This window comes from Chelon labrosus (genome assembly GCF_963514085.1).
Source record: "Chelon labrosus genome assembly, chromosome: 5".
Classification (NCBI taxonomy): domain Eukaryota; kingdom Metazoa; phylum Chordata; class Actinopteri; order Mugiliformes; family Mugilidae; genus Chelon; species Chelon labrosus.
The window spans coordinates 29,454,597-29,592,051 of NC_140341.1; the positions used below are offsets into that span (position 1 = coordinate 29,454,597).

Here is a 137,455-nt window from a genome sequence, read left to right on the forward strand (position 1 = left end):
TATTGAGCCAGGTAATTTGGTACGTCTTCGCTGGCTGAACGGGCTGCGAAGAGCTGGGTAGGAACAGATTTAGCCAGGTGTTGTGATAGGAGAGGCAGAGGTGTCACCCTGCAGTAATGTCACTAACCACTTCACTGCTGATCACATAGGTCAACATTATCCTTAAACAGTTTGTTAAAATTGTCATTGTTCAGTGTGTACTGTCTCTATTGTGTAGAAATTCTCACTCTTCAGTGAAGTATTACATTTACACTGAGGGACTTTTTGTATTTGTGTGGCTACACTGCTCTATTAAATCTACTATTCTAGATGTTTTTCTGGATGCTGGCCTGAATCTCTTGCTTTGTACTTGCATTTAAGATAAAGTTCAGAGTGTTTGAATGACTTTGGCTGTGCAACATAAATGCAACACGAGTTAAATAAAGTAAAAATGGCCAGGATAACCAATGACCAGAGAACTAGAGATTAATGCCTTCAGCACACCGGCCTGTGTATGGTTTTTATGTTTTTTCATAAATCCATACACAGCCCACGTTACTGTTTCTAGCGAAGTCAGCATTTTAAACTTGGAGAGGCCGATATCGATCAGTCCTTCTGCCTAAATGCCATATTTGACTCATTGAGGCTTGTCATGGAGGGATACCTCCCGGGGAGTGACTCATCCCAGGCATGTACTCCCAGGGCGATGTGTTTAGAGAAACACCCCGAGCAGGACAGAGCTGCACTTTTTCTGGACAGTATCAACACTCTGGCTCCCACACCGTAGCCTGTGTTCTCTCAGAATGACTCACTAAGCCGCATCCTCCAGTGAGGCCTCGCTGCAGTGAGTTGTAGGCAGGAGGATCACTCAGTCTTCGCCGTCCTTTGCGTTGATGGAGGGGCTCAGTGAGGATGTATTTTGGCAGTCACTTATTTTCACCCTCTCAGCCAGAAACAGGCGCTTGCGTACGTGAGGATAAGAATGGTGAAGTCAGTTTGTTTGTTTTAGTGTGTGTAAAACTTCTTTGTGCTATTTGGGTCTTTTTGTCCTTAACTTTATGTGTCAATGAGTCACAAGAAGGCCTAGTGCTAATGTGCGTGTGTGTGTGCCAGCTCCCCAAGGTGCCCATTCTGTCAGGCTCTAGAGTGCTGCAGTCACCTCCACAGGGGCACAGAGGGGTCCCTCTGCTGACACACACACACCCACACACACACACACACACACACACTAGAGCAGAGAGGCAGAGAAAAAGAGTGAGAGGAGGAATCCCTTTACTGACATCACAGCACCTACAGCTCACAACACAAATTCAGATGGCAAAACACCGGGGTGATGATGAAGGCCAAAAGGAATGGGAAAGGAATTATTGGTATTAGTAGTTAATCTCAGGATTTGATTAACTCAGTGTCTAATTCAATAATGGTTCTATCTATTAATCTATTAATCTATTACCTATTAAGGGAAATTGTGAAATTGTGAAATATGTCCATCATCTATCTTTTAGATGCATTCTTATCTGGATGGCAATGACGTATACAAGTAAAACCAACAAAGACAACACATTCTTTCATTGTCTGAGGCTAAGAAAATGACATATTTGCTTTTTTGTTTGACAAGATCTCTTTAATCAGCTTTTTTCCCAAACGTTTCTGAGTTAGATGTCTTCCTGGAGCCGTGACCAACGGTTACACAACGTTAAACCAAAGTTTTTGTTCTGTTTTTTGTTTTAGAGCCATAAAAAGATACATTATTTATTGTGCATGTTGACATCCACAGAGTGCATGAAAAGAGCGTCTAGTGTGTTTTTCTGCCACATGTGCAGTGGATGTGTGCTGACCCTGTATGGCTTCACGTTTTGGGCTGCATGCCGACGTGGACACGCTTAAAAATTCACTCTGGATAGGCTGGAAGCTACAAATACTTTATCAAATATCACTCAGATAGGAGCACATTGTTCATTTGTCGGGGCCTGTTTGCAGCCGAGGATCAGTACACATTTGTTCAGTATTTACAGGTGCATCATGGTGGAACTGTCTGGGACGGATTAATAATAAGCGTGTGTATTTTCATAGGATATACTGAGAATAAGAAAAATAAAGACACACTCATTAGTATTAATCAACTGTTTCAGCAGGAAAAAAACACAATTACACAAGTATTATGAATACAGAATTCCCTACTGCACTGTATTCTGGAGATATTTATGATGTACACACGCGCATACACTCTACAGTATTTATGTGTGTGTGTGTGGGTGTGTGTGGGGGTGTGTGTGTTGGTGCAAGAAGTAGAGCAGTAAATGCACCTGAGATTGTGAGGATTTGGCGTGCTGTCTTCTTCTTGGCATGAGCTGTGTATGGGAAGTGTACAGCCATAATGCTGCCACGGTACCTGCCAGTCACACTTGGCACAGGGGACGCTAGACAAGACAGACTCTCTCAGCCTCTGCATTTATGTTAATACAGACCTGTCAAAAAAAAAAGAATAACATAGTAGTAAAATCCAAATAACTACAAATACTCAATAGTTCTAGAAGGTCTTTTTGGTGAGATATAAGAAAACAACAATCCAGCGCAGGTCCTTTGCTGCAGATGTGTTTCCATTTAGTATTCTCTGCACAGTGGTGCAGAGCGCAGCGTATTCCATGCCTGATAACAGAACAGTACTCAAATGACAGTCTTTGGGAGACAGGTGTCACATTTAACATCATCCCAGAAAATTAAAGTTAGAGTTAGAAAAGCAGTTTCAGTTTTGGGGGTCTCATATAACACTCTATCAGTTTTCACCTCCCGAGAATCAATCACCCATCCAGGTCAGACTAAGCAGAGCAGCGAAACTGGGATTCTAATGGGAGGAGGGAGTGTTTTAGAAGAAAAAGCACTGGAACGAGTCCAGATTGCTTAATGCCCTCTCCAGAGGTCATGTTTTGGTTTGTGCTGTTTGTAGCTGGTGCAGCGACTCCTCATCTCTTCTGCTGTGAGTGGAACAGGTGCAGCGTCTCCCAGTCCACAGCAGGGTAAGACAATGTCTGGCAACCATGGGAGGAGAGGGTTGATTGGACCACAGGAGCGCTTACATAACGACTCAGCAGTACAGATACACTTATTTTTGTTTCATCTTCAACTGAGTAAGCGTCTGCTTGTTTATGGAACCGGCCCCTCCCTGCTGGTACCACAGTATATGACTGTGTATGAGGCCATGTGCACACGTGAGCTGGATTTACGTATTCCTGCATCTGTGATGAAGGTTTTATTCTGCCATAAATCCCTGTATGACACTCTGTGTGTGTGTGTGTGTGTGTGTGTGTGAGATGGGGCCGCGCTCTGGTAATCTTGTTGAGTCAGGGACGTCCAGGCTTTCCTCACGTCAAAAGCAACAGATCTTATTTCAATATCAGGCCTGAGTTATCCAGAAACACAGCCAGTCCACATACATCAGCGCAGAGGCCGGTCCATCATTTCTGCTTGGTCTGTTTAAAATGCAAAGTGAATTGATTCTGAAGCTCAAGGTCCATTTATACACTTAATTAGACAATGCTTCATACAAGTTACAGCATACAAATCACCTTCAAACCTACCTGTTCGGTAGATTTCTGCCTGGAAATCAATCCAAACAATAAATCAGAATACTGAAAGAAAGCTCGGCTTAAGATTGACCACAGATGAAATTACTGATGGCAGGAAGGATCTAGCTTTTTTACCCACCGTGAAACGCTGATCTCAACCTCAGTTTGGGTGTTATTTCACTTTGATAGCTAACACAGGAAAAGAAGGCAGAGAGTATATTGATAGAAATAATAACCAAAGTTGACAGGTAAATCTCAACATTTTGGAAATAATATTATTGATTATAACGAGACTCCACAAACTCACTGCAGCTTTATACACTTATTTATTTCCGTATGTCTGTGAAGATTCTCAGTCATCCAGCTCATGGTGTGTCTAACACCAAGCTAAAACAAAGCAAACTGGACTTGTTGAGTTCTTTTGGAGACCGCCATTCATCATGGCTTCTTCAGTCCTAAATGACTGGTGGGGAGTTTGGGTTTTAATGCCAGAACACCTGTGGGTGCTGCCCGCTGACGCTCACATGACCAAGGCCTCAGTCACTTTCACCTTCCCTCTCGCAAGAAAATGAACCGTCCGAGAGTTCCATCAAAATAAGACAAGCACCACTTTCAAAGCATTACTAACAGCTCAGCTTTAAAGACCTACACGCATTTCAAATACCAGAGCTATCAGGGCTTAGCTCAGACTACAGCCCACGTCGTTTTCCAGTGACTGCACCGGGCATATATTTGCTGAATGTTACCAAACCTTTTCTCCCTTAAAAAAAAACAAAAAAAAAAACACTCTGCTTCTCATCCTGTCTGAAAAGCAGCTCCCTCCGGCTACACTCTGAAGTCACATGTCACCCTTCCTTTAAAAACAAAATGGCTCGAGTTGAGACTCTGACAGTGTTCCCCAGACAGTTCCCAAACTGGCATGTGCTGATTGAAGAGCTTCTTGGGAGGCAGACACAGCTGCCTGTCTCCTTTCTCTGTTTTCACTGAAGCAGCCTATGCCGACAGAAACCACAGAAACCCACTTGCAGAGGTGTGTGTGTGTGTTAGGGATGATTTCAAAATGTCTTTTTCCAATGGATTTGCCTGATCTTCTCCACAAAGGTTATGACTGTTTGTATCACCACAAAGATGGCATATATATATGGCATATACACACCCATCAGGCATAACATTATGACCACCTTCCTAACATTGCGTAGGTCTCCCTTGTGCCTCCAAAACAGTTGTGACTCATCAGAGAATGGACATGGGCCTTCTGAGGGTGTCCTGTGGTGTCTGGCAAAAGAATGCTGTTAGTGGGGGCCTTTGGGTCCTATGGGTTGATGTGAAGCCATCATCCCACACATACTTGATCAGTTGGGGGTGGGGTGGGGGTGTCTGGTCTGGCCTAGTTGGGTGCTACATGTCTAAATAACATCCACATGAATACCAGGTCCAAAAGTTTCCCAGCAGAACATGTCATAAGATGGTCAATGTTATTTACTTCTCCTGTCAGTGGTTTTAATGTTGTGGCTGATTGGTGTATATATACAGTATTTAGTGTGCATACACTTTTTATTAATCACTCAAAAAAGTAAATAGTGCTGTATAATTTTTTTCTTACAATTGCGATACTAGTAAGCGTTAAACTAATGAAAATAATAAAATAAAAATAGCTCCAGACTGTGCACAGATGAAGCCCTGTTTAACATACATTGCTTTTTTTCATCAGAAGGGTTTTGAGAAAAGGAAAATTGGAGCCTAATGGTTGTGCAGGGTTATTTTGAGTCAGTTCTTGTACATTAAACAGCCCCCCTGGCGACAAATGTTTGTTCAGCCATTTGTTTATTGCAACTCACAGCATGCAATTTTTTCTTGTGCGGGAGCAATTTTGTAGCGCACTGATGTCTGTCTGTTTCTTTCCTCATCTTCAGGTTCCTGTCACTGTTGGATAACATGGACTAAGCCTGTGACTGCAGTGGGAAATAGGACTAAAGGGCAGATAGTAGGAGCCTCCGTGGAGGAAGACTCGACACATCATTTCTAAGGCGGACATATGTTTCCGCCCGTCACCTCCTCAAACCAACTCTTACTGTTCAAACATGATGATTCAAGTTGAGTCAACACAGATAAATCAGCAAAATGTATCTTCGCTTTGACGGCCTGCCCAGGCCATAAGAAGCTCCTAATCATTTCGGCCTCTTCTCGGCTCTTGTCATTAACTGCTTTCACTTCGCGTAGTTGTCTCTTCAACAGTCGCACAACATGCGTCCTTCCCTTGCCACAGCAGTCCTACCACCTAGGACCCGTTCTCACAATCCACCCAACCTTGCGGTCGGGGGCCGCGAACACCTGTCGGCCCCACGAAGGCGCAGCCCCCACCTTCGACACACCCTCAGCCCGGAGAACCTGCGGACCCTGGCGGAGAGAGGCGGTGCTTCTGTGGACACCGTCTCTGTCATGAGCGGCCCCATCGGGCTTCCGCGGGCCAACAGCGACACAGACCTCGTGACGTCCCAGAGCCGGTCCTCACTGACAGCGTCCACCCTGGAGTACACGCTGAACCGTGGCCAGAACCTCGTCATATCCTGGGACATCAAGGAGGAAGTGGATGCTACTGACTGGATTGGACTGTACCACATTGGTGAGATGAGGGCTTTTACATATGCAGTTGCCCGTAGAGCTACGTTTTCACTTTTTTGAGACAAATGTTAATCACAATTCTAATAGGCAAATTGCTAATCAAGGTACTGACCATTGAAATGACACAACATTTGAAGCGCTTTCTCCCAAAGCCACATTGGTAGTGCTTACTGCATAAGTGAACTCCACGCACCATCCTAATAAGAAATGTGCAAGGTATGCAGCTATGGGAGGCCTGCCTGTTGCTGTTTTATGAATTTTTTAATGCTCTGGTTATAAATAGGTCAGACCGTGAGATTTGAAGGTTTTTGCTTTCAAGCACAAAGTCAAGGCTCCAGGAACTCAAATCTCAAGTAAGAAGTCTCACATTGATTGCATGCCACACTATAAGACAGGCCTAGTAGAATCATTACCACAGTATGTGGCCACTTGTAAATGAAAGCTGTTATCTCTTTCCACCAGGTGACATGGCATTTATCAGCAAATACTCAGGGGTTTGTTGCTAAGGTGGTTCTGTTGACATGCCAGCTAAATTTTGATTTACAGTAATCCATAGCAGTCTAGGGATTATCTGCCTTGGCTTAGACTGAAGCATAAACAATCGTTCTAGACCTTGAACATCCAATTCTCACATTAGAATGTAGTACATTTTAAATGCATCTTTATATTATAATGTCAAAAATGTTGCAGTAGTACCAAATCTAGTGTGTCTCCATGACAACTGAGCAAGCACCATCTGGTTATATTGTTTGAGATGCTGGAAAACGCTAGTGAGTAGAGTTGGTATCATTTTGTGAAACTATTATTTACAAACTAAAAATGGATATGAAAATGTGGCACTTACAGTCTCTCGTTGACCAGTGTAGTCAGAGTCCTAGACTCTTAGCAGCAATGTTCGTGTGTCATTGTAGGAAAAGCATAGGAGCTACCAACAGTCTCAGTAATTAACTGTGTATATATATATATATATATACACACAGTATCTTCATTCTGATTGGTTGGTTTTCAACTTTCAAAGCAGCCAAGGTTGAGTTAAGTCACTTTTGTGACCCAACTTGTATTACAATAAGGATGGTTGTTTTCTGTTTTGCAGATGTTTATTCTCAGAACTAGCCAGACTAAATGAAACCAGAAACTCAGTTGGAAGGATTTCCTCTGCCTGTACGCAGTTATTTGTACTTTTCCCCCCACAGTCTTTTTGCTGAACTATTTTGGAAGCTGGCAGGCAGAGCTGCCTGAGCTGACTTGACCCTACCTGTCCTCAAAGCTTTTCAGCTGATCCTTGTATTTTATCATTGGGAGCTGAGAATAGCCAAGTGGAGTCTTGCGCAGGAGCTTCCAACTCCGAGTCAATACTGAAACACTAGCTGTTGAGACTTTACACGGCACTGCAGGCTGAGTCAACATGTAACGGCTCTGCCTCAGGATACGATAACACACCATCACAAACCACGCATGGCTCTGAGGCGAGCAGGGTGGTCCCAATAATGTGTGCTAATCTTGCTTAGAGACAGGAATTTGACAGGGGGGAAATGCATTGACCTGTGTGCTGAAGAAGGCTATCAAGCTCTGTGACAGTTTGCAGTTTGTGCATGATGGCGAAAGGTAATACAGGAGTAATAGTGTACAACTAGCACTTTGTTTTGTTACGAATCTATGAATTCCATTCTTCTTTATTATCATTTTTTCCATTATTAATAATACATACTTATTCACATATACACAGATTTTACATTTACCTGAAAATATATGTGTAGGAACCACCTTTCAGAATATAGTGAATATTCTGGGTCTGTCTGTACATTAAGCATTTTGATCAATGTGTTCTTCTGTGGCGTACTGTGCATAAGTCAAATTAGTATCTCCTACAAACTGTTACAACCTTAGGTTAGTTAAACAACTGATACAAAGGGCATGGAGTTTTCTATCAGTGCATAACATTGGGTACTTTAACTATTATAATATTATATATAACTATTTTGTTAGCAATCTTTACTCAAAAAAACTGGTCTAGAGTGGGAGGGGTCTAGGAAGTACTGTAAATCTAAGATACAAATTAATATTAAAAGGGCATTATGGTCTGTTTAGTGATCACGAGTTTGTATTTAGAAAACAGTTAAAGCTCTCTGTGAAACATCAGACTTTTTCAAACTGTAATAGCCAATGGTTTTGGAGAGTAAACAAACCCATTGTTACACTCAATTCTTTCTTTTTTTCTCATTCCATTCTGATAAAAGTTTGCTGCAGCGTTCATAAATCTGCCTTTGCTTTGGTCTGTGAAGAAACACATTAACCAGGTAATTACTGGTACTGTCCCTGATACGGTGACTTTCAGGGAGCACTCAGGGATGTGAGCTGCTCGCCATAATGTATTGTGTTAGTATTGTGTTCTGAAAACAATGGGTGACTTCCCAAAGGTCAGACAGACCCACAGACAGCAGAATAAAAGAGTGAACTTCACAATCATTTTAACTAGTTTACCAAATGTTCCTTTCAAAGTTTATTTTCTGATGACCTTCAGGACTTAACCCATCTGGATTAGCTGATTACATTTTTAAACTCTTTTAAACTCTAAACCTCCTTGTAGGTTGGAGTACTGTATGGGGGAAGGAGACGGTGTAAAGTGCTGGTGTCAGATGGGGTGTCAGGTCACTTCATATCGATCATAAGGCCGCCAGGACTTCATTACCTGCTCCAGGGTCTTATACCCCAGAGGAGCTACCGCTTTCCTCGACTAAGCAGACATTCAATGATAAGCAATCTGCCCTCCCCTCCTCGACTCCCAACCAGCAATACACACACAAATACACAGTGCACACTCCTCCCTGGACTCTGTCCACGAGTCAGCTGAGCTCGGTGCTTCATTAATCTGTGTGCAAAAGTGCTACGTACAGCGGAATTCCCCCTCCCTGTTTTTAACTCAGAGGAAGTTTGTCCTTCTGGTTAGAGGTTGTACCGAGGCTATTTTGGGAATGGATTTCACTGATTAAAGGCAAACTTGTGTTTGGGAAGACAGAGTCTGCAGACTAAACGTACTGAAAGGCAGAACAGATGCAGCTTGGTTGCAGTTTTTCACTGCAAGAGCACAATCCATCTGCTGTGTGATTTAGCATTATTTGGTGTGGAGTCAACACAGCAAGATAATGATATGTCTAAACCTCGGAATTAACAAACATCCGCACCCTGTGTAGCTAACAGTTTTCCTCTTTTCCAGATGAAACCAGTCCATCTAACGTGTGGGACTGTAAGAACAGAGGGGTGAATGGCACCCAGAAGGGTCAGATTGTCTGGAGGCTAGAGCCTGGGCCCTACTTTATGGAGCGTGAGTTTCCATGTGTCCACCATGTCTATTATCTTATGGTTTCATCTTATTAGAACCTGCCCCAAATCAATGCAATTCATACAATATATTTAAAATGAATCTAACTGTAGCCATATTAACATGCTTATTACTTCATATTCTATAGTACAGGAACAACGGGCAGTGTTTCCAAATCCTAGAACTCATTTCTATTTCCTCTGCAGCTGAGACCAAGATCTGCTTTAAGTACTACCATGGAGTGAGCGGAGCCCTCAGAGCCACCACCCCCTGCATCACTGTGAAGAATCCAGCAGTCCTGGTGTGTGTGGTCTTATTTTTATTAGGTTGTAATGAATTTTTCCATCGGTCATCGACCATTTTTGTCGTTCTGCTGAGCCCCACAACTTTTTGATGGTTAAAACCTGTTAAGACTTGGTTTAAGGGTAAAGGTTACAATTAGGGTATGGTTAGGTATGGGGTAGACATTAAGATGAGATGGTTAGGGTGAGGTGGCCAAGGAATGCATTATGTTAAAGGAAAATGCTTTAAAAGATAGAAACTCAAGCTTGTGTGAGTGTGTGTGAGAGAAATGAGTTGTTTTTGTTGTATTTGTTGACATACTAGTCATGGCTGTCATCCACTGAAAGCAGTGAGTGATAGAAATCGTGATTGTTGTTCAGCACCCACCTGATATTTTCAGTTTCTTTAAGCTGAGCCATGAAAGCAATATCTGTCTGGTAGGCTAGACAGCTGTCTGAGAGTCTTTTGACGTTCACATGATTTGTACATAAAGGATCCTCATGGTGGTTCAGACAGGGATGTAATTGATTGTTTATATGACATGTTTCATGCTGTCCATTTCGGTGATGACCAAATATTCTTGTATGTAGAGTCTCGTATGACTACAATCAATCCCTACACAACTGCTTGAATTCAGTAAATTGAATTCCTTCAACCTTGAACGTTATCTCTCTATTCCTATTTAGATGTATGAGTATTTGAGAGTTTTGTGAGCCAAACACATGTGTGTGAGTATGGTCCATGGACTACAAACTGGTGTGTGGAGCGTGACATTGTCTCTTCTTTCTCAGGTGGAGGGGCTGGCAGAGCAGGTGGGCATTGAACATCCTCGGAAACTAATCAGCTTTACTTTGACGGGTGAGTCAGGTTCATATCTGGAAGGGGGAGTCAGTAATTTTAATAAAGCCCTGAAAACACAGACCAGGTGTGTGTGTTTTAGCTGAGTGATCCCATCTTCGTCATTACCTTCCAGTCCTCGGGGGTAAGACTAAAGCTGTGTGCAGGAAAAACAGTGGCCTTGGAATTGAAAAAAGGTGTTTTCCTGCAGGAGAACAACCAAGAATGTTACCAGTTATCCTCTGAAGTCAAACCAAATCAGGATTATTTTAATTAGCTAGCAAGAACAAATCAGCTTGCACACCCAAAGTATTCCCCTCTGTTAGTCCAAGTTATGTACCAGAGTGCAAATTGGAAATGAAGAAGAGGGAACTTCACTACCCTTGCTTAAATCTCTAGTCATAAGACTGCTGGTCTGGATTGTTTTGTTGCAGATCTACGTGCCACTGGTTTAAAGAAGGGCATGTTTTTTAATCCTGACCCGTACCTGAAGATGTCCATCCACCCAGGGAAGAGGAGCGTCTTCCCCATCTTCAGCCATCACGGACAGGAACGCCGATCCGCCATCATCGCAAACACCACCAACCCCATCTGGCATGGAGAGGTGAAGTTTACGCTTTTACTCTTTCAGAATCGTTCTCTTTATCTAGTATACAAGATATTAAAATTACAACTGTATGTATGCATATATGTTTTTTCCACTCTGCAGAAATACACATTTGTAGCACTTATGACAGATATCCTCTACATTGAAGTAAAGGACAAGTTTGCAAAAAGCCGACCAATCATCAAACGCTTCCTTGGTCAGCTGACTATCCCCGTACAGAGGCTTATTGAAAAAATACCTGGGTAGGTGACTAATGTACAGGTAACTTGAATTTGATGTATATACTGTTAAATAAGCAATGGGCCATCTATATATTTTGATATATGACATGTATTTGTCTTTGTGTGACTGTGTAGTGTCCAGCCTGTGACTTTCCCCCTGTGTCGACGCTTGCCCACTGAACATGTAAGCGGACAGTTGCAGTTCAGAGTTGAGCTCACCTCGACTGGTCCGGATGGTAAATCTGCCTTTCAGCTGTATTTGAATTGTCATTACTACAAAGTGTATTTTGCATGAATTTGTTTTCATTAATGGGAACCTATTTTGCCTGCTGTAGGTGCCTCTCCTGATTCTATCATTGGTATTTCATCCTTGAATGGAGCCCCAGGGACTCCATCCGATGACGAGGACCTGCCTCACCACCTTCCAGGCATGGTATCTGCAGGTCCCTCTCCTACTGGCTCCCAGGAATCCCAAGGCATGTGGGAAGGCGGAGCCACAGCCTTCCCGGAAAAGGACTTGTCTCTTGTTGGAGCAGAGGGTAGATTTGTTGAAGCTGAAAGCCTTTCAGGCCATGAAATGCTCCAGAGATCTCTCAGTGAGGGCCTGGATGCTATTGAGGCCCCTAAAGGCCCTGGTGAAAGACCCTTGGGTGCCGCTTCGCCAAAATTGCGCTCTAGTTTCCCTACACACACAAGGCTCAGTGCCATGCTGCACATCGATTCGGACGAGGACGAGGAGAGGTCTGGAGCCAACGACATCCCTCCTGTGCCGTTGTCACCACTGCTAATGAACGGAGAACCTCCCGATGATGGCGGTCCTGATGAAGACGACCCGTTTCCTGAACTGCATCAGGAGCCTGAGCAACTGGAGCCTGAGGGTGCAGGTGCTGTGGCAGAAGACATACCTCCTGAGGCAGTTCTGGCACCACAGCTAGACGCAGGTCTGGACTTGGACGATGTTTTGGATCAAGATGTTTTCCTCGAAGTGGAAGAGGTTCCATTCACCGATGCCCATAATGTTTTACCAGAAGATGGAGAAGTACTTGAACAAGGAAGGGGGGCTGGCGAAGACCCCTCATCCGAGATTGACTCCTGCTCCATGGCAACAGCTCCTCAGACAGTCTTCTCGTCATCAGAGAGCTGTCCGATCACACTGACCACTGCTGTAGTGAGTTTGTGATAGATTGATGATGTAGGGTACTTAATGATGATGATATTTTGTAGCAGTGAGTGTGGTTTTCTTGCATATTTAAATCTTTCACCCAGAAATTTCATCTGGGATTTTGTCATCATCTACAGTACTGAGTCTGAACCACTGCCTGTGTGAATCCCACTCAGTATGTGTGCGTAGAATTAACTTTCTTATTTATTTTTTTTGTAGGAAGTGCAGGAGGGAGCAGAAACGGCCATAGATCCAGGGGGAGATGTAGAGTCCAGGACCCCACCAACCAATCAAGCTGTGGATGACGAAGGAGGTGGGCAAGCTGCTGTCACTGAGGCTGAAGGAGAAGCTCCACCAGCCAGCGAGCAAGAGGTGGTTGAGGAGATCAGTGTGAGGAGGCTGAGCTTGCAGGCTGCAGGGGGCGTGGCAGAAGAGGAGGAAGGGGAGGAGACAAAGCCACAGGAGGAGGGGGCTACCACGGAAACGGACGGAGAGGAAGGTATCAAGAATTAATCAAATATGAAATGCTTCTCCTAAAGCTAGTTTGTCTTTGGCTAGATACTACTGCCTGTTGGCCTGATGGCTGACTTTAATTAATTTTGAGCATTAATTCTGGACTGAACAATAGTGTTGTTCACACAACAGGTTGATATTATAAAACAATGTTTTTTTTCTTTTATTGTATATTTTCTATGCTCAGGTTCCCACGTCAATGGCCATCCTGTACGTTCGCTTCCTTCAGTGCGTCATGACATTCATCGGTACCAGCGCGTGGACGAGCCTCTACCTCCCAGTGAGTGTGTGTGTCTGCATGCTCTGTATCGTCTGTCTGTTGTTTTGTTTGTTTGTATGTATATGTGTCCTCCTGTTCACATGTCCGTCATACATTCTATTATAATGAGCATACTCCCCCTGGCTTACCTCTCAGACTGGGAGGCTCGCATTGACAGCCATGGGAGGATCTTTTTTGTGGACCACGTGAACAGGACCACCACGTGGCAGCGTCCAACTGGACCTCCTGCCCCACAGGGCCTGACCCGCTCCAACTCCATTCAGCAGATGGAGCAGCTCAACCGCAGGTAGGCTTTGAGAAGAGAAGTTAGCATGTTTACTTAGCAGTGAGCACCAGTGAGTGCATGTTCATGTACAATGGCTCACTAAAGCAATAGAGGCAAAACTAAACTTGGTACTTAGAAATATGTGCTCTCAGGGAGCTTTATCTGTTTTGTGTTCTCTTTTAATGGGTAATTGCCTGTGGGCGTCTCTTGTTTCTCTTGTTTCTTTTCATCATGTGGTTTTTGAACTAATGTGCTTTGGAATAAACAAAAGTATCCAAAGACTTTCAAGAGAAAAGTACTTCTGTGTCATTCTCTCTTCACTGAAAATGCCTTCATTTTGGTCTTTCATTAGATTTTCTTTATAGAAAACAGTTCAAGACTACATTATTAGGTGAACTAGTGAAAAATTATACTTTGAATATACTCTTGATCACAGATACCAGAGCATCAGGAGGACCATAACCAATAGTGATCGGTCAGAGGAAAGCTCAGTTGACCTGCTTCCTGAACCAGAAAGTGATCTGATGCCCCACTCCATTTCTGGTAAGTCTCAGTAGACATATCACACGCAGATTCAGAAATAGCAAGAAAGTAAAAATACATTTCAAAAAAGGCGATTCATTCACAAGAGCTCTTGATCTGAGAATGGCAATATTCTCTGAAGACATTTTCTTTAATGTCACTGCACAATTGTGGACATAGGATTTTTGAAACTCTTCACATCTGCGCTTGTGCAACATGGCATTTGCACATCATTCCAGACGAGATAATAATAGTGAAAAAGCTGCTCTGTTTAGCAGTCCCTTGTCTCAAGGTTTGACAGGATTTTGTTCATTCTGTTTCAGACTACAGACGAGAGAGCGCAGTCGCTCATTCCAGCGGTCGCTCGCGTCTCTCGCTGCTGCTCCAGTCACCCAGCGCCAAGTTCTTGTGCAGCCCCGACTTCTTCACCGTGCTGCATTCTAACCCTGTCAGTGTAAAGTGATTATAGACAAAACTTATTTAAAGCTCAAGAACCAGTTCTGTTAAAGTTACAGTATTAGTTATAAATGTTGTTAGGCTGTTGGTCAGAAAGACACTCATGGGTCAGTTCACTAGAAAAACACTTACTTGATACTGAAAAACTGTACCAAAATACTGCAAGTAGCAGAATAGGGTATATATGGCTTGGTTGAATTGACTTTTTAAGACATTTAACAATTATTAATTTAACAGAAATGACGTGACTATGTAACGGAATTAATGATTACCTACTATAGTCACAGACAGAACTCAAAATGGCAACACTTTAAAATCAGGGACTTTCCGTATAGTCTGCACTCTTGAGCTCCAACCCATGTTTTGAATGTATTTCCTTCCTTGTGTGCATGCCTGTCATCACAAACAAGATAAACACAACAGGGACCCACTCAAATAACTTCTCTGTAATGCTATTAGAGCATGCTGCTCTGAGACAACAGAATATCTAACCTTTAATTCAAATAGCTTAAAGTCACTCTATTTAGGATCTTTAATGAATCAAAAGAGCACTAGCATGAGAATATCCCCATGTCTGCCACCAACGGCAAATTGTCTGAAAATGACCCAAAGGCTCTCTCCTCTGTCTCTCGTCTCTTGTCTCTCTCTGATGACCTCACCTCTCTGCCCTCTTTGTCCAGAGTGCCTACCGCATGTTTACGAGCAACACCTGCCTGAAGCACATGATCAGTAAGGTGCGACGAGACGCTCATTACTTTGAGCGCTACCAGCACAACCGTGACCTCGTCACCTTCCTCAACATGTTCTCCAACAAGCAGCTGGAGCTTCCTCGGGGCTGGGAGATGAAGCATGATCACACTGGGAAGGTGTGTTTGTGTGTAATTGTAAAACCTGACATGGAATAGCCATAAAGCTGAAGGTTGTGTGTGTTCACTGTTAGGAATTCAGTTGTCCAGTAGGTTTTTAGTGCTGCTTCTTAATCATCCATACTTTTATCATACTGCTTGTGTAGATTTCTGAGAAGAGCTTATGGGTATGTGCTTTTCAATCCTCAGCCTTTCTTCGTGGATCACAACTGTCGCTCCACGACCTTCATTGACCCACGGCTGCCCCTCCAGAGTTCTCGCTCCACCGGGCTGCTGGCCCACCGCCAGCATCTGAGCCGTCAGCGCAGCCACAGTGCTGGGGAGGTGAGAGACCAGCCGCTCCTGCAGCACTCGTCACCTGGAGTCAACTTAAGGCTAGCCCAGACACTGTAATGTTTATAGTGGCCCATTTGAAGGAGAAAAGTGCTTAGTGAGTTTCTGAATTGTGAACGCAGCAAGGACTTCTGTGGTAGAGGCATCAAGGATGACATCAGCTGCTGAAAATACAAAAAAGGCTGCAGAATCAATTACATTGTATGTTCTTTTACCCACAAATGCATTATTACTGCTTCACGGTATCAACACGAGCAATGTCGAATTTTTGAAGTGAGACTGAAAATCTAAATTCAACTTTATTCAACTTTATATGTTACTGTCTTACATAATATATTCAAGTGTTGTATAGATGGACAAAATATGGCAGAGGAAAATGGGAATCGATACAATTTGCCTCGGCACCTGATGCAGTATGTCACTGCAAACTGACCTCTGCAGCAGAGGACACAGCATCCAAAAGTTAATCTGTGAGAAAATCTAATTTGAAACACGCGGAGGTGGCCAAAAGGTCAAAGACAGAGAGAGAAATAGAGAGAGACAGACAATGTCAGACAAAAAAGACAAGTAAAATGTATCTATGCAGATTTAACCAAAAACTCCCCCCATCTTGTAATGAACCACTCACCTATTCCAGTTCTATATCTGCTGTTAATATCTGTACATCCCGGAAGTTAATTTGCATTGGGCCTAAATATCAACCCATATTTTGCTTGGGGAAATTGTTTGCACAAGTGTACAGAACAAAAGAGATTTGTAGTTTATGGATGAGAACAGCCAAAACTATCATGCACAGAATTCATCCAGTGTTCATGGGCATAGTTGAGGTTAGTGTTGAGTGATGACTGGCAGGTGGATAAGTCTCAGAACTAGGATGCAACCTGAACTGTAGTGCTTCCTTTTGTCACAGGTGGTGGATGACTCACGCCAAACCAACCCACCCGTCATGCCCCGTCCGTCCAGCACCTTCAGCGGCTCCAGTCGAAGTCAGTACCATGACGTGGTGCCTGTGGGTGAGTCAGGCAGAGTGAAATTTGCTTAGATAGATAAAATATTAAAATGCAAGCACACCCGATACAAAGTCCTGATTTTCTCATCCTTTTCTTCCAGCCTACAATGACAAGATAGTTGCGTTTCTACGGCAACCCAACATCTTTGAGATCCTGCAGGAAAGACAACCTGAGCTTGCCAGGAACCATTCACTCAAGTATGTCTCCCTCCTTCCCCCCTCCTCTTTTCTCTTTCATTGCTTCCCTTTTAACCCCTCTCTCTTCCTCATTAGCCTTGCTCACTGCCACGTTATCATCATCATCAGTCAACCTGAACACATGGTTAACCTTTAATCCTCCAGGATTCTCTGTGTAACCACTGATGTGTGTGTGTGTTTGCAGGGAGAAGGTGCAGTTTATTCGCAGTGAGGGAGTCACGGGGCTGGCTCGTCTCTCTAGCGACGCTGACCTCGTCATGCTGCTGAGGTGAGTCCCGCAGGCGTGTGGTAGTGTGTGGGATGAGAGGCGGCTGGTTAAAATGATAACCAATTACAGTATGTAATGCATTGTTTTTTAAATTACCTTTTGAATTACTGCCCTTGATTCCACATATTTTATGCTCACTGTACACCTGGTAATTTAAGCTGTAGGTCGTGTTTACAGTCACAATTACCTTCAGAGTCATACCAATTCATTGTAATAGCTACTTATTCTCATATTATTAGCTAGCCTTGTTTTTATATAAACAACCAGTAGTGATGTTTTTTGCTCTGTGAGGTGAAGTCTAATTCCATTATATCACCCTATGCTAATGCTAATGCTAATACTTTACGGCTCTGAGACAAGTGACTCCCTTTTTGTTACATGTCTCTTTCTCTCTGTCTGACTATGTGAACCTCTCTCTCTTGTCTTCAGCTTATTTGAGGAGGAGGTGATGTCATATGTACCACCATTACTCCACCCAGGTTACTCCATCTCCTCTCCTCAGAGCTCCCCTGGTAGGTCTCTGTCTCGCTCTCTGTCTGCTTTATTGGCATGAGTCACATTTTCTTACCTTTATTAAATCCTCACTTTTTATTACAAAAAAAGTAATTTAAGGTTTGTTTTTTGCCGTCGTGCTAAAGAAACAGTTGTCATATTATGGCGTAGGTTGATGACAAGCTAACATATATGAATACACACACATAAGACATATATACACTGATCAGCCACAACATTAAAACCACTGACATGTTAAGTACATAACATTGACCATCTTGTGACAATTCAATGTTCTGCTGGGAAGCTTTTGGACCTGACATTCATGTGGATGTTACTTAGACATGTGCGACCCACCTAGACCAGACCAGGCACCCCCACCCCATAGCAATGACACTCCTTGATGGCAGCAGCAGTTCATGAAGAACAGTACAAGGTGTTGACCTAGCCTCCAAATTTGCTAGAGCCCAAACAGATCACCTATCAGTGGGATGATCCACAGAGGCCCCTCCCCTCAACCCAGCCAACCCAAATCCCAGTGGCTCTAATTTCCTTCTAATTCATAATTAATTCAAATATATACATATTCAAATATATACATATTTGAATGAGCCATATATTAATTAGATAATAATAAAAAATTGTGTGGAAGTCCATAATATCTCCCCCACCTACTAAATGTTTGTGGTGCAAAGCTGTTCTGGAGTCACTCCATTGGGAACCGATTATGCTCTAGCAAAGATCTGGAGGGCCAATCAAATAGTTTGGGCGCACATTATTTGTTGATGGACAGAAGAGTACGTAGTCATACACATCATCTGAGCGCCATGGAGTTGAATTTAGTTACAGCCAGATGGTTCTGATTGGCTGCAGGACTCTCTGATTGTGAAGAGGTTGTTTTTACTCTAGAGTTGAAACACACCTCATGATGAAATCCCAATGGCTTGTAAACACAAGAACTGAATCAGGCTATACAAGACTAAGTGCAAAGTAATAATTATGAATAGTTATTTGGAGAGGGTCTTCTCTTCGGCTCACCTGCCAGTTTTCTTGTGCATACTCCCCCCACTGTCGGGTGAGGAGATATGTGTACTTTTGTCTCAAAATAATGAAAGCTCTAACAGTCTGATACAGAATAACAATCCAGGATTAACCTGCATACAAAATTCTCAATTCTCTGATTCCACCCCCATTCAAGCTTTACCAAACTTCCTCTAGGGGATCACTGCAATTTTATTTCAATGTCCCTCTATCTGCTTGTCTGTCTTAACTCATCTTTACCCAACATGCTGTGTTGTGCTGCTGCTTGACATTCATGATTCATTTTCCTCTTCCTTCTTTGTGTTTTTTCCTATGTCTTTCTCTCATTCTATCTGAATCTCTCTCTCTGATCTATCTCAGGCACCCAGCGAGCTAATGCCCGGGCCCCTGCTCCCTATAAACGGGATTTTGAGGCCAAACTGCGGAACTTCTATCGAAAGCTGGAGACAAAGGGTTATGGACAGGGTCCGGGGAAAGTCAAGTAGGTTCAAATACCACATGCTTGTATGAATAAATAGCACTGGCTAATGTGGAGCTTGTGGTCAGCAAGCTGCTTACAGAATGAGGTTATGAACCCTAAACAGGAAGTGGTAGGTTTATTTTCTTTCAAGAGCCAACATTGTTCTTTGAAAGGAAAAAAACAGCATTTAGTCATGGCTGCTACGGCTAAAAGAAAAAGAAATGAAATCCTTTTTGAAATCAAAGTTCATTGAAATATGAACTTTGTATAAGTAGTATAAAGAAGGAATAAACATACTGATGCTACACGGTTTTAGCTATGCTGCCTCCACAGCAGTCACACCTGTGCATTCTAGTGTTAAAGGATGTGGCTATAAATATTTCATTTACAGATGAAAAACACACACTCTTGCTCTGGCTGACATGTTGGTTTATTACAATGAACACACACAATGGAGATTATTGTCACTCAGTCACAAACACACTTCCTTGTTGTACTGTACTAACTGCTGAATATATTCCGCAACAAACACACAATTTCCTCCTGTTCATTAACATCTGGTATAAACTACAGTGTCCAGCTGCTTCAGGAAATTTCTGAGCATTTTATTTTGGAACATTTACATCTTCAGTATGATCAAACAGATTAAGACTTTACTTAGTGTTAACCTATCCAGTGTTAGCACTCCAACTTGTGGTTTGATATGGTAACAGTAATCCTTCTTAAATTAGAATGTATTACTAGTTGAACAGTGTGCATGTTTCTGTTTGTGTGTGCTCCCAGGCTCATCATACGCAGAGACCACCTACTGGAAGACGCCTTTAACCAAATCATGTGCTACTCCCGGAAAGACCTACAGAGGAGTAAACTCTACGTCAGCTTTGTGGGCGAGGATGGGTGAGAAAGACACATTTTATTCCCATTTCACTTCCTTACCGTGCCTCTGTGTGTTTGCTAACTGCAACTGATCTTGAATTTCATATTGCACAAATTCACACAAACTTGAAGCCTTACCAGTAAATCCACAGTCTTTGCGTGAACGAATATTTGTGACGTCATTATTCAATATCAATTTACTTACATATATGATGTTTTTTAAAGTGAAAATTAAAAAAGTGTAATATAATGGTAACCTGTAGGATACTTGAAGAGCTGTGTGTGTGGTGACTCCAGCTGTTGCCATCTTGGCAGTTCCTGACTCCATCTAACTCCTGGTTATTTAAAAAAACAGTAGAATGTGAGTGGAGCTAAGGTTTGCCCAAGCAGACAAGTTACAACCTGTGACTAAACCCTCCTGTTACTCAAAGAAGCCACTCCCTTAATTAAGGGGTTAATTATATTTGGGAACATTATTATAGAGAAGAAAAAACACATCTGTACCAAGCTATACCCATGTTTATTATGCCTATTAACATGGGAGTTTGACTGACATTGGGGGTTGACTTGATTTTTGAGCCAGCTTCAAGTGACTATTTGAGGAATTCCTTTTTTTGGCACCTCTACACTGGCATTTGCCTGTAACCCATGAATCATTGTGTTTTTGTTAGCTTAGCAGGAGCCAGCCATATCTACCTAGGGAGCAGGACATTTTCCATTAAGCAATGAGCAATGGAGTCGTGTTTCTACAGAACCCCACACTGTACAAACCAGTAGCTGGGTCTATACAAAGCCTTTCACTTTTTTACTATACAGTCTATATACATGTAATATGTTTATTATGGTATTTGTGTTACAGACTGGACTACAGTGGGCCCTCCAGAGAGTTTTTCTTCTTGGTTTCTAGAGAACTGTTCAACCCATACTACGGCTTGTTTGAGTATTCGGCCAATGACACTTACACTGTCCAGATCAGTCCCATGTCTGCCTTTGTAGACAACCACCACGAATGGTGAGGTTTCCGTCGATGTGTGTTTGTCTGTCTGTCTCTCGGCCTGTTTGTAAGTATGTTTATTGATGCCGCCTGCTCCTGCTGAATGTAAAGTGTTAATATTGTCTGCTCTGACTGCTGTGTGCCTATCCTAAAATGGAAGCCATTTCGGAGCACTATGTGGAAATTTAGATCAGGGATGTGTGTCTCACCGGTCAATTTTGTCTCAGTGGCATTGATTGGATGGATGGATGGATGGATGGATGGATGGATGGATGGATGGATGGATGGGCTGAGTTAAGAAAACAGATTTTAGCACAAACTAAAATGTATCTTTTACCCAAAGCTAGAAGCAGTTATCAAGTTGAAGAATGTCTGTGTTCTCATAGAGAAGTTTTCCAGACAAATACTGTATGACAGAGAATCATGTTTATAGTGGGAGGTGGATCAGTTATGAAGCTGCACAGCTGCTCATCTTCCCTGCTGTTTTGCCTTTGTACTGTCGCCTTCAGCACTGTTTTAACTCTGTCCCTTGATCTCACGGCAAATCGTGAAGATTCTTATACTTGTCATTGTTCTGTCACCATCTGGTGCATCCTCAAGCAGGAAAGTAAACTACAAATTGGACTTAAGTCACGTTGATGCTATATGAAATACACCATGCAAAAGATATTTTTCATAAAAAGTAAAGCCACAAAGTAGGGTATGCCCAACACTTAATCTGAAGACAATATTTGAAAAGCACTATTCAATCTAGTTCTGATGCCTGTGCACATATTCACAAATTTTTTTCCTTGTTGCGTCCAGGTTTCGCTTCAGTGGGCGCATCCTGGGGCTGGCCCTTGTTCATCAGTACCTACTGGATGCCTTTTTTACCCGTCCTTTCTACAAGGGCCTTCTGCGCATGTAAGTCCCTCAGCCTGCTTCCCTCTGACTAAGGTACTGGCACTTCCACTCATATCCCCCTCACTAACCTAATAAGACCTTGCTGAGAGCGTTAATGTTTCAGCCTGATCCTCTCAGTCAGCAGCTGGCTGCATTTCCAATCTGTAGGAGCAGCGCCCTTATTAATAGCTTTGTCCAAACAACCTAAAACCGTGCCAAATGTCTGCGCCAAGAGCAGATGTTGTAATGATAAGGATTCTTTACCTCTCCAGCATGAAAATTTAGTAAACGGTAAATGGTGTATTTATATAGTGCTTTTCTACTTATTGGTACTGAAAGCACTTTACAGTCACAGTGGTACATTTACCATTTGCACACACAATCACACACCAGTACTAAGCACTGGGAGCAACTGGGGGTTCAGTGTCCACAATTCGGCATGTATTACATGCACCAGGGATCTGTGGGCATCCTGCTCTACTGATAATAATGACAGTCACACTTTTCAGAGGTTTTCTCGTTTGCATAAAGTAATCAGGGAATTGTTGCCTTGACAGCCATGCTTCTTTATAGTGCCGATGCCTAGCTAAAAAAAGCCATGCTAGTCTACTTTTTCTATGGTGCATGATGGGAACAGTCTTGGAATAATACACTATTACCAGCCACTTATGTGATTGCACCTTGCTAGTAAGAGGTTGGACCCACATTTTGCCCTCAGAATCACCTGGGTTCTTGTGGCATAGGTACGAGAAATATTTTTTAGTGCACTAGCGGATTGAGATCTGGAGGCCATTTGAGTACAGTGAAGTCATTCTCGTGTTCGAGAGACCAACTTGAGTTAATGTGGATACCTCTGGACATAAAAGGATGGTTTGGGGCCCAAATTGTGCCAAAAATAATATCTCCCTCGTCATTACCCTACCACCAGCCTTGATATGATGCGGGATGTATCCATTCCCTTGTGTTGTCCCTATCATCTGAAAGTTTCAGCATTGAAATCATTGTTTTGCCCATTTTGCATTCTGGTCGACCTAGCATAGCTTCAGTTTCCTGTCATTAGCTGACAGGAATAACATCTGGTGTGGTCTTCTGCTGTAGCCCCTCTGCCTCAAGGTTCAATGGGCTCTTGATGACTTCCGCATACCTTGATTGTTGCTCAAACCAGTCTGGCCATTCTGGGCTCAGCTATGAACAACTCATTTTGTCCTAGAGAACTGTGCCCTGTTGATGTTTTTTTTTCTTTCTGAAACCATAGAGAGGGTTGTGTGTGAAACTCTCAGTAGACCAGCCTTTTCAGAAACTACTCAAACCAGTCCATCTGACACCAGCATCCATGCCAGTCATTTATAACCCACATTTCTTCTCCATTCTGATGCTTGCTTTGAACTTCAGGTTATATTGCTAATAACAGGATTACATGCCAAAAAGTATTATGTTCCTGCCATGTGATTTGTTAATTGATCAGGTATACCTAATGAAATGAGAGATTAGTTGTTTAAATATGTATTGTTTTTTTCTCACAATTATTATCCTACAACATGTGTACTATGATATGTATAATATATTTGTTCTTGTGTGACTCTATTTATTCTGAAAATCAAAAATATGGCAGTTACAAAGTCAAATGATGACTACAATATACCTACACATAGAGGGAATGAAAACATCCAAAAGATCAGTGTTTCAAGGGTGTAATGCAGAATGCGGAATATTATGGTCAAGAACCTGATGTTCAGTATGTGCAGTTACCTTCATATAAACTGTTAGCTTTAAGTACGTTGTATGTCTATATAACTTTATTTATTGCCACTGTGTCTTGGTAAACATCTCAACCCTGTCAAAGCTGACACAGTAAATCTATTGGGTTTTATCCTAATACATAATGAATCTGAATAAACACTATTTTCTTGCCTGCCATCTTATACTTTGGGTAATTAACCTTCAACCTCACTACTTACAATGGGATATGATTTATGGGGAGGGCAAGCCATCAATACCTTGTGACCCCTGTCAAATCTTCCATTCATGCAGCCCCTGTGACCTGAGTGACCTAGAGTTTCTGGATGAGGAGTTCCACCAGAGCCTGCAGTGGATGAAGGACAATGACATCGAAGACATGTTGGACCTTACCTTCACTGTCAATGAGGAGGTCTTTGGGCAGGTTTGTCAGTGAACACAACTCTTCTTGCATTTGTTCAGCGTGAAGCAGTGTCATGCTAAATAAATGGCATATACCCTGTCTGCCTCCAGATTACAGAGAGAGAGCTGAAGCCGGGCGGGGCTGGTATCCCTGTGTCAGAGAAGAATAAGAAGGAGTACATTGAACGAATGGTCAAGTGGCGTATAGAGAGAGGAGTGGCCCAGCAGACGGAGAGCCTTGTTCGAGGCTTCTATGAGGTACAGCACACTTACATCGCCTCAAGAAACAGTTGTTCAAGTTTATCTTGAAACTATAGTGTGATGTCCTCTCATCATTCTTTATATTCATACTGGATATTTAAAGATCAGTTCTCATGTTCTCATTTTTATGACCAGTGTAACAAGGAAAAATGATTAAAGATAACAACCTGCTTCATCTGATTCATACCATATGAGTATTGTAAGAAAACTGTGAGCCTATCTTTAAAAGGCCATGAGTCCCTCCAGAAAGAGCAAGTAACATTTTGTTCTTTGTAGCACATAATGACTATATGACAGTTTAGGACTGGATGGTTGATCAACACCAATGACACAGCGTGGCATCAGGGAGTCATTGCATTAGCTTGCTGAACAATGTTTTGTTTTGGTTATCTTTTTTGATTTTATTCTTTTACATCTACGTACATACCCGCCTCACATCTGGTATTTGCAGCAGTGTATGATGATGCTTTGATCAAGCAACTGGTGTCACAGCAAATTTCACTTAAATCATTTTGATCAAGCCAAGAGACCAAATGACATCTGTGATGTTTGCTCTTAAACCTGACTATCACCATGTAATTAAAATAAATGCCACAGATTACTTCTTCAAAGTCTAGTGACAGCTTCACTCTGTCATTTAGCGTGGTAGGAAAGAATGGATGTTGGCCTGATAGCCCACATGACACAGTGAACCAAGAGTGGATTGGGATCTGCTGAGCTTTTTGATTGTGTGTTTGAATAAACAGCACAAATCCAACCCCTGCTAAAATCCCTCGCCTGGTAACATGACAGCATGCCAGGACTTTGAGGGATAAGTGTATGTACTCTGATTTTCTAAACAAGTCAAATCCCAAATTTACTCTAAACAAACTGATGGAACGTTTCCCACAGTATGTGTCTCTGTGTGGCTCCACAAGAAGAATCTAGACTGACTAACTGTGTTGTCTTACTTGCTCTTTCTGTTGTCTCTGTGCTCTGCAATTCCTCCAACCATGTGATGTACGGTATGTGGGAGGCCTGTGATAAATAAATAGGCTGTACCACATGTTTATCCATTTCATCCAGTTGCATTTGTGTGTGTGGGTTTGTTTATTAGGTGGTGGATGTGCGGCTGGTATCTGTGTTCGATGCCAGGGAGTTGGAGCTGGTTATTGCAGGCACTGCAGAGATCGACCTGGCAGACTGGAGGAACAACACAGAGTACAGAGGAGGTATGTAAAGCTGGAGGGAAGCAGTGAAACAAGAGAGCAGAGATGGAGATTAAAGTCTTTGTGGCACACTGACAGCTACGTGAGAAAACCATATAAGAGACATTCATAATGGCTGTTTTTCCTGAATATTGATTCACAAGTTGAAGCTGCAAGTATGCTGCTACTTAACCTCCGTATCAAGTTCTGGATGATTAGATGCCTTGCTCTAGAGTGCCTCCATGGTAAGTAATAGCTGAGAAGTCAGACGTGTGTGAGAAGTATTTCTCATTTCTCAGCTAGTCCTGTGATCACTGATGGGAATGAGCCATACTAGAGAACAAATGTCAGCACATCTTAGTCTGTGCCTTCTCAATTTTGATCATTCTGGGGTATTTATTGATTTCTTTTATTTTTTTAAATGTATCTCTTATAACCTATTGGCCAACAATATATACTACACACAATGATGAAAATACCTGCAGTGTGAAGCAGGAGCACTGTGCTCTTTTCTACATTTCTTGTCTGTGTCGTCTGTAACTTTCCAGTAAGATTAAGATTAAGACTAAGAAAACCTTTATTTGTCCCGCAATGGGGGAAATTGCAGTTTACAACAGCATACAAAAGAACAGCAAAAATATCAAGGTTAAAAGGGTAGGGTATAAAAGATAAATAATAAGTAAAATAAAATAAGATAATACAAGTACTGGCATATATACAAAAAGTACAATGGACGATACATGGTTTTGAATTGCACAGATGACGGTCAGATATGGCATGGATGGGCCAGGTGTAACTGGGTTAAGAAGGTTGTACACAGTACATAGAAAATAGTAAAAGTGTTAAACCTTGAGGTGTAATGATATTGCACATATTAGGAGTGTTCGTTGTGGAGCAGCAGCAAGGAAAGACCTCCTGAATCTTTCCTTCCCACAGCGAGGGTGAAGCAGTCTGTCACTGAAGCTGCTCCTCAGTGCTCATCAGGTGGGATGTTCAGGTTGAAGACACGCTCTGTAACTCCACACAGTTCATCTGCACAGGACTTAAGGAGCCTGGAGCTGATGCCATCCGGTCCAGCTGCTTTCCTCGCCTTTATCTTCCTGAGCTCTTTTCTCACCTGGTCTGCTGTCAAGGACAGGAATGGGGGATGAGTGGCTCCATCCTGGTGTGAATTGGTTGTGAGGTGTGAGGGGCTGAGTGAGGGGGGCATAAAGTAAAGGTGGATTGCACATCCACAAATTATGAGTTACCACACTATTTAAAAAAATAAATAAAGCGTATACACGCACACACAAAAAAAACATAAACCATCAGCAGTCTGCTTCAGCTGTTGAAGAGCAGATGGACTCCTTCTGAAATGTTTCCAGTGGACATTTAAAATACGGCTCAACCACAACATGACATAGATAAAACGTATTTAGTGGACTTGGTTTATGTCATGTCAGGGTAATTCCCTCCCTCACTGGTCTAAATGCTGCATAGGCAGAGTTTTAATGTTTCTGATGTTCCTATTAGGGAGCAACACTATCAAACTATTCTGATTTAATGTCACATTTAAAAAGGTCGCATCCTCCTTCAAAGTGTTGACATTATTTATTTAATTACTTTCTATATAATAACTAATGACTCTTGAGTTTGACAAAGCAATTATCTATTTAACAACTATGTTAGATTACACTGTAATGTCCTACGTAATGAGCATGAAACTTGTATTCAGAGTTTAACGTTTAATTATTGTAGTACACGTTGTGTGCAGTACCTGTGAGAGATGCCAGATGCCAGTACCCAAAGCATTTATAAGAGATCACATTAAAAGGCTTTTTAGGAGTCTAGCCAATATTGCTGAAAAGCCGCCAGCAGTTAGGAGACAAGAGAACTCAATCTGACAACCGGCCATGACTCAGTGTGAGGCTCTTTTAATAAAGGAATCGACTGAGACGGACCAAACTGCTTCGTCCATTAAACATTAAACAGCGGACCCCGTTCAAAAATCACAGAAAGAGCGCGGCCGGAGGTGGAGGGGAGAGGACAGAAACAGGGGATGAAGACCTGATTTGTTATTCATCTGACTCATGCACCATCATCATCTATGCGCCCCCCAGGTTACCATGACAACCACATCGTGATTCGCTGGTTCTGGGCAGCTGTGGAGAGATTCAACAACGAGCAAAGGCTGAGGCTGCTGCAGGTGAGGCAGGTTGCCCCCATGTGGAGGGTCCTGTTTACTTCATCATACTGTCAAGCTTTAAGCTTCCTAGTGTCTTTAATGCCTTTAAGAAAAAAAGAAAATGCACATTTCTGATTTCTCAATTGAATTTGGAAAAAAACATTACTTTAATTGAGATTACTTTTTGAATTGCAATTAAGTTTCAGAGGGAGGGATCAGTTTCAGAGGCTTTCATACAGTACTTTCTGAGAACTTTGTGATCTTCCTCTCAAGTTTGTGACAGGCACCTCCAGTATTCCCTACGAGGGTTTTGCCTCTCTGCGGGGCAGTAATGGACCCCGGAGATTCTGTGTGGAAAAGTGGGGAAAAATCACCTCCTTACCCAGGTAAGATCACTGTCTGATGGTATGACTGTGTAGATGATTAACAGAGATTATAGTCATTTTTTAAATGTATATCATTTTATATTGTGTTCTATTATATTTACATCTGTTTCTTTGCTAAATAAAATGTTATCAAACAGGATTAAACACTGAATGCTCTGCACTGAAGTCAGTCCAAAGTTCCTCCTCACATACAATTTTAGTGTAATTCAGGAATCATTGCACTCCAGCAGTTATACCAGGCCAGTTAAATCATTTGCATGGTCTTTATGCTGTAATGGACAGAAGAGTAGTCATAGACACCATCTGAGTGCAGCCATGGAAGCTAGATGTTTAAATTGTTCTAGATTCTAGCACAATTTAAACATCTAGCATCAAACTTCTAGCAGCTAGAAGATATTGACAGCAGAATAACTTTAAATAGTGAACAGTGGTGAACATTAAGGGTGACCCTTTGCTTATGTGTTGTCCCTTATAGTCTCTATATACTATATCCCAGCTCATTACAGTCATATAATTTAGATTTTTTGGCGTAGATGTTGCAATTTTGTCTAGGTCAAATAAAATATGAAATTTCCTTGAAAGCATCTTGTTTTTGAGTGAAGTGCAAGATGTATCTGTACCAAAGCTAATAAATATGCAGTATATCAGCAGAGCTCTAATGTATGCAAGATTCAGGTGACCCATTTGAGGCATTATTCTTTTGAATGAGCTTTTTATTTGACAGGAACAAATGCAAATGCAAAAAAAAAAAAAACAACAAAAAACAGATGAGTCATCTCAGCATCCATCTAATCTCTCTGTGTTTGTCTCCAAAGGGCTCACACTTGCTTTAATCGTCTGGACCTCCCACCCTATCCCTCCTTCTCCATGCTCTATGAGAAGCTGGTAACTGCAGTAGAGGAAACAAGCACGTTCGGTTTGGAGTAACCTCATATCGGCTGACACCCAGGTTTTGCTCGGGAGAGAGAACCATCTGGAAATCCATGTTTCTCACAGGAGCATAAAACTAATATCCTCAAAAGGCAACTAACCCCCCGTGGACAACTCTGCTGTTTTTTCCGACTGGCTTTACGTCACTCAGCACGCAGTCTTTGTTCCGATTCTCTGCCTTTCTCTCTCATTTCGACGCTGATCAAGTGAACACTCTCAGTAAGAAAGACAGACAATCGGAAAATGGTTTGAAAACAGTACAATATCTTGTTTTCATGGTAACATTTGTTCCCTGAGTCACATGTGTACTTTATTTCTTTAGTCAATGGCCTTGGTTACTGGATTTCTGGCGACTCCCCCTCTCCTCCTCGTCCTCCTCTCCTCCAACCTGCACCTCAAAGACAGCTGCTCAAAAACCACCAAGCTCCCTTTCCCTCTCTGGACCTCGAAACTGTGTCTGTCCCACAATGGGGCTGCAGTGTTATAAACTATGATACACACACCAATCACCTTGCACAAACACACGCGCATCTTTGTATTTCAATTGCAAACCAGTGTTTTCCCCCAAGATTTTTTTATTAGCATGGTGAGATGTGATGTTTTAGCTGGATGTTGGCTGGTCCTCCCTTCCTGTTAAGTGAAAGGGGATACACTGGTGTGCACAAATACACACCGATGAACAAACACAAATCCATTATTCAAAGACTGAAAAAACACTTGTTTTCACAGTTTTGATTCCTGAACAATTCGCAAAGTGAGTCACAAACCACCACCGTGATATTGATGGTCAGCGTCAGTGACCCACTGCGATAATGGCAGCAGGACCTGGTCAGGACTGTTACTTCCAATACTGCAACAGACATGAGCTCAAAAGGTAAAGACACATCTAAGAAATGTAGTCCCGCATACACACAACAAGGTCAACCAGTATGACATGCAAACACATGACTACCATACTATAGTATTAGCCTTGCACCTTTGGGTGTACTTTCTTACAGTGCAGCAACTCCCTCGGGTCTAGCATACAGAGACTGACACACTTCTGTCAGGTAGAAAGGCAGGGTTCCTGTCTTTCAAACTGTTCCATACATTTCTTATGAGCAATAGATGCACTTTCTCTCATAGACAGATGACGTCTGCTCTTAAGTATGAAACACAAGGTCCTTCTCACTGATGAAATCGCCTCCTACCCAGTGAAAGTGATGAATGTACCGAATCAGTGACTGAATGTATGAACCTCAAGCAACTCTGTTCAGCCCCTGAGAAAAATCTCACGCAAGCTGAAGAGGAAACTAAATGTGGTACGTTTGAAGCAGAGGGACAAGAAATAGAATGTGACTGGGTTGCTTGAGGAATGAAGTGGCGCTTCACTTATTGGTGGAACTGGATTAGGCTGTAAGACACAAGTCTTGTGTCACCAAGGAACTTGGTGAGGGTGCAGTGGTAGGATATTTTTAGTGCCTCTTAGGTTTCCTGACCATAAAGTGATATTTTATAAGTGAAGCTTTAGTTCTTAGTAAAAATGTCACCTGACTAATGTATCTGACAAATCAAAGATGGTGAAACTACATGAGCCACAGTTTAAAAATGAGACATCAACACAAGGGGGCAGTAAGAAGTTTTATCAGCATTGCGTCACTTGAATCAAAGAACCAGAGATTTTATCCTTACTGAATAGCCTGACCAGGGGTAATGATGACATTGTCAGGAACAAGCACCGGCCTCTAGGGCTATATGGATACTGTACTTTAGAACTAGCGGCATACAAGACCATATCAGAAAATAGTTTTGTCTCACAAGCATGTGATAAAATATTTCTTTTACTTTTAAGTGAACAACCCAAACCCCGAGGACCATTTTACTCTGTCTCTCACTATCCCACATGCACATAAAAACACACACAAACATGCTTATTTTCTACGAGGTGCATGCACGATTGCACCTATTGTACAGAGTCCTGTTGGAGCTAGACCACAGGGGCTGGAATAGTGGTAGAGAGCCCCACATGTGATGTGAGATGTGGAGGCAGACCTTCACTTCCCAGCCTATTAATGCATGCAGGATCTTCCTGGTCAGCTCTGTGAGCTGTGCCTGGCAGAAACTCCTAGGTGGCGTCGTGTTATAGCTTGATATTGCATGCTGAAATAGTGCAACACACTGTCCTTACTAGCTTTTTTGCATGAGGATATTGCTATCCATTCAGACAAAGGGGTGAGGGAGCTGGTTGAGTTGTGTCACTTTGTTTGTGGCGCTCACTTGAGGCATGCGGCCTTATGCTTACCTGACACTGTCACTGTCTTGAGTGTTAAGCTCATGAGAACAAGGTGTAGGAAATAGGTGCTTTAGGAATGGACAATGTGTGAATGCAATAGTTTGTTTTCTCTATGGCAGTGTAACGGCGAGTATCTTGGCAGCATGTTTCTAAAATGTTACTTTCACATGTGCGTGTCTGCCTATCTTAGTAATAGGTTGATGGTTATGGTTCATTGCTTATGAAGAAGTAATGAATCAATAGGGCTGTTTTGATTTTGTGAAACGTGAGAACACATGTATGTGTACCATGTGTGCAGTCCTGTTTGTCTCTTTGTATATAAATGTATATGTATGTCCGTCCTGTTGTGTGTATAAATATATATTTTGCACCGAATGTACCAAAGGTTTGGGGCTTGCAAAGTCAACCATTAGGCCTGCTCTCTATTTCAGTCTTTCAAACACATCCCACTTCTGGCTTCTGCCAAATCTTTACAGAGCATCATCTCATGTTTCCTTGAGGGTCAGATTTGTGACATGGGCAGCAACGCCTCACGTTAGGATCCACAACACTTGGACAAATTGACATTCACCATAATGAGGCTTTTCTGGTGCAGAGGACTGGTAAGACTGCTTTACATCCAAATAAGGAAAGCTGCACCTCTCGTCTCTCCTAGTGCATTTCTGACAGGACCCGGATCCAGTTTTCAGAATTCCACTCTATGCAAAGCTCCTGTATGTGTGTCTCCATTTCACTCCAATGATTGTAATAAAAGATAACAAATGATGATTTTTTTTATTACATATACATGATCTTTATTAATCTTTTACGAAAGTTTGAATTTGTAGATAACAAAATGTATTATCTAAAAAACCCTTTCCACTGTCCTCTAAACCTACACTTTTCCAGCTAGGTCAACAAACAGAAAATAGGTTAAGAGAAACAAAATAAAAAACAGGTAGAAATATATTTTTAAAATACAACATGATAACTATCCCTATACAAGTGTGACTGCATGATGCTAAGAAGTTGGGAGTTTTCTTAGTTTAAATACAGAGTCTGTGCGAGGCATAGTGCACTCCAGATGCTTCACCAGATGTTAATAAATTTACATGTGATCTTTACTGACATTTATATGAAATATTACAAATGGAAAATTTTTTTAATTATACTAAATCTTGATTATGGCCCAGAAAGACAAAATGTTGTATAAATATTTTGACTTTCTACTTAGAAAATATGAAAAATAAAATTTTTTCTTAAATGATGACATGTTAAATGGGGGAACGTGGACAGTTTAAATCTTACAGTTTATTTGCATCTTCCGATTTGGATTTACCATTTCGAAAACTGTGGCTTACAATGATTTGCTTAGACATAGAATCAATAAAAATCGACATAGGAGTCCTGTAAGAACAACAAGGCCGCCATAGGTTGAGCCGTCTGCCCGGTCTGTCTCCACATTTCAAAACTGGAAACAGCAACAATAGTGCGCATGCGCCAGGCAGTGACGTGTCGCGAAAGTGTCAAACAGGGATGTAAAAATGATCGAAAACTCTCCAGACCAACTTACTAAACTAACTGATGGTCGCCTGCAGCGGGAGCTTGGATAATCTTGTCATTGGAGTCGCCCGTATGTAAAGCTTAGGTCGTCGTTGGTGGAGCGGAGAGAAATAGCTTTAACTCACTTTTGAACCCTCGACATTGGCGTCGAGCTAACTTAGCGACAGTTGAGCTAGCCGGAGTCGGTAAACTAGCCGAGCCAGACTAAACAGTAGCATGATAGCCGGCTTAGCTAACAATAACATAGAACTAATGTGAAACGGTCAGTGCTAACGAGAACTAGTCGCGTGTGTTAGTTTTGTGGTCAGTCTCTCAGTTACTTTCGCAAGGCATCGAAGCGGGCGGCAGGGAACGGGACTAACAACGAAGATGTCTCGGAGGCGGCTTGACAGTCGCAGCGGACTCTCCGCCGGACTGCTCGGCGAAATTCAGACTCCGATCAGCACGGAGCCGATGGAAAATGTGTATGAAATCACGGGAGAGCTGGGAAGGTGAGTCAAACACATTTGGCTGTAGTTCTGTATGTGCGAGAGAAGTTTAGGAGTTCTTCTCCGGGCTGAACGCTGTGTGCAGGAAGTTACTCAGTCAAGCTAGAGGACTTTAGGATTTATTGCCACATATTTACAAATGTGTGAGTCTATTAGAAATATTTACATTATTGCTTTACTGCATGTTAAATGTGGATATAACATCTAAATGAGGGCTATTTATCTTCATATCACTGAAATCTGTATCAGCAATAAGTGTATTTGCTCAGATCAAGTCATTTACTGCACTGATGTTAGCGGTATTCGGACTCTGGACTGTAGGCTTCAACCACTGTAAAAACACGAGCATTGCCGTGCCAGGGGACACGACTTACTCGTGGTACAGTAGATCTTTGTCATGTGTTTGGGTCTGTGTGTGCACCATGGTAACCACTGATGGTTGATGATCACATCCTAAGAGCTCTGAGGTGTGTTTGAAGTAATACTTCATGTACTGTAATAGTCCACAGAGGGAAGGAAGCAAGCACATGTGCAAACCAGACTTTAGAAAGAAGAAATGGTACAAGCCACTTCTGTTCACTTATTTGTTTGTGACTTATCAAAACAGGAACTTCTGAGGTGAATATTTTTAAAAGCACGATAAGGGCAGTCGAGTTAGGCTGGTTATCATTTTGGTTCTACTTTGGAGCTCGAGTTTGAAGTTATTTATAGCAAAGGTATAGAGTGTGAACTTACTAGAACAATGATCTTTCTGTCTTGCATTGTTTGTTCATTTTTTTTTTTTTTTCAGACTGAAACTACCAGTTATGTTTTAGTACATCTTTCAGTGAAATTAGTTAAATATCCATAAGTATTTTCTGTCTTACGATTAACAGGAATAAGGAGGCCCGTCTCCGTATTGAAAATAAATAACACCCCACTTTTGTTTCAAGCCGCTGTTTTCGTTTTTTACAACACATATATACACCGATCAGCCACAACATTAAAACCACTGACAGCTGAAGTATATAGCATTGACTGTTGTGTGACAGTATAATGTTCTTCTGGGAAACATTTGGACCTGACATTCATGTGGATGTAGACATGTACCACCCACCTAGACCAGACCAGACACCCCCAGCAGGATGCAGCCTGACACAGACACACACACGAAAACGCTTTAGGAACAACTCAAAAAACATGTAAACCATGTCCATTCTCTGATGAGTCACAACTGCTTTGGAGGCGCAAGGACAATATTAGGAAGGTGGTCATAATGTTATGCCTGATCATTGTATCTATATTAGTTTTGCTCGTACAGCACTTCGGTCACCTGAGGTTGCTATTAAATGTGCTATAGAAATAAACATTGGCTTGACTTAATAATTACAGTAATACATTTATTTATGGCCGCCTTCCAGAGCAATTCATAAAACATCATAAACAATAAAGCCAACAATAATAAATGTATAAAATGTAATAGATAGATAGCTAATCCTTTTAATTATCCCATAGTGGGCAATGAGTATATAGATTAAATGGAGTTAGCAGTTTTAAAAAGAGGCACTGAGTCGACAACAGGATGCTCTGAAACCCATGGCGGACAGCAGGGGAAGGTAGTGTAATAATTTGACTGTCAAAGGAGGATCTGAGAATACAGGAGGGTGTATATGAGTTTGACTCAGATTAGAGACAGAAAGTTAGAAAGACTAAGTACTTGAATTTTTATATACTATAACTATATAATACCCTTTTTGTGTTCCCATACCATAAAGCGGTGTCTTGGAATCTTCTTCCAAATTGCCATTGTCTGCTCTCAGCTTTGAAAATGTGCATTACAAATATAGTTTGTGACGTCAGTTGAATAACACAATGTTTCCCTCATAAGGGTTTTTTTTTTTTACAGGGGAACTCTAGCGATGACTTGTTTTATAACTGAGTGATAAAGGTTTGATTTCTAACTAGCTGGCCTTCTTGTCTAGTTGAAACTAAGGAGATGAGCTTCAAACACAGACCCAAATGCATATTGTATGTCACAAACACCAAATTATCACTGGATTTTTGCTTTGGTTGGCCTTTCATGATAAATGATCACACTTAAAGCTAGCAGCAGGTAGCTACTTCCGTCTTCTGCCCAAATACAGACAAAATACTGTATATCCAGTGTCATATTTTAATAACAAACTAATATCAGAGCACAAGACATAATAGCAGTGGTAACACCGTAGTTTTGTGCTGATATTAATGAAGATACAGAACCTGTTATCTGACTGTATCTCAACACTACAATCATTTATGAAAAGCTAAGCTTCTTCTGACCAAGTTCTGGGCTCTATATTATTCAGCGTTATATGTTATCCGTTACAAGACAGCATTTTCTGAGACCGCTTTGCCTTCTCCTCATTATCCTGAACTCATTTAGCAAATGAATGTTTTATTCCTCATAGGGGGAAGTTTGCCGTGGTTAAACGATGTGTCGAGAAGGCCACGGGGAAAGTGTTTGCTGCCAAGTTCCTACGGAAGAGGAGGAGAGGTCGTAACTGCCGGGCAGAAGTTATTCACGAGATGGCCGTCCTGGAGATGGCTCGTAACAACCCCAGAGTGGTCAACCTGCACGCTGCTTATGAGACGGATCACGACATCGTCTTAGTGCTGGAATAGTGAGTTCAAACAAACCTAGTAATATGCTCTCTCACCTTTTTACTTTACTGTGTTTTTTTTTATTTAATATGTCATTCTTTGTATTTAATTAGTCTCTCAACATGTCAGACACCATTAATGGTGAAGTAATCTAGTCCCAAGAAAGAAAAATGACTAAAGGACTATAATAAGCTTGGTAGTGGGATCTCAAACTGTTGCTACAGTTGCAGCTGCAATCTAACATGCAGAGATGATGAGATGGATTCCCAGAGCTGGCACACCAGCTTCAGACAGTGATACTCACAACTCTCCTGCATATCACAGCTTATCTTGGTTCTGTGGACCACAGCAAAACTAATGATACCCACCTGTTGGGCTGAAACAGAGCAACTTCTACATCTGTCTTCCAACCTTTGGAGTCTTCTCTAACATTAAAAAGCCTTGTAAAAGCCTGATCCTAGCACAATTCCTAACTTATTTTTTTCCCTCTGTATTTCCTCGTTCCTCTGGGGCTTTTTACTTGGCCAGTTCTCTCTTCGTATTCAGCACGTTACCATTAGCCAGATTTACAGTTGCTCTTCTTGTGTAGAAGTTCCATCTTGCTTACAATGCCGTCTATCCGCCTCCACTTTCCGTCCCCCTGTCGTCTGCATGAACGTCAACGCCTCAGGTCCCTGTAGACTGGACTGTTGCTCCGAGCCACTCTTTCTTTTTTTTCCCTCATATAAAGAACCGGCAGTGTGTACAAATACCAGATCTTTTTTGATTGACCATGAGTAGATATTTGCTGAATTTGACAAAAAAAATGGCTTACTCCACCTTTTCTGTGCCTCTAGCTTGCGGCAATGTGATCCAGTAAATACTGGCATAAGGGCAAAGTCCTGTTTGTCCTGTCTTATGGAGCTGCACATTAGGAGTTTTTTCTTTTAAATGACTCCAAACAGCTCATTCTTCACAACAGGTTTATCAGGATTTGTTTGAACACTAAAGCTGCTTGAGCTGAAACTCCTGCTCAAGAGTAGAGGCAGATGGACAAACCTCATCTTAGTCTTGACATTTTGCCCTATCATGTTAAATGATCTTTTCCAAAAAAAACCTCATGCTTGCCTGGTGTGTTTCCTTCATTTTGTGTCTTTGTACACTCAAACAGAAACTGCACGTGTGGCCAAGATTAGAAATAAGAATGCGCGTGTTTGTATTCACGTGAATTACTCAGCTTCTAACCACACCTTTAATACTGGTTGGAATCACTCTAATCTCTTGCTGAGAGCACACATATTGTGAACTCAGTCTGTTGATTGCTGGCTTCCAGGAGAAATACCAAATCAGAAGCCTGAATAATCTGAAATGTAGTGAAGCCAGGACTTGTACCATCTAACCAGAGATGATCTGGCTACGGCTTTGGCCACTAAAACCACCAGCAGACACTGTATATTCTCCTGTGCAAAGTGCACCACATACAGACTGCATCTAATGTTTAATGTATTTCACCAGCCGTGGCCAGTACACAAACTGTGTTCTATGTGTGTATTTGTGTGTTTACAGTGTCTTGTGTTTCTTCCTTAACCAGTGCGGCAGGTGGAGAGATATTTGACCACTGCATGTCTGAGGAGCTGCTGCCAGAGTCCCAGATCACCCGTCTGATCAGGCAAACACTGGAGGGAGTCCACAACCTCCACCAGAGCAACCTGGTCCACTTAGACCTAAAGGTCTGTATATACATACACACACACACATGCACACACACACAGGAAATGAATCATATGCATGAATGTAGCTGGAGCCAAAGGAATCTATTTTTAAAAGTTCACTCACTTTACCACAAACTTTAACCATAACTGCTTGGCATTTCCTTTTTTCCTTAAAACCCTCATTTCCAATTTCCGCAACACTGTGAAGCCCAGGACTAGGATTATAACTAGGATTATAGGTGGTAACAGAGCACAAAGTCTGGGGGCTGCGAATTTGACATTAGCAGGTGTTTCAACATAGACACTTGTCTTTTGACCTGAAAATGGTGTCACTGGTGCAAACCAAACAAACGTGTACTGTATGTTCCCTGCCTTACTTTTAGAGAACGGTGCACTAACATAATAGTAGTGTTTATACAGTGTCATGCGGTCAATATATTATCTGTGCCTAAATAAATAATAGTGTTAGATGTGGTAAACACCTCTCCTACAGCAGGCGCAACCGTTTATCAACAAGTGTTTAAAGAGACCTTGATAAAACACTTGTCGTCAAAAGTGTGCCTTGTCTGTACTTCTGCTTTCACATGATGTTCACACTGCGTTTCCTCTTCACGTTTCTCTCAGCCACAGAATATTCTCCTGACCAGCCTGTCCCCTCCAGGAGACATAAAGATCGTAGACTTTGGCCTGGCACGCAGACTGGGTGCGGTCGGAGAGCTTAGAGAGATTCTTGGCACACCTGAATATGTTGGTAAGGTGATCAAAGACATCAGACAGGATATCTGTCGGTGAACTGTGTTCTCTTTTAGACATTAATACTTATTTAAGGTTAATGAAAGTCCCCTATTACTCTGTTAGCATTACTGTGTATTTTACACCTATACAGTAGACTTTTATATACATACCTGATATCAAAAAGAAATGCTCCAACAGTTATCAGTAGTTACAGTGTAGCTATTAGTCATAGAGATGATTGGCTTTAAATAATCCCTTCTGGAAAACGGTTCTCAAGAAGCACTAGCCCGTCTTTTTGTCAAGCCGGACCGTCTGTACGTTTTGCTGTCACAGCTCCTTTATTTGTCTGATCTGTTTTGTGCTTTGATGAAAGCAGTAAGCAGATGACGGTAACACAAGACACACCTGAAATATATCCGCAGTAGTGGAGAAGGAAAGCATTATGAGTCATGAAATGCAGGAAATTGCACAAACACGACATTCTTGCAATAATGAATGACTCCTGATTTTTATTTCTCTTTCTCTCACATCCAGCCCCGGAGGTCCTCAATTATGAGCCAATCACAACAGCGACTGACCTATGGTGAGTCAATCCTTGCAAAACCAACCTAACCCAGTTCAGGCCTGTAGGTCCCTGTTAACACAACCGGCTGCCATTTTGTTAAGGTCGCAGATCATGTAGCATTCAGTGAAGGGGCCACCTGTCATTTACTCTGATTAAAATTATTATTATTCACTCAAAGTAAAGTTATATTTTGAGGCGTTTTTATGTTTTAATTTGATAGATAGTAAGAGAGAAAGACAGGAAAGTGGGAGAGGAGGGACGACACTCAGCAAAGGATGCGTCACTTTCAAAATTACAGTTTTGTTTAGGTGATTTTTAAAAATGTCAAAACGTCCCCCATCTCCAAGACAGAATGAGATAGATGATCTCATTCTGTCTTGAGATGGGGGACGTTTTAAGGACACGACAATATGCTTTGAACTAGAGCTATTAGAATGAGCATTAAACTGTGATGGCCAAAAGCCTGGAAGTAGATCTGTGTGTTTGTTAGTAAAAGTATTCACTTGCATTTCCACCGCAGTCTCAAACATGTTTTGACTGTGCCCTGCGTGTGTGTGTGTGTGTGTTCCCCAGGAGCGTTGGCGTTATATCCTACATGCTGGTAACGGGTGAGTCTCCGTTTGCCGGTGATGACAAGCAGGAGACGTATCTGAACGTGTCCCAGGTCAACGTGGACTACAGCAGTGAGGGCTTCTCCAGTGTGTCTGAGCTGGCTGTGGACTTCATCCGCAAGCTGCTGGTCAAAGCCCCCGAGTGAGTAAAAGCAGGGTGGGAACTTGGCTTTAGACCAATCAAATGATTTATGTTTTTAATTAAAATGAAATAGTGTGGACATGTAAACGCAACACAGCTTAACTGACACGTAATGTCTAACAAAGATGAGTCAACCACACTGAGCACATTCATAATCGACTAAAGAACCCTTTATTCAAATGTTGAGGAAGTATATGCTGCTAATGTTAGATTTACTCGTTTAATCACCCCTGGTCAGGGTGGATTTCACTTTCTTTAATCCTGTTTTTTTATAATCCAAATAAAAAAATCTGCCTGCTTTTGAAGAAGCCGTAAATTACATGTAAATGAAATGAGTGTATATCACATCATATATTACATAGCGTGAATCTCTGTGAACCGTGCGTTGGCTCAGAGTGCTGGATGTTGTGCTTTGACCACAGGGATCGGCCCAGTGCTGCCGAGTGCATGACCCACCCCTGGCTGTGGCAGCAGCAGCTCTGTCTGAGCCCGGATCCCGCTACCATCCGCGAAAGGAGCTGCGGCATCAAGTGGACCGCGCCACCCGAAGACTTCGAAGACAAGGAGAACTTCCTTGACTCTCCACACTCTCATGGAAAAAGGCCTCGCTTTGACGACGAGACGCACGCCGCTGGAGAGGGTGACATTTAAAAAAATGAAATGAAATTGAAGTAAGGCGGGGGTTCGCACGTCTTCCTCTGAGTTTATACATTCTTTTAGCCTCCTGAAAACCAACTGTCTTCTGCCCACCGCTCAAGAGTACACGCAGGCTGTGTTTATGTTCCACTAATGGATCAATTGTAAGATCGACCTCTCAAACCAAAGATAACCAGCTAAACTTACGGATCTGTTGTTGTTAAAACATGAAAATTGTACAGTGTGTCTCAATTAATGCAGTGTGCTTAACCTAAAGTATTTAATTCCTTTCATTGTTGAGATGTGTTTTCTAAGGGCTACATTAACCCACTCTGTGCTGAGTGTTTAGTCGTCCCTGTACTGATGAAGGCTAGTATGGAGTATTTCCGGGGAGATCTATGCAATACTTGTGCGTTTTTAATCTTTGCCTCTGCCTTATGCTGGGAAGTGCTGTATGTTTGCAACCCTAGTCACAGTTCTGTTCCACTCGTGCTTCAGCTAAAATGTGTGATCTCAAGATAAGCACTCAGCAAAAAAGGAAGTATCCTTATTTGCATGTTAAAGAGGGACAGCAGGGCAGCGGCTTTATCAGAAACCAGATTTTGGTCTCTGTACGCAAAACAAGGTTGCTCCCTGTGCTATGGTTTTGTTTCACATCTGATCCGCTCTTCGACTTTACAGTCAACCAGCAGAGAGGCAGGATTACACACGAGCTCGTTACATTCCTTATATGTCTGCCTTATCCCTTGATGTTTAACTTCCATTTCCTGCATTTGTGCTAAAGGTTGAGGGTTTAAATTTAGCTCAGGGTTTTAGATGAATTTAATTTTAATAGTGCAACCCCCTTCAAATAAACAGAAAGTCTTCCACTTGTGTTAATCTAATATTAACTTATAGGTTATAATGAAATCTTGTAGAAGAAACTGCTTTGGCAAAAAGGCTTAAAGCGAGCAGTATTTGTGGCATTATTGTTAGTCCTAACATAAGAGGTAGATAAACTTCAAACTGTTGCAGCGCACAAAAAAAAAAAAAAAAGCAATGACTCACATGCCACACCCTCGAATGGTTTCCTCGCAGAGCTGCAAGTTCCTCTTTGTTTTTTTTTTCAGAGGAGAAACACGACTTTAGCACTTACTTCATAAGCACACGTACTGAAGTGATAAACAAAAGGGGAGCTATTTATGAAAGCGTGTGTGCTTGTGTGTCCTTGAGGGGTTCGTTGTGTCTTTCAGTGCCTCACCAAAGCCATTCAGTCTGCTTTCATTAAAAGCTACTCCAGTCCTCCTGGGTCAGGGTGCCTCAAATGAACTGTTCCTGTTGTTTTGTCTCAGGGCATGCTGCTCACTCTGTTTTGTATTCTATATGTTATTCTTATAAGCCTGTTATTATTATTATTTATGTGCTGGACTTATACTTTATATTTTGTTGTAAATAATGTGCTTATGTGTCTTATAAAGAAGTGTTGAGATTGTGGTGGGATACAGGTAGTATGATTAAGGTGTTATTTAAAACAAGATGCTGTTGTGGTTACAGTGGAAAGAATAGAGGGAAAAATTGGCGTATGAAAGTAAGGATTAGTTGGTAGGTGGTTTTGGGAAGTAAAGTCAAGGTGGAAACGGAGATGAGTCAGATGGTTTTAGACAGGAAGAATGTTGACAGTTGGAAGGAACTAGAAATGTGTCTCGTCTTGAAAGAAGCATTGAAAGGAATAGTTTCAGGGAATAATCGTATGCCCTGATTATTCCTTTAAGTTTTGATGTTAAGATATGCAGGTCATAAGAAAGTTGGAATAATGATTTGAGTGTGAAGTTTTAGAGAAAAAAAAAAAGAAGATGGATGTTTGTCCCAGGAAGCGTGACAAGAACCACTGTATAATGTGAAATATGAGGTGCTATTGACTCCCAGGATTTGCCATCTTTTGTTCAAGTCAACCTTGAACGAAACAAAATCTCACCTCACTGAAAGTAAAGCACAGGCAACTCTCTGATCACTCTTGACCTCCAGCAAAAACATTCCTCTTTTGGTGTCGAGGTGCCAAACCGAATAGGACCACATTGTATTTGTTTGTTGTTGTCACCGACTGGCACAATGGCCTTTGTGTGGGAGATGGGTGTCTCCTACCGCAGCCATGCTCTCATCTGTATGCTGTCATCCTAGAAAACTGGAACGCCACACTGTAAAAGATTTTCATCTCAGCGAGTGATTTAACCTCTGAGTTTGCAGATTGATGCTTTTTGATTAAGTCTATCTCAGTGTGACACAGTCACATGAGTGTAATAGCCAGTGAAGCTGAGCAAAACGCCCTTTGCTACTGTATAAGAAAATAAGCTTGAATCTTAATCACATATCTGTCGACTCGGCTTTTTGTAATACCTCTTCAAACAGGTGCGTGTCTTTAAAGTAATCTTGATCCAGGCTGAAATGGTGTCTGTTCTTTTCCTCTGTCAGCAGAGTGTGTATAAAAGATCTGAAGATGTAAGTAGTTCAATCCGGAGAGTAGATGGACCTGTTTTGTGTGGCAGTGATGTCAGGGATCTCGCTGTGCCAGATGACGAAGTGCTCTGATGGACGCAGTGGCTCGTGTTTTTGCTGCCTTTGTTTATCAGTCACTTGAACATGACTTATGCTGTAGTGTTGGGTTTGTGGTTTTGTACAGCGATTGTACTGTGTTATTTCCAGCAGCTTGTCACTCAGTGGCCTCGGTGTGTGAGCGCTCATTGTCTGAACGGGAGGTGCTCAGCTGGCATCGTCCTGGAGAAAGTGGAGCACCGCTGATGTCAACATTCCAGTATGTTCTCTCTCAGTGAGACTGAAAGATGCTGTATGTTAAGAGTCAAACCAGCAAGCAAATAAATGTTTCAGATGTACCTTTATTTTGCATGTATATTTTTTTTTTTAATATATGAACATTCTGATTGCAATTTGAAATGACTAAAACAAAAAACATAATCCATTTGTATTCTGATCAACTGCAGGCTAATATATAGGCATCACAAAGCAACCTGAAAAAAAGCTCATTAAAGATGGTAGAATAACGGAGTATTTGTCATGTCGTCTTTGTTGACCTGAGTCAGTCCACTGGGCGTCAGTTTTTCACTTCCTTATATTTCAATAATTCCACACTGCTGCCACCTGCTGATTCTAGAGATTGGAGGTAAAACTGCACTCCAGTAATCATGCTCCGTCTTTGGTTAACTGTTAAATAGGACAAGGTGGAGTGGTGTCAGTGTGTGTCACTTAGCAAGTAGATGAGTTAAAATGACGTCTGTCGTGCTGGCTCTATCTGGCCAGGAAACATAATGGAATGCTTGAGAAGTTACATTCAGCAAAACCATTTGCAGCCATCAGCTAGGTGCAAAGTTGCTATTGAAGCTCAAGCAGATTAATACACATGCTGCCAACACTGACAAGCCATCAGCAGAATAATCTGAACAAGACACTTGATTTACAGAGACAAGATTGTGTTTTTACCCACTGCAATGCACACTGCTGTCACAAAAATGTTCTGCTGGGAAACTTCTGGACCTGGCATTCATGTGGATGTTACTTAGACATGTAGCACCCACCTAGACCAGACCAGGCACCCCCACCCCATAGCAATGACACTCCTTGATGGCAGCAGCCTGACACAGGCACACACACAAAAATGCTTTAGGAACAACTAAAAAAAATCATGAAGAACAGCACAAGGTGTTGAACTGGCCTCCCAATTCACTAGATCCCAAACTGATCAAGTACAGGACACCCTCAGAAGGCCCATGTCCATTCTCTGATGAGTCACAACTGTTTTGGAGCCACAAGGGAGACCTACACTATATTAGGAAGGTGGTCACAATGTTATGCCTGATCTGTGCATAAAACTTCTTCCAACATGAGACAATTAAGATAGAAGTAGTATTAACAAGATGGTATTTCATCTTACAAAAAAACAACATAGTTATAATATTTTCTTTCATCTGGGTATTTAAAAGAAAACCATTTTGAGAAAAAGCAAATTAACATCAATTAATTAAGAAAAATAATAGAGTAGCTACAGATTTTTTTTTTAGTTATAACAATATTGTGTTTAAGGTTATTCTTAATTTTGGGAACAACAGCTGACATATGAGCCAAATGATCTCCATCAGCAGATTAACATCATCTACTACATAGATGAATAATAGTTCATGCCGTAATAAACCAACGAGCAGTTTTATGTTTTGGTCATTGTGGCAGCAAAAACTAAATAAAAATAAAAAAGTGCTACCACAATAAAACTTCAATGTTTTGGTTTGTCCTTTATCCTGGTGCACTGAAAATGTCTGCCAAATTATTTGTGGAAGAGGAGGAATGAAATGACCATATCACAAATAGTCATAATTAAGTGCTACAGTTGAAATACAATCAACTGAAAGATCGACTGATGAAGTCTGACCTCAGCTGAGACATTCAGGTGTCTAACAGTAGTTCAACGCAAGTACAGCCATGATGAGAACGTAATCATCATCAGCCCAACATTCAATTTAAAACCATGTTACACAAAATCATGAATATCTTAAATGATAGAAATGTCATCATAGACAAAATCAATTTAACATGAATCACATGTAAAATGTTACATTTTAAAGAAGATCATGGATGGTATCATTGTCCATCGTCCACTTTTCATAGCTGCATATTCCTGCTCAGTTTTACGAGGCAGCAGGATGATAATCATCCCACCTCAACTTTAGTGTCTTCAGCTGTAGGTGAATGAACACACCATCTTCTGTCGCATGCTCTAAATCTGGAGCCCTTAAGCACTGAAACATTGAGGTAAGACCAGCGAATACGACACACCAATCTGTATTCTAACAAGTTACATAAAGCGCTCAGTGAAGATCAGATCATCAGTTCAGGTGATAGATGTGCTGCTGCTGCCATTTTGAACCAAACTCAGAACTCCTGGATGACCCTGAAGTGGTTCTCGATGGAGGGGGGCTCATCCTCGAAGTGCAGCTTCTTACTTGGACAAGCCCCGAACTCCTCCAGAGTCTTGATGAAATGTCCGTGCTCGCGGCCCACCCAGGCCCGCATCGGGTCACACACCTCGTAGGGGGTCACGTGGGCGTGAATAGACACGCCGCTGGCAGCCAGCTCCTTCAGCACCAGCTTGTCTGTCACCCAGGTCTCGCTGCCCCCTGGGTGCCCCCCGTCGAGCCAGAACATGTCTGTGATGCGTTTAACAAAGGGCGACATCCGCGGGTCTGCACGGGCCCCACCCAGCTCATACACAATCTGGTTCAGAACCACGCAGCCTTTGCTGAAGCCCACCAGAGTCAGAGAGAACCCTGGGGGGATGCTGCCAGTGCCTCCTTTCAGCTGGAGGGGGTTTGGCAGGTCAGCTTGCTGCATCCCATGACTCAGCAGGGCCCTGTGATCAGAAAGGGCAGCACACTATCAGCATGCAGTAAAGTTAATGGCTCACCTGCACACATTCTCTAAGGTGCAGGGTAATCTATTAACATTCCAAATATTCATGCAAATCCTCCACTGCACCACACGACAGATAGTTAAGAAGAAAACAATTGCAAATGACCACACCTGAGATGGCAAAATGCTCCATAGTTAGCCGAGTACAGAGAGTGCTCCGGTGCCCCGAACATGTTGCTTTCCACAAAGTTGTGGTAGCAGCTGAACTTGTGCAGATACATGCGGGAGGCCCTCACCACCCAGATGTATCTGTCAGGGAAACGTCGCCCCAGGGTGAGAGCAACCTGCTCCAGACTCCAGGAGAGCCACTGGGCTCCTTCAGACTGCAGAGCCATCTCCTCCTGGAAGTTCTGCACAAAGAGCAGAGAGAAAGCTGCCGTTTAAATCTCCATTACACAGCTTATAAACATTGGAATAACATGACAAGTAGATATACATCCATAATACACCAAGAGCTCTGTTTGCTGTTGTTGGGATATTAAATGTTAAATATTAAGAATGAATGATTAAATAAAACATAATCGTGTGCTAAACATCAAAGATATTTGCTAAAGTTATTCATCTGTGAGCAGAGCAAAACAAAGTTCCTATATTGTGTCCTGATTCCAACCACGCTGATTGGGACTAAAAGCAGCACACATGGGTGGATCTTTGACTCACTTAATTGGTTTCATCAGCAGCGTCTTCTCTGTGTGCTGTCAGACTGAACACAATGACCTCATTCAATTTATTTACATGGAAACTGTCACAGCATCCTGCACAGACAACGGTCTCCTGGGAAATACCACAACACTGTGGGAATATTAACACTGGCTTGCAGAGTTGCCTAATGAACTGCTGACAAGGACAATGAATAAACAGATCAGGCAATATGAAAAGATGTAATAAATGAGGGCAGTCCTGGGTAGCAGTTAGACAAGGAAAATAAATGTGCAATGTTTAATCTTCTTCTCTGCATTGGAACAAACTCAAGAGACTCCACCAAGTCTATTCTTTAAGGCCCTTTACTCAGAACTCAGAAACTAACTGCGCACAAGTGAAGCACCTCCAAAAGCAGCTGGAGACCAAAGAGAAAACATCAAATTCATCCACACTGCAATATATTTTTTTATGGTCTGACACATTTTATAGCCACAGTTTAAGGGTTGCTATGTGATGTAAATTGAAGGTGCTTATGATTTCATTTGAGAGGCTATTTTGACTGCTTGTACTGTGTATGCATTTATTTTCTTTTTAAAGCACCACTGTGATGGGAACTCACAATCTCTTACGTGTACAATGGTAGTAAATGCTTTTTATCTTAATGGTACATTAACCAGTTTCCTTAATGTACCATTAAAACAATCGTCAGCTGCTCAAGGTTTCCTTGAAGCTACTTTCCACTGAAATCCTGTTAGGATGGGAACTCTTTCTGGTCAATAGGAAGAGGAGGTATGATTACAGCAAACAAACACACACTTTAACAACATGTTCATTTCAACACTTTGTATTTAACTGCCCTAATCCATGAGAGTAAAACTGTGCCATTCATTAAAGTTCTCTTTTTAAACCATGTGAGGGAGGATTGTGATGCCGACTTCAGTTTAAAAGCTATGGACTTTCAGCATAGGGCTGCATATCTCAGTTTCCTTCTCTTTAGCGACACCTATGGCGATACCTGGTAACTGTAGGTGGGTCTTTGAACCACACTTCCCAGATATCCTAAAAGTGTCACCTGTATGTCATAGTCAGTCAGCTGAGCTCAATTTATTGTCTCAGGCAGAAAGGTAACTGCTGTGTGGTGGAGCACGTATCAGGAACTGTGCAGGGATTGTGATTTTGAACTGTTGCACACAGACACACACCTTATAGAATGACTCAGATCATTTCTGTCGGTGGAGCATTAGACTTTGAGACTGGCAGACTGAAAGGTCTAAAGGCTCAGGATGTTTTACAAGTCTAACAGTGATATAACATGGCCAGAACTCAGCAAGACTCTGTCCCCTCAACACACAGAAAAGTTCACAAGTAATGTTCAACCTCTCATACTATATTGGCATGCATTCCAACAAAACAGAGTTAAGATAAATACTGTGGTTAAGCTGCAGCACTATATCTTTAGGCAATATGTTATCACTACAAATCCATAAACTCCTACTTAGATACTTGGGTTAAATTTTCAGTTAGGCACACTAAGCTGATGCAGCTCGCAGCAAAACAAACAGAAGATGGACCATACCTTTGAGGACCAAACTTGTTTTGCTCTCTCTCACATTTTGTTACCATTTGCTGAGCTCACACTGGCTTGTTCACTGATGAGGTGCCATAAAAATAAACTTAACCTGATATTAAAGGAGCTGAGAGCAGCCAAGTGTGGTGGTGGGGTCAGATATCTGCCTAATAACCTCTCTCAGGCTCACTGGTTTAATGTCCTGAGTGTGATTTTGAGCTTGCAGACTGGTGTTTTGCTGGGACACTCATTTGTGCACATTAAATTGCACATTCAAACAAATTGCTTTTTACTTTTGAGAGTTATTTTCTACCACAATACTGGAGGTGTGGCTACACATTAAAGAAACCAAACAGATACCAGTTATAATGCTGTTCCGATTACTTTCAAACCACCAGCCATGATTAACTGAATCAATAAGCTTCTACCAAACAAGTGGTGCTTTAATGCAGTGATCTGCGCAGATGGTCCTTGGTTTTTGTCATCTGACAACTCAAATAGAGAGAAAATAGAGAAAGAAACGTGGATTCATTATAACATGGAGCACACAGTACTGTATATAAAAGGCAACAGAAAACAAGCCCTAGCGGCATGGAAAGCAACTGTCACGGTGATAACTATACGGGATTACAATGATTCATTTACACATGCCATCTCTCTATAGATAACCTGAGACCCCTCCCAGATCAGACCCCCCAAGTCACACTCACCTGGATATCCCCGTGGAAGAAAACGACATGCTTGTTACGGCTCTCCTCCTTTCCTTTCGAGTCGCTGTGACCGTCCGTGTCGGGCCGCAGCAGCAGCAGGTCGTTCACTCTGCTCGGGACGTATCCAGGGACCGCGAGCAGCTTCTGCAGCCTCTGCCGCGGGCTCCCCGAGCATGCATCCCCTCTGGCTGAGGTATGCAGCCCTCGGAGCTCGGAGGATGCCGTCGCTGCTACAGAGGTCATCGCGTTGGCCACAGTTATTAAAGTGAAACCCACCGCAGCCGCTCTGGTAGTTAGCATGGACTCTAAAATAAGAAATGATTTGGCGTTTTCGTTCTCTACGCAGTCAGTCCATGGTGCTGCTGCCAGCTAGCTAGCACACTAACGATAGCTACCTCGGCTAACAACAGCCTCACATTATCGACAGCTAACGTCAGAACAAGGCCCGCGGGGCTTATTACGATAAACTAACAAAATTACTTCGTATTCTTCCGTTGTCCATCTTAAATTGTGACAGTTTTAGAATAAACGTTTACTATTTTTCTCCACAAAGAGGCGCTGTTTATCAAAAACACACCCATCAACCCCAGTTTGGTTTGCATAGTTTCAACACATTAGCGCTTCTGCGCATGTCTAAACATTGTCTCCAAAGATAAGAGCATAGGAGGGCATGGATATTGGCGAGATAGTTTACTCCCACGAACTTCCGGTTTCGACAATCGTGACAAAATAAACTCCCAAACGACTATATCTGATATTAATTATAAGTAAAATGCCAACTGTCGCTAACATTTATAGCAGAGTGATTTTAGTATTACTGTATTATAGTCACAAGGGTCCTTCAGGACAGAGATGTACCTGGAGGGGGGGGGGGGGGCAACGGGAGCGAACTCTCTTGCAAGGATCCTTATAAACTTTAGCTAAACACTCTGAAATCTAGACTATGCACCATACTTCGGTACATGTCCGATAATCTGAACGAAAAGGCATTGGTAGGAGTGCTGAGTGCCTCGTGATCTCGTACTGCACATGTCAGTGGTGAAAGGGCATTCACTTTTACGTCGAGTATGCCACTGACACGCTGGCTGCTACCACATGTTTTGATAGTCTATGATTTTGACTCGGACGCAGTGCATTGAGTTAGTTTGCAGCAGGCTGGACTTTGAACCCGTTCTATAACGGGCACAGATATGGAGCAACTCTACTCTCGATGATTCCAGTAGGCTGCGTTGTAGAAACTGTTTCACACTTGAATGATTAGTCGGTCATATTAAGTCTGGACATAAGAAAACTCCCTTCATCATCCGTAAGGTAACCCAGACTCCAACAAATATCTAACGGGCTGCACCAGTTTAAATGCACTGGATATTTTGTATGTTATCTTGTCATTATTGTCACTGGGTTACATGGCAAAGGGTATTATTCTATAGCTGCACTGATGTTGTGGTAAAGGGCAGCTCCACAAACTAACTGTAGATGGCATCCTCATTTCAATTAACCAATATTCCACTTAATAGCAAGTAGCAAAATTAATACAGTTATGCTTTTGATGACAGGTTTAAGGTGCAGGTGCAACTTTGACAAAACAGAAAAAGTAGTAAATTGAACTTTAAAGTGACATTGGCTGACATGAGACATGTTTTATTTTATTGTTTACAAATTCAAGTCCTCATTTCAGAAGTTACATTTCCTTCGCTGTGGCTCTAATACTGTAATTTGTTTCATTTTAAGTCCAATCTGTGCATTTCACATTTCAGTCTCGCTGCTATTGCAGAAACATGGCCTCAACTTCCTTGGGCCGACGCCTGGTGGCATGTCTCCTCAACGTCTCTGAGGCTCGCAGGAAAGACCTGGTGGAGACTGTGGCCAAGGCAGCCTTGTACAACACTGAAGGCAAGTTGAATTTACTGACTTATATATACTTCTGAAATGATTTGCATTTGTTTAAGGGGCTCTGAGGTGAACAAGCTCATTTGACCCGTGTTTTTGAAGTGTAGAATATCCATTTTTTTTTCAGTCTGCAGACCCTGCCAAAGAAGCTGCTGCACAAGCTTATTGATCAAATGCTACCTCAGCTGGCACATCACATTGAGTCTCTCCTGAATGCCCTCTATTGGCGTCCTCCTGTATTATTTTTTTGTTTGTCCTGGTTTTCTTCCGTGGCACTCTTACATACAATAACTGTCATACAAAATTCAATACATATTTATTATTATTATGCCAAATGGATCTGAAGTTGCAAGGTCAATTTATGAAACACAATCTAGACACACGATCATCACACTGCACTCAGTTTCAACCCATCTGTTACCCCAACCTGGCAACCCATGCCCCTATTCAAAGGACTGATCTCTGCTCAGGCATGCAGGCCAGTTGAACGCTGAATAAATTCTGACTGAATAGTCTCCAGTTAAATCTGTTAAAGTCTGGGGGAAAAGAAATTAAAACATACAAGTATGGCCTGGAGGCAAGTCTGTTAATATCCCCTGTGAAATCACTGCATCTGGTAACATGAGGGTACCACATGCCTTAGCAATGAACTCATACTATAAGTCTAAAACATCATTTCCAAAGAGACACTTATTTGAATATCATGTTATAATTGTTCATCAGGTGTTGGACGAGAGGGAACCACAGTGCTGAACATCTTTAATGATCATGACTACAACCGTTCTGTCATTACCATCGTAGCCAGTATCGACTCAATCAGTAAGTATCTAATATTATTTTTTTTCACTTGTTCATTGGGATGTTACATTATTGAATTCGTTCTCCTGCTCCTGAGAATGGAAAGAGTCAGCTGCTTGGTGTAGTAGTGCTGCTCCAGCAGGGATTCAGCCCTGGCTCTCCAATCCTCTGAGAAGAAGAAATCCTTTAATAAGCTTTGTCAGAGATTTAAACACGCACAAAAAAAAAAAAATCAGAACATTGCTCTGGCAAATATCATAAAGAAAAGTTCATCTCCTGAAACGCAGCCCTCAGTGAGGTTTACAGCTCTGGATCTCTCTTTTATATAATGACTCTCGCCAGTGCATCGGGGCTTGGCTGTGACAGTGTGTTTGATGTTATTTATGATGTATTCTAGGGGAGGCAGTTCTGTCTGCATGCGAGAAAGCGTGTGGGCTGATTGACATGCGCGCTCACACAGGGGTCCACCCGTGCATGGGCTCCGTTGACCTCGTACCCATCTACCCCCTGGGGGAAGAGGTGGGAGTGGAGGACTGTGCCAAAGAGGCTCAAGGTGAGGTGTCATTTGTGACCGAGTGCATTTATAAATATGTCCCCGTCCGCTAAATTGATCACGTCGCTGTATTTGCTCATTAGCTTTGTGGGCTCAGGCACTTCTTGTGATTATTATTCTGTCCAACAGCTGCTTCAGACAGAGAAGAGTTTTTACTTCACTCAGTGGATCATATAATATAAAGCATCTAATGTGCAAACAGAAATCATGGATGATGCATGCATAGGATGTGATTTGAAAGTGTATTTGTCCTTTGGAGTGGGCAACTGTCATCTTCTTTTAACCATGGTCATTTTGGCATGCCTTATGACTGCTTGTGTTTACCTGATAAACTGCATATAGAGTAGAGATACAGTGCAGTGTAATGAGTGCATCCATAGTATTTTTAGGAACGTGTCTAGTGGCTGATGATGTGAGATCCTCTTTTGTTTCCTGTGCTGTTGATTAATTTCACAGTTTCTCAGCTAACATAGCGACCATGTGTCTTGCTGATAATGAGCAGTAACTCGGCATGTGGCCTGCATGCCTGACGTGTGCTCTCAGTATGCTAATTTGTGTGGTGTGATTGCAGAACGGTAATTGGCAAACTCACTAACAAGCTCTGTATTATTATATTATGCGTGCACATAATAAGTGAGCCATGTGTCCATATTCTTCCGTCTGCCTGAATTACACCCCCTCTGGTGTGTTTAGTCTGTCACGCTCCCATGGCTCTCGTGTTTCTGAAATGATGTGCATGTGATGAGTTGCTGGTCAACATAATGTGTCTGTGTTCTTGCCTGGGCTCAGCTGTGGCTCAGGGACTTACAGAGAGGGTCCGGGGCACCAGTGCCTTCCTGTTCGGCTGGGCGGACTACCCCCTACAGCGGGGGCTGGCGCACAGGAGGAAGGAGATGGGATGGTTTAAGAAGACTACAGACCTGCTGGCAATCAAGCCCGACGTGGGGTCACAGCCACAGAAACGATTCGGCCTCACAGGTGAGTGAGAGCTGGCCCAGCGACTGAGCTGCACGTCAAGTTACAGTGTCTTATTTCCCTTTATTAGACAATGCAGGACTTTGTCTCTGTATTTGTTTGTTATCTAGACCACAAGGCATCTCCCTTCTCTGTTTTAAACCTTTTAAAGACTAATCTAAAGTGCAGCGGCAAATTTGCGATAGCAGTCTGACAGTTGGTAAAGCAGACACAGTAACATTACTATTCATTAAAAGTTATGTGTCACCTGATATATTTCAATATTCACTCCTTTTAGCTCAGTCTTGATGTTCCCCAACTCCTCCAAAACATGTGGCTCTTGACTGCAGTCAGACGAGCAGCAAAACATATAGTTGATCAGAGCTTTTATGTCTTAAAAAAAATAAAATAAAAAATGCAGCCACCTACATTTGGAAAGGATGTAGATGAAAGCAAAACAGTGGAGGTGCAGTAAAGTCTGTCGAATCAAAACTGTGAGATGAAATATGCATTATAAGAATAAGTTATTCAACCCCCACTGTAAATTAGGCTTATTTCCAAAATGTACAAACTAGCAGCTGTTTTCAATAAACAAATCAAATAAGAACAATTTAAATAGCTCAACACAACTAATATTACAAGTGCATCTTTAGTATTTAGTAGAGCACCCTTTATGACCTGCTGCAAACGTGACGCATAGCCAGACACCAGCTTCTGGCAGCGTTTCTGGGGAATCTTAGCCCATTCCTCATAGTCAAAGGCCTCCAGTTAAATAATATTCTTTGGTTTGCGTGCTGAAGGTCCAATGATGCTTACATCAAGCTTCAAGCTTCCTTACAGAATGAAATTTTCTCCCAGGATTTTCTGATACTTGATTGTATCCTACTTGCCCTCCACATGCTGCAGGTTTCCAGTGCCAGAGGAAGCAAAAGAACCCCAGAGCATCACTGAGCCCCTGCCATGCTTCACCATAGGCAGGGTGTTCTTTTCAGTGCATGCTTCATTCTTCGTCCTCCAGATATACCGCTGAGCCATAGGCCCATAAAGTTCCAGCGTTGTTTCATCTTTCTACAGAACAGAATCCCAAAACCTCTTTGGCTTATTTATATAGTTTTGAGCAAATTCGAGACAGCTTTTCTTGTGCTTTTGGGTCAACAGTGGTGTACTTTTTGGAGTTCGGGCATGAAGCCCTTCAGCGTTTAGTGTGCGCCTTACTCTGGAAACTGAAACCTCAGTGCCTGCTGCCTCCAAGTCTTGCTGCAGGTCCTTTGCTGTCAGTTGAGGGTTTTTGACTATCTGCCTCTTCAGGAATCTGGTGGCAGACCTTGATAACTGACTTTTTCTGCCATGTCCAGGTAGTGTAGCCACTGTTCCTTTAACTTTAAACTCGGAACCTATGCTTCCAACTGTATCTCTAGGAATGTTCAATGTCTTTGCTAGCTTTGTGTATCCATTTCCTTGTTTGTGCAAGGCAATGATCTCTTCTCTGACCATTTTGGGCAATTCTCTTGACTTAGCCATGTTTCTAACATGCAATCAAATGTCACCGTCAACAGTCCAGGTATTTGAGGTGTTCTATCTCAAGCACACGTGATGCAACTAATGAAGCCCTTGATTTGTACATTTTGCCAATAAACTTAATTTGCTGTGGCGGTTAAGTTTATTGGCAAAATGTACAAACTAGCAACTGTTTGCAATAAACAAATCAAATAAGAACAATTTAAATAGCTCAACACAGTTTGTACATTTTGCCAACAAACTTAATTTGCTGTGGGGGTTAAATAATTTTGATTGCAACTGCATATGGAACATTGTTTATTGCTAAATGTATTGATTATAGCTGCATCGAAGGATGAGTTCCTTAAGTAGAATATTCACATCACGTGTGCTATATGCTGGAAAAGAAGCTCAGGTCTTTTCTCTTGTTCCTGCTGATTGTGAAGTTGCCCTTTTGATGTCCGACTCCAGTGAAAAAAATGGACACAATTTACACTTCTTATTTTTTTTATTCCATATTCCACAGACTCTCATAAATAAAATGAAAGAGACGGTGTCTGAAAGTGTTTTTACTTGGTTGGTTTCCTGCAGGTGTCGGGGCCAGTCCGTACGTTATGAACTGCAATGTCACTATTGACACCCAGGACATCGCCGTGGGCCGCAGCATTGCCACAGCCATCAGGGAGTCCACTCCAGGGGGTCTGCCTGGTGTGCAGGTGCTGGCCTTGCCGCATGAAGGTGCTGTGGAAATCGCTTGTAATGTGGAGAGTGTGAAGGGGATTGCACCCGGTCACCTGACTAAAGGTGAACCGTGGCCTTCTTTCAGCATCGATGGTCAGCCATACTGCCACGCACCAGCCTCCTTCATCACAGCGAGGGTTGCCGAGCTGGCCGGGAGGCAGGGAATTGGCATGAAGGGCACCGCTTTGGTGGGCTTCACTCCCCGTGAGTGCAGGGGCTTTGCTGAGTTTGCACTCTCTCAAGGGATTGCTGAGTTCTGGAAAGAGCAGAGGAGGATCCGTATGTGAAAATGACCTGACCAAGACCCATGAAATGTCAAACAAAAGTACTTCATCTTGTCTTGACGTCTTTATTTACCCATAGAACTAATGATGGTTTTTGAATCCCTGCTGCAAACCATGTCATTGCTAACCAAGCTTTATCTTCTAGAGCAGGGGTGCCCAAATACTTCTCAGTGGAGGGCCAAAAATGAATCAGGGTACAGGGTCACGGGCCAAAACTAAACATTCATGTTGCAGTGCATTTAATTAAATATGACTATGATATAACTTTGCAAAATAAACAGTGATACAAAGTAATTTTGAAAATGAATGGCACTTCTGTTTATTTAAAGCAGAAAAATAATAAGGCTACCAGGCCTATGTCTTCAACAACATGGGACAACATGCCCCTACAAGACTGAAATATTACACTCTCTGCTGCCTTGAACAATCATTTTAAAATAGTAATATAATTGGACAACAGCTTCAGCTTTTTAGCTTTTTTTTTGACGATTTCCTACTGCAATCAGCCTCGAAAGCAGCTGACTGAATAATGACATGCAATATGAAATCATCATTAGCCTAATAATCACCCTGCAAGGCACTACTCTCTGCAATTAGCCTTGAAGGCTGGTGCCTTTTGTGTTAACAAACAAACAAACAAGCTAAGCTAACGTTAGCAGTAACTTGCAATTAAAAATTTCTAACACATATAAACTAACCAGTTTATTTACAAAAATACTCTGTGTAGTCTTGGTTACCTATAATTTGTAAAAATTATATTTGTAATTTCGTAAAATCTAGCTCTTGTTTGCATTAGTCGAAGCAATCAATTAGCTTAAATATCTAACTTACTTCAAAAAGCAGTTTGCATCTAACTTAAAGCAGTTCGCTCGGTGGCTCACTCCGCTTATCGCTTCGTGTTCAAACCATTGACTGTAGGTTCAAACGAGTCGCGCTCACTCGCTTCGAATGGATGCCGCATGAGCTCTGATTGGTTGTGCTGATTGTTGTTGAGGGTGGCGCTTGTGCAGCCTCCCAGGCTGAGCAGCCTGGAAGTCGACGGCTGAAGGCAGATTCACCCTGGAGCCATTGACTGTATATACTAGAGGGCCTGGAGCATCCCAGCATCTTCTCACTCTCTGGTCACGGGCTTCCGGCCGGATTTGAGCTGACGGGAGCTAAACAGCGCCACCCTACCCCCAATGTAACACAATGCTAAGTTGTGGTCAGGAGAGGAAGTGCAACAATAAATAAACATTAAAAGAGATATTCCGACTGCTGGCAGTGGGAAAATAATAATAATTTAATTATTAAAAATATGAGCATGGGCCGCGGGCCAAAAATAATCAGTCGCGGGCCAACTTTGGCCCGCGGGCCCCAAATTGGGCAGCCCTGTTCTAGAGCTTAACAGTTTACAATTCACAGTGGGAGTTTATTTACAGTTTATCATTTGAAATTCTTCAAACATTTTTATCAGTAGGTCTTTCATTTTGCACGGACGAAAAGAAAAGAACAAGAACAGGATAGCGTCTTGCTAGCTGTGTAAGCTGGTTGAAAAGTCCAGTTCCAAAAGTAAATTATTGCCCTCCCCAAGTAAAAAAAAAAAAAGTTTGAAATGTGCACATGCTGTTGACACTATATTAAGCTAAGCTAGTCCTTCTGAAGCAAAAACTGTAGGCATACATCGCAGACAAAATTCACCATGCTAACCATGGTTAACAATCCATGTAAAGAACATGGCAAGAAGGCAGCAGCAGTGTGTTACAGAGAGCATAGTTAACCATAGTTTTATTTAGTAATTATTATATTAAACATATTCTATTTAATATAACTATGGAATAATCCCACAAAATTATTCAGTTTAATAATGAATATACTTTAGCTCTGGAGATAACGCTACTGTGGCTAGTTAGCCGTACATGCTAATAACTAAAAACATTAGCTAATAGACACAATACTGAATCAATTTCTTTTAATTTAGCTGTGTTGTTTTTGGTTTCAGGGAGGCAAATGTAAAGATAGACAATTCCCTTCAGGTAAAATCAGCTCCATATTTGCTGCTTCTTTATGTGGAGAAATTAGCTTGTTAGAAAACAGTTAATGTTCATTCATTCATTCATCTTCTATAACCGCTTATTCCTGTTAAGGGTTGCGGGGTCTGCTGGAGCCTATCCCAGCTGTCATCAGACGAGAGGCGGGGTTCACCCTGGACAGGTCGCCAGTCTATCGCAGGGCTAACCAAACAGTTAATGTGAATGTTTAAGTGTAACGTTTACAGCATTGGAAACCCATTCGGTAACTGGAACCATTAATGATGTATTTATTTGAATCTTAAAAAAAATCGTATTAAATCAATTAATTTTCAGTTAAATATTTTCCTTTGCATTGTATTCATGGCAACAGAACAAGTTAAACTGCAGCACACACTCTGCTCAGTGCCTTTATAGTCTGACATGTGCTAAATGAGATCAAAATTACATTTTTGTTTTTTAATTCTGAATTAATTCTTTACACTGAATCCCAGCATCGTTCTTAATTTGAGACGGTACGTGTGTGTGTGTGTGTGTGTGCGTGCGTGTGTGCTTGTGTCATTTCCTGTTTAGAGAAAATGGGACACTTGTGTTTACTGATGAGTCTGTGCTGATGAGTCTCTTCCCATCGTTTTTCGACATCAGCCTTACCATGCATGACTCTGTGGGAGAGTCACCATCTGTGTGAGAACCATGCTATTTTTATCGCAACTCATGGGCTGGATCTCAAGAGAAACATCCAGTGCCTTGGCGGTGTTTTGATGAAAACTATTTTTTTATGGAGGTTTACAATCTAGTTTTGTGCTTTTTCTGGACATTCCATACACAGTGTAAGCATCTGAGGCACAGGATTAACTATTTAATAACATGGAGGATCATTTGGCCAGAGGACAGGTCAAGAATTAACTGGGGCGAGATAATTCCACTCATTTCTTACATAAGAGCAGTATAATGCAAATGCGTTGAATAGCATTACATTCATGGAGTAGAAATGTATAGATTGAGTCATTAAGTAACTTGGCCAGAGCCCATAAAACCTAATCTAAATACAGAAGGTGCTAGTCCATTAAGCATTGCACACTAACCAATTCAATCTTTCGGTGAGATGAAAATGTTTTTGCTTTGGGTTCTTAATTAGCCATCCATTCATTATGTTGTATCATTTTAAAAATTTCTGCATTGCCGTTATGCAAGGCTGCCCTTTGAGGCAGGATCTGTGCAATTGTCATCGATGTGTATGCACTTCTTTGGATAAGCTCTCTTACTGCATGAACATTTACCTCTTTGTACTCCATCCAGCTGAGGCTCTTAGTCACACAAGCAACACAGCCATGCAGCTTCATTTCATATGTACGTACACAACTCTCCCTTCGACGCACACTCAGTCTTTCTCCCTCCTCCCTGCTGTGGTCTCCCTTCCGCATCTACACACACACGCGCGTACGCATGTACTCTATGGATAGCTCACACACTCACTTCCACACACTCAGCCTGCCAGGCTTGGGAGCATCAAGGCCTAATCTAGGTCACAGCATAAGCCCAGAGGTATCCTGGGCTCCACACACACACACACACACATATGCATGCACGTTTTTAAATTTGCAAGCAAAATCACATGTCTAGTGTATAAAATCCATTTTGACTCAACTAATTTTCCCTCAGCTAACAGTGAAAAGATTTTCATTTTGACAGCAGATACACCTCACATCGGAAGAAAACTAAGTCTATTAAAAATACATCTCCCTCCCGATTTTCTTCATCATTTAACCTCGGTTATGTGACTAAGTCAAATGGCACTTATGATTGTCACAAGGCCATCATTTCCTTGATTAAGTGCATTTCCTTCTGAAGATTGCTAAATCCACATCCAGTGAAGCCTAAACCAAATCAGTTTTTTTCAGCGTGACTGTGTGTGTAATCTCCTTGAAATAAAGACGTATATTCCTGCAAGCGACTGCCGTTTATGTGCATCCTTGCTGCAGAAGCACTGTAGGATGTCTGTGACTGAGCTGACAGCGAATCATCTCTGGGATGCGACTCTGTGGCATAGCACAGAAATAGAGGAGCTTATTCTTTACATCAGTCTCTGGCTATTCTATAAATATTCCAAAGCTCTCTGTTCTCTCTCCCTCTCTTTCCTTTTCTTTCTTGCTGCTTTTTCTATTCTCCCCCTCCCTTCCTCCTTCTCTCCCTCGTTTCACTGTTTCTCCATTTTTATTCCTACACACACTCTGCCTCCCACATCTTCCTTTTACCCTCTGCTCGTGTCATATAATGTAGAGAAATGTGCCTCTTGTCTGTCTAGAAAGAGGCAGTAGGGTTAAGCAGGAACAAAAAGCACTATTGTGCTGCACACAATTTCCGAGCTCACAGGGTTTTCTTTTTTTTCCTCTGTCATTTCTGCAGGGCTATTCAGTGTGATGACATTGATTTTATCACACCACCTCCTTCCATCCATACTTCTTTACCGCACAGATTACCAGCAGTCAAGTACAGTGTGAGGGTTAATCGCAACCATTAATCTCATCTTCAACTGCTCGTGTTGTTGACTCAGAAATGGAAACATTTACAGGAAAAAGAGACCCAGCAGATTTCATCTTCAAACAACTGCCAGTTAGACGCGGCTGCATCCAAAATACAAGCGCACAGTGCTATTCCCCCAACCTATCGGTTTGAGAAGTAAGCGTGCCACCTATGAAGTCAGCAGTCCCCAACCCCCACCCTGAACACATGCTCAACATCCTCTGGGCACAGGCTGAGCAGAGCGCTGAGACACAGCTGAGAATTAGAGAGAGAGAGAGAGCGAGCGGTGAAGTGAAAATATGGGTGAGCATCAGAGAACGACAGAAATAGAGCGATAAAGCAGTGAATTAGGCAGAGGCAGGGGGAGGAGGAGGAGGAGGAGAATCTGAGACTGTGTTTCAGTGAGCCAGTGATGCTTCGTGCAGACAAGGTTATATTCTAGTAGCAGAAAGCTCCCGGTGTGTGTGGATGTGAGAACCTTGCGGATTTGCTCCCCTCAGTGGAATTCATCGCATCTGGATCCAAAACAACTGCAGACAGAGGATGCGACTGTGGCTGGATGCGAGGATCCATGTGGGCCTGTGACGTCTGCACTCCCCTCAGTGGCTTCATTTTTCACCATAAGAATGGCTCCGGCAGCATTGACCCAGATTGTGGAGCCGTGGATCTTTGCTGTGCGCTGCTCCTCGGGTGGTCTGCCAATGTGATGTGGACAAGGAATGCTTTACACCTCGGCGGAAACCACTGGCTCTCCTGACATCTGTCTCAGTGGATACGCACAGCAGCTAGCAGGGTAAGGATGCACCGCTCTGACCTGCATGCTCAAATGTCACGCTGATGGGTTTTATGTGTATGTATAAAAACAATCACTGCAAGCATCTAGGTTCAGTTTCTGTTGCTCACATGTACCTTCCCCTTCAAAATATATTTGGGGTTTCCTTTTCAGAAGCTCTTAACACCATGATATGGCCATGACAATGAACTGAATGCCTTATTGTATGCATGCACTATGCAGAATAGCTACATGTATAATGTATGACCTGGGAAATATCATAGTGAGCAACAAGTAAATGTGCTTCCTCAAGAACCAAGGGAAGTAGGCTAGGATGGCACAGGCAGAGAAGACCTGGATAAATAATTTATTGAAGTCCTTTTTGGCTTCTGAAAGCATTTGGCTTCGTTCTGCTTGGGAGGGAAAGCTATTTGTTCCTCTTACAAGGAAAGATAAAGTGATTTTATTCATCTGGACGGCAACTGAACCAAATTAAACCCAGTCAGCTTAGCTTCTCCTCCTTCTGGTCAGTTTAGTCAAAATGTATACATACAATTTATCTTTATTGTTGAGTCTGAGGAAATGTCACAGATCAGCACATCTTCTACCTCATCACAAAGTGTCAGTGGACTAAGGTCAGACACTTTGATCAGAGGTCAAACAGAGGTCAGTGGATTAGCAAAAAACAGTTACACACGTGCCATATGTTGGTGAGCACAGACACTGACTTTAGTCATTGTGATACCATAGTTCACTAGATTTTTGTTCAGTCTTTTTTTCTTACAGTAAATTACGGGTCAATTAGCCTGTGAGTCATTTTTAATTCCCCACGCTTTATTCAATATGCACATTATCATGGTAGTGGCCTGTAAAGCTGCTGACAGTAAGCTCAATTTATATCCATTACTCATAACCTACTCAGTATCTCTCTGCCTAAAAGGCTCACACTGATACATTTACAGACAAGTTGGTGGGCAGGGATGTCAGGAAATGGTTGTCTGTACCAATACAATTAAAACTCCACAACTTCCAATACCAAATCTGATACCAAGAAAAAGAGTAAATGAATGTGCAGTAATGATGATGCTAGCCTGTTGACTATGTTAGCCTAAACAAGCTAATTTTAGCCTTTGAATGTATGGTGCATTGCTGCCACCGATACAGCTGGCACTATTTATTATAAACAACACTGACTATTTGGGATGTGAACAATGTGTGAATCTAAAAATGTATGGAACTTCACAGTGTGATTTCATATTCCAGCCCACAACTTCATGATTTATCTTCTCTGTCTAATTTTAGGCCACAGCAGTAGCTCTTTGCAGTGAAAAAGTTCTAACACACTACACTTCAGCAAACCACCACAATTAGCAACTATAATGAGCACAGTTAATAGTTCAGCAGCTAAAGAGAGATTTTTCTTTCAGGATACTGCAACCAAAACAGAGAAAGAGACTGAATGCTGGTAGACTAAATGAACACACCCTTATCATTTCTAATATTTCATCGTAATAGATAAATGGTCTAAATAAGCAACTGTTTGCTAAGCTTGCCATACCAGCTGAAGGGATGTGGCTACAGCTTCTAAGCTTAAGTGTAAACTAGCAAACATTTCAATGGAGATGTTTTAAAAAGAGATGAATGTGCAATGACTATAAAAACAACCAGGCCTTGTCCCGCATGTCAGACATTTACCACACAGACTGAACTGACTCCCTGATTTACTCCACTGACATGATGGTTTGAAAAATAAGGTCTTGATCTTGCCACTGTTATAGGCTATTATGAAAGCCATACAACTCCATTCAGTGCCACTTCCCTCCACAGCCTGTCACACAGTACATTGGATTCAATCGCCTCATTCAAAAGTAAAAGGCATTTGAAAAGTATTAATGTAGCAGCATGGCTGACCTGACCTCGATGTAGAAGAATCCTTAAACGGGTGTGCTTATACAGTAGCTTGAGGTCAGGAGATAACTATTCTCTGTTGCTGCATCTATTCCATATTTGGCGCATTGAAGCAGATGCATTAGATTGGGAAACTGAATGAGGGCATTGTGCAGCCACATAAAAGAGGTTAGCTGTAGCCTAAAGGTTAAAGAAAGGTTTTGACAGGAAATGCCCAGTAGAGGAAAATGAGGTGAAAAGTATTGCTCTCTTTTAGAATTTATTGCAGAGTCCCTAAACCTGCAGTGATCAATGAAACGGTTTGAAATGATGATAGATAAAATCACTTTACATAATATCAAATGGGTCACCTACATATTTGGCCACTGCATTGTATGCAGATTTATGGTGAAAACCTACTGATAAACCTACAGTGTGCCAGCAGCCCAACACCAAGTAAAAGAGTAGCAACTAGCTGGTGAAGAAAGTTGAGCCTCTGTCAAAATAAACACCAAGATCATTTTCTTAAAAAAGATCATTGTTCTTCATCAAGCGGCCAGAAATTCTGAGCTGAAAACTGTTTGCTGGCACGTTTTCTAAAATAGTCCTATTAGTAGGTGATGGCTGCCTGAGAACTTATTTTGACAGTATGCTGTGGAACATATTGATGATTACAGCTAATATGAATGAGAAGGTTAGGTCATTCTGTACAATCATTTGTGTGGTTGGATGTGAGACACTAAAAGTTTGTGATGTAGTCAGATTCCATTCCTGAAAGTGTTTGCATGGTAACATCCATGCAGTTACCAGAAAGTTTTACACGGGTTGGCAAGAGATTTTGGCAGGGTGGTGTAGAACGGCAGTGTGCGGTGGGCCCCTTCATTAAAATACAATTCTACCTCTATAATAAATGGATGATGTCTTCTTCACATTTTCTTTTTCTTTCCATTTATCGCAGCATCTTCAGTTTTCTCCAGTCACTGCAGTCTGAAGAAACTGCTTCTCATTACTTTTAGTTTGCATTACATAGTCCATATGCAGTCCATATTATATATAACCATTGATTACTCCATTTCTTTATTCTACAGAGTTTAAAAAATCTACTATTGATCTTCATGTAAGGGAAAGTTCAAAGATATGCAAAAGTTGCATATTTATTCACATCTATTTTTACTTCACTTCACATGATCAGCATGTAGCTAATGTTTTTACTCTTTAAAATCATTATATTACTCTTTTTGTATCATCTGTCAGATGTAGATCTTGTAGATCTTCCACTGCTGCCACTGGAGGCAGATGTACTGCCTTGACTAGAATTTGAACATGCTAAAATAGATTAGTTGTACACTGCTGTGTTTACTTCCATTCCTAGTCAACCTCAGTATCAAGTAATACTTTCTTCACAGAAGGCATTTTTTCGTTTTGCATTAAGAAAAGCTCAGATGTAAATAATAAAATGTATGATTCAGTGCTTCAGTTTCAGGGTCCTGGTATTGTTCATGTTGGCTTACTGTCCAGTTCTCATGAAATATGAGGACATTTGGATAGAGCAAAGATATTGTGAATGTTATTAGTAACAGCTGTCCTTTTTGTGCTACGACACGTGACAAGTGGTTACATGGGATGAGATAAATGATAACACAAAAAATGTCCTTCAAAGATTTTTGGAAAACTATAGAATTTTCCTACACCTCCAGAAGCGTTTTCTCATCACATGGCCCTACTGTCAGGACAACATCTTTGCCCCTGAAATCTTTACGAACTGCAACTTTGTGGTTACCATTTAGTTAGTGACGGCATAAAAACAACATGTGTTAACCTTAGAAAAATTGTGGTTTAGAGTAAAAGAATTATGCTAAGGCTAGGAGAGCACTGTTGTCATACTGTAGTAATACTGGTTCAGGTTCCAGGTCCAGGGCCAATGTTTTGCTAACCCAACCATACCCTCCAGACTCCTCACCACACGAACACTGTCGCATTGTCACGGTCACATCTCAGTTTTGAATACAGCAGCTTTAAATTTAATTTACATATTTAATTCCTTCTTAGGTACAAATTCAGATGGTCAGAATAATTGTCAAAATGCCATTGCAAGGTATTGACCAAAATAGAAAATACGTAGAAGATACACTGATCCGGCACAACATTAAAACCACTGACAGGAGAAGTAAAATAAAGTAAGTAAAGTAGCGCCCACCTAGACCAGACCAGACACTCCCACCCCATAGCAATGACACTCCTTGATGGCAGCAGCCATCCCCAGCAGGATGCAGCCTAACACAGGCAGACACGTAAAAACAGTTTAGGAACAACTCAAAAAAAACATGAAGAACAGCACAAGGTGTTGACCTAGCCTCCAAATTCACTAGATCCAGGACTGATCAAGTATCTGTAGGATGATCCACAGAGGCCCCTCCCCTCAACCCATAGGACCCAAAGGCCCCCACTAAGGACACCACAGGACACCATCAGAAGGCCCATATCCATTCTCTGATGAGTCACAACTGTTTTGGAGGCACAAGGGAGACCTACACAATATTAGGACATATTGGTCATGATGTTATGCCTGATCGGTGTATATTAAATGTATTTTTTATTGGTATTGGCCTCCTGTCTGATGTATGGCCTCAGATAAAATTTAACTATTCAGTGTGTGGATCTGAGAAGGAACATTTTTGCTAAGCTGAATCATCCCCTGAATAAATAAAACTTAAGAATCTGTAATAAATAGCACTGATAGACGTCTCAAAGACGACTGTTTGGTGCAGAATCAGATTAGAGACTGAGAACGACAGAATGGTAACGGCATTACAGCGAGTTGGAACCTCTGCAGCATCAAGGCTGCATAAAAAATAGCTTTGTGCTAAAAATATGCCAACTGAGGACTATTTATGGAATGAAAGGAGAAAGGGATGCATAAAATTTACATTTTTATCAGAGAAATTAAAACTTTCTCAAATATGACCTTGAAGTGGATGGGTTCATGCCTGGCAGAGTGAGTTTTTGCTTTGTTTTTGCTAACCTTTCAGTACTTCTCCATATCTTAGAAGCATACATGTATCACTTTACTGGTCACTCATTTGTTATTCCAGCCATTGTATTTCTTGTAATATAGTACCGTTGATTTATTGTTATTTTAGCTTACTGCATACTTTATTTTATTTAATTGTTTATTTAGATAGGGACAGTGCATATTGATGGACATCAGTACAAGTACACAATGTAAATATGCTAGAATTAGCACCATAGCTAGTTTTCATCTATTGTCCCTAGGCAGATACATAAAAAAAAAAAACACTACTCAGAGATAGCAAATATATATTCTATAAATTCTATATCTATTACACCATATTCTTTAGTCTTTAGTGTATGTGTTGTACATATTCTTAGTTATTGAACCATATTGAACCAGTGCTAACTAAATGGCTCTACTGAAAGCACTGAAGGTCTGATGCTCGGTCAGTCCTCCATTATGGTCAAGACAATTATCGGATGGACTGCCAGAAAGTGTTATACAGACACTGATGCTCCCCAGGCGATGGAATCTTCTGACCTTGCTGAGCCCCTGACATTTTCCCTCTTGTTTGGCACTTGTAAAATTATATCAAATTAAACATTTTGACAACAGTTGAATAGATTGTTAGGAGACCGAATTCTACACAGCTCTAGAGAATAAATTCTAATAATTCAGACAACCATCTGACACAGTGAGGTGATCAGTGCTTGATTTGTGAGTTACATCACAGTTAGAACAGCTTCTAGGCGTAAATACAGGTATGAGTCACTGGTAACTTAATGTATTTCAATTATGTGTGTTTTATACAGGTCATTTTTAAGTTGTAATTAGTGGAAGTGTAGTTCTCTCTTTCAGTTCACAAAAACCTGAAAAAGTTTTTGGAAAAGATCATCTTGATCAGATGACAAATTCTGCATAGGTATTCATTCTTACTGACTCAATTGTCAAGTTCCCATGTGGATCCCCAGGCTTGTCGTCTCTGACGCTCTGTTCATAATCACTTTCGGTTGTTACCGAAATGTTTCCACAACGATCTGGATGGATTCCTGTGAAATCAGCCATGTTCTGTAACAAATCTGACCTTTGTATTCAGCGGTAAATTAGCCAATGTTAGCATGTCAAACTAAATGGTGAACACTGTAAACATTGTGCCTGGTCACTCATTATAAGTCCTGTGAAAAGTCCACTCTGATAGTACGGTAGTATTACTTGAGAGTACAATAGTGATAGATAGACCCGAAAACTTCTTGTCTAAGTACAGCCTCAGAGAGTAGCAAGCTTGGATGTAGAATGCTGAAAACAATATTTAGTTTAGTAACAGTTCACGTATGATCAGATGTTTTAAGGATATATGTTTTCATTAATAGATTAATAATAGATTTACTGTACAGGTGTGTTCAAATTATAGCCACCCACTTAATATGAGTGGTAACAGTATCCAAAAGAAGAAGACTTAGTGCAGGAATACACAAAAGAAAGAAATTTGAAAGAAGTTTTTTCACTGTAATGACGTGCAACTACAGAAGTGGAGGATGAACATGTAACACAAACTGTTTAATGCCCAAATTCATGATGTTTATCTGTGTAAAATTCATTACCAGCTTACGCTTGATGTCTGAAAGTATAAAAGTCCTTACATGTCCCTTCAAAATCTACATTTCCTGCACTCATTTCCCAGTGTGAGTGGCACGGTCCAGTCACAAGACTGGCACGCCACTGTATCAGCAGGATGTGATCTGGGGGAGAAGTATGTACTCATAAAGCACCCAGGGGGAAAAATCTGAGTAAGGTCCTGTCCTAATTCTTTCCAACATCAATGCCAGGGGCTGAACTGCTGCCTTGATTATACCAATTTAGCCTCCCACCCACCCAAGAGGAAGACATGTAATTACACTATTTACACTGGAGAGCTTTTGTCGCTGAAAAGCCCCCAAGTAAACACACGCTAGCTTTGTTTTTCTTCTGCATCAATCACTGTGACTGAACAATACAATAAATGCCAAACTATTTGTCCCTGTGACATGGATGTAGAGAAACATTAACAGCTTTGGTAATGCATTAGGAGCATGAACGAGCTGTAAAAAATGCTCTAGTGTGGACTCCAAAATACAATCTAATGGAAGTGCTTGATTGTTATGTCTCTGTCACATCACAGTTAGAACAGTTTATACATGGGTGTTTCAGATCAAATAGTTTTGGCTTTAGGCGTAAATACAGGCATGATTGACAGGTAACTTAATGTATTTGAATTATGTGTGTTTTATGCAGGTCATTTTTAAGTTGTAATTAATTGAAAGTGTAGTTCTCTCTTTCAGTTCAGGAAAACCTGAAACAGTTTTATACTGTACAGAGCCTGAGAGAGCTCAGTGCGGAGCTGCTCACAGTAGTCAATAAAGATTAATGACCTGGCAAAAAAATAAAATTATTTAAAACATAAAGCCATTTAACGATATTGAAAAGTCTAGTCATTTGCTGTCTTTCTGTGAATGTCTTGAGTTGCCCACAGACCTTAAGTCATATGTGGCTAACCTAGTTTAGCATAAAGACCAGAGACAGCTTATCTATGCTGATTATTGTTAACCAACCACAGTTACTTCATTGACCCAGTGCTGGTGTAGTGTCTCTGGCTATGCCCGGGGTTGTTGATACAGTCAGGGAGTTTTTCTCCCCTGCATGTCTCCGTGCAGATAAAATCACAGCGAACCATGCAACCTCACTCACTTGTTTGTGAAACTGTGAAAATGAAATGTAACATGTTTTAGACATGCTTGGCATTAGAGCTGAGGTTTAATCAACCAAGCAGGGACGCTCACAGCATGATTAACTTAAGTTAGCTACTTGCCAGTGATGCTGGAAAATGAGCACTAATTATTTTGAAGTTGAATTATGATGAAGCATCGTATTTATCCTGCTCCCACGCAACCAAAGAAATCAGTTATTGGTGGTTTAGCATTCTGAATACATAGGAAAGGTACATGACTATGGAACTGTCACTGTCCTGTATTTTCACAGTTGACAGTAGTTTTGTCATTTGTCAAATAAAGCGGTGGAGAGCAGGCTAGTAACATATTTAGTCTATGGTTTTGTTATCTGAATACTTGACAGTGTATACAACTGTTGATATCCATTATACAGTATCTCTTTTGTGAGCTTTATTAGCGGCCACTGAGATGCCTGAATGGGTGAAGCTTCCCACTGTTTGTCCTTAAAGAAAGTAAACTGATCTCTGTTGGTAACTGTTCCATTCGCACAATGGCGAGATCTTGTCTAAAGAACCGCATGTCACTGTGTGTATATATATAACAGATGGCTCAGAAACCATCCAGTGTAAACGGATGATTATGATGGGATTTTAATGTAGCCAGTTGTACTGTTAGTGTTGTATAGTAATATTTTATATTTAGGCAAAATGTGTACTTGACATTTTCATACATCTGCTGAGGACACATAACAATCATTAATCTATGAAAACATTACTAGAAGTACATCTCCTGTGAGACCTTCCAGTATAAACTGTTAATAGTTTTGGGTTGTTGTTTTTGTTTGTTTTACCTCAGTGATCTGCTACCAAGGAAGAGTTGGACCAAATGTGCAAAACTGCAAACGGGCTCAGTCTTCTTAAAAAATGATATAAATCTCTTATCTGAGATAAATCAGCAGACACGACGTTTTGCTTGTTTGCCGTTTGTACCTTATAGATTATGCATACAGGCTATAATGTCATTTCCAGATGGAACTGATAAGTGAATATGCACATTTTTAAGACTACTTTAAGTTGATGCATTGATATCCTCATGTATTTGATCTTAAATCCATGGGTGAAATGGGCAGGATATTGGCCCTTTAATCTTAAATCCTTTTTTTTTTTTTTAATATGCGATGCATGCTGAATGACATAAAGTTAATGGTTTATAACACTGAGTCACATGACACTTTTAAAGAGACCAGGAATGGAGGGCATATCTCAGATCATTCGAGGCTACTGAAGAAAATGAATGAAGAACTCCATCTACTGGCCAGATACTGAGAATCACGCTTGTACTTTTTCAAATGTAATATTTTAAAGGGTGTTCAGCAGTTTAAAAAGTGTTTGGCAGACAGCAATTATAGTGACACATAAAGTCATCAGATATTTAAAAAATATTAAAAAAAAAACTGTTTAGGAGCTAATATACTGTAGCTGTTGCACTATCTACAGTGTAGATCTACAGTGTAGATAGTGCAACAGCTACATCTTTTTAAAAAAAAATAAATATCAGGATATATTGATCATAAACCTATTAAATTAGTATGTTTTTTTCTAAGGGCTATCCTTAGAAAACATACTAAGTGTCACCGTAAAGACGGGACAAAAACAAACAACAAACCATCATAACAGACTTGTTTTTTTAGTATATACATGTTGACTTGTCATAATAGGAAAACAGCTGTTACCAATAAAATTGCACAATTACAGATGAAAAAGTGCAAGTGAATATCTGATTGTGCGCCAGCCATCAATGTCTTTTATAGTTGTGGATGTACGGCAGCAAATCACATACCCTGCAACCACACTTATCTATATTACAAGAGGATTTGCCTATGAATATACTAGGAATTGAGGATAGTGTACACATGTATGGAAACTTGTTTTCTTTATTATATATATGTTGTATTTATTTATTTTGCTTTACTATGATAGCACAGAAATATAGAAATATATGTAATTTTATTTGCGTTATACATCTCCGGGTGTCACGTGGCCTTTTTTGTTGACATCGCCATATTGGCAGGAAAACTCAGGAAAAAGGAATGGCGCCAGCGCTGATTTCAGGCTGTCAGAGTTTACTGCGCACTTTAAACAGAAAGAAATTGACCAGTACAAGGCAAAACTCGACAGATATTATATCACGGACCCTTATCATGCCCCAGGTGTGCTTTTTTTGAGCACTGAAACAATGTTCCTGACCTGCATCTTCTGGATATATATAACTACCTCATTTACTTTACTTTGTCCTACTTCTGAGAGTCACTGAAAGCAAACATTGAATAATTTTTCTGAGGAGGTTCATGGCAGTAACACAACTACAATAACGGTTTAATCCTGAATTTCTTCGTAGTTTTAGTGCTGAATGAGCAACACCCCTTTGTAATCCACGTTATAAACACAGGACTTCATGAACATAAATCTGTTGCACATCATGTTAAAAACATGCTAAATAAACAAAACATTACACTTGGAAATTGCTGGATTCTGTACCTGATATAAAGTGATTGCTACACAAGCGAAATCCATTTTTTGAGGGATCCCACCGCTCCATTTTCTCGTACCTGCTTCTTGCACATTTTATTGCAGTAACCCACATCTGCAGTCTTTGGGAATCCTAGAAAACGATTTCCTATTCTGGCATCTTGGGGCACAACCGCTGTCGACCATTTTTGGATGTAACTGGTACAAGGGCAAGTTAGTTAGTGGCTCGCAGTAGTAATTAGCAAAGTGCGCTTTCCTGCCAATATGGCGGTGTTGTGATTGCAGGTGCAGGGTGACGTAAGCTACCGGAGCTCTATAGTGAGTGCAAACAGCCCCAGCATCTATATAACACATAATTTCTGTCATGTGCTTTCTTTTGTGTTTTGTTCTTATGGTTCTTTCTCTAGGATGCCTTTTTTAACATCATAAACACATGGGCACTGAAGAGATAATCTTCATAATGAGGTCCATTTAGTAGTTACTTTGGAGCTTCTTGTATCACATGAGCGGATTTCGGACGTTTCTTGACAACACTACAGACCATTTAGTTAGGATGTTTAACCAATTTCTGTTTCCATTATCAAAAAATAAATAAAATAAAATAAAAATGTTCATTTTCAGATTTCTGTTTAAATCGTACAGAATCCTTCATCCAAGTACCACACTCAGGTAATGATCTGCAAATGTCCCTAGATGGCAGTGTTGATTCGAAGTTCACGTCCTCGCCAGGTTCCATCAATGCAGACGGTTTCACCCATTCAGTAAATGGTTTTCACCCTGAAGCCCTGAAAAACCTTTGTTAACATATTTAGAGAGAAATCTGGAAATATTAGTTCTGGATGTTGTCCCTGGCTTTTGGCTTTCACGGTGCTAATGTGCTTGACTGAAGGGCAGACAAACAAGAAATAACCTTCAGTCACTCTCAGTTATATTTTATTTGTTTAGCTGTTCATTTATTCTAACTTATGCAACTAGGATTTGTTGTTGCTGTGTTGAAGAATTAATGGATAATGTCTGTTTGTTATTTGAAGATATTTAAGGGGAAAAAAAACACCTTCTGTGTTACTTCAGAAACTGTTCTCATACCTGCCCATGCTGTGGGAAAGTATTCTGGTCATTGCAGTCCCTTGCAGTGTGGCATTAACGATGGCAGCACTGCGCTTCTTCTTCTTCTTCTTCTTCCTCTTTTTTTTTTTTTTTTTTGCCAGTTTCAAGACTCTGGTTTAGTCTGGTCTTTTCTAAAGATGACATTTTGATGTGTCACAGTGTGAAAGACACAACTCTGAGTGGTGGTAATGGCAGTACCGACAATGGCATCCAACCACTTTCTGCTTCCTATCCAGGGCCTAATCTATGGTGCAGATGGCACCCTGTTCAGTAGTCATTTCCAGCTGCACTGAGGAGATGCAGCCAGATGAGTTACAATATATGACCCCATACATGAGTTTTGTTCTTGCTCTGCAGCTCTGCAGCTCTGCATGGTACGGTGGTACTGATGCAGTCTGATGGGTAAAGTGAGTCACAGCGAGCCAGACCTGAGGCTAGAGGCTACTACCCAAGCAGGAAAAGTGATGCTTTCTGAAATAGGATGAAAACTATCCTCATTATTATATATTTATGAAGATTCTCGCTAAGCCGATGCAGAACAATCCTTTAACGAGAACAGAAGTCATAAAAAGTAATTTACAATATTAATGTCAAGTTTCTCATTGAGTGCAGCTGAACATTACTACCATATACTACTGCTCCAAATTCAGTTCAATTTTATAGTCAGCAAGTGAAGGAACACATTCAGTTGATTAGTATTCAGGTAGACAGGTAAACACCCAAAGGACCAGCCATAAGGTAATATGGTCATTACAATATTAAAAACCCAAAACTTTTGCAACCATGACAGTATCAGAGCATGTTTTTTTTTTGTTTTTTTTAGATACACAGGTATTTGGTTCCAAAATGACAGTTTACCCCAAGGCCCTGTTTAAATGTCATGAGTAGGGAGTTTGACTAGCTCACAACCTGTCAGCTGAGGGGAAAACAAGGATGTCGACACTAATTCAAAACTACAGTGTGTGAGGCGGACAGAGGAGAGGTAAGGGGGAGGCTCTTTTCCAAAACAAGTGAACTTGCTGACTGTGTGGTACAGAGAGAGCGGAGCAGATAGAGAACAGATGTACTTTATCTTTGAAATCTTCTGTGGGATTATGATATGCAAGATTAACAACAAACTAACTGTGTTTACTCCTGTGCCCCGCAGCTACGCCGCCAAGACCGATCCATAATAATAATCCCCAGCTGGAGAACAAACAACATCTGGGCCCGGAGAGAAGGGAGAGGGCGAAGTCTCAGCAGTGTGGGCGGCAGATGGTGACACTGCAGCAGCACTTCTCCAGGTAGCATCCTTGCCACAACGAAAGCCAGGCTGCAAACCCTTAAGTACAGAACACTGAAGAACAGTACACTTTAGTACTTTCCCTGAAATACAACAAGCAGTGGGTTAAAGAGAAAAGCTGCATAGAGTGTTTGCCTCGTGGGTATGTAGGCCACGGGTTTTGACGAAGAAAAAGAATCCAAGTGATAGGCTATAAAAGATGTGAGGTGTGCCCCCATGCCCACACTAATAGGTAAAGGGACACCCATTACCATCACACAATGCACTTTACCCGCACATGATGCACTGTTGTGTTTGTGACCATTGTCAGTTATCCAGGTCACGTTATATCTAAAACAGGTAAGGGCTATTGTGCTACCAAGCAGTATTCAGAGCTAAGTCTTTCCCACAATTCCTCATAATCTGCTCTTCCTAACTAGTCTGCTTGTGGGTGTTAATGCACTCATAAGCTGATTTTAGGGCCGACATTTAGAACATGCGTGAAAAGGTTTAAGGTATGTGAGATTCTGCATGAATACCATGTTAAAATTTGTGTCCAAGCACACAGACCACCAGAGATGGACATATATATGGACAGTATTTGTGGATAAATGCTGGGACATACTGGATGGCTCTGTATTTTAATCCTCTAAATTTATCTGAAAGTGTAACATGCTGAGGTTTTGAAGCAACATTATCATTAATTTGGAGTTGGATGTTTCTGGCGACCTGATGAAATAATTCCAGTATTAATTTGTTTGACTCTTTGGTCACCACCTTCTCCTGAGAAGAATATTCTTAGCTTTCACTGCTAAATCCTATGTTTTGCTAGTTCCTAGCTGTGTGTTTGGTATAGTATAGTTCGCATGTCATGAAGTGGATTTATTAGAGCTTTGCTGAAAAAGCAAGGCCTAAATATTGTGGTTTCCTGATTTGTCTCTTAGAGTTACTTTAATTTCTCCTGGAAGTCAGACTCTGCTCTGTTGGGAACGCTCCGGCAAAGATCTGCCAGGTCACTCTGATATTTTGGGTGGGCTTTATTTGGTGATGGACAGAAGCGTAACAGCGACATAGTCGTACACATCATCTGAGAACTGTTTATTTGAATTTATTTACAACCAAATGGCTTTGATTGGTTGTTGGACTATCTGATTGCATGCAGAGCAACTTTTTTCTCTGTATAGCCCGTAATACAATCCAAATGGAGTGTTACCAGACTCATATTCTGATCATGCCAAACTAATTTTGGCAAAAGAAAAAAACAAAACCATCTAAACAAAACTGCGGTTTGTGCAGGTAAACAAGCTAGGCTTCTGTAATTGTGCCATAGCATCTAATTAAGAGATTTAGTTGTTAATCTGTTTGGCCATTTTTGTGCAGTCATTTCACCATTAGATAAACACGTATTGAGTTCATGGGCACTGGTGACAACTCTCTGTCGCTTGGCTGTTTTTTAAAAAGTTTCCCCTCTATCACAAATCGTGGTAGATTAAAAGCCAGTGGCCACACGTAGTGACAATCCATCCAACTGAGCAACAAACAATGGCTCGAACACATCCATCAAAGCACACCACAGAGCCAGTGTGATGAACTGCTGGACTTGTGTGGTGACATCTAACAGTTTCATTAACTTTAGAAGCTGCTACATGTTAAGATTCTCCTATAATATACTTTTATTTGGTTACCCAACGCTAAAACTTCATATTCAAACCTTCCTCAGTGAGAGGTTAATACAGTGTCAACGCTTATTGATCTCCCCTCCCAGCATGCGATGGAGGGAAATAATAACCATTATGTCCAGCCAACTGTTAGGCTACTGACAGCTCCTCATAATCCAAGGTTGATCACATCTGCATAAGTTCAGTGAGGTATGACATTACTTCCCAATGATTTGTGAGTTAATTCACCCTCTGCCATGCAGAAGATATTTGATCCGCTGCTCCATATTTAGGGAAATGGCGTTAGATTAGATTTTTCTGTCCTTCAAAGATAGCACTAGATGATGTGCCAGGCAACACAGGGAGAGATCTTAAAAGTAAGCTTTCATAAAATCTGAAAATAACAGATCAACTAAACTGCAGGCAATATTTAAATGACCCCATTGAATTATTCTACATTTCTGGGTCCATTTAATCTTGTTATGTGCTGTGTCCTCTACCGCAGCCTCCCATTTAAGCAAATTCTGAGTGTTATGCTGAAGAACTAATTAGTTGGAATCCAAGGATGCTTAAGTGGTGCTGGTGGTTCTCTGGAGGATACTTTTACTTTTTATAATTAATTTTTTTATAAACATATTTATCACCAAAAACTTCTGATTTGACTTCAAACTTTTTAGATATCTTCCACAAAGAAAGATCTGGGTAGTTTTTATTTATTTATTTGATACTACATACACAATAACATACACCAATGATTTGCTGCTCCACCAGTCACATCACATTAGATTTTATAAGTGCAAACGCAAATTTATTTTATGTGCTGTATTATTTTTTCTTACACACAATGCTTGTTGAATTACAATAAAGAAAAAAATACCTTCTTTAATTTTAAAGTGGCTTAATTAGAAATTAGAAAGGCCATGTCTGTATAGATCAAATCAAATGCTTCAGCTCGCTGCAGATAAAGACTGAGATCAAAATAGGAATTATACAGTTTCCCATTGAGTGTGTGCTGGCCTTCTTTTACTTAAGAGAGGAAAATGGTCACATTTCCACTGAAGGGGGAAACTAGGCCATTCATTCAGACATTGTTGTCCAAGATGACTGAGGTCACGCTTTGGAAAAGTGTAGCCTGAAGCAAAATGTCACAAAGCAGCATCAACCCCTCCAGTAAGAAGGAAGGGTCATGTGCATGTAAGACAAGTATGTATGCACATAGAGGCAGTACTGTAAAACATGCATGGGTATGTCTGTGTATGATATGGAAAGTCTGTATATACTATACAATGTAAAAGTATCACTCAATCAAATGAAAATCTTAATAGAAGCCAATAGCACCAGTATATTAACAACACAGATTTTGTGCTACCAGAATTGTGCTGTAACTCATAGGTCTGCCATATTTGAGCCATTGCCCTGCATCAGTTTAAAATACAAAAACAATTTACAATTTACACTCACAGTTTTCATTTATTTAATTTTTTTTCCAGATTTTTGTCACCACCCATCAGAATTAAATTCAAATAATGATCAGTACTACTGGTTAAATCATCTTTTAAATGTATAATGAAAATGTTGGTGCTCATTTTTAATTTTTTTTTTTATTATTATTATTGTGTAATTGTTGCTGAATTAATTTTTCTTTTACTTGTAACTGTAATTCTGCCAAGCTTGTGACAGCATTTTAATCTTTATGTATCTTGCAATGTCAGGACATTGATGGAGTACCCTATTTAACACATTTTCTTTGCCTGTGTGACCTAATTTTACCTACAAAAGAGATAATCGTCTCAGCACAGTATATTAGCCTTTACCTCACTGAAATAAAAACTTAGGCAGCAGACTTTACTAACAGCTTCCAATAAAGGTGTTAAATGATACCTGTTATCTTAGTCCTCACTTACTGACAGATGATTTTTTTGTCAAATAAAAGTCTTGACTGAGTATAGTAATCAAACACTGTAGTTTTAAGTTTTCCGCAATGAAAAATCTGTAGTCCAAATCCTTTGTCTTAGTATCTGAGTGAAAGCAAAGCAAAAATGTTGTGTTCATTGAGTAACAACTCTGAAATTAGGTCTGCGGGATAGTCAGACAACAGACATTTGTCCTGCCAGACTGCAGTCATGAGACTGGGATGGCATGGAGAATATGAGGCCTTGTTCGAGTAGAAGCAGACAGGGCGCACGCTTGTTTTTCTCCTTTCTGAGGGAACTCAGCTGAGTATTATTTCCCATGCGGTCCATGTAGGGACCAGCAGACCCGCTTCCTCTTCAGTGCCCAATCACAAGCATGGAACGGTGACTAACTGAAGTGAAAACGCAGAGGACTCGTGTGGTTAGCCTCATTTCAAATGACCGGCAGTCAGTGGTGAAGCAGCACGGGGTGAGTGAGAATCGGGTGGGAAACAAGTGGGGGCAATGAATGAAATATTGATGAGAGTGACATGAATTTTGGAAGGAATCAGGAAGACTTCATGTAGAGCAGGTGTAATGAGAAAAAATAAGGACTAGCTCTGGTGTGACATTTGCACTTGGTGCTGCTGAGACTGCTGCGGGGAAAACATGATTGAAAAATGCACATTACACTTATTAGTGCAGAAAGGGCACATAGGAAGATTTGTTAACTCTGATAGTGTATATTCCTTATTAACTACTTCTCTGGTTGCATGTGGACATACTTGACTTACTTAGAAATGAAACAAATCCATCTGTATTTAGTTGCTTTACGGAGATTATGTGTGTAAGGTGTAAATGTTACTCATTTCTAAACATTTCTTGTGATGCAGGTGTACGTTGCAAAGGTACATTTTCCATTCAGTGCTTTGTCAACCCGTATAACACTGACACAAAATCAGTCACACATATTCTGGGTTAAGTATGAACATTTTAAAATCTCCGTCCCATTGCTGCTGTTAAGATCGTGTTCATTCATCTCACGACTCAGGGGAAGCATCACAGATCAAGTCATGTGTATGGTGTCGGATCACAGATTCTTAAATCAGAGCCTAATCAATGGCTGATTATGTATTTACAATTTCAACTGAATAAAATCATAACTCAAACCAATGAAGGTAGGTAAAAAAAGGTCATTTAAATTAATTAACTGGACCAGCATCCTTGATACAGGAGGAACATATCTAGTGTTCCCATATCAACATGTACAAACTACAGTGTTTGACTCAGTAGAGCAAAATTCTGCAGTAAGTCTTCCACGTGTGGTCTGTCATGAATTTAAAGTTTCATAGCATTTCCCATTTGGTGGAGTTGTCCCTTTTGGGGATTTGAACCCCCAACATCCAACAGTGTTAATGGCCTCCTCAAACCTCTGAAGTCTGTATTTTACATCTGCCCTCTCTGACTGCATATCTTCACATCAAAATGAGTTTTTCTGGAATTTGAACTCAAACATCCTCACGTTCAGCACAACCCCCTCCAACCACCAGACCGGCTGTTTCCGTTTTGGTCGGGTTTTTTTCAGGTCAGTGGCAGTGACTGGGGGCAGGAATGCCAGTGGTGTGCTCACAGTCTGCAGCTAGTGCTAATGGCTGTGTCACACTCATCAGACAGGGGAAAAGGGTGCTGTAGAAGTGACAGGGCAAAATATCACTGCGCACGACATTATGGGAAACATGGTCAGTGTCTGTCAAGCATGCACAGCTCAGAGGGAAAACTGTCCCAGGCAAGACTACACTGAAGCAGTGAAAGCAAGAAATGTCAGCAGGAGTATTATGGCCGTTTTGGAGTATTTTTATGTGGACTCCTGACCTGGGAGTTGCAGTTTCCATACCAGATAGAAATTCCCAGAGGGTACAGAATCATGGCGGTGTAGAAGGCCATGCGCAGCTCTGTAGGAATTTAGAATTTCCTCAGCTGTCTGACGTGTCATAGGCGCTGCCTTGCCTTCTTTACCACTGTGGATGTGTGGTTGGTTCATGTTAAGTCCTGTTAAGAACTGTACACGCTCTTGGTCAATGTCCCATACCTCTTGAGTGGTGCGTGCTGGGGGTGCTCCTCCTCTCTTTAGTTTTGGTGACATTCAGGTCAAGTTATTGTCTCTATACCATGAAGACCCGGCTGGCCTTAGGCAGATGGGTCCCTCCATATGAGCTGGGTTCTGCTCAAGGTTTCTTCCTGTTAAAAGGGAGTTTTTCCTCGCCACCGTCGCCTTCAGGCTTGCTCTGGGGGGTTCAGGCCGGGTTTTGTAAAGCGTCTTGAGACAATTTGTATTGTTATTGACGCTCTATAAATAAAATTGAATTGAACTGAATTATCTACATTTCAAATAAAGTATGTTGAGTATGAAATATAATTAAAATATTCCCCATAACAACATTACAGTTGTTTTTTTTATTTGCACTGACTGACTTTGTTCTTTTTACAAAGAGTGTACAAGAGGCTTTTGTATTTTTATGATGAAGTATTCGTTAACAGAATTTCTTATTCAAAACATCAGCAACCTTAAATGACTTTGGTGGCCAATCTATATTCTGTCATCGTGTGCATATGTGAACATCATCTCAGGGGCAGCTTATCCGATGATAATGTTCACTGTTCACGTAGTCAGCATAAAATCCTGTATGAATTGTGGGGATGTTCTATTAAAGATCGACCGGTTTATCAGCTTCACATTCCATCAGTTCAACACCTTTGGTTCCAATTAGCAAACTTCATTACTGTGTCCAGCAGGCTGGAAAAATTACATCGTACTGCAGACATTGTTAACGTCTCCATTCAGCGTCTGCCTTGTCAAATACTATTACATTAAGGGACATTTGGTCAGTGATCCAAATGTAAACAGGTGTAGCCCCATCATTGAAATTCAAATAGAGGACTGGAATGTGATATCAGTTCTAACTAACTGTGATGTCCTTTTGACACCAGGACTAACAAAAACCACAATTTGTTTTTCTAACAAAATTCAATTTTAGAAAAACATTTGACTTTTTATAAGCCTTAGTTGCATGGCTGCAGGACATCAATAAGGTGGGCCACCCCTTTGGTCCAGATTAAAATATTTTAGTAAATTTGGATGGGTTTGAACAAAATATTCTCAGATGATAAATCCTAATGGCACAGCTGAACGTCAAAAAAAAAAATGATTTCCTCAAAATCACATTTCAATTTTATTCAATTTTATTTATATTTCCATAACAATTCAAATTGTCTCAAGATGCTTTATAGACCCCAGAGTGTGAAACCCCTAGAGCATGAACAATAGATTTTGTGTTTTAGTAAACTCATGCCAGCATCATCATTATGAACATATTATCTAATATTGGTACTTAACTCTTTAGCACAGCTTCATAGAGCTGCTAGCACAGCTGTAAATATTGTCTAGTTCATCTAACTCCAAATTTTCAATGACAGCTTTATAAACATGCAATATACAGTAACTGGGCTTTTAAATGATTTTGAAGTGTTGATTATCCCTGCCACCTGTCCTTGATGATTAGCCTTTTCCATATTCTGTGGGCTCATCTCACAGTTTCTTTGCTTTCTTCTTGACCACAGCATGGAGGAGACGGTGCGAACGCTAATACAAGAACCAGGACTCACTGGAAGGGCCCAAGGTGGACCCACTGGACCTTATGAAAGCATACAAGGTACCTCTAAGACTCCTAGTGATCACTAGATTATATTTAAACCATTTGTTAACAGCATAATTCTGTATCAGTGACTGTTGTCTCTTCCTATACCCATGAATAATCTGAATTCTTCAAACTTTCAGATAAAAGTTATAGCACAATGTGAAATAGTGAAATAGCTGATTACTTTTAATCAGCTGTTATAAGAAAATACACAAACAATAATTTTTTCACTTTTCATTCCCCAAGTTGCAATACAGAAATCCATGAGGATGACTTATACTGTATATACTACTGATTTCACATTGGAGTGTATTTTACGTCTTTTTTTTTTTTTTTTTGAATGATGGCTTCATGTCTGGAATCAAGTTTATAAGGTTTTCATAAATGGTAACTTTTCTTGAGCTGTTTGTACTGGCTTTCTGAGAAAACTTATGATACTTACTGGGGTGTTGCAATGCTTCCAAACCAGTAGGTGTAATGAACCTAAATTAACACTTAGCCATGAACGTGTATGAGGTAATGAATGAAATAAACACTTTACCACACCATGGTGTTCATCCAATTACAGGCTAGTATCTGGTTGTTATAAACCCTGATCAGAGGGCACCACCCACAGATGTTCCTAATAAATCCTTAACTCCCCACCAGACATTTAAAAGTGAAGAAGCAAGTGAGCTGAACCTGAAATTGGAAACTGAAAAAAATTTAATTTATTGAGATGAATCATCTTCCATTGATGGAAGAAACAATAAACCCAGCCTCAGTATATAATTTAGTATTGTATACATGCATTCAATTATTAGCAAGCAGATATACTTCTCTCATTAAAGTGCTCTAATGGGAGAAGTATGGTTGGTTAGGAACTGAGCAGAAAGGCAGAGGACAAAGGTGTAAAATTGCCAAAAATGTTTTCATAAAGTTTCAAAAATAATATAAAAATCTAACAAATGTGGAAAAATAGGGCCCAAAAACTCAAAATGAGGTGAACTAAGTAATAAGGAAACTAAGGCTTCAACTTAACCTAACCAAACTGGCTTAACTTGGCCCAGACACACAGGGCTTATATACACTTAGGACTAGTCCAAAACAGACACAGGGGGAAACTGGACTAACAATTAACAGAAAACATCTAACATACTTAACATAACATAAGATTACATAAGATAAGTGAACAAAAAGAGAAACTATATACAAAGAAAATAATTCTTTCAACACAATAACAAATCCTCTTTAAAGGAAACTTTTAAGATTGTTTCAGTCCAGTCCCCCTTCTTCCGTCTTCTGAATGGTTTTCTCCACTTCCTCTGGACTGCCCTTAAAAGGCCTTCTCAGCCAGAGAGAAGCTCAAACAAAGAAAATGTAAGTACTAATACAACTTAAAGACCAAATGGTGTGCACCCAAATCAACAAACTATAAACGGAATAAAATGTAATTTGAACGCAAAAGACTATGTGTAGTGTTATTATTTGTAGGTGTGCGACTGTAACATTGTGAACAAAAGATTGTGACCAACACAAGTCCACTTACTTGCACCTAAAATATCCATATTTATAATCATATCATAGTAATCACAAGGACATACCAAAATCATATTTGCTACCTGTGATTATTATTTTATGACTTTTATGACTTTCCTCAACTTAACTTTTGACAATCATTTGCATTGACTTTGACTTTGTAGTTATTGCTGGTGATAAGGACAGCAGTAAAGAATTATGTTGTAGTTAATCAGAACGTTAATCATACGTTGCAGAAAAGAAACTATTATTTCTTCAGGCTTCATCTTGGGCACCCATGTGTTTCAGTCAATGATGCTTCAGTTTGTAAAATTATCAGTGTTATTGGTGCCCTTGCTCCCACTAGGACAATCAGTCAAAAATGGAGAAATGCCACTTTGCTTCTTTTACTGATTTTATAATACTTTTTTTAATACTTAAAATAAAAATTTGCATGCCAAAATTGTATCTTATCAACCATATATTCTCTCCAGACTCTATTTCCCTCACTCTAAATGTTGCAGCTATTGCGCAACTCTTAAAAAAAGAGACACTTGGACACCTCACTCATTGGGGATATGTTTATTTCACCAGGGATTGGTGAAAAAAAACAAAACATTTCCCCAATGAGGGAATCCTGGGCTCCAACATTTGTTTTCCAGCCAGGATTTTCAGTTTACTACTTTGTTTTTATTTGAAAATACATATCTGAATGTACTAAATGACAAGGCACAATTTTTGAGCCTAGTCTTTTCATATCTATATAATTCTAATAGCTCAGATCGTAAACACATCGACAACACAGAGAGAAAACAGAAATGATTGCTGTGATTACATCATAAGGTGTCATTTGAAGAGTTGTACAGTGTCCTTGTGGGTCTTGAAAGGCGCTTATAAATAAAATGTCTTATTATTATTATTATAGTTGTTCGTAATAAAATTATATGTTTAAAGTGAAGCAACCTGGAAGATTTCTTTATGCAATATCTTTCGAGATTTATTGCTATTATAACAGGAGTCCACTAGAATATGAAGAATTACATTTTCATTTCTCTGTGACTTTAAGGCATACATCTTTGGTCTCCTCTGTGCATTTCAGGACAAACTCTTGGAGGAAATGTGGAAGCAACAGGACAGTCTGGAGGGTCCCACAGCCACAGCAGCGGCGAAGCCTGCCTTGCTTGAGGATGGTGGTGGAGTGGACAATTCAGAGGACAACTCCAAAGACAGCAATCCCCTGCTAGAGCGACTCAGGGTGCTCGAGGTAAAGTGGATTGCACGGCCCACTTCTTACCCCTCCCCCAGCTGTTACCCATTCCTCTTCCATGTTTCTTGTTCCCCATGTTCTTTCCCCATTGCTGAAACGTGAGACCGAATAAGATGTTGAGGGTACTACAATTAAATTTATTTAATTTGATATCTGTAGAGTCTCAAAATAAGTAGGCAGCTCAAGGACAGCACATCAGGTTCCCAACAACTGACACTGATGTAGGTTACTTGATGATCAGCCTGATCACTACAAGGTTTTGTTGCTTCCTAATTTGGGAAATAGCATAGTAGACGGGCTTTTTGAAGAGGTCAAATGGTTATAAGTCACTGTGACCAGTTACACAGATCAACAAGGTCAGAGCTGATACACAGAGTTCAGCACACTGTGTCTGTTTCTAGGTTTCTGTCTTGAGTGTGTGGTTTTACCTGATGTCTTTTTTACCTGATGAAAGAAATTCCAGTCTCCCAATAATTAAACCATAAAACTTGTCAAATGCAGTTACTGTGTACTGTACAGGCACATGAAACCAAAATAGTTTTCTTGCTCAAATTATAACTCTCAAAGGACAAATTCACCAAGTAGAATGTCATTCAGAGCCTCTGAATCTGTATAGTGCCTTCATTTGAAAATACCAGTGAGACCTGCAGATGACAAATACAATTATTGTGTTCCGTCATGCATCTCTTCATCTTTGAATAGCACAGAAAATGAGACTGCATTATTTTGAAGAGTTGTCCTAGGGGCATGGAAACAGCCAAAGACAAAAGAGTTATTCATATCCAGGAGGTGTTAATTAAAAGGCTGACAGGGTAGTTAACATTTGGAGTCAGCGTTCCAGTGAGTGTACAATACGCCCCTCTGTTACACCTTCCCTGCAGAAAAGGCAATAGGACTTGCCATCTGTTGAGAGGTCTCAGGCAGCCATTATTGATAGCTCTTCTTTATCCACTGCAAAGTATAGCCACAAACATCCACCTAAAACAGTGTTCACATCGAATTCTGCGTTACCTCTTGATTTGCTTGATAGAATTTTACCATTACCTTATTTGTTAAGGGAGACCACTTTTGTATTGAAGTAGTTATAGCAATTGTGCATTACTTTAAAGACTTAGGACTTAAAAATCATACTTTTCATGTAACCATATTTGAATTATTTTTGTGACTTTTTTTTGTTGTAAAAGGTGAACACAGTGTGAGCAGATGTGATCAGGGATGGTTATTGAATATCACACCTCAGTGCTGATGAGAATTTAATCAAACATCTGTTCTGTCTCCTGCAGAAGCAGTAGGTGTAATATACAGTTAAATGTACCAGATTTTAGTTGTCTGATGTAGGGGCTGTACCGACTAGTCGACTAGTCTTTACTGCTGAATGAGAGTCGCATATTAGAAGTGTCAGACTGATGGTGTTTTTGTTGTTGACGTGGGCTACAGCCCATAGTAGCATTACTTTCTACTGTGTTTTTATGTGTGACGTCACCGACTAGTCGACGTCGATTCGACTTTAAAAAAAAGCCTGCACAAACGGATCATTATTTGTTAGCCTAAAGCACTGTACCCAACTGCTGCAATATGCTTAAAAAAGTCTCAGATAAGCTGTGGAAAACATAGAAAGCGATATTCCTCAAAGCACCCATCATATGCTTACATTTTTCCTCAGTATCAAAGTAACCTAGAGGTATGTGTACCTGTGGTTACACTGTAAACAGGAACTAGGACTAATTCAACAACTTTCGTACCGAAATGTAAATGTAAGCGAAAATATCAATTGTTGCCCACAACAAACTCATTGAATTCATGACCTCCTGTAACACCATGACATTATAGATCCCCAAATTAGAATATGAATATCCTCCAGTTTTTGATGTGTAGTAATAGATAACATGCTACATCCAGTATTTGCATAGACTGTGTTTTGACCATTGACTCTATACTGTATATAAGGTTACAACCCAGCACATCATGGTTTGTACAAATAAAATTATGATGTGGAGCAAATAGGTAAGACACAAACACCGGACATGCACACAAAAACTAAAAAATAATTTTTTGTTTAATGAAGACTTGTAATAATGCATTTTATTTATAGGCGCCTTTCTTGGCACTCAAGGACACCGTACATACATTCATAAAAGAAACAGCAATTCATAAAAAGAAACAGTAATTCATAAAAGAAACAGCAATTCATAAAAAGAAACAGCAATTCATAAAAGAAACAGCAGAGAATAAAATATAAGGAAAAAATAAATAAAAAATGAAGACTGATTGAGGTAACAAAAAGGGCTTCCATTTTAGGCAGGTTAATACAAACAAAAGCAAGACAAAACTCAGGAAACCACAAGGAGCAGAAGAAGTAATCCAGGATAGGAGAACAGATAAAAGGGAATAAAGGGATAAAAGGGAGTTTTTCCTTGCCACCTTTGCCTTTGCAAAGCGTCTTGAGACGATTTGTATTGTTATTGACGCTATATAAATAAAATTGAATTGAATTGAATTGAAAAGACCAGAACAAGCAGATAACTCAACAGATGACTGGATAAAAAGAAAGTCAGGACTATATATACACACAAAAGCTAATGAGGCACAGGTGAGAGTACTGAGGGAGGAGCACACAAGGAGAGACCAATCATAATCAGAGGAAAAACACAGACAGGAAGTAAAGCAGGATATGAAACACCAAGGAAGAAGTTTACATAATAAAACAGGAAACACAAGGAAAACAGGATTACAGAAAATATTCCAAACTCAAACAGAAAGGTGTTCGAAAGTTAATAACTTGACAAACATGTTGTTGTTGTTTTTGTGCTTGTTCCAAATGTGTAAACACCATAGTGATTCCAATTCATCCCAGTAACGAAGAGCAAAGGAAACAATAAGGGCTTGAAATATGATTCATTTTGAACATGTGCATGTTAGTCATAGCTTTCTGAGTTGTTGTCAACTTTTTTTCCCCACTAGTGAACTAATTTTTCCAACATCACATGAACGCACAATTCATGTAATTACCTGCATGGATGCTTGCTAGAGCATATTTCAGTGATAGTTCTGTAATATTTAATTTTCTGTGGTGGTACTGTGGTCTTGTACTTAAGAAAGCTTGTGTAAGTCTGTCATAACGTTTTTGAATAAAGTGGTGTCTTAAATTGCATCAGTTTATTTGGTAGTTTTCATGCTGTTGCACCTCTTCATGGTAGCTGCCTTTATTATATCCACACTGTAGTTAAACATTCATTTCAAACTGGAGAACATTAGCGGATTTTTCCATTTAGTTTGGAACTACTTTACAGTCATTAAGTCACACTTGGGTACCTTTCCCTGTAAACTACAATAAAACATTTGCTCTGAGAACCACAAATACGAGAGAGAAGAATTTTTCACTGAGGAGAAATTGTGAACTTTCTCTCTCTGCTTCTGCACCCATTAGTAATTTTCAGTGGAATCTGACAGTTAAGCCTAAAACACTGAATGATGCAGTGGTCTCTATAGATCAGCCATGTTAACTGTGCATAAACAAGGATGAAGGAGTGTAGCTGTAAGCACGTAGCCAAACATTTACAACTCTGCAAGTGATTTCTTTTTGCAGGAGGAGGATCCCTTTGGGGGATGTAAGATATTGTGCAGATGCAAAAACAGTTTAAGCCTGATTTTAAGGCTGAATACATTTTTACTTGACATCTACTGTATAACATAATTAAGCAATGTCATTTATAAAGGGGATGGATTGCCACTGCAATAGCAAATGTGAAATTCATTCTGGCAACGTACTTCCATGAGTCTGCAAGCCTCCTGGCCTATGAAACAGTCCTTTCCTAAGAAAAGACATAGCAGTATATACCCTGGTTATTGTCATGAGCTATCAGTCTTTATCATTTCAGCTGCCACGTATTGAAGCAGGTTAAAATATTGTGATTATCACTGGGTTGGGTTAGAGTTTAGACATTGTTTACTCCTCCTGTAATCAGCTAGTTCTGTGATTTTCTGTGAACCTGTAGCCGCCCACAGCGCTTAAGTGAAATAAGCCTGCTCAGGTGGCCTAGGCTCTAAGATTTACTGGATTAATCATTTTAGTGGAGCGTCACCTCCTGAGTTCCAAGAATGGTTTCTGTTCCCTGTTGGGCAAAACCTCTGTCAGTAATCGAATTATACCTGGGGTACCTCAAGTCTGCCTTATAGACACAGCGAGGCTTGGCTGGATGGAGTTTGGATGCCTGGAATTTAGAATTCATTTAGAAACCTCTTTCTCCAGTGTACCCATAAATCCCACAGTTCTGCAGGGAGAAAGCCTCTATCCACTTATGTGTCTAGCTGTCTCTGTTTTGTCTGTCTCCCCCTCTATCTTAGATAAAACAGAGAGAATGGAACCAAAAGCTTACATTGTTTTTGCCGAAAATGAACTGCATGTAGGTTTCTCAGTCTCACATGCTTGTTTTTTTTATATGTACACTACATGGTAGTGGCCCCAAACATTCTTAATGCCATTCAAGCAGCTAAAATGTGTGTGTTTTGTCCCTACAGGCTGAGAACTCTGCTCTGTCAATGGAAAATGACAACCAGAGGAAGCAGTATGAACGCTGTTTGGATGAGGTGAGTGTTCTCAAAGGACTTTTTGGAACATACTGTGCTACAGACAGTGCACAGTCCCACATTTAATCTCCATTCAAGATGAAGGTTTCTTTATTTTATGTACTGATATGGACTCACACACATTGTTTATGAGTTAAATGTTCTGCTATACGGCTGTTAGGATTTGAAGCAGAATGGGTTTCAGCTTGATCTATTTCTTTTCTTATTTTAATCTAACAATTCTATGTAATGGAAATGCAAATAAGCAAGATTTACACATCAGCATTGTCTAAGTCTGAACATGGCTTATTTTCTCACTCTCTGAAAGTGAGATGGAAAGACTGGTGTTAATCGTGTGTCTGAGGGGTTAATATGGATCTAGGACTAGGATGTGGGTAGTTATAGTAGCACTATCACTAGGGTGGGAGTAAACAGCTAGACTGGGTCCATCCAGAGGTGGCACAATCTGCCTTAAGTAAGTGTTAAAAACAAATGTTGACCTGTCTGAAAAATGAAGCCAACTGCAGTGCCTTGAATGGTAACTTGATGCTGACTCAGATGCTACAAATCAGTCCCTATAGACTTTAATATTAAAATGGCCAACTTTATAAAAGTTTACACAACTAAATTCTTGAACAATGACAACTGCACAGGGTGTGACCTTTTCTCGTTTGTGACCAGGTTGCTAGCTGGTAGCCTAGGCCCTCACAAAATTTCAAGTCCCACCTCTCTGAACATTATTGAATTAGCTGGGAGTAATCCACATGCCAAAATGGTGACGGATGGCACAGTCACTTCAAAACTGCTCTAACAATTTTGTTGTAGTATTCTTTAAGTCGACAGCAGTTGTTTTGTTGTGTTCTTATAACTTACGGCTAATGTTACCATATAGAACATTCAACCGTGCACTTAAGCTCATCAACATATTTGATCTCAAATTTAAAAACAATCTTTGGTTTAGTGTATGTATAAATTATGGATCTTAGGAGGTGTTGGTAGTGTTGGTACTTTTTTTTTCATGCTAGACAGAGTCAGGCAAACTCTCTAGGTTTAGCTAGGCTACCCTCCATCTTCATACTTAATGCACATTTATGAGTTATATCTTGGAAAGAACATCAAGAGGATCATTTTTACCGCCAAAATATTGATATCTATTCTTTTAACTTTAAACTTAAGGCTGAACAAAGTTAGCTGGTATCTGAAGTGTTTGTGAAGTCCACTGAGGAATGTCCAGAGAAGGGAACATCTCTAGTTGAAGCAGACAGACAACAGAGCTCCTAGCAATATAAGAATAAGAGCAGAAGGAGTGAGACACACAGACTGCCAGCCCTTACATGCAGGTTGTCTCACTGCACTCCTTCCCTCTTATTTCCTCCCTAAAAACACTTTTCTCCACCGTATCTCTCTGAGTCTCTCCATCTTCCCTCCATCTCTCTCCAGCTGGCAAGACTGTTCCACTTTATTTTATTTTCTAGCAGATTTCACTAATGGGCTTGTTACCATGGAGATTGCTGCCCATGAGAATTTAACATATTCCGGTTGAGGACAGAAATTTTCTGGAGAGTTTCTGCTGTGGGATTAATTTCTCCTCCACTGCTGTTCAGTCTTATTATGCACGCGGATGTTGTTTTGGAGGGACAGCATTCAGAAGGTTTCCTGTCATGGTCTGAATGAGCTGAGGCAAGTCGTTTTGATAGAAAGATAAAAGAGGTGGAGTGAAATCATTCTGAGGCACAAAAAAAGTGGGAACACACTTATTATTCCTGTGTCAAGACATAATATATACTTCCAGTTCAGAAATCAAAATAAGCAGGAAAGAAAGCATCTTTCTATTCATGTGAAACTAATATACATTACAACATAAACGGAACCTTTTCTTCTTCTTTCTGTAGAATTCATACAGAGCCCAGAATATAAAACTCATCTTGTGTAAACCACATCAAAGCAAGCAAATACATTTTGTAGAGAGTGGAAATGTTTTACCTAAAAAGACAAACAGACAGAGATACCGCACGTGCTTTAGTTAAAGTGAAATATAGTAACTGCAGGCGATGATTTCACACAGTCGGACTCTGTAATGCAACCTACTGTCTATTTGTCCTCACATTTCACCTTTCTTTTATGTGTCTCCTCTAGGTGGCTAACCAGGTGGTCCAGGCCCTCTTAACACAAAAGGTTTGTTTTTGTCTGTGCAGCACTGAAGAAATGAAAAATACAAAAATCAGAAAAGAAGGTTAACTGCAAATGTTTTGCCTTGTAATGTTTGGAGGTCAATCCAATCCAAAATCCATTAGTGGTTTTGCAGTTGGTGTAAAGAAAAAAAAGTGAATCTTTTTGTAACAATGACTTGTTGCCCTCACATAAATGTCAGACGTAAGAAAATTATAAAAAACATTATTTACTGGCCTTTTATAGACAAATAAATTAATCAACAAAACAACCGGCAGAGTAATTGTTAATGGAAATATAGTATGTTAATGTTAGTTATATACGTACTTAATCAGTCAAGTGTAAGTGTAACAAATAGTTTCTTCTTCTCAATAAAGTGATAAATATATTAAAGTAAGGTAAAGATATGAACTCAAAAATGATGCCAATTCAACAACAAACCCTGACATTTTTTAACCCTGATATTCTTTATCATGAGACATGATGATTTGTTTTTTGATTTTTGATTTTTTTATGATATTTTAATTTGGAATAAATTAATAAATTAAAGATAAGTGATCTTCGTAAGATTTTCAATTTGACACGAAGTGTGGAAGTTGGAAGCACTCTGTCTAAAGTAAATCAAAGTAGCACAAGAAATGTCACATGTGACCGTGAGCTATTGCCCTGGTCCGTGGCGCAGTGTTAAAAATGCAAATTATTGTTTCAGTTCGAAAATAGTTGAAGAATTTTCAAATGCACATGTGAAAAGTGGTCCAAGAAATAACAGCAGCATGTAAAACCTTTCTACTTAAAAAATCCATCGTAACTGCTCAGTAGAACAAAGTAAACGTGTTATTTCTGTAAAGTTGTTACACTTCTTTTAATTTGTAAATTTTGTGGCATTAAATATGTGTACTGTAGATCCTGAACTTAAGGACTTCTATAGTCCCACCTGTACCATAACTAATAGTAACAGGGCTTACGTTTCAGCCTTTATGTGCATGAATAACAATGGTTTGGATTGCTTTATAGCACAGGACAGAATTAGAGCATGCAGACATAATCTAAAATGTACAAGAAATGTACTGTACATGGACAAACACCCAGGATGTTATACACAAATACCCTGAACTATTGCCCCAGTTCATGCTGCAGTATTAAGAGTATACTGTAGATTATCATTTAAACCTTATAATAGCTGAAGAATTTTAATTTACAAATGCAAATGTTCAAAATCCTTAGGAAAATTAAAGCAGCATGAAAATCCCATTGTAACTGCTGAGTACAACAAAATAAACATGTTATTTCTAACATGAGCATATTTTAATCTGCAAAATTTGAAAGCATCATTAAATATGTCTCCTGTAGCACAGGATAGCATTAGACCATGCAAAGATGATCAAAAATGCATACATTTATGTTCTAAAAGCTTCATAAAGCATATTTAAAGGTTACATAAAGGTTTTAGAGCAACACCACATGTGTCTTACACTGTGTCCTGTGGCTGTTAAATAAGCATCTGATACACAAGACACAGCTAAACGTCCATTTTTTCATTTGTTTGTTTTTTTTTGTTTGTTTGTTTTTAGGACTTGAAAGAGGAATGTGTGAAACTGAGGACCCGTGTTTTTGACTTGGAGCAACAAAACCGCATACTGAGCGTGCTGTTTCAACAACGTGTCAAAATGTCCACGGTTCCTGTCTCCCAGGTAGGAGCACATAGCGCAGTGGATACAAACAGACACTGACAGACCTAGGGTGCCTCAAGGCAGTTTGAATTTTGCACGAGCTGTGCTCCACTTCTGAAGGTTACTAAGGACCACAAAGAAATAGAAATCAACACATAAAGTATTTAATTAAAATTATCGTGTGGTACAGTTTTGCAGATAGATTTAAATTCTTCCTTCCTTCTTAAGCAGTGTAATTATTGTGACAGTTGCTTGCTTGAGTGGACTGTAAGTGATCAAACAGGCATTACCATCTCTCTACCCTGCTCTTCTTTTGTGCTAATTATGTCAGAATTTAGTCTAAAAGTGAGTCAGACCTCTCGTCCTGCTGTCGGTGGGAAATGGAGGAGTAGAAATTGTAGACAAAGCTGAAAAGATTTCTCTAATTGGAATGCTCTGAACCGTAGAGGGAGTAATTGGATTAAACCCGAGCCTTCCTGTAGTATTGTTACCATCATGACAACTGATTGTTTAGTTGCTGCGCACCATTGCTAACGGCACTGTAGAGCTTTAAAGCTGCACTTATTATTGTTTTTGTGCAAAGAAAAGATTAAATTACCGTGTGTGCTTTCACAGGTATAGCTCGTAGTTTCACACCCACTTAAAAATGACCGCACAGTGGAGCACAGACTCTTGTAGCTCATTCTTTTTGGGTTCTTGGCTCTAATTTCCTATCTATTTTCAGATTTTTAAAAAACACTACGCCTACACTATACCAGCACCAAACGGCAGAGAATATTTTGTCCCCAGACAAAATTAACAACCAGCAGATAATGCTGGTTGTTAATTTGTTATGGTGGCACCCGCTGTTAGAAATTTCTATCTCATAAACCAAAGCAAAGCTAAAAGGAGGACTTTAGGCAAACTTGACTCTGAAACTTGACTGAATAAATGCTAATGTCTGCTGAAAGCATACATAGACAACATTTTGTTAACGTGTTGTGACAGTAAGGTGATAATGTCAGCGTCAGTGTTATGTATTACTTTGATTTGTTTGTTTTTTTTCTTTAATTTGTACTGCTGACAAATCAATTAATGCGACTTTAAAGTAAGGATTAGCATTAGCATTGTTACCTCAGGCACATAGCCAGTGGCTCCAGCTGGTAAACAGTGATTATAACATATGCTTCCATTACTAGGGGACTCACACAGCATTGCCAACATCTGTTTTCATACTGAAAGCTTGCGCAAAGGTTTGAGGTCAGTCATTTAATACAAACCAAAAGCCTTGGTAAAGCAGGCAGCTATGCAAATGAGACAAGGCAAGTCAAATATTTCCAGCATAATTCAGTATTCAAAGAAGTTATGTGACACTAGCACACTGATTCTCACCCTGATAGCATAGCATAGTAAACTTACAATCTTATGTAGATTCATAGGTTTCTCAACGCACACAGCAGGGGAGGAAAAAACAACTCTGGTGGGAATCTAATGAGATCAGTAAAGCTTATTGAGAGTTCGGAGCTAGCGGGCTGGTTAACCTTCTTGAGATTGGCACACCTTGTTGTTTCTAACCCCACCTGCATATGTATTGCAATGATGCTATTGCTTGGAAACTTACAACTTACCTTTCCCCTGGAGACCTTTGTTCTGGTGGTATGCTAAAGAATTTTGGATTATTGTAACCTTGCTGGCAGGTTCTACTTGGTTACTATCACTGTCAAACTGGGTAGCGCTAGTCTCATTCGGCGCAGTGCTGGCTGGACTGACACATTTTTAACACATCAGATCAATTAATAATTGAAGTATGCTCAAAGTGAGAATGGTGTCACAAATTTCGAGAAATCTAAAGATCTCTTAAACGTCTTAATATCAGAATTTTGTTTGAATTTAAGTATTCGGTAGTAATATTTAGAAACCGTATAGCAACATTTTCATTGTGATTATAATATGCTTATTCTGCAATCCATACTGCAAATGAGAGAAATGTTGCGGCTGATGAAATAAAATAAAAAACAATACACTGGTAAAAATGACTTTATGTCAGCAGAAAATTCTACCATTAATAATTGATGAAGGATGACGGACAGATGGTTCTTTTAGAATTCTGAGCTGAGCACTGAGAGCAAAAAAAAAAATGGATGGCTGAGCTCAGCTTGTTAGCAGTTTATTTTAGTTCCACATTCAAAAAGCTGGAAGCTGTATTGACAGAGAAATTGCCTTTTTTTTTTTTTTTTTGTAACTGTAATGACGATCCCTTGCTGTGACCAGCAGGAATACACACGCTTACTGAAGCCAATTACAAACACATGAAATAAATTGTGTGCTGTTCTATTGAACAGCTGCTCTGAAAACAGTGGTGCAGCGTCCTTATCCTCATGCTTTGATTATTTGTGGTAGATTGATGGGATGTAGTCTTCAGCCTTGAATCCAGTCTATATATTGTTTTAATAGAGTAGGTTGTTGATGTAATTATTTTGTAGTTACTGCATTATTTGGTTGAAAGTTGCTCAGAATCTGGATGGAAACTATTGGTCAAGTCAAGGAGATTTGTTCTGTTGATCTTGATGTTGCTTTTCATTTCAGATTTCCAAGTACAAATGCTCAGCTCTCTTTTCTCTCTCTCTGTCTGTATGAACATCAGGCTCTCTTTGTCATAACACCATCAAGTTTGCTCCATAAACATTAGACGGAGCCATAATTTCCATCATTTTCAGAAACACGGAAAGGAGTGCCTCTTTCTCTTTTTTCTAAACTTTTGCGTGCATGTCTATTAAAATACTACTAGATGAAGACAGTCTGTAGGGAATTATTAATGTCTCACAAATATTGCCAGTGGAAATGTCCTCTGAGATGTCTGTCTGACAAAACTTTGATTTGTAGCTCGTTTCATGAGAATCCCTGGGTAAAAGTTACTGTTCATGGTGGAAATCTACTACATACTTTAGTAATGGCTTAGATTCCAGATGTAGTGCATCTGTCAGGTAAAATGGTAAATTTTTACATGACAATTGACTCTCTTGTTAGGTCTTTATCGTACTTCTGGGAGAATTTGAGCTGAAACCTTTCTGAACTCCGCAGATCAAAACTGAAAGGATCATTAAGCAGAAGGCAGGCGAGAAGTTTCAAGTTGCCTTGTTTTAAAGGTCTCTTTGGATTGTCAGAGACCTCAGCATGACTCCTCTGCTCTGACAAACTCACGCTATCTGTATTCATGGAGCAGGTTTGCTATGAAAGGCTAAATTGATAATTAGCTCTAAAAAAAATTTGAAGTATATGAATGGTAAAGAAACTAATTTTTTTCTCTCTTTATGGAAATTGTACTGGAAAGTCAAACAATTCTCACACCAGTCCATTACGTATGCTACAAGCTTAGCAGAGCTGGATATGCTATCCTTCGTCTTTAACCTTTTCTGTAAAGGTCACACTTGCAGACTGCTTAAAGAGGGATTCTGACTTTTTTCGAATTGTGTACGTCACTGTAGAGATGCTCTGCTGATTCTTTTGGAAAGAATTATTTTACCTGCAGACCTTTTGTCCTGTGTCTGATTAAACAAGGTCTTATACACTGCCTGGCCAAAAAAAAGGTCACACACTCTAATATTTCTTTGGACTGCCTTTAGCTTTGAATACAGCACACGTTCGCTGTGGCATTGTTTTGATAAGCTTCTGCAATGTCACCAGATTTATTTCCATCCAGTGTTGCATTCATTTTCCACCAAGATCTTGTATTGATGATGGGAGAGTCTGACCACTGCAAAGCCTTCTGAAGCACATCCCAGAGATTCTCAATGGGGTTAAGGTCTGGACTCTGTGGTGGCCAATCCATGTGTGAATATGATGTCTCATGCTCCCTGAACCACTCTTTCATTATTTGAGCCCCATGAATCATGTCATTGTCATCTTGGAATATGCCCGTGCCATCAGGGAAGAAAAAATCCATTGATGGAATAACCTGGTCATTCAGTATATTCAGGTAGTCAGCTGACCTCATTCTTTGGGCACATAATGTTGCTGAACCTGGACCTGAGCAACTGCAGCAACCCCAGATCATAGCACTGCCCCCTCAGGCTTGTACAGTAGGCACTAGGCATGATGGGAGCATCACTTCATCTGCCTCTCTTCTTACCCTGATGCCCCAATCACTCTGGAACAGGGTAAATCTGGACTCATCAGACCACATGACCTTCTTCCATTGCTACAGTGTCCAATCTTTATGCTCCCTAGCAAATTGAAGTCTATTTTTCCGGCTAGCCTCACTGATTAGTGGTTTTCTTAAGGCTACACAGCTGTTCAGTCCCAATCCCTTGAGTTCCCTTCACATTGTACTTGTGGAAATGCTCTTACTTTCACTATTAAACATAGCCCTGAGTTCTACTGTTGTTGTTCTTCGATTTGTTTTCACCAAAAAGTAATCGCTGATCACGATCAAGCCGGATTTTTCCAACCACAGTTCTTCCTTGAAGACGATGGTTCTCCACTATCCTTCCAGTTTTTAATAATGCGTTGGACAGTTCTTAACCCAATTTTAGTAGTTTCTACAATCTCCTTCGATGTTTTCTCTGCTTGATGCATGCCAATGATTTGACCCTTCTCAAACAGACTAACATCTTTTCCACGACCACGGGATGTGTCTTTCGACGTGGTTGTTTGAGAAATGAGAAGCTATTGCATCAGTTGGGGTTAAATAACTTGTTGCCAGCTGAAACATAATCACCCATGCAGTAATTATCCAATAGGAGGCCCGTATCTATTTGCTCAGTTAAATCCAGGTGCAACTTTGCTTTTTTTGACCAGGCAGTGTAGTTAATATTTTGCTGATATAGCTTTTGCCTTCTCATTTCACTGACTGTTTGATCTGCTGTCTTTCTCCACTACTTGCTAGATGTTTTAATTCAATTCAATTTAATTTTATTTATATAGTGTCAATAACAATACAAATCGTCTCAAGTCGCTTTACAAAACCCGGCCTGAAACCCCCAGAGCAAGCCTGAAGGCGACGGTGGCAAGGAAAAACTCCCTTTTAACAGGAAGAAACCTTGAGCAGAACCCAGCTCATATGGAGGGACCCATCTGCCTAAGGCCAGCCGGGTACAGACAGAGAAGAAAGAAGAGAACAGCAGAAACAAGATAAACATACATCTGTCATAGATGCACATATCTGACTAAAGTGTACATGTGGACTCTTATGATACAAACTGATGATGTTACATGACAGTTTGAAAATGTAAGAGGAATCATGGGCAGGTTGGAGAATTGTTCATTCAGGTAGGAGTAAACATTTTACCTCAGATTAAACCCTCAGCTAAGTAGTTAGTGTTAGGCTATTCTCACGCTGGAAAACTTAATTGATATCTGTTTGTTGGCGTGGATGGTAAATTCCTTTATGCCACAACTCACTGATTTCAGTGTTTCAGATAGATATTTACAGCAGAAAAAGTTCAGAATGTTAATAACGCAACATTGCTGGCAGCATGAGAGAAAAAAAAAAAGATATGGAAAATGCAGAGCCTTTGATTCACTAATGCAGCATTGCCAGTCTCAGAGGTTACATTAGTAGTGTGAGATAATTATCTTGAGCCCAGAGCTTAAATATTTACTAAAGTTGTTATATTTGTCATCAGTAAAATCGTTAACAAAAGTTTTGAGATACGTGTAAAGTAGAAAAGTTCAGTCTGGGTGAATAACGTACTAAACTAAATAGCAATCTAATATTTCTGGACGTTTCTGAATAGCTAATGTGGCTGAAAACCATTAGCTGTGTCTAGCAAAACTGCGCTCAGAGGACGTACAGTGTATGACTACGTTGCTGTTACTCTCCACATAAAGCCTAATGGATTGGGCTGGCCTCCAGGCTACAGTAGCACATTAATTACAGACACAGTTAGTCCAAAATCACTTGAATTATCTTTCAAATATTGAACTGACTTGAACGTCCTGATAATATCAGAATATATATGCTGAACACATTTGTTGGTGAACTACATGATTCCATTGTTCCTCAGGAGTTCCCCTTTGTCCAAAGGCCACAGGCCGGTCACTAGCTCAAGCTGGCTTCAGAGACCAGATGAGCAATGTGATTGCTGTAACAAGAGCACATGGTCTTTGTACTTCCACAAAGTGGGAGCAAAGAGAACAAAATCCATTAGACTCTACAGTCTGTTCCAGCTGCAGAGAGTACTTGAAAAAAATGAAATGCAGGTCATTTCATTGTCCCCATCAGTGAAGGGGGAATCAGTGATGGGAGAAGGTAATATGTGGGGAGTGGTGGAGGGATTTGATAGTGAAGACATAACACACTGGTTGTGTATCAATTTGCCAGATAAGACAGAGGTAATTATGTGTGAATTATTGAAATGGAAAATTTGTTTTTCTCTGCAAGTTATGCTTGTTAGGTTCCTTAATCACTATGACAGCCCACCTGTTTCTAGTCAGGCTGACTGACTCTGAGCAAGGTCACAGCAAAGCTGCTCATGGCACTGAAGAGATAACAAGAGTGAGAACAGCTTCTGTTTTTTTCTAGTTGCTTGCAGCCAGTGCAAGAAAGGGAAAATTAACACATATGGAAGGTGCATGAATAGAGGAAACAATTGTTTGTTCACAGATGTGTTCAAGGCCAAAGACAAAATCAGAAACATCGGTTCCACACTTTTGCGACATCATGTGATGTAGAGTCCTTCTCAGTTGAGCTGGTACAATGCATGCATAACCGATGCTTCCGTCAGCTGAGCCTTTTGGCTCAGTGCACACATGAATTGGATAAAATAATCACACAACCAAACTTTCCAAATGTTATTAGGCCTAATGGATAACATCCATTCTCTAATGTCTCTGTACATTTGTAAGACAAATTCATGACATACCAGGATGTGGTCCAAAATATCTCTTGAGTCCTTTTGTATGTGTGCAGACATGCACTTCCATTGACAGTGTTTACCCACTTCTTTAAATTTACTTTTTATGTACTCACAGCACGCCTTGAATGTGCTGTGCATTCTGTATGAACATAAACGACTTTCACCCAGGAGTCTGGGGTTTTGATTGCCGTGTGGGACCATCATCTTTTCGTTTAATTTTTACTCTAAAGTTTTGTTTTCACTTTATATTTTATTTTTGTTTTGTGCTGCTATTTTCTGACACTTTTAGTAACTGCATGATTCCAAATAGGTGGGAAAAGCACTTGGTTAGGTTAAGGAAACAATTGTAGTTTGGGTTAACCCTCCCCTGCACACACACTGTTATATGCTTTGGTGTCATTCTGTGTTGAGTCCCTACATGTATTTACCTCCGTATGAAATTCAGGACACTTTGGTTCTGAAAAAATATCAAAAATGATTAGACCGTGACTCTTCTGAATGTTTTATTATGTAGTCTTGTGGCTCTGTGGCAAAGTTGTCTGTCACAATGTTATTGCAATTCAGCAGTCGAGCGACACTTGAGAGACCTGGCAGTGGCAGGTGTTTTTTACTCAGATAAACATCCTGGGAGGGTTGCAGTGAAAGATAAAAACTAATATATATAAAAGTCACATTTATTTGCCCCTTTCAAGTGCTTTGAACAGCATGTGATTTTGTTGCTGTGAAGTCATGAAAAACATTATTTACTCTTTTTGTGTTGGAAGTGTTGGAAAATACATTTGCTTTTGTCGCGGGAGATTTACAACACAGGCCCATTCTACAACTGCTTGCAACAAAGCTCTGATTTGGAAATCAGTAAGTACATTTACTGTCCTAAATTAAATTTACCACCTTTGCTGAAACACAATATCCCTTTTTTTTTTTAAAGATGAATATTGATAATGTGGAGCAGCACACCTCGCCATGCACAGCTACAGCTTGTTTCCCACCATTTCACTCCCGGCTCTCTCCTCTTGTCCGTCTGCTGACACCAAAATGAACAGCAGCGCATCTAAAGCCTAGTACAGCAAAACACTCCGCAGCAGGCAAGTGGTGAAGGTGACATTAAAAAAAGAAGTATTAATGACCATGAGCCTGAAGAGAGAAAGGTGGATGAGGCCATTTCAGGTATGAATGTATGAGGTGAGAGCAGTGAAGATAGAAACTGTTTCAAAGAGTGCAGAAAACTGCGGTCTGAGGAGCGGTTGAGGAAGTGTAACCTTGCTCTGGGCGGCTCAGAAGAATGCAATGACAAATTTTGATGAGATTTCAAGGAAACCTAAAAGTCCATGGAAGCTTAAGTACATTGTCCTTGTGTCTGAATGATCTGTCAGTCAGCAGCCTGGTTCAAAGGCAGTAAAAATGGCTTAACAGTAAATTCCCACTTCAGCACCTACACTGAAGGACATCCCATTATTGTACACAGAATTTAAATAGAATAGATTATATTAGATTAGATTAGATTCAAGTATTTTACAACAGTACAGTAGTAAATATAAAAAAACAAGTGCAAATGTTAATATTAATATATAGATTGATATATGCAGTCTGGACAGTTAGTAAAGCCACACATGTATACGTATACATATGCACATAAATACAGTCATACATACATATATACATATAAACTTAAATACAAACACATTCATCGATCAGCCACAACATTAAAACCACTGAGAGGTGAAGTAAATAACACTGACCATCTTGTGACAATTCAATGTTCTGCTGGAAAACCTTTGGACCTGGCATTCATGTGGATGTTACTAGACGGAAGGACAGGTAAGGACTACTTGCACAGTGTTTCAGCCTGACGCACCTCTGGTGATGCCAGTAGGGTAGCTGCAGGATCTTCAGCTGGGAGCCACCCTTCAGTGATGTTTTGCTCCATTAATCGCAGTACATCTCACGGTGTTCGAGCAACAGTAGGGACGTCTCCGTACTGCCCCCTGCAGCTACCCCTAGGATCCTTGCTTTCCCCACGGCATGGCCTTCCTTCTCAACCACAACCAGAAGCTTGCTTTCTCTGCCTCTTCTGCCAAGTCCTTGGATGCTTTCTTCAGCTTTGGCCCGGTCATTCCCACATTCCTCACTAGGCGCTGGATGGATGTTCCGATGAACCCCCTGCAGCCAACCTCCTCAGGACAGATGACAGTCGACCATCCCGGCTCTCGACGCTCAGCTGCCAGCTCCGGGTATTCTCACGGTCGCCTGTTTGGCTTTTCATGTGCTCCTTGAGCTCCTTGAGCTCCTGTACATTGACTTCCAACTTACCATTTTTCTTCTCTTCAAGTAGGCTCTTGGTAAACATGAAAGGGTCCTGGAAGAATCTTACCCTCTCCTTCTCTTTCTTGCTTCTCCGTCTCTGGATCTGCTCAGCCCTCCACAAGGTTGTAAGCTGTATCTGGAACCAGAGTGCCTTCAGATCTTCCTTCTCACTCTTGTCTGCTTTCTTCCAGGACTTCCTGATTGACCGCCTCTTCTTCACCAGCTTAAGTATTTCCCTCTCTCGTCTCCCTGGTTCCCTGGTGATGTTCTTCCTTTGCTCCATTCCTCTAAATCCCTCTACCACTCCCCTCCAATGTTGGAATCAGCAGCACTGTGGTGCTCAACCGGGTTTCTGACCTGCTAAGTGCAAGATTGCATCTGGACCATTCTTCCGCACTTTGCCTTCCCTTGGTGGATATGCAGGCCCCTATAAGTCCACCCGCAGCTACATTTCCTCAGGATCTGTTGCTCATTGGTGATTGTCATTCCAGTCAATACCATGTTGTCAGTCCCGTTTGGTCCATCTTCCATCCCGCCTCTCAGGGGACCATCGGGCTGGGAGGACTGGATGGCTACAGAGATACTATGATTTATTTACACCTACAAGTCACACAGGAGCCTGCCATACAGCTAAATGTGTTCATGGTTAGTGGGTCCAGTCACTCCCATGTTGCTATTTTTCATCTTTAAAATTAAAGTTTTCTCCTTTAAAAGTTGAATTACTCTGCTACTCACCGTAATAATTCTAAGAAGAAGAAAGTAGAAGAAACTTGTTTCACACAGATTAATGTTAAGAGCTCTAAACATTCTGAGATACCTGCACATGAAACTGACAAAACCAGCTTTACCCAGTCATTTATCATACATTATTTTCCTTTGGGCCTTTTCATAAATGTTATTTTAAAGAGAATATGCCCTGTATTGAGCTTGCAAATCATTGAATAAGGTTTGTTTTTACATTTTGATCTCATTATTTGCAGTAATGACTAAAGAGTAACAGAAGACCTCCAAAAACATGCCAAAACTGGTATTGCATTTAAAAATATATCACCACATGCCTGGTATTCATGACTTATTTCTTACTGTGAGAACAGTAACATGCTGGATGCAAATAACTATGTAGATCCAGAAAATTCTTAACTCTCCTTCATTTATTTATCTATTTTTTTTATTTTTAACAAACTAGCATGTTCTATCTTTGAATAGGGTCAAAATGTCATAATTTTCTTTAACGTTACAGCATAAAATAGTCTCGCCTGAATCAAGAGAAAATCATATTTACAAAGTATGGAAAACTATGAAATATCTGACACAGACACACATTGCTCCAAATATGCCCTTGACTCTAATCTCAGTGCCACTCTGAGCATTTTGTTAAATCATATCACTTGTGTCAAATCTCAGATAGCCCTCGACATGCTGACTGTAATTAGTTTCAAGATTAATCCGCACAAGCATGGTCAAATGTGGCCTTGTCCCACAGTGCTCTCAAAATAAAGACCAGCACAGATAATCAAATAATAGGTGAATATCAATGAAAGGACCAAATCACTTTAGTCCCCAGCTCCCCAATGCAATTATTTCCTATTCACATTAATTATTGCTAACAGATGACACTAATGACTTTGAGTGGAAGCTGGCCATGGCAGCCTTGCAAAAGATCAATTCTGTTTTAAATGAGGTCACAACACTTGACACTTTTGGTTAACTCGGATTGGAAATGGCACTGCTGTGGCATGCCAAGGATTATAATACCAATGAGCCCTTATAACAGACTTGATTTTCGACACAAGATCCTTCACAAAATGGACCTGTAAGCCTTGACATTAGTGGTCTTCTGTAGTGAAGAATTGGCCATTGAGCACACCTTTCAGTGTATTTAATGTCCTTCAATTAATTAAAATTGGAGTCCATCCTTTGAATCATGATAAAGGATGACATTTAGGCTTTGTGGCAAGCTAAGGCAAGGATTGCTCACTGCTATATGGACAAAGAAACATATTAGAATGACATTTAAAAGCAATCAAAAGAAAAGCCTAGAATAAAAACTAATAAGGGAAAAAACTAATACAATTATTTAAAATACAAATAGACAAAATTGTAATAGATTAGAAATCACAATATACAGTTGAAACCAGATGTTTACATAAACTGTGTCAAAAGACACATAAACATTTTTTTCTCACTGTCTGATGTTAAATCAGACTAAACCTCTCCTGTTTTCGGTCAGTTAGGACTACTAAAATGATTTCTATTTGCTAAATGCCACAATAATGAGAGAGAGAATTTCTTAGAGAATTTTTTATTACTTTCTTCAAAGTCAGAAGTTTACATATATTTCCTTAGTATTTGGTAGCGTTGCCTTTAAACTGTATGACTTGGGTCAAACGCTTTGGGTATCCTTCCACAAGCTTCTCGCAATAGTCTGCTGGAATTCTGGTCCATTCCTCCTGACAGACTTGTGGAGCTCTACAATTCTCTTCCTGATATCTTGTCTGATTTCTTTTGATTTTTCCATGATGTCAAACAAGGAAGCAGAGTGTTTGAGGTGTAGCCTTAAAATACATCCACAGGTGTGCCTCCAATTAACTCAAATGTTGTCTGTTAACCTATCAGAAGCTTCCAAAGTCATGACATCATCATCAGAATCAGAATCAGAATCAGAATCAGAATCAGCTTTAATGGCCAAGTACGGTATATAGTAATAAAAAATTCTCTAAGAAATCCTCTCTCTCATTATTGGGGCATTTAGCAAATAGAAATAATCCTAACTGACCTAAAACAGGAGAGGTTTAGTCTGATTTAACTTCAGACAGTGAGGAAAAAAATGTTTATGTGTCTTTTAACACAGTGTATGTAAACATCTGGTTTCAACTGTATTTCAAAGGCACAGTACAGCAACAGGCTGGATATCACTTCACAATTAAAGGTGCAGTAGGCAACTTTTAGAAAACTAACTTTCTGTCATATTTGCTGAAACTGACCCTATGTTCAAGTATAATTGCATGAAGCAGGTCATTTTAAAAAACAATTCGGCTCCTCTGGCCCCACCTAGAGCCTGTAGCGCCATTTGCAAGACATCCACCGCTCCACATTCAGATGCACCAATCACGTCCAGGGGTGTATCTAACAGAGTGTCAATCACTGCTCATGGAGACGCATTTCATAGCGCCCTCCCCTCCCTCCACCACCTCGACCTCGACGGGTCGCCCCACTTGTCCGTGGGCGTGTAGAAGGAGCCGGGACGTAATCCTCGTCTGAGGCCTGTGCCTCAGCTTCACTCTCAAACGTCTAACCACATCAACAGGTAGCGGTCATATATCTACCACATAGCAAATTGATAAATCTAAACTGTGGAATAAAACGACACAATGAATGCTTCTAACTGTTATTGATAGCAAACATCACCGATGTAGGCTACTTTCAGAAACATCCTAACCTTGGTTTTGTCCTAAAGTTGACTATTGCTAAATATTTTGACCTAAAATTATTTAGCAATAACGAAAGGTATTATAAAAACTATTTTGTTGTTGTTACGTCGGTGTGTTCCATGCTAGTTTGTTTACTCGCTCTCTCTCGGTTCTCTGCTCGTGCACAGTATTCCAGGGCCAATATGCACGCGCTCTATCGTGCACAGCTCTCCCTTGTGGGGGGAGGGGCTTGCGAGACCTTTTTGGGCTTTAGCGGAAAGTGGGGAGGGACTGAGAAGTTGTCGATGTTCAAATTTTTTGGCTAAGTCCTGGATCTTCGCAATCCTGCCTACTGCACCTTTAAGTGCCATTTATAGCAAATACACACAAACCACTACGAAATACATCCAGAAATCAGTGGCATTATCTTGAAGGACGGCAAACAACAGTGTGTCTTTACCTTTAGTAGACAAAACTATTAAATCAAGACACGAACAAAGCATTTTTCTTTTTTCTGTCTTGTGGCCAGGTAGTTTCTCTGCCATGGGCAGAAAATATGCCTTCGGTAATAAAAATAATGAATTCCAGCCAGTTAAGGGTGTCACACACGCCAAGATCCAAGCTCAGCTCAATTAATAGTTTGAATTCAGATGCATTGTTTCAAAATGTCTCATTCACTTGTTCGCAGAGTGAGCATGGTGTACCTGCAAGACACAGAGTAAACTGAAAACACCACAGCAATCGTTTTAAAACAGGAGTCATCTAACTAGTGAAGTGGAAAATGTCATTCCATTCCTCACTTAGCTATTGAATGGAAAGAGACGACTGTGTATCCAGCATATTGATCCTTTGGGATCTGTCACAGAGACAAATGGAGAGCTATGGGGTGTTCTCATAGGCCGTGAATGTCATTCAGACTGCAAAGAGAATCCATCAAATATTATTTCAGGGATTAGGTGGATGAACAAATTCTGAGTTCACAAGTGTGGATATTATAATTAAAATGAGCTGTTTCATTGCTATCCTGCAATCATGTTACTGAACTTAACCGTATAAATGATGAGTTTTGTAATTGAGAGCACTGATTCCTTAATGATAATTTTTTTCCTCCTGCATCTCTTTACATTGCTTGCTTAATTACATCAGTTTGATTGTTAATTCTTTTATATTCCAGGAGGTCCAAAGAAATGGGAAAGCAGGTATTCCTGCAGGACGTTGGCCCAGCCTACTGAGCTTAACATGCCCACGCAGTAGTGGTAGCGGCAGTGGCAGTGAACTGTCATTATCCAGTGCTTGTAGTGAATACTCCAGTGGCTCCCACACTTGGGCAGAGGGACGTGGCTTCTCCAAGCAGGTAGGTTTCACGCAACTTCCACAATGTTCTTTTTGTTTGAGGTTTAAGGAAACATTCAAAGTGAAGAATTTATGCTATTCCAGTAATTGTAAATATCTCTTGTGATGCAGTGTGCCACAAGCCGGGACAAAAGATTGAGTACGGGATCAGTATCCAGCAATCATTCAGTGCCCATTGAGCAAACAGACCTTGGATGGAAGGAGGGCCATATTTTGAAAGGTCTGAAGCGTCTCCAAATGCACAGCTCCAAAGAGGCATCCTCACTTGCATCTGTACCACACTGCAAAGATTGTATGACCTCAAATGAGGGCATATATTCTCTTGGTGTCAAAAGTGGCCAACAAGGATCTCCAGCCAAGCAGGTAGCCTCTCCAAGTAAATCTTGCAAAACTGAAGGTGGGACTGTTATCCTAGACTCTGATGATGCAGACGATGAATCACCTGAATTACTAAACAGTGAATCCAGCGAGCAACCAACTAAAGACCTTCTTTGCTTGAACAAACTGGATGTCACCAGGGATGTTGACAAAAAATATAAAGAAGACCCTATGAAACTTTCAGGGAGTTCTGGTCTGTTTCCATCACCTATTACAGACAACGTTTTATTTTTGGAGGCCCCTTCAGTCAAACCTGGTGTAAGCCCAACTGGTAGCCTTACACAACTAGAGGAAATGAACAAGGAATCTCTAGAAAAACACAAAGCATCGGGCATAAAGTTTAGTGACAAAAACAATAACCAAGAAAGATCTACCGACCGAAAATCCAGACTTGATCATGTCAAAAGACCCCAGGGAAGACTTGCCATCAGGCAAATGGAAGCAAGTGATGTTGGTTTATCGATTCAGCATACCGCCACAAGAGCTCTGAGCTGCATGAATGAAGCCAGACAGCGCAGCTCGTCAATGGAGGTTCCTCACTGCAGAGATCAGGCAAGTCAAGCTTGCGGTGAAAGCCAGGACTTCGTCATCTCAGAATCTCCACAGCGGAAACCAAAACCTCAACTTTGCGACTCTGCAAGGAAGGCTTTCATACTCCGGAGCAAAAGTGCAGATGGAGCACAAGAACAACCTAAGCAGACACATTCTCCTTTACATCAAAAGCTTATTAAGGGTCACAGGTCCAAAGGACAGTCAAACACAAACCCTACAGGGCACAGCATTCCTAGTAAAAGGACAAATCTAAATAAAGCACATGGTTCAAGTAAGGGAACATTATCTAAAGCTGAGAAAAATGGTGATTTTGCCATGTCATCTAACTCCAAGTCACTTGAAAGTGTGCAACAGCGCTCTCCCCTCGCCTCCCCTGTGAAAAATTCAAAAACATTTAAGTCTGCAGGGGTCAATGAATGCTCAAAGAGCCCCACAAAATCCCCCTTGCAAATCAATAGGCTTCAATCATGCAATGACTCAGTGGAAGAGGGCATCTATGACAACTTACCCTGCTCTCCAAGGAAACAACAACCCCAAGACCAACATTGTGAAGTTTCCCATTTAGAACGTAGGTCCCCATCCCCACCACTAGCCCCAGGCCGAACCACTTCTCTTCTCCTTAGACCCGGTGCTGACAGCTTACAGAAAGATCAAAAATCTGCAGGTCAGGCTCAGAGCTCTACAACAGAAACAAGTACCTCCAAGACACAATCAAATCAGCTTTCTTTGGATTTACAGCCTCAACAATCCAACACAATAAATGACAATCAACACACAGCCCTACAAATGGGTGCGGAAGGTAAACCACCAAAAGATATCCCTGCCAAAATCTACCATACCCACTCAGCTAAGATAACACCTGTCTCAATTCAAGAATCACAAACTTCAGAGCCAGCCCAGTTATCCATAGACAGAACTGCCACATGCCATGATGAGAAAGGTGTTCACCCTGTAATACCAAGTCAGAGCATCTTGCAAAGATCCCAGCAGAGCATTAGTGAGCCAAAACTTTCAGAAGTATTACCTCCAGCATATTCTAATGTTTACTACCATGGGATTGCAAATCCCCAGACCTCCACTTCAAGGGCTGTAAAAAGGACTCTTCCCGTAAATGCTAAATCTCACGAGGCAATCTCTGGACAAGAAACAAGCACCTTTTTAATTTTTGGCAGGCAAAACAAAATCGATACAAATTTCACTACAAAAAGTGTCCAAGCCTTTCAGACTTTTACATGTGATCCCCAGATGATACATGATAGTGGTGCACATGACAAAGCCCGTAGAAAGATTGATACCCGTTGTAACTCACTTGACTCTGAACCTTCTGTTCAACCTGTTGGATCAGACAATGGAGTGATGTTAGACTGGGGATTTGATGAGGAAGGCTGGTTGTTTAAACGCTCTGTGTCTGTGTCTACAAGGCCACCTCTTAAGCCAGTAATGGGCATGAACGGGGCCAAAGCTCGCAGTCAGAGCTTTGGTGCACGCTACATGGACAGACCAAGCTTCAACAGATCTGGAAAGGTCCGCACCCAGATCAAAACGCACTCAGGGAGCTCCTTAAACTCCCTTGGTGATATCCTTCCAGGAAGTATGAGTTGCTCCAGTAGTTACCATTGTCCAATGAACCGATCCCTTTTAAACAACTTCTTGATTGAAGAGGGACTGGCAGTTCCCTCACAGCTGGGGTCCTCCAGTGAAAGACTTCAGAGTCTCAAGCTACAACGAGAGCAGGCTAGACGCCTTCAGATTGAGCAACAGTTTTCAAGCGCCTTTGGGGAGCCAGTTTCTGAAGAACCAGAGAGACAAAGTACTATAACCACAATTGAAGAGAAGGTGATGCTTGGCATCGAGGAGAACTTGCACAAGTCTCAAGAACAGGAAAAAACTACTGAAGTGAAGCAAAAATCGGGCTCAAGCTTAGCAAATTGGTTTGGGTTTCGTAAGAGTAAGCTTCCTGCTCCAAGCAGCAAAAAGACTGATCCACCAAAAGTCAAAGAAGACAAAAGGGAGCAGAAGATAACATCACTTCTTGGAGGAAAGCAGACAAAGTCTGACAAAAAGAAAGACAGAAGAAAAAGCGACGGAAAAGACTGGTAAATAACTATATTTTCATTGGCATCCAGCTCCAGCTTGATAAAGTGCATGTGTTCATAGTGGTCCTGTCTCAGAAGGCATGGGTCATTCTGTATCAAATGGTCTTAGACACATTTGTCAGTCTCCTTAGCCTAGAGACCTGTTCAGACACCTTTCATATAGTAGATCACAGTAAGGTTGCAGTGGGTGGGAGGATAATTTATTAGCTGAGCATCTTGGGCATTTTGAGTCAATTTCACAGGAAATCAGTCTGTTTGTTGACAAACTGTTTTCTTTCAGCTCTGTGGGCAGAAGAGAGTCCCATGATGCAGTGCGGGCCTGCATTTCAATGCCATGCCCAGGAATGTCCCTGAATGAGATCCAAGGACACAGTGACATTATCAGTGACCCAAAGGTAAATAAAGAATTAACATATCCATATTATATACATACCGTATTTTCCGGACTATAAGTCGCTCCGGAGTATAAGTCGTACCAGCTAAAAAATGCACAATGAAGAAGAAAAAAACATATATAAGTCGCACTGGACTATAAGTCGCATTTTTGGGGGAAATTTATTTGATAAAATCGGAGACCAAGAACACATTTCATCTCGAAAGGCAAGTTATAGTACTAACAATAGAACAACGGGCTGAATAGGTGTCTGGTATGTTAACAGCTATTCAGATAACTATAGCATAAACAACATAACATAACAAGTTTACCAAACTCTCAGTCTCACTCCAGATCACTAAATCCATTGAATTCTTCATCCTCTGTGTCACTTCTAATATGGAATGAATTTACTATCATAATGCAAGAGCATTTTAAATTGATTCGAGGGCAGAATTTATCGATTTCATTCTCAGATTTTGTGATATTATCTCTCAAAACTCTGCTCTCGCTCTCAAATTTGCTCTGCGCTCTCAAATTTGCTCTGCGCGTGCTCAAACTGTGTCCACGCACTCGGTTACGATGCTGCTCGCGCAGATTGCCTGCGCTCAATCTCCAGCTCTCTCTCTTGCTCTCACGGAACATGTGCGCTCACGGATCTCTGCTCTGCTCGCGGATCTTTGGTGTATCAACGCTGTCAACCAATAGAAGGCCGGCTGGTAGTGACCAATCAGATGATCCCTGTTTGTATACGGTGCGTTGGCTGTTTTTCAAAGAGCGTCGCATACGGGCGGGCACTCTTTCAACAGGTTTTATCCACTCCCTACCCCCGGGGCAGTAATAAATGTGATTTCTTTTATTTGTTGGACCACTGTTCGAATAAAATATCATTCAACACATACAAGAGCGTCCGAGCTTCTCATTAAAATGGCTATATTGTATAATAACAGCCGCATCGAACACTGTTCTTTGCGGTGTGCTGGTGCAGAAAACAATATTCACCATCCTGAAGCTAGCGGGACGGGCGAAATGGAGCGGCAACGCCAAAGTGCTCAGGCAAGTTATTTTTAGACTCATTTTAATGTCACGCGCTCGTGGTAACTTTCGTGAACGCTTTAAAATCAAGGTAAAATGTTTACGATGAGGCATTTTTATGGCCTGCTAACATTAGGAAGAAAAATAATAACCACCAATGTCCCATGTAAATATTTGTTGCACATCTAGAATATAGCTCATTAGCTAGGTCTGGAACAGAGACCAAGAGCCTCAGCAGCTCACTGCCTCATCGTAAACATTTTACCTTGATTTTAAAGCGTTCACGAAAGTTACCACGAGCGCGTTATAGCGGAGACCTGAGTACCCAGTCCCTTTCTTCCTAGACAGGAAGTGAAGTGGAGGAAGGAGATAAATGGGACACACCTGAGAAAAAAATCTCCCTCTCAAACAAGCAAGCTGCATGGAGGAGAACAAAGAAGTGAGAGGAACCAAAAAGATAACTAAGGGAACATCCAGTTTTTGGAATTAATACGTTTAAAAGTAAAATAATTAATTACTTATTTCAAAGAAACAAACAAAGATTAACCCAAAACTAGCTGGATACACCTAAACTGTTTGGAGGAAAGCTGCCGGTGAATTACCAGGAGTCTGTCGTATTACAATGGAGGAGGATTTTATGGACTGACTTGTTTTCCCATGGTGGACGTTACCCTCCCTTAAGTCTTCTTTTCAACTCTCCTGGCTTCTTATATTCCTGCTCCTTGCACACCACTCCAAATCACTTACATATCTTCATTTTTCCCCACAAAAACCGAACTGAACTGAACTGGACTGTTTCCATTTACAAAGGACATTCAAACATCCGAGTCACAAATTCATATATGGACATTTTGGATTTTCTTTTGAAAGTTGAAGAGTGACCTTTTTGTTTGACATATTTTCTTGTTATTATAATTGGTTGTTATTTTGACCTGATTTTGAATTGATGGAAATTTCTGTTTGATTTATGACCCTTTTAGGGAAATGTGTTTGGGTTTAATTAATGACATGATATATTGATATGGTCTTTATGTATATGAGTTGTATAATTTAAATACATCTAAACCTGAATTTAGTGAACTATATTGAAACTGGTAGTGTTTATTTTTATCCCTTTTGTAGCATGGGTATTTATTGAGTTAACCAGGCTTTATTGATTAAGAAATTTTGGCAGGTTGAAAATATAAATTTACTCTCCTGTCTGGCGCCCAAGTATAATTTAGTTTGAGCCTACGCTACAGAAATGGCGCCCAATGTGGGGCCCACCATGGCATTTACCTTTTGAACTTTCTATGCATATACTCTGCAAATGTTGTGTGTACTGCTTTGTACTGCTTTCAACTACAATTGTGTTTAAATTGCTAAGCGTTTTGATTTTGATGAATATCTTTTGCTAATGCTAGTGCTAATTTACATAAAAGGACATTCACATTACATATTCCATTCAGAGATCATACCACCCCTCCCATTATGGCTGGACATCAGCCTTCCTCAGAAACCTCATCAGTTTCTCTTGATATAGAAGCTCCTGATGTTCAAACCCCTGTTAACCTTGGTGCTGCAAGAAGTGCTTTTGGTGCACATTTACAGACTTACTTCATGTCTCCACATCAGCCTCAAGTAGGGACACCTGATGTCTCTGGCCATCCAATATCCTTTCCTCCTGTAGACCGTTCACATACTATTAATCAATCCCTTGCTTGGGAAACTGAGGATGTGCATCTTTTACCTAATTTTGAAAGAGACGGCGTAAATCTCTCAGCTTCTTCTCCATATTCAATATCACAGTCTCAGTGTGACCTTCCAGGAATAATCCCTACTCCTGCCCGGGACTTCACCCAAATAGCAGTAAAGACTCAAGAGGACTGGAACCAAGTGCATAAAGTAATGGAACAACAAAGTCTTGCTATTAAAGAGCTGACCGAGAATGTGAAAGGAAATCACCATTCCTCAAATGAACAACTTAAACATCTTGATGCTCAAATAAGTGCAAATCATCGTCAGCTGATTACAATAATAACATCCCACAAAGAGAGTATGGAAATGGAAGTGGATAAGATGATGAAGGGAATCAAAATGATTGTGGAAGAGGAACAGAAAAATTCTGAAACCTCCCTTTTGGCAGAAATTCGCTTTATGGTTGAACAACTTCAAGTGGAAATTCAGCAAGAGCTCAAATGTTTTCACGCAGATACACAAAAAAGTGTCAACGCATTATCAAAATCAACTGAAGAAAATAATGCTGAGATAAACAAATTAACCATAAACATTGGCAAAGTGGAGGTAGAGAGTAAAGAAAGTTTACAAAACCTTGAACAGAAAACCTCTTTTCTAGAAAAAAAAGTGGAATCATTTATGGTAGAATCCAAATTTACCCCATTGCTTTCAGGTTCTAGTGGCTCCAGTGCTTGTACAGACAAACCATCCCCTACTACAGTTGCAACCCTTCCTGTAATAAAAGGTGATCATATCAGGTTGACTTTCCCTTCATATGGATCACCTGATGATGATCCTGACCCTCTCAATTATTTGTCTAAATGTCATGACTTTCTTGCCTTACATCCTTTATCTGACACTGATATTCTAGCCACCTTCAGAACTGTCCTCCACGGTACTGCTCGTGATTGGTGGGAGATAACTCGATCGAAAGTAACTACTTGGAGTCAGTTTGAAACTGTTTTCCTAACAGCTTTCCTTTCAGAAGATTACGAGGATGAGTTAGCTGAACGTGTCAGAATTAGAAGACAAAAAGAGAATGAAACCATTAGAGACTTTGCCTTCTCCTACACAGCTCTCTGTAAACGCTGGAAACCTTCTCTCACAGAAGCTAGCATTGTTAAAATGATTCTAAAAAACATCAAACCTTCCCTTGCTAGTCAGCTTAGAGGCCGAGTTGGTACTGTTGAAGATTTAGTGCGCCTTGGTCATCAATTTGAAAAAGACCATGACCAACAACTTGAATACAATCAGAGAATGAGTGTTAGAAATGTTAACCCCTTTCCAAGAAACTTCAACTCTGTCCAACCAGATAAAATCAAACCTTCTGTTTTGTGTTGGAGATGTAAAGGAGACCATCCTCCTGGTTCTTGCCCACACTACCGTTCACCTGAAAATCCCAATACTCCTTTCCGGCAACAAATGCAAAAACCTACTCAGAGGACTCCAAAACAAAAAGGCAATGGTTCTGTTTCAGTTGTGAGATCTAAAAAGCCTACCCAACAGACATTCCAACGAATGCAGAAAAATTCCAAGGAAATAAATTCAGAAAATGAATGCAAGTCGCTTGATACCACCTCTGTTCCCCAACAGCTCCTTGTACCCATTTCTATAGGAAAATGGCAGGGAAAAGCCATAGTTGATACAGGAGCAAGTTACACGCTCATTCATGAGTATCTATGGGTAGAACTAAAAGGGTCAAAGACTGACCTTCAACCATGGGTAGAAGGACCTTTGTATTTGGCTAATGGTGAGGCAGCTACCCCTATGGGCTGGGCTGTCCTTTCAGTAGATCTTCAAGGAAAATTGTCCACTCTACCTGTAGCTGTACTTGGGTCAGAAGCTCTAGCCTATGGTGTAGTTCTTGGCCTCAATTTCATTTCTAGTGTTGGAATGATAATCAATGTGACTGATATGGTGTACAGTTTTAAGTCCACGCCCTCTGTTAGCTATCCCTTCCAACCAGGCAGTGCTCACCTTTCTCGGAATAGAGATTATAAAGACAAAACTATTTCCCAAATGACAAATAATCAACCCATTCAGAACCTTTCACTGATAAGCTCCGTCCCACCCCCCATTCTGTCGTTAGAGCCTGTGCGACTGCAAGTCAAAGATTACATCAATATGGCCGTGGCTGATGCTCACCTACAAAATGGTGAAAAGGATCAATTACGACAGTTACTGGAGTCTAACCCACAGGTCTGTACCAATCAGCCAGGAAAAACGGATGTTTTACAGCACACCATCTATACAACTAACTGTGTACCAATAAAACAAAGAGCTTACAGAATATCCCCTGGTAAGCAGGCTATCGTGGAAGAACAATTAAGAGACATGATTGCTTCTGGAGTTGTTGAGTCTTCCCATTCTGCATGGGCATCTCCTGTAGTTCTCCCACCAAAGAAAGATGGAGGCCATCGATTTTGTGTGGACTTCCGCAAAGTCAATGCAGTCACTGAAACGGATGCTTATCCTCTCCCAAACATCAACGAAATCCTGGAATCCCTTTCCGGAGCCACCATTTTTTCAACCATTGACTTAAATAGTGGATACTGGCAAGTACCCATGGATCCTGAGAGTAAAGCCAAAACTGCCTTCGTTGCCCATTCTGGATTGTATCAATTTAATGTCATGCCTTTTGGTCTGAAGAACGCCCCAGCCACCTTCCAAAGGCTAATGGAGAAAGTCCTGGATGGACTGAGGGGACAAATCTGTCTCGTCTATCTGGATGACATAATTGTCTACTCATCATCTGTGACTCAACATTTTGAACATTTGTGTACTGTAATGGAACGACTTCGCAAAGCCAATCTGACAATCAATCTCAAGAAGTCTAAATTCTGCCTACAGGAGATCAGATTTCTTGGACACATTGTTTCAGGTAAAGGGGTTAGCGCTGACCCTGATAAAGCTGAGGCAATTCGATCCTATCCAGTACCAACGAATCTCAAAGAAGTTCAGAGATTCTTGGGGCTTGCTGGTTGGTACCATAAGTTTGTACCAGACTTCTCGAAAATTGCAGAACCACTGAATGATCTGAAGAAAAAAGGAAGACCTTTTATCTGGAGTCAGGCATGCCAGCAAGCTTTTGACCAACTTAAATCCCATCTAACCTCTCCACCTATATTAGGTCATCCAAACCCAGACTTGCCATACCTAGTCTATACTGATGCTAGTGACACAGGTCTAGGAGCTGTTTTAACTCAGAGACTAGCCGATGGACTTGAAGTGGTCCTTGCTTATGCAAGTCGTACCCTAAACCGAGCTGAACGAAATTACTCAGTAACCGAAAAAGAGTGCCTTGCAATCATTTGGGCACTAGAGAAATGGCAGCACTTTCTAGAACCAAAACTCTTTACTGTCATTACAGACCACTCTGCTCTACAATGGGTCCTTTCATCAACAAAAACTACAAGTCGCTTGATCCGATGGGCACTAAGGTTGCAACGGTTTGACTTCATTGTGGAATACAGGAAAGGAAAATTAAACTGTGCTCCTGATGCCCTTTCACGGATTCCCTCTCAGATAAAATGCTGCCTGTACTCTACAAAAACAGATGAGAATATTCCAATATCTCTTGACAGGATTTGGGAAGAACAACAGAAGGATAAAAATGTGCAGAAAATCATGAAAGAACTAGCCGAAGGAAACAAAAAGACTGCACAGGATTTTGTTGCTCTCGAAGATAAAGTCTATCACAAGAAACAAACCTCCGAAAATCAGTTCCACTATAGGCTTTACATTCCACACAATTTGGTTCAGGAGATAATCCAGAACTATCATGAAAACCCTTTAAGTGGCCACAGTGGTATTTTCAAAACCTATAAGAGACTTTATGAAGTAGCATATTGGCCTGGAATGTGGACAGATGTAAAAAACTTCATCACAAAATGTGTAGTTTGCCAGAGTTTAAAAGCAGATAATAAAAAACCAGCTGGGAAAATTCAACAAACCATCGTCACTGCCCCTAATGAAATGCTAGGCATTGATCTTATGGGTCCGCTACCAAGAAGTCCAGAAAGACACGAATACCTCTTGGTGGTGGTCGATTACTTTACCCGATGGGTCGAAACTTTCCCTTTACGGAATGCCACAGCACAAACGGTAGCTCGAATTCTAAAGAAGGAAGTTTTTACCAGATGGGGTGTACCTGATTACATCTTATCTGATCGAGGTCCTCAGTTTGTGTCTTCAGTTTTCCGTGAACTCTGTCAGCAATGGACAGTGACTCCCAAACTCACCACTGCATATCACCCACAGACTAATATGACAGAGCGAGTGAATCGTACCTTAAAGTGCATGATGGCTTCTTATGTGGATGACAATCATGGTAAATGGGATCAATACCTTCCAGAGTTCAGATTTGCCATCAATTCTGCTGTACAAGAAACAACTGGTGTAACACCTGCAGAACTTCAAATTGGAAGGAAGTTGAATAGCCCAATGGACAAAGTACTGAAAGGGAAGATTTACCCTCCTAATGTACCTGCTTATGATGTTGTCCATCAACTGCAACAATTTCAGACTATCGTAAAGGAAAATATAATGACATCAAGACGAAGGCAACTAAGGAATTATAACAAAAACCGCCGTACTGTCCATTTAAAACCAAAACAGAGAGTATGGGTTAGAAATTTTCCTCAGTCGCATGCCAAGGACAAATTCACTGCAAAGCTTGCCAAAAAGTGGAAAGGTCCCTACCGTGTAGTTCAGCAACTTGGACCCATAAACTACCAGGTGGTTTTGGAGGATACAGGTCAGGATGTAAGAACTGTACATATTTGTAATCTTAAACCTTTCTACCCTAGTGCTGAGGATTTAGAGCGGTTAGAAAAACAGAAGTTAATGGATATTTTCCAGGAAAGCTCAGACGAGGAAGAGTTCCTAGGTTTCTTAGTTTGATAGTCTACCGCGAAGTTGAAATTCTGAGTACCCACTAAACGTGGCCTTGTCAAAGGGGGGGAAGAGTATAGCGGAGACCTGAGTACCCAGTCCCTTTCTTCCTAGACAGGAAGTGAAGTGGAGGAAGGAGATAAATGGGACACACCTGAGAAAAAAATCTCCCTCTCAAACAAGCAAGCTGCATGGAGGAGAACAAAGAAGTGAGAGGAACCAAAAAGATAACTAAGGGAACATCCAGTTTTTGGAATTAATACGTTTAAAAGTAAAATAATTAATTACTTATTTCAAAGAAACAAACAAAGATTAACCCAAAACTAGCTGGATACACCTAAACTGTTTGGAGGAAAGCTGCCGGTGAATTACCAGGAGTCTGTCGTATTACAATGGAGGAGGATTTTATGGACTGACTTGTTTTCCCATGGTGGACGTTACCCTCCCTTAAGTCTTCTTTTCAACTCTCCTGGCTTCTTATATTCCTGCTCCTTGCACACCACTCCAAATCACTTACATATCTTCATTTTTCCCCACAAAAACCGAACTGAACTGAACTGGACTGTTTCCATTTACAAAGGACATTCAAACATCCGAGTCACAAATTCATATATGGACATTTTGGATTTTCTTTTGAAAGTTGAAGAGTGACCTTTTTGTTTGACATATTTTCTTGTTATTATAATTGGTTGTTATTTTGACCTGATTTTGAATTGATGGAAATTTCTGTTTGATTTATGACCCTTTTAGGGAAATGTGTTTGGGTTTAATTAATGACATGATATATTGATATGGTCTTTATGTATATGAGTTGTATAATTTAAATACATCTAAACCTGAATTTAGTGAACTATATTGAAACTGGTAGTGTTTATTTTTATCCCTTTTGTAGCATGGGTATTTATTGAGTTAACCAGGCTTTATTGATTAAGAAATTTTGGCAGGTTGAAAATATAAATTTACTCTCCTGTCTGGCGCCCAAGTATAATTTAGTTTGAGCCTACGCTACAGCGTGACATTAAAATGAGTCTAAAAATAACTTGCCTGAGCACTTTGGCTTTGCCGCCGATCCATTTTGTCCGTCCCGCTAGCTTCAGGATGGTGACATTGTTTTCTGCACCAGCACACCGCAAAGAGCAGTGTTCGATGCGGCTGTTATTATACAATATAGCCATTTTAATGAGAAGCTCGGACGCTCTTGTATGTGTTGAATGATATTTTATTCGAACAGTGGTCCAACAAATACAAGAAATCACATTTATTACTGCCCCGGGGGTAGGGAGTGGATAAAACCTGTTGAAAGAGTGCCCGCCCGTATGCGACGCTCCTCGAAAAACAGCCAACGCACCGTATACAAACAGGGATCATCTGATTGGTCACTACCAGCCGGCCTTCTATTGGTTGACAGCGTTGATACACCAAAGATCCGCGAGCAGAGCAGAGTTTCGTGAGCGCACATGTTCCGTGAGAGCAAGAGAGAGAGCTGGAGATTGAGCGCAGGAAATCTGCGCGAGCAGCATCGTAACCGAGTGCGTGGACACAGTTTGAGCACGCGCAGAGCAAATTTGAGAGCGCAGAGCAAATTTGAGAGCGAGAGCAGAGTTTTGAGAGATAATATCATAAAATCTGAGAATGAAATCGATAAATTCTGCCCTCGAATCAATTTAAAATGCTCTTGCATTATGATAGTAAATTCATTCCATATTCTAAGCAACTCCGCGAACTTCGGAGGTAGAAGGCGCACCGCCGCTATTACGCAGGAGTAAAAGAAGTAGCAGATACTGGCACACAAGCCTAGAGTGCCCTCTCGTGGCTGTCAGTGTGAAAATAACGAACACGTGAAATTATATATTTTAATATATGTCGCATCTGAGTATAAGTCGCAGGGCCAGCCAAACCATGAAAAAAAGTGCGACTTATAGTCCGAAAAATACGGTACACATAATAAGATATTCAAAGAAGAGGTTAGTTTTTTGGTTTGTGGTCTGTTCTGATCATGACCACACAACAGTTCAACTAGGAAGACACCATTTAATTCCAAAATAAATAGTAGACCTAAGTAAAAGATAAGTGATGCAGTTAAAGAGACGCAGTAAAGAGGACAAAAACAGCAGTCAGTTGTTTGTTTCCTTGAGCACCACTGAGGCCTTAAGGCTTCTCCAAACCACTTCATACCTGTGAACTATGAGACAAGATTTTACAACTCTGGAAAGCTATCACAGTCACAATTTTATGATCTTTCTTCACAAAGATTGCATGGTAGAAACACAACATTCACTTTTCTAAGTGATCCACCGGGAACGTATGCTGTGATTTGCCCAGCAGTCTTGCTGAAAAATGTTGCATCAAACAGCGATTCTCAACCGTTTTCCGTGTTTTTAAGTGAGATGTACTTTAGGTTAATTCCAACAGCTGTCTTTCAAAATGTCTTACATGCTCTTTCATCATTTTATCTTTTGTTACTAACCATTATTTGAAGTCTTCAGATTTATTTTTGAAATAAATGTATTTATTAATAGAATGTGTCATTAATTTAAAACGTGATTAGAGTATGTCAAAGTATCTGGAATCTAATACGAATCTAATATGAGCTTCTTCTTAGGCACAGTTTGCTACATTCGTGCACCATACATTGTGTACATAAATGTGTTATGGTGAAATGCTTGTGGACGACCTGACATGTCTCAGTACCATGCATCTTTAATAGGGTGCTGATGTTAGTGGAGAGAACATGAGAGGAAAATCAGCTTACAGGCAAAAGATTCATACTATGTTGGACACATTTTGATTTGCAATCGCATTTACAAGTGCCAAACAATCACTGTAAAGAATACCATGACTTCTTTCTTTATTTATTTATTCTTTTACAAAAATGTAAAGATGCAGATGATGAACCGAAGAGCTGATGGTGAAAATGGATCCACAGTGAAGAGCCCCAACCAGGATTCAGTTATAGGTAAGACTGTCCATTCTCTGGTCTGTCACCGTTACTGCCAATAGTAATAGATCCCTCTTGAATATATATTGGTAGCTAAAAAAAATTAGCTAGCTCAGTGGCAATGTTAGCTGTGTCCTTTGGAAGCATGACAGCGTTAAGATTGTATCTGTGCTTACCATTTTACAGTTTGCAGACAGAAGTGAAGACCAAATATGACTGATTTGTGTAAGTCATGAATGAATCATGGATATGCTATGAGCAGTCAAACAAACATGCAAAGTGCAGAATTTTGTCAGTTTGTGCCTTTTCTCCACCATTTTTATGTTCATATTATTTGTTCTATGTTTGTATTGATTTATTGTTTTGGGTGGCAACTTAAATCGGGGCAAATAGAAACCATTTCACCACAAGCGCTGTATCACGCAGATTTTGATTTGGGGATACTGTTTGTAGGCTTGACCACTCATCTTCTCAGGTTCATGCACTCACAATTTGCATGCATGGGCTCATCCAACTAGGATTAACCTATCCGGGGAACCATGTCTCCTCCTGGCCAGGCTTAGCAGAAGTAGTGGACTCATAATGAATTTGCTTAAATAGTTTTTCTGTGGACCACAGTACTGTTGGAACCCAAGAGAGCTGTTCCTGCAGAGGCGTGTCAACATACAATGACAGTAATAAGGTGGACTGAGCATGGAATTGTACAGAAGGGCTTATGAGCATGTAATTTAAACGAGGTTTTCACTGGTGCTGTATAGAGTAGGGTGAAGAGCAGTTGCCTTCTTAAATTTCCTTTTTTGATGATGCCAGTGGCAGTGCTCTGGAAATGGCAGTGTTTGATGGTCTGTCAGGCAGGCTGGCCACCACTTTGGTCCACACTAAAATACAGTATCTCAACAAATATAAATTGGATGACTATTACATTTTTTACAGCTATTCATGGCATGCAGATTATCTCTTTTATACAAATTAGGTCTGGCTGTGCTTGGGTCAGAACAGTTCTGATTATAATGTTAATTTTGGATGAAACGTATTCAGAATGAGGGCAGCACAGTGGCATGGTGGTTGGTACTGATGCCTCACAGCAAGAAGGTTCCGGGTTCGAATCCATGGGCCTTCCTGACTGGAGTTTGCATGTTCTCCCTGTGTCTGTGTGGGTTCTCTCCAGGTACTCCGGCTTCCTCCCACCGTCCAGAGACATGCTGGTTAGGTTCATTGGTGATTCTAAATTGGCCGTAGGTGTGAGTGTGTGAAGTGTGAATGGTTGTCTCTCTAGACAAGCAGTTACAGAAGATGAATGAATGAATGAATGAAATATTCACCAAGCCACTGTAGAGACACTGCTTGTTTGGTTGGCCATGTTTTTTGACACTTAACAAACTAGATAAAAGTAGAGCTGGCAAACTAGTTAAAAACGAGAAGGAGAGAGAGAGAAAGAAAGAGAGAGACAAAGTAGGGAAGGAAAAATAGAGAGCAGCTTATTAAACTTTTCACATCACTCAGGTAGAGGGCTGGTAACAGACTCTGCTGTATTTCATTGGACTACGCTTCAAATATCAAGCGTGTTTGATACGGACGGACGCCTGGCCTCAGGGGTTAATCACCTCATTAAAATTGCAGCTCTGCATCAGCTAAGCACGGCCACTGCTGAGTGAATTGACTTCGCCTTCAGCTGTGAGCAGAATTATACCATCCAGACGTGGCACAAACTTGTTGGGCCCGATGTGGAGTTGACTGAGCACTCTTCATCTTGATGCATTAAAATAAGGAGAGGCAGTTTTAGGTCATACTTGAGAATTTGCTCTTTTCATGAATTTCTTTTTAATTATTGCTTAATATATTTAGTATATTTTGTAGCTAGCCTGTCCAGAGATCACTAGGACTCTATCTACAGTACATAGAGGAGATTTTATTTGGTTTCATATTCATCAAGTATATCACCACAGGAAACAGTGTCTGTTATCGTCTTGTACACTGACACTATGTCTACACGGGAGGTGTAGTGTAAGCAGCAGCTTAGCAGAGTACCAGCAGGGGTTTGTCCGTGTGTGTTTACAGGATGTTTTTAGACACAGTATTGAGTTGTACGTTGCCTGCATTTTGGCTGCACTCGGAACCCCATATACAACCAATGTATTACGCAAGAAAATCTGCTCCAGGTTACACTATAAACCTGTTTTCAAGATGCGTCTGTGCACATACACTTGCCTTCCCACGCACAGACTAAAAGAGCATTTCTACTATATCTCTTGCACTGTTTTCCCTGCCTTTAAGCAGTGATGTCAAGAATGAACTTAAAAATAAATTTGTCATTGGTTACTGTAATTGAAAATAGTGGTGACATTGATTTTAGATGGACTGAGTTGTTTTTCTCAAACACTTATGAACGCTTCACTTGAAACATAGTCTCCCTCTCGAGACTTTGTTCCTGTTTTTCTACCGAACTAATTTAACATTTTTTAATCTGGTTGTCTACCCATTTTAACGTGTAGAAACATATCTCTAACTTCTTTTCCCTGGATAATAATTAAGACACTGCTTCTGCTTTTCAAATGCAAGTTGATATTCACTTGCAAGGCGACCTTTGTGCTCGTACTCTTTTCAGATAAGTGCTGTGCGTAGATTGTGGTCCTGTATTGTGACCTGCTGAGACGGGGTTCCATAGAATTTATCCAATCGATGTCCTTAACTGAACCCTGTCTGTTTAAAAACAAGCGCGTCCTGCAACAAGTATTCTCATGCGTATGCTTTACTACTTTAAAATACAAATCTCAGAAGATCACTCTGCTGTGGCTTGGGACAATAAGCAGTTATTGATTGAACAGAGCGAATGGGGGAGGAAAACTCTTATTGTCTACCCTTCTAGTACAGACTGCATCAGAGAAGTTCTTGTTAATTCCAACTTCATTCAGTCATTTGTTCTCTTTAATAACAGGACTTTGTGAAGTCTGAAACCACAACTGTAAATAATTATTTTTTTTTACAAACTAGTGTTATGTTTTCAGTGCTGGGTAGAGTAAAATCTACAGCTAGGTACGGCTTCAACTTCATTTATTATGTTTGGATGCTTACTCTGTCCACAACTGTTTTTTAGGTTAGCATGAATTGTGATGTGATACTTTAATAATTAGTTGATTTGATAACTTAACCGGAATAACAAAATAGTGGAGGAAAACCCAGAAGAAGCCTGTAAAGTCTCATGTTTTAATGAATAAAGGGGGAGCAGCTGTTGCCTTAGCTCCAGTGTGCAATCGCCTACAGGTCATTGCTACAGGCTACACATAAAAGTGCGAGTTTGCATCATAACAGATTAAGGACATCCTTTCTTCTTTGGATGAAGTGATATATCTCTTTTTGGATTCCTATAACATACTGTTAACAATAGTGCAAAAAAACTACATATTCAAAGCCGCATAGTGACAACTTTCAAATAGATACTTCTAAAGGCATGAACAATGCAAACTCTGTGTGTGCTTGACTACGTTTGATATATTGTGAATAAAATACACACATTAGCGGTGTATTTGGATCGTCATATGCCATTATGTGCATTTCATATTCACTTGTGTGACCAATGCATGCTCGAAGTCACACACCCATCGAACAACATTTGTAATCCAAAGCAGTGGTTCAAGTGGGCTTGATTTGAACTGGCTGGGTCATCCACAGGGGTCTATGGTGTAAACAGCAAAGAAACCATTACCCTTGCACTTATTATATGCACTTATTATATTTAATTGGACTGATGAACTGAACCATCATTTCTCGACTTAGCTTTAAAGAGGAGGCCCTCGCCAAGTAAGATAGTGAAAGAGTGAAAAGAAAAGAGCAGACTAACCATCTGTTGCACTTCTGCTTTGAAATGACCAAATCACTGAGATTGACTGCTTAGAGCTCAAACAGTAAGTGTAATGTGGCAGTAGTAATAAGGAAACGTGAGGGGGTCAATTGTATGGTACTGCAAACATGATCCATTATTACTGATTGAAGGCTCTTTCACAGAATCAGTTATCATTTCTATATAAAGATCTTATTTTCTCCGATTAGTTTTATACAGATTTAGACACATAGTTACAGTAGAGAATGAAAGACAGGCCAGTCAATACTCATTCATATTATTGCACTGTACATAATGTTTTAAAGGTAAGCACCACTTCAACCATGGTTGGCCTGTTGCATCATTCCTGTTGTGCTCCCTTTTTTTCCGCTACCCTGAACCACTTCAGCTGTTCTCCTTGTGCCGCAGGCTCTGGCTGCAAGATGCGAACGTTGGACAGTGGAATTGGGACCATCCCCCTTCCTGAATCCTGTTCCTTCTTCTCCTCCATCCTGCACTTCCTCCCCAAATCCTCCTCAACCCCCGAACAGTCCCTCAGTCCTCCCAGTGTCCCAGATTCCTCCAGTGAGGATGTGTCTCCTTCCCCATTACCCCGGTGGAGGATTCCCTCCAGCTTTAAGGACAGCAGCCATGCAGGGGTGCCAAACTCCTTGTCCGACTCCTCCATGACCCATATCCAGTCAGTGCCTTTCCCCACTGTGGCCTTCCTCCAGCCCATGCAACCCCTGTCTGAACGCATTATGACCTCTGCCAGTGTGTGTGAATCCCAGAGCAGGCTACCCAGACCACCGCAAGGTACAGTAAAGCAACAAATATTCAGATATGTCCTCTGGACTGCAGCAGTAAAGAAGAGTCTGATTGATGATGTGGCGTTTTTTCCTCTTAGCAGGGAGGAGCTCTAGCTTCATGCAAGAACATTTTCTACTCCTTCCATCTTACTTTTTTACTCTTTGCTAGTATGAGTATTCCATGTTGGATTCACCAATCAGTTTAAACTCGTTAAATTTAGTGCTTTGTAAAATATTCATTTCACCTTCAACTTCAAATTAAGCTTACTCAATGCCTCTAAATTGTTACTAAATTCCACTGTGGAGCCTCATGTCCTGCTGTAAGAGATTAGAGCACCACAAATATGACAAATTTAGCAAAAACACTAATCCTAGCGGAGAAAATATGAATGATCAATGTGCTTCCAAAGCAAAGCAGTATTAAGACTTAGATCAGAATTGTCTTTGCACAGCGTTGAGGTGCTATTAAATTTTAATGTAGCATAGCATGAAATGTAGTGAAACATGCAGATAACTTTGTGATTACAGTAGCAGGTTGTCTAGCTGTAATTGGTAACCAAAATGCATCCACTTTCCTGGACAAGATCATATTATGAGCTTTGATGTCAATGAACTGATCACTGAAGTCTCAATGAAATCTCTTTAATTCCAGCCCCATCTCGTACTCAGACTGAATTTCTTTTTGCATATAAACAGAAGTGCAGGAAATGCATTTCCTTAAGATCCACTCACACACTCATGTACTCAGTCACATGTTCATGCCCCATGTTCTTTGATTTTCACTAGGGTACAGGTGTAATTGAACAAGCAAACTTCAATACGCCGTTGTATAACAGACAACTAAAAGTGGCAGCAATCATGAGCCTTTGTCCCTGCACGGAGAGCTTTTATGAAGGATGGCACACTGTGGACTTGGCCTGCTCATTATGCTAATCCCGCAACATATGCCAAGGAAAGACTCTTATACAGCCAGACAAATGCAGACCTTCGTTTCTATGTGTTTGATTTTGAAATCCCCACTGACAGACTCTAGCAGCAACATCTCTAGCAGGTTTATACATTTCTTTTTAAATAGTTATGCCATATGTTGTGTGGGAAACAGCATATGGCATAACATCCTGTAATGCAGTTGGCTGGTACATGTATGATGAGTCGGTTTCGATGTTTTCCTATTTTATTTATGTAATGATTTATTATGAATGTTTTTAAATTAGCAACTATGTTTCATTTTTAAACAAAGGTCTTATAGCACGTGGAGTAAGGGCCAGGTTTTTGACTCTCTGCACTAGCAGTCAAGACGTGTTGTCCGGCCACAGTGCTGAACTAAAAGTTTGGCTGATAGAGAGAGCGTTTGGGGGGGGGGGGGGGTCATTTAGATGTCATTTAGAAACAACTCTCTGCTCTTGTTATATTTTTGACAGACATATTCAGTTAGTACACATTCATTAAGAACAAGATTCTGCAAACAATTTTTTGTGTGATGAAACCTAAGGTCACACAAAAGTTCATACATTCAGCAGTACAACTGCAAGTCCCTATACATAAGGACAGCCCACACTGCTCAAAGAACACTTAATATTCCCCAGACAGGATATGGAGATCAATTCAGACCATACCAATAAGGTATACAAATACGAGAATCCTGTTGAATATGACGCATACATCACCGGACAAACACACAGACAGACATGCAAACTTATAGTAGGACACGGTTAAAAACACACACAAACCTTTTAGATGCCACATATTAATGCTACCAAAACCCCATGAGCACTGCTTCAGTGTAGAGAAATTTTTATTTAAATTTTTAAGTTTTATGCCAAGGTAAGGATCAGTAAACATTTAATTTTCGAAAATGTAATGTTTGTAGGTGTAGTTTGGAAAAGAATGACACCGAAGCCCTCCATTTGGATCAGTGTAACCTTTCAACTAACAGAATTTCTTTGTTTGTCCCCAAGTTATATCAGTCCGTGCTGTCCTTTTGATTTAAGCAGCCTAAACTGTCACTCCTTATCTGATCTGAAGAACTAAATCCTGTCTTCATTTGTACTGGGGAGTTGGTTGTCAGAACAATAAATCTGACAGGATGGCAGCTGCAGCTAACTTTGAATGTAGAATGATAATCTTGCTGTCTTTAAAGATGTCAAACGTCACCCTGTCAGTGCCATACAGTTATCCTGCGACATTTGGGTCGTTTCCTTGGTATGAGAGAGGACTCTGACTGCTGAAAAATCTCTGGAATGAGCTTAATTTTGTCCTTTTTTTCCAGGTGGGATGGAACCAAAGAAGTTGACCTATATCAAATCGAAAACACGAGCCACGTCAAGCCAACAGAAGGAACAGGCAAGACTTCAGCTTGCCAGCTGTAAGACGAACAAATTCCCTTAAGTGGGGAAAACTTTAGCCCAAAACACAAAGTTATGTTGTGTACCTACTTTTTTTTTTTAACTTAATTTTTTTATTAACGAGAAACACAGTACAAACGTTCCTTGACAACATCACAAATTATGTATGACAGTGCTAAAGACAAGAAAAAAGCCCCAAACCCCAGAAAGCTGAATAATAATAATAATGAGTGAAAAATTATAAATAAATAAATAAATAAATAGGTGGACAGTTAAGACATTCCAGCATACTGTGGGGTTCCCCTCAGTTAGAGAGGTATCTTGCTATAGGTAGCCACCTCCTCACAAAAACATCAGACCTTAATTGTAATTGAGCAGTTAAAGCATCCATTCCATACACCTCCCTCAGCTTCTGTTTCCACTGTGTCACTGTAGGTGGCTGTGGATTCATCCATTTTATTCACCATTTTCCTAGCAGTCATCAAGAGTATATGTAACAAGTGCATTTGGTCTCTAGTGTACATGCCTTCAGGAGTTGGATCGAAAAGAAACTGAGTGTACCTACTTTTTACCAGTTTGTTTTCTCAGCATTGGTATTTCAAGTTTGCTTATAATAACAGAAACGAAAACTGGCAATTGTTATTGGATTTTGACTTTTAAATCCAAAAACAAAATGTAAAAAAGAAAGAAATCTTGCCTTTATTCTGTAGTCTAAAACGAAAAAGAGAAAGTTAGTATTAGACTTCATTTTTGTTCTTTTTTGTAGCGCAATTTGAAACATAAAGGTGCAACAACTAAAAAACAAAAAAAGTGTATTTTCCTTCATTAAAACGTAAAAAAAAAAAAAAAAAAAAAGTAGCCTATATTTGGAATTTACAGCGCTCTCTTGGACATGGATCATTATGTTCAGCACTAAATAAACCTGGCGCTACTCCATATTCAGGAGACGAATGCTCAGAGGTAAATTCAGATGACATACTTTGTGCCATAAAGTCTAAAATTACATCTGAATTGTATTGTCTTATTGTTCCAAACTCATGTCTATGGTCTGTTGAACAACAGAAAAGTGTTTCAAAGAGAGCTACAAAATCACTGACTGCTGTAAACAACTTCTTGTTCATCATCGTCTTCCTTTTCTACAAAATCTTCAGGTTTTATATTAATCAAATAACAACTGTTTTCTGTTAAGTTCTTTCTGTTTTCTATTTTTTTGTATTAAAAGACAAAAGGTAAATTCACTTGTTTAGCATGTTTTCTTGTTTTTGCTTTTTAAATTGACAATCAATTACACTCGTTTTCTCTTTTTAAAAAAATACCACTTGTAAAAGTCCATTACTTAACTGACCAACTCTGACCCGACAAGATTAATTCACAAAAGTGTTGCAGAGAAATTTAAATGGATTTTAAGCTGCAGTCATGTAAAATGCAAAATAGTTCAAATTCTTTGTTCAGATTCTCATAATAACTTGAGAACTACCTAACTCCAGGCATCCCAAGGATTTTTAAAAGCTAAAAACATTGACACATTTGGTTCCTAGTGAAAAAATGACACCTTAGTTTTCTTTGTTGTTGTTTAGTTTTAGTTTTTTTTGCACCCTGAAGATATATAGTGGCGAGTGTAATTACAGGTTTCACACATTTTCAGCAGGTGAACATTTTATTTACTGAGATAAATGGAGAATCTGTTTCAAGGAGCTTTATCAGACACGTCCAAGAACCTTTCAACACTGTCAACTGTGGCTGGCAGCTATAAAGATGAAGCATTGTGAAACATTTTTGTATTTTGCTTTAACAGCTACACTTTGCTTTAAAACCCATTTCCATCCCCACTGAGCAGAAAGCGAGCTTAATGGTGGCGACTAAACACATGACTAACACAAGACTCCCAAACATCATTTACATCTTACTACAGTACATTAACCCTGGCATTTGCAACAGGTTAGCAGTAGCAGTATGCCTGGGGGCTAAAAACCAGCCAGTGATTGTGAGCCATCGCGACACAAGATGCACATAAAGGTTCATGAATGGCTTTTTATTTATAGTACCCTCATATATATTTTTTATACTTTGTACAACCTATTTACAGTAGTCATGCAGTCACCATCTGTATTCTGCAGTTTAAATTAGACAGCTGACTTATCAGGAAAAGGGACGTAACGTAAGTATGCACTGATCTCAGTGAAGAGATCAATCATCAGTTGTCATGCTATTTACATTTAAACCTAACAGTCCCTTCCAGAACTGAGCAAGTAAATATAATTATATAATTGAAGGTGCTCAGTGGTACTAGCTGCTGACCTTCCCTTGTGTAAAGATGATGCAGTATGTGCATTTTCTCAGCACACATGTTGAAGAATTGAATTGCAGTGTACATATAAAATAAACACATATTCAGCATTCCTCAACCAGAGGAAAGATAATTAAAGATGATTAGTTACATTCACGGTCACTTCTCCAAACCGTGTAGTCCAATTTATAACAGCATGCACTGCTTTGCTTCAATGGATGTTTCAATTTGGATACTGTCGGCATGTCACAGTGCTGCAGGATCTCACTCTGCTCTGCATCTTCCATTTCAGAGTATTTGAAGTCCACCCGAAACGAGGAATGAAGCAAACAGTTGGAATTATCGCTCCACCACACACAGAGGATCCTTAAATCCCGCAGGATGGACGCTGTGTCTGTGTATCACAATGAAGCGCTCAGAACTGGACAGCAAATGAGCTTGGCATTGTAGCTTCCACCTGCACTCATTGTTGTGTTAAGAAGGCACATGTTGTAACATACCTTCTGGCAGCCATTTTGGAGGTCTGCAGCTCACTGGCATCAACTGTGAGCAGTTTAAATGCACAACTCACATACGGTTGATTTCTCTGTTTTTATCCCCTTAGCAAAAGTTTTACAGAACATAAATACAACTGCTTTTTGTTTTACCAATGACAGGTTGGCTTACTATGGCACTATAAAACCTACCTAAAAAACATCTAAAAGAATAATCTAAACATATCTGAGTTGCACATAAGTTAACGCATGTGGGTCCTGTTTAATGTCAGCTAATATTAGAGCGCTAATATCAACCTGTACGTGTTAGATTAGTTAACCTCGCCCAAGCTACAGCTAGTACAGCAGTGATGTTACCACCCTGTCACCAGCTGGTTAGGTTGGCATATGAATTTATCAGCCCTACAACAAAACACTCAGGCTATGAGTTGTTGGGGTTAGGCAAACCAAAGCAATTGTTTAAAACAGGGTAACAAGTAAACCTTCCAGGTTTGGTTAAAAACTGGAACACATAGGCCTATGTTAGTTTGAGATGAAATGTTGAATACTATACTTTCAGCACTGACTTGAATTATGACATGGAACATCACAGCCTCGATTAAACATGTGGCTTTTAATCATATCCATTCGGCACTTACACACTTTTTGTCTACAGTATCAATATAGGACAACATTTCCTGCACTGGAGCTAAATGTTCCCACACTAACAGAGCACTTTGTAGTTTAAGAAGAGTTCTGTCTTGTTCAAATGAACTCAAATAGTGATCATCAATGGCGATGCAAAAGACACTTAGGTTGAATATGGATCTGTCAATATTTTGTGGTTGCTTCTGTGAATTTGGTCTCCTTTAGTCTTATAACACATTCAGATACAGACACACACCATACCTGTTTTATAGCTTGGTGTTTAAAGCTGATCTTTTGCCTACTTTCACATCCAGAGTAGCATTTGACTTGTCTCTGACCAGTTGGATTCATTCAGATATTCACCCTCTTGTTACCTCTTTTATTTGGCCTCCACCATCTTTTACAAAACTGCTGCTGTGGTTCTTTAGCATGCTAACTGTCAGCCAATTCATACCACAAAATGCCAAAGTCTGCTGTTTGGTAAGTGCATATCTTAACCCAAACGAGGGCAAAATCAAAACGGTCTACAAATACAGTATGCACGTTCCTTGATGCAGGTTTATACAAGCAGTTCACCACCAGACCTCCATAATGGCACCAGCTGTGCTCACTGTTGGAGTCCAAATGCAAGACCAAAATCCTACATTTTCCAGCCATGTGTAAGCATTTTAAAGAATTCTTTATGAAAAGATCTAATTTTGCATCAGAAGTAATGAAGATCGAAGGAAGTATAAATGCATGAGATGGAACCTTACAATCTTGATCTTACAAATCGTGACTTCCATCCTTAAAATATTTTATGTACAGCACTAACTACTGCTTGCCATTTATGAGCTCTATACCTGACTGAGTAATGTGAATCTTTACAGTGTGCACTAACTAGTTGGAAACTTTTTTTTATTGTCATGGTGTTAATATCTACTTGCATGCAACCACCCTCGGGCTATTGCTAATGACAGTGATGCATCATATAAATTGGATATCCATCGTATGTTTTATTACAAATACAGATATGTGAGTCTTGACGTGCACTTTTGAATATTTATGAATAATTACATATGAATTAATCTGCCACTGTTTTGTAGGTGTTGCGTTTTTGAAACAGCGCATGTCTCATGTTGAAATGAACCTCAATGTATGTGAACTGCATTCTTAATTTTCATTGTGTGTCCACAGTTATGACATCAAGACAACGCAGTGAGTTTTGCATGTAACTCTAGTTATAAAGCACCTGTAGGTGCCTAGTAAACATTGTTGTGCTAGCTCAGGGAAAATGCCATTTATTGTCTTTGATAGATGCTGTGGACTTAATTAATTAACTTTGGTATGTGCAACCATTTCTTTAGAACCACTGAATAGACCTGATCTCACAGGAACGGTTTAAGTTAAGAGTACCTGGACTCAGTTCTTGTCTGTATATTTATCTGTCAGATATTTCACCACAGATGTTCCGTTTCTCTCTCTGTTATGTACACTGTGTCTTTTATATTTCTGTTTTTAGTGTTATGAATGCATCCTGACATATTTGACAGTTTTACTGTAGCTGCTTTGCGACCCCCCCCCCCTTCCTTTTTGTCCACTCCCTGCTTTTCATGTGTAGATATTTGCCAAAATGCATATTGCCAAACACTGCTCTGAGCTACTCTCATATACAGAAAATGAATGCAAGTAAGTCTACATATCAGACCTGTCATAGTGACTATAGCCATATTCTTTTGAAACACTAGAGACAGTTTACATTTTCACATGAAATATAGCTATGAAGCACCGTAACGTTGCACAATATCATTAGCATTCTAATAATACTGCATTTACCTTTCAATTGCTCACTTGCTACATGTATATATATATTGAAGGTGATATCTGAAGAATTGCAGCAGTGTTTACACCAACAGCAACACATTTAATAAGTGATCTATGTAGCAAACACAGGTGATATGTGGAGTTAATGGATCAGGGAACAGATTGGCTGTACTGATACGGGTAGATGGAGCATGGCGTCTGTGTTTTTAAAACGGCTCATACTGTAATGAAGAGTGTCACTCTCACAAGAGTGTTGTATTTTTCTAACGTTCACTCCAATGCCCTGTATTTCTACTTAGCACTGATGAGTGTAATTTACCATTTATAGCACACATTATCACTCACTATTACAGTAACTCTCCTTTAAATGTGTGGTGTGTTTTTTTTTCCAGAACCCAATAATAACAGTGATGTTCTTGTGTGACAGTCACCTAGCAGTTCGTTGAGAATTGTATGAGAATTGTATATTACTGATATTCTTTGTTTAATGTCAGAGAAGAAAGAAAAAAAATAAACTATTTCAGTACTTATACTAAACTGATGCAATTGCCTGTTGGTGTGTTGTATTTGGGTGTTAAAAGGAGTCAGAAAGGCCCAGATGTTATTTAATGCTAAACGTGGAGACTTAATGCCCCGTGCTTGCCAGTATGAAAGATTTTTTTATCATTTCCAAAGTAAACTGAATACTAACCTACATGTCATGGGCACTGGATCTGTGTTTCTTAAACTGGAAGCAAACTCAGACAGCATGCCTAAACTACATGTTTCGACAATCATTAAGCAAGGCTGATGAAGCCCATACAGCACATAGTAATCTTTGAGTGTGGTCAAACAACACATACCAATTCCATTTATATGCAAGAACTTTACATTGAGATTAAGTCAATCAAGCAAAAAAACTAATGATGTAGATCTGAAGTGAAGTGTGATCATTTCCATGTCACGCAGGCAGCCTGGGTCACTGGTTATATTAATCATTGACATTTTTATTATCAGTCTGCTATTCACAGTCTTTCTCTAACTGCAAAGAAATTGTTTGGCATTTTTGGAAATAATGCTCAAGACAGTAGACGAGAAAATTACTGCCACGTTTATGCCTATATAATAAACGTGAAGCCACAGGGAGGAGACGGCTCTAGCTAGTCTTGGAGTTTTGCAGTCACTGTGGGGATTCATGAGGGTGCAGTGTTTAAACTATTCACAGGACGTGGGGGAAATAGATGGAGGGATGAGAGGGGTCAGTGGGATGGATGAAAGGGGTCAAAGGGGAGGAAAGAGAGTGGTGGAATGTGTAGATGGATGATGGTTTTCAGACACAGAGGAACCCCAGAGATTGAGACTCTGGATGGGGGCATGTCTCAGGAACCTCTTTGTTCCCCCACATATTTGTAATGGAAGATGGAAGAGGAAGAAAAGGAAGGGATAGCGAGGGTGGTGGTTGAAAACTGAGAAGAACAGACAGGTACAGCCTTTAAGGTAACTGTGGGAAATTGAATGACATGGGGAATGGTCTTGTTCCAGATCCTAAGTTACCTAAGTTACAATAACTTCATATACTTTTAGTCTTTGGTTTTACAGATTAAATCAGCTGATTTTTTTCATATAAACACTCCCATTTCCCCATTGTAAAACATGCAAATATTTCCTCCTTGAACTACATTAACTCATCCAAACTAATGTTAAGAACACTTTACAGCTCATCTTGTAGCAGCAGGAGGTATGTGTGTGGTTTTCAGCAGGTAAAAAAATCCAAAGCGAGGTTGATGTCTAATTTAATCATTTAACCGCCATCCTTGCCCTCCCAGTCTAACAACATGGGGGAGATGTGTATACAGGCCAAGCGCGCCACCGTTCTTCTATGGAGTTCTGAGTATTCCTATGTTCACAAAGCTGTTCTGATTTGGCAGATCCAGTCAACATCTGTAGGATTAAATGCCTCTGGTAAAACCTGACTGCTGAATATATTATTCACACAATGTTCTACATTCATTTTCTCTGTTTCATCTAATCTCCACATGTGCCTCTGTCTAGTCCATGTTATCAGGGATCCTTGAAATTACTTGTGAAAGTGTTTTCCTAATTAGATTGTAACGGCAACATAATTAAGTTCAAGCATTTTCTTAATTAATAAAGCGCCACACTTACGAGTTAGCGTCACCAGGAGGGGGCTGAGGACACGAATCTCACATTCAGTCCCGCCTGTAGTTAGGCTTAGGTTAGGTAAAGGTTAGCAGACAGCGCAAAACTTTTCTGTATCAAAGCAGGCCACGACCTTTCCCTGACTCTGATCAACTGCTGCTTAAACATCACCACAAGATATTCTTCAAAATCATCGGCCAGATGTGTACATCCACGTTTCTTCATGACATACACAGGAAACATAACAAACCTAGTTGCATGGTTTTGATAACATGACATCTCAATATCTGCAATTTCAGTTACAGTGAAGTATGTTTACAGGGAGTTTGTATAGAATATCTTTTATATATTTTCTTATGAGCATGCTTGAGTCACTACTTGGATCTATGAAATAAACAGGGTGGATTTCAAATCTTGCCTGTGCAAATATAGTGTTAAGTGGCTTAGTGATGGCTTAGAATGTAAGGAAGGTGGTAAACAACTCAAAATTACACTGCTGTGTTACAGTATAGTACACTCTGTACACTGTAAGAAAAGAAAACAGGGCTTTTGAAGATGCATTTGAATCAATGAGGGTTTTTTTTTTTTCAGCCCTACTTGCAGCTGAACTGCCAGTTCTGCCAAGCTCGGCTCATTCGGTCAGAATTGGAAGGGATGTATCGACTGTATTTTATTGAATTGGGATGACAAGAAAGACAATTGTAAATAGTGGATGGAACAGCAGGTCACGTAAATGGTCTCCAAGGAAGTATCAAGGTCCCTGCAACCTTGTGCAGTTCCAGCTGTCAGAGTAAATGTCCAGAAGTCTTATTCTTTTTGACATAATGACTTCCCTTTGAGAGACACCAATCTAATCACTTTTCCCAGAGACAAAGAAGTCTCATATTTCACTTACAAGCTGAGTTCATTTTGGACATTTTATTCCCTTCTGCTTTAAGATGCCGGCCACATTCTGTATGTAGAAGTCTTTTCTTTTCTGATCTGATGGTCAGTCATCCTTGATTAGTGCTGCTTTTTGAGAAGGGCTGTATGCATAATCCCTTTGAGTGTGCCATTCGTCATGTTATGTCGCTCAGAAAAAGACACTGAGAGAAGCTGCATGCTTAGCTAAAGTTCTATGCTGATGCCTCACTTACACTGTAGGATAAAGTACAGCTCTCATATAAAACATTTTATCCAGTCAGTTAGGACATTCTTCATCTAAAATACTAAGCATCTTTTAATCATCTGACGTCTTCAGTAGCTGCCAGTGTCTGTTATTACCCTCTCACATGAGGTAGACACTTAAATGATCTTCCAGGGCATCTCATTTCAAAGTAAAAAGCCTTTTGCTTGCCGCTGCAAATCTTTTCAAATGTAGCATAAATTACCATTGGTTAATTTAAAGTTCAACCAAAGAAAAGGAGGGGTTCATAACATTTAATTGTGTCTTAATATGTAATTATGTGAGTTCCAATTAAGCTGATTAGCACAGTAAATCACAAACAACTTCTCCACAGCTCCATGGAGCCTGGCAGCCACAGTGTTTCATCCACTAATTAAAGCATGTTGATCTTGACGAGTCTGAATGAAAGTGTTGGAGTAAGGGGACTGAAACAGAACAATACTGAGACCGGTAAACAATGACAAAGCTGTGATGTGACCCTTCTTTGCTGCAGATCAGCAGTTTGCCCTCTTCTGAGTTTGTTCTGCACTGAAATCCTCTTATTCTTCGTGCAGCAGTGTGCCGGTCGGTGTAGTGAGGCATAGGCGCTCTAAATGAGTTTGGGCTTTGGAAAGAACACGTTGATAAGGTGTCAGGACTGCAGTTGTGAAGCAGAGTTGAGCAGCAATTGTTCAGCCAGGTTTCAAACTTATATGAAATATTAGTCCACAATGTACAGCTTTGGAGAAACTAATCCATCTTTTGAATTTGTGGGGGAGTGTCCTGCAGTTAACTGTTGTAGACAGCGTTACTGGTTTTTAAAAAGTCTTTAGAAACTGCTTCACTTTACAAGAGTCTTACCACCAAGCCTTCCGTGGCTGCCACATGTAAAGTGCAGTGTGTTTACCTCAAACTGATGATGTATTTCACTGCCTGCACTGGTTTCCTTAGGCATATGATGTGTTATGGTCTGTTTACAAAAACTGGGGAGTTAGAGGTCCCATGATTAAACTTTGACTTCCTTAAATCATTCTGTGTTTGTTTCTATTAGGAGCACAGGACATAAACCAACCAACAGCACTGTTAAAGAGTCCAGCCAACCTTTGGACAAGTTAAAAAAGTATGTATCATATGCTATTTCAAAATCCAATGTATCTGTAAAAAACAAAACAAAACAAAAATAGATAAATTTGATTTACAGCCACAGACTGTATATAAAAGATCTGGCAATCAGATCTGAAAAGCAAAGCCAGTGCTGGCTCCAAAAGTCATCTACTTCTTTTCATATCATGACAGTGTCTTCAGCTAAATCCATTCATTCTCACCGGGGTGTCAGTGGCCAAAAAAATAATCCCATAATGGAATAGATATCAAAATGTCTAAGAGAGGAATGTTTGGTTGCATGAGTGGTTTCATTGACATGATGAGGCAGGCCAAGGAGGTGATTCACCAGTGAACTACAGTCACATGCATTTTGTTATAATTATGGTTATTTTCTCATTAATTGTCATTAGCCTGGTGTAGCCAGACTCAATTATTATTAGAGTATCAGTCTGGGAACATTAAGGGGCGCATTTCAACCAGTATAGAGAAAAAAAAGATGCAGCTGGATAGTCAAATTCAACACCACACATTTAGGACTACGTCACTGTTCTGTCCATCAGTTGCTCAAACAATTTGATGACCTGGAAGATCTTTGACGGTGCATTATCAGCTCCTATCAGTATCAGGAGCAAATTCTGATCAACTTTCACCACCAAAAAACTGTAGGTGGGGGAAATTGGACTGACTTCCAGGCTACGATGTGAAAGCAAATTTCCACAATCAATTTTGGTGTTTGTTAGGTTGTTATATTCAGTTTAGAGTTGACTGTAATTCTAGCCTGTTCTGCAATTAAGAGTACTACATATGTAATAGACCAAGTATTCTGATATGATATTCTTTTTCATTTGTGTCATGTTTGTTCATTTTCTCAATGGTTTTCAATTTGCACTTTACTGTATGTTATATTAATTAAGCTTAACCAAGCTAGCTGACCAGAGATACAGTTAACGTGAAAAAACTTTGAAACTTACTTTTAAAACTTTAACCTAAACCTCCAGTTTTCCCAGCCGTCCTGCATAGGTTCTTCCACTGAGCTCATCGATAGTCTCGCTACACACCACATTGATCCAAATCTTCAGCATCGTTCTTCACGCTCCAGTAGCACATCAGAGGGCCATTCATCCTCAGCTCATGGCATAAATATCCCTGTAGTATGATGATTTCACATGAGGCTCCTCACATATTTGCTGAGAATAGTCCTTGACGAATGCACTACTTCTACCTCACGTTTGGTGAAAGCTACAGTGCCAGCTTGTTTCAGGAAATAACTGGGCT

The 137,455-nt window shown here is 40.5% G+C and overlaps 5 protein-coding genes across 5 annotated transcripts; 4 read left to right on the forward strand and 1 right to left on the reverse strand.

The window, feature by feature from the left end:
* Window positions 1–5,516: 5,516 nt before the first annotated feature.
* On the forward strand, window positions 5,517–29,117 carry hecw2a (HECT, C2 and WW domain containing E3 ubiquitin protein ligase 2a; the record flags this gene model as incomplete). Its single annotated transcript, XM_084545280.1, has 29 exons — window positions 5,517–6,168; window positions 9,382–9,489; window positions 9,693–9,787; window positions 10,560–10,626; window positions 11,040–11,209; window positions 11,315–11,454; window positions 11,569–11,669; window positions 11,769–12,601; window positions 12,815–13,094; window positions 13,296–13,388; window positions 13,524–13,674; window positions 14,090–14,196; window positions 14,499–14,623; window positions 15,312–15,497; window positions 15,687–15,821; window positions 16,741–16,843; window positions 16,941–17,037; window positions 17,222–17,305; window positions 17,735–17,817; window positions 19,199–19,319; window positions 20,082–20,195; window positions 21,034–21,186; window positions 21,973–22,071; window positions 24,082–24,211; window positions 24,301–24,447; window positions 25,547–25,661; window positions 27,740–27,825; window positions 28,078–28,190; window positions 29,006–29,117. The coding sequence occupies exons 1-29, from the start codon at window positions 5,790–5,792 to the stop codon at window positions 29,115–29,117; spliced, it is 4,527 nt and encodes a 1,508-aa protein (XP_084401406.1). The 5' UTR covers window positions 5,517–5,789.
* A 3,684-nt stretch (window positions 29,118–32,801) lies between these two features.
* stk17b (serine/threonine kinase 17b (apoptosis-inducing)) lies at window positions 32,802–43,460 on the forward strand. The gene is made up of 7 exons (XM_084544502.1): window positions 32,802–33,425; window positions 35,849–36,061; window positions 37,612–37,750; window positions 38,357–38,483; window positions 39,002–39,050; window positions 39,606–39,785; window positions 40,208–43,460. Exons 1-7 carry the CDS (start codon window positions 33,304–33,306, stop codon window positions 40,434–40,436), a joined length of 1,059 nt encoding a protein of 352 aa, XP_084400628.1. The 5' UTR covers window positions 32,802–33,303; the 3' UTR covers window positions 40,437–43,460.
* cUnh2orf69 (chromosome Un C2orf69 homolog) lies at window positions 43,274–49,352 on the reverse strand. The gene is made up of 3 exons (XM_084544503.1): window positions 48,792–49,352; window positions 45,984–46,222; window positions 43,274–45,813 (listed from the first exon to the last, which is right to left on the reverse strand). The coding sequence occupies exons 1-3, from the start codon at window positions 49,089–49,091 to the stop codon at window positions 45,336–45,338; spliced, it is 1,017 nt and encodes a 338-aa protein (XP_084400629.1). The 5' UTR covers window positions 49,092–49,352; the 3' UTR covers window positions 43,274–45,335.
* Window positions 49,353–49,636: 284 nt separating this feature from the next.
* On the forward strand, window positions 49,637–56,128 carry ftcdnl1 (formiminotransferase cyclodeaminase N-terminal like 1). Its single transcript, XM_084544604.1, has 6 exons — window positions 49,637–50,102; window positions 50,549–50,684; window positions 51,405–51,500; window positions 51,877–52,032; window positions 52,822–53,010; window positions 55,075–56,128. The coding sequence occupies exons 2-6, from the start codon at window positions 50,570–50,572 to the stop codon at window positions 55,509–55,511; spliced, it is 993 nt and encodes a 330-aa protein (XP_084400730.1). The 5' UTR covers window positions 49,637–50,102; window positions 50,549–50,569; the 3' UTR covers window positions 55,512–56,128.
* A 17,178-nt stretch (window positions 56,129–73,306) lies between these two features.
* On the forward strand, window positions 73,307–126,625 carry LOC311488053 (nck-associated protein 5-like; the record flags this gene model as incomplete). The annotated part of the gene is given in 13 exon segments (XM_084544556.1): window positions 73,307–73,335; window positions 80,482–80,512; window positions 80,514–80,573; window positions 83,155–83,319; window positions 87,841–87,909; window positions 90,025–90,063; window positions 91,629–91,748; window positions 105,452–105,631; window positions 105,742–108,656; window positions 108,937–109,051; window positions 119,554–119,629; window positions 123,858–124,244; window positions 126,507–126,625. Coding segments are annotated over 13 exon segments (4,305 nt in total).
* Window positions 126,626–137,455: the final 10,830 nt, after the last annotated feature.

Excerpts from the sequence above, each read along its gene's own strand:
- cUnh2orf69 (XM_084544503.1), bottom strand. The coding sequence starts at position 49,091 with ATGCTAACTACCAGAGCGGCTGCGGTGGGTTTCACTTTAATAACTGTG. Across the intron at positions 46,223-48,791 it reads TCTTCCACGGGGATATCCAG|AACTTCCAGGAGGAGATGGC; the intron begins GTGAGTGTGACT and ends CTCTTTGTGCAG. Across the intron at positions 45,814-45,983 it reads GGAGCATTTTGCCATCTCAG|GGCCCTGCTGAGTCATGGGA; the intron begins GTGTGGTCATTT and ends TTCTGATCACAG.
- ftcdnl1 (XM_084544604.1), top strand. The coding sequence starts at position 50,570 with ATGGCCTCAACTTCCTTGGGCCGACGCCTGGTGGCATGTCTCCTCAAC. Across the intron at positions 50,685-51,404 it reads AGCCTTGTACAACACTGAAG|GTGTTGGACGAGAGGGAACC; the intron begins GCAAGTTGAATT and ends ATTGTTCATCAG. Across the intron at positions 51,501-51,876 it reads AGCCAGTATCGACTCAATCA|GGGAGGCAGTTCTGTCTGCA; the intron begins GTAAGTATCTAA and ends GATGTATTCTAG.
- stk17b (XM_084544502.1), top strand. The coding sequence starts at position 33,304 with ATGTCTCGGAGGCGGCTTGACAGTCGCAGCGGACTCTCCGCCGGACTG. Across the intron at positions 36,062-37,611 it reads ATCGTCTTAGTGCTGGAATA|TGCGGCAGGTGGAGAGATAT; the intron begins GTGAGTTCAAAC and ends TTCCTTAACCAG. Across the intron at positions 37,751-38,356 it reads TGGTCCACTTAGACCTAAAG|CCACAGAATATTCTCCTGAC; the intron begins GTCTGTATATAC and ends CGTTTCTCTCAG.